Source organism: Piliocolobus tephrosceles, chromosome 6 (assembly GCF_002776525.5).
Source record: "Piliocolobus tephrosceles isolate RC106 chromosome 6, ASM277652v3, whole genome shotgun sequence".
Lineage (NCBI taxonomy): Eukaryota > Metazoa > Chordata > Mammalia > Primates > Cercopithecidae > Piliocolobus > Piliocolobus tephrosceles.
Window position 1 is genome coordinate 86098039 of NC_045439.1, and position 144179 is coordinate 86242217.

The 144179-nt window shown below is 38.9% G+C and overlaps 1 protein-coding gene and 2 pseudogenes across 1 annotated transcript; all 3 read right to left on the bottom strand.

The window, feature by feature from the left end:
• Positions 1-5145: 5145 nt before the first annotated feature.
• On the bottom strand, positions 5146-76341 carry NRG4 (neuregulin 4). The gene is made up of 6 exons (XM_023197615.2): positions 76216-76341; positions 74969-75034; positions 72941-73034; positions 24645-24791; positions 18720-18799; positions 5146-5300 (listed from the first exon to the last, which is right to left on the bottom strand). The coding sequence occupies exons 2-6, from the start codon at positions 74976-74978 to the stop codon at positions 5284-5286; spliced, it is 348 nt and encodes a 115-aa protein (XP_023053383.1). The 5' UTR covers positions 74979-75034; positions 76216-76341; the 3' UTR covers positions 5146-5283.
• Positions 7538-18370, bottom strand: LOC111530431 (annotated as a pseudogene).
• LOC111530435 lies at positions 41773-41878 on the bottom strand (annotated as a pseudogene).
• Positions 76342-144179: the final 67838 nt, after the last annotated feature.

Sequence of the window (144179 nt, forward strand, 5' to 3'; positions counted from 1 at the left end):
GCAAAAGATCAAAATTAATTGACATTGTCCTAATGAAGGACATTAAACTAGACATATACTTTAAAACAACTCAAATATGCCCAAAGAACTAAAGGAAAGCATGAACAAAGAATTAAAGGAAATCAGGAAAAAGATAAATGAACAAAATCAATATCAACAGAGAAAGGCATTATAAAAAAATTCTGGAGGCGAAAAGTATAATGAAATTTTCACTAGAGGGGTTCAGCAGCAAAGAATAGCAAAAAATCTATTCTTCAGAAGAAAGAATCAGCCAACTTGAGATGGGATCATTGAAAGCAGAAACAACAAATCAAGCCTCCATAGTTTTAAAAGATATATATCACACGCAAAGAAGTGAAGAAGATACGAAGCATTTTTGAACCACAACAGGATGTAGTTAGAAATCAATAACAAAAGGAAAATTGGAAAATTCACAAACTTGTGGAAATTAAACAACACACTCAACCAATGGGTCAAAGAAGAAATCACAAGAGAAATTAAAAAGAAAAATGCAGCATACCAAAATTTATAGGATGCAGTGAAAGCACTGCTAAAAAGGAAATTTACATAAATGCTTACATTAAAAACAAAAAGCATCTCATGTCAACAGCCTGACTTTGTAACTTAAGGAGGGGGGAAAGACACACTAAATCCAAGGCTAGCAGATGGAAGGAAATAATAAAGATTAGAACAGATAAAATAAATTGAATAAAGATTAGAAACACTAGAGAAAAATCAGTGAAACTACAAGTTCTTTAAAAGACCATAAAGTTGAGAAGCCGATACCTAGATTAAAAAAAATGGAAGACTCAATTGCTAAAATAAATGAAAATGGGGACAGCACTCTAGATTCTAGAAAAATGAAAAGGGTTATAAAATAACACCTTGGATAACCTAGATGAAATGGTCAAAATCCTAGAAATGCAAAACCTACCACTGCTGAACTATGAAAAAAATTTTAAAATCCGAATAGAACTAGAACCAGTAAGGTAATTGAATTAGTAATCAAAATTCTCCTGGAAAAAAAAGCGCTGGACCTGATGGTTTTCATTTGTGAATTCTACCAAATAAGAAGAAATAACCCCAAGCCCTCTCAAACTTTTTCCACAAATTGAAGAGGAAGGATGCTTCCTAATTCATTCTGATGCTGAAGCCAGACAAATATACCACAAGAAAAGATTACAGACACAAATATACCACAAGATAAAGATTACAGAAGAAAAGATTCCTTACTTTCACTGATTCAACAATTCTCAATACTAGGAAACTGAATTTAGCAGCATATTAAAAGGATTGTACAGCATAACCAAATGGAATGAATTCCTGGAATGCAAGGATGGTTCAACATACAGAAATCAATATAATACACCATATTGATAGAATGAAGGGAGAACAACCAGATGATTATCTCCATTGATCCAGACAAAGCATTTGACAAAATCCAGGAGCCTCTTGTGATTAAAAACACTCAACAAATGAGGGATAAAAGGAAACTACCTCAACAAATAAAAGCCAGATATTAAAAGCCCACAGTAGACACCATACTTAGTGGGGAAAGACTGAAAGATTTTCCTCTAAGATCAAGACAACAATGCTCACTTTCACCATTCCTATTCAACACAGTACTAGAAGTTCTAGCCTGAGCTAGAAAGAGAAAAGACATCCAAGTTGGAAAGTAAGAAGTAAAATCCTGTATGTTCACAAATTATATGATCTTTAGACAACCCTAAAGATTCCACACCAAAAAAATAAAACTGTTAATTCAGTAAGGTAGCAGGATACAAAGTCAACCCACAAAAATCAGTTGCATTCCTATACACTAACTGAACAATCTGAGAAGGAAATTACAAGAACAGTCCCATTTACCATAGCCCCAAAAATAATAATATGCACAGAAATTAGCTTACCCAAGGTGGTGAATGGCTTGTACAATGAGAACTACAAAACATTGCTTAAAGATAAAAATAAATGGAAACACATCTCATGTTCATGGATTGGAAAATCTAATTGTTAATATGTCAGTACTACTCAAAGTGATTCACTACAATCTCTATCAGAATCCTAGGATTTTTTTTTTTTTTTCCAGAAATAGAAAAACCCATCCCGAATTTCATATGGAATCTGAAGGGATCCCAAATAGCCAAATCAGTCTTGAGAAAGAACAAATTGGAAGACTTAGACCTCCAGATTTTAAAACTTACTATAATGCTACAGTAATCAATGTGATTCTATAATGCTACAGTCACAATGTGATTCTGGCATAAAGGCAGACAGATCAATGGGATAGACTGGAAAGCCTAGAAATAAACCCTCTCATCTGTAGCTAAATGATATTTGACAAGGGTGCCAAGACTATTCAAAGGATAGTTTTTTCAACAAATAGTGATGGGAAAGCTGGATAACCACATGGCTAAAGAATGAAGTTGCAACCTCACCACGTGCAAAAATTAACTCAAAGTGGACCAAAGACCTAAATGTGAGAGCTAAAACCATAAAACTCTTAGGATGTGGCAATGGTTTATTGGATATGACACCAAATTCACAGATGACAAAAAATAGGCAAATTGGACTTCATTAAAATTCTAAAATTTTGTGCATAAAAGGACACTATCAACAGAGTGAAAAGATTACCTATGGAGTGGGAGAAAATATATGCAGTTCACATACCTAATAAGGATTAAACATCAAGAATACACACAAAACTCCCAAAATGCAACAACAACATAAAAACCTGATTTTAAAAATGGCAAAGGATTTGGATAGATCTCCAGAGAAGACATGCAGATAGCCAATGAGCACATGAAAAAATGCTTAACATCACTAAACAGTAAGGAAATGCAAATCAAAACCACAATGAGATACCACTTCGTACCCATTGGAATAGCTGTTATTAAAATTAAAAAACACAAGTGTTGGCAAGGATGTGGAGAAATTGGAACTCTTATTACTGATGGAAATACACAGTGGTGCAGCTGCTGTAGAAAACAGTATAGTGATTTTCCAGTTAAATACAGAATTGTCATTTGATTCAGCAATTGCATTTCTGGGTATATACACAAAACAATTGAAAGCAGGGGCTTGAGGATATATTTGTATACCAGTGTTCACTGCAGCATTATTCACAGTAGTCAAAAGGTGGACACAACCCAAATACCCAACAGATGAATGGATAGACAAAATGTGTTATATCCCTACATTGGAATATTATTCAGCCATAAAAAGGAAATTCTGCTACATACTGTATCATGGATGAACCTTTAAGACATTAAGTGAAGTAAATCACAAAAGGACACTACTATATGAATCCACTTATGTGAGGTGCCTAGACTAGTGAGATTCACAGAGACAAAGTAGAACAAAGATTATTTTTTGTCACAGGGGGCAGGAGGAAATGGGAATTTATAGTTTAAGGGGCACAGAGATTAGTGTGGGATCATGAAGAAGTTTCAGAGGTGCATAGTGGTGATTGGTACATACAACGAATGTATTTAATGCCTGTAAACTGTAAACTTCAAAGTGGTTAAAATTTAAATCTTATGTACCTTTTGCCACAGTAAATTTTTAAACCACCAAAATATATATATATGTATATATTTATATATATATATATACACATATTTTAAAAAGGTGGGGATGGGGTATTTAGTCACAAGACATAGAGGAACTTTAAGTGTATATTGCTAAGTGAAAGAAGTCAGTCTGAAAGGCTACCTAATATATGATTTCAAAATATATGACATTCTGGAGAAAGCAAAGTTAGATAGTAAAGACAGTGGTTGCCAGAGGGAGAGATGGAGGGGTAAATACATGGAGTAGAGATTTTTAGGGCAGTGGAACTACTGTATACAGTACGATAATAGTGGATACATGGCATTATATATTGGTCAAAATTCATAAAGACATAAAACAGAAAGAGGATCCTTCATGTGAATTATAGGCTTCAGCCAGCCTGGGTGACAGAGTGACTTTGTCTCAAAAAATAAAGTAAAAATGTGTCAATATTGGTTAAACAAATATACCACACTAGTGCAAGATGTTAATAGAGGCCTGGGGTGGGTGGAAGCATAGGGGAACTCTGTACTATCTGCTCAGTTTTTCTGAAAATCTAAAACTTCTAACAATAAAGTCTATTAAAATTATGTGAGAGCTTTTCATTTTGTATACTCTGCTTCAGTGGCTCACCCTTATGTGTTTGTGAAATGAATGAATGATGGGTGATGAATGAATCGGTGACACTAGTGACACGCTGAATTTACAGTGCCTACACTGGGCCAGACTGGAGAGAAGCCAGCGTGCATCCCATCCTTGACGAGGACATAGTTCAGAGACGAGCTGTTACGTTCGGCCGGTGCACGCGCTTCTGCCTAAGCCATTTACCAGCCCCAGACCTTTCCACTGCTCTAAGACTTTATTTTCACACTTCCTTAAAGTTACTATTCCTTCCCCCCCTCCCCCCACTTTTTTTCCCATGTAACTTAGGTGGAAAAAACTGGAGAAACTAAATTGTTCTGACCTAACCAGTTCTTAATGTTGCACCTAAAACGATGAAAACTGCATTCTGAAAAATCATGCACTAAAACTTACAAGGAAAATAGTTTTGGAACTTTGTAACCTGTATAGTACAATAACAATCCTAAATTTCCACTGGTATTCGCACCTAGAATTAGTCAATCTTTTGCAGTCAAACTTTTGGGTTTTTGTTTCTTCCTTTGAGAGACAGATCCTTGAAATCAGTCACTTCTAATAGAAAGCATTTTCATCAATATTGAAAGAATGATACAGAGGTATCCATCAGTCAGTGCTTTTTTCTAATTGCCAGGTGAAATGTCTTCTCAGTTTTTTCATCAGTACTTGCAGCTTCTCAGATAACATAGGAAGAATGAGGTGGTTTTGAAGCCACTAAGCTGGCTACTCCTTGCACTTAAAGGATTTTCATCCTTTTTCATAAGATATTCATGTATCCCTTAGGGTTTCTCTCTAGGTGTGTGAACATGTGCTTCTGGTTGCTTCAGCACATCAGCTTTCTGGGGAGAGTCATGTTGAGCCAATGTGACTTCTGAATACTGGTATCATCCCCTACTTAGCAGTTGCCGATGGACTGATGCACATTACAGAAGCACACACACCCTGCAGCAGAATGGATTATGGTTCATGATACGACAGGTTACACAAGCGTTTTATTTAGGAAATAAAGGATTAAATTTTTAATTATTTTACCTAGTGGTGTTTCATTTTCTGCCTTTGTAAAATAAAAGCAATGATTTGGTTCACTTTGACGTTTCTTCAGTGTTCTCCATGACCTATGAAAAATAACGAAGAATTAAGATGCTTTCTCCGTCGCAATTTTTCTTGCTATGCACACCTACCTACATGTCTCTTATCTTCTTCACATATATAAGCCAACCCCTTCTGTTTGTGATGGATGTGTTGAGGTAAACTAACCTAGAATTATCAAAAATTTTCAGCACCCTGACAAGACTCCTCAGAACACTGAGTTATGTCGGATTCCCCCTTCAAGTCTCATGTATAAGTTCCCTGCACACCTGCCCACACCCTCCGCCCCTCCCCGTCTTTGCTCACTGCCTCTCACCCAAAGTTCTAACAAGCCTGGTGACCTCTCTGAGATATACTAGTTAGAAAAGGGTGGTTGAGGGGAAAAGATTGCTAGAGTGAGTCACTGTAACAATGACAATAGCAATGACAATAATAGATGGCAAGAAAATACCGAGGAAACAAGGACTAATAAAACCTGTGGCTAATTAGGACTATTTAGGGACAAAAATTCCCTCTAGCCAACGAGCCCTGAGACTAACACCCATATCTGTGGAAGTGCAGTAAGAAAACGATGGGTTTAACCTCCCTAAACCTCAGTTTTCTCATTGTAGTGAGAATAATACCGCCTACCCCATACAGTTAAGATTTATAGGAGTTAAAATACCTGAAATATTAACCATAGTACCTGGCACACATAGGCATGTTATGTGCATGATCATATCATTACACTGCTTTCTTTCCATTTCGAGAGTTGTGTTGTCAGCATTAGGGCATTATTGCAGTAGTGATGATGTATAACAACAATATAAATGCATGCTAAGACTTTAGGCTGTGGATTTATGCTAGGAATAAATTGGAAAAATTGCTTGGGGAGGCTTACATTCCAGAAGCATACAAGGCGACATGAATAAACTTATCAATGAAATAAGGCTTGATAGTGTGGTGGCAGGAAGATGTCCTTGGTGAAGGAAGGTCATTAATAAGTTTTAAAAATATAATGTACCTTTATGCTATGATTTTCATAATATGAGCTAACATTATTAAGCAAGTCCCAGTCTTCATAATCAGCTCTTCTCATCAGAGAATCTAATTTTATTTTCATGCTATGTATCTCGTCACAGTAAAAGGCTTTTGTGTATGTGTGTGTGTGGGGGGTGGTGGTGATTTGTTTGCTTATAGTTATGGCCTTGCAGTTATTGAGATTGTTCAACCTTGAAAAAAATGATCAAATGAACTGTGAGCTAAGCCTAATACCTTATCCCTCTTTTAAACCTTTGTTATGATGTTTTTTCTATTAAAAAAACAAAAACAGCAATTTAATACTTGAGTTCCTTTTTTTTTTTAACAAGTATGTCTTTATAAACAGAAGTCAAGCTGTTTTATATGTGTGTGGATTCTAAAAAATAATTAAGTCCTTACCATGTCACTGAACATTCTGGGAAAAAAAAAAAAATCAAGAGGCAAACCTTTTGGGGAAAATGCTGTTGATGAATTACAAGCATGGTACTTGTGCATTCGAGATCTAATAGCAGGATACTATTCCCAAACTTGTTTATATCAGATTTGACCCCTAGCATTAACCTTTCCAGTTAACCCCATGATAAATTTAAAATCTTTCCATTCTCTGACAATTTTTTTTTTTTTTTTTAATGGAATCTCACTTTCTTGCCCAGGCAGAGGCACAATCTCGGCTCACTGCAACCTCCCCTTCTCGGGTTCAAGCGATTGTCCTGCCTTAGCCTCCTGAATAGCTGGGATTACAGGCGCCTGCCACCATGCCTGACTCATTTTTGTATTTTTAGTAGAGACAGGGTTTCACCATGTTGGCCAGGCTAGTCTTGAACTCCTGTATTCTCTGAGAATTTCTTCATGGTTATTTAACCATCAAGCACTTTAAAAATTAATGTGGCTCTAGACATTACAAATATAGCAAAGATCTACAAACCTAACAAACGATTTAAAAGACACGTTTTTACTCATGTACAGGAGTAAAGTATGGGAACAGATTATCCCTCCTGATAAGTGATAATTTTGAGCACAATAAAACACATCAACTGATAGCATTATTTAATAATGGCATCTCAGGCTGACTGACTTTAAATTGTGGTGAAATATACTTAACAAAATTTACCATTTTAACAATTTTTAAGTTCAGTAGCATTAAGTACAGTAGTCCCTTCTTCTCCACGGGGGATACATTCATACATTATTGTGTATGTATGAATAATGTATGAATGTATGTATGAACTTAAAAATTGTTAAGTTAAACAATTGTTTCAGGACCCCAGTGGATGCCTGAAATCACAGACAGCACCAAACCTAAATATACTATTTTTCCTACACCTATGATAAAGTTTATAACTTGGACACAGTAAGATTAGCAATAATAATAAAGTAGAACAATTATAACAATATGACAGCATCACTACTCTTGCACTTTGCGGCCATTATTAAGTAAAATAAGGGTTATTTGAACACAAGCACTGTGATACTGCAACAGGTGCTCTGATAATGAGATGGCTACTAAATAGCTAATGGGCAGGCGGCATATACAGTGTGGATGTGCTGGGCAAAAAGATGATTCACATCCTGAGTAGGTCAGCGGGAGATTTCATCATGCTGCTCAGAAGGGTGTGCAATTTAAAACATGAATTATTTCTGGAACTTTCCATTTAATATTTCAGACCACAGTTGACTGCAGGTAACAGAAATCCCTAAAAGCTAAACCACCAATGAGGGGTTATTATTGTACATTCACATTGTGTGCAACCATCACACCATCTCCAGAACTTTTTGTTTTTGTTGTTTTGTTTTGTTTTGTTTTTTGAGACAGAGTCTCGCTCTGTTGCCCAGGCTGGGGTGCAGTAGAGAGATCTCGGCTCACTGCAAGCTCTGCCTCCCAGGTTCACGCCATTCTCCTGCCTCAGCCTCCCGAGTAGCTGGGACTACAGGCGCCCACCACCACGCCCGGCTAATTTTTTTTTTTTTTTTTTTTTTTTTGTATTTTTAGTAGAGATGAGGTTTCCTCATGTTAGCCAGGATGGTCTCCATCTCCTGACCTTGTGACCTCGGCCTCCCAAAGTGCTGGGATTACAGACGTGAGCCACAGCGCCCGGCCCTCCAGAACTTTTTCATTATCCCAAACTGAAACTCTACCCATTAAACAGTAACTCCTTATTCCTCCCCTGACAACCCCGGTGACCACCATTCTACTTTCTGTCTCAATGAATTTGCCTATTCTAGGTGCCTTGTATATGTGGAATCACACAATACTTACCTTTGGTGTCTGACTTTTTTACTTAGCATTTCTTCAGGATTCATCTATGTTGTGGCATGTATCAGAATTTCATTCCTTTTTAAAGCTAAATAATATTCCATTATAGGTATATACCACATTTTCTCTATTCATCCACTGATGGATATTTAGGTTGTTTCTACCTTTTGGCTACTATAAGTAATGCTGCTATTGAGGCAGGAGAGGTAGTCAAGGAAGTAACCATGTTCTTGGTTACAGGGGTGACCATACAGTCAACACAATAAGCCCAGCATTCGCATTGGAGTCCAGCTCATTCAAGCAAAGCTATCTCCAGTAAGGAATTTCCCTGTAGGGAGCACATGCATTTTGATTTTACTTGTCCTCAGACTGACCCATTGCTCGTTATAATTGTAAAAAACACATCCCTGAGGAGAGATTTAAGATGCTAATGAGATATGTGATGTGTGAACAAACATGTACAGGTACTGGCATGTGCACCCAGAGGACTACCCAAAACTAGTAACAGCTCTTCCCACCTCCTCATGAGTAATAATGTTAAGACTCTCAGAAAGGGAGTCTCCCTAGTGCCAGTCTTTGCTGTTTCATTCTCATGAGCAGCCTGCCCTGAATCCTCTCAGGGATTCTGCACCTAACTTTCAAAATATTCTTTTTCCTTGGCAATAAATTTGCTATATGCTGCATCTCTGTTGTGTGTCTCTTGTTTAAACCCTTTTAAACTGAAAAGAACCAAGTTCTCACAACAGCCATCAACACTATGAGTGTAGGTATACAAATATCTGTTTGAGTCCATTCTTTCATTTCTTTTAGATGTACACCCAGGAGTGGAATTGCTAGATCATATGGGAACTCTACGTTTAATTTTTTTTGGAGGACTTGCTATACTATTTTCTTAAGGTAGTCGTACCATTTTACATTCCCACCAACAATGCACAAGGGTTCCAATTTCTACGTGTTCTCACCAACACATGGTTTCTGGTTGTTTATTGTTTGTATTAGTAGTAGTCACCATCCTAAAGGATGGAAGTGGTACCTCATTGTGGTTTTGATCTACATTTCCCCAGCAATTAGTGACATTGAGTATCTTTTTTCATGTGCTTATTGGCCATCTGTATATCTTCTTTGGAGAAATGTCTCTTCAAATCCTTTGCCCATTTTTGAATTAGGTTGTTCTTTTACTTGTTGTAGTTGGGTTTTAGAAGTTCTTTATATATTCTGCATATCAGATCCTTACCAGATACATGATTTGTGAACCTTTCTCCCATTCTATGGATTGCCTTTTCACTCTGCTGATAGTTCTTCTGATGTACCAAAATTTTAAATTTTGATGTCCAATTTGTCTAACTTTTCTTTGGTTGCCTGTGCTTTTGGTGTTACATAAAAGCAATCATGGACAAATCCAATTTCATGAAGCATTTCCCCTGTTTTCTTCTCTTAGTAATTTTAGCTCTTATGTTTAGGTCTTTGATCCACTTTGATTTTTTTTTTTTTTTTTTTTTTTTTTTTTGAGACGGAATCTCATATTCTTGGCTCACTGCATCCTCCGCCTGCCGGGTTCAAGCAATTCTCCTGCCTTGGCCTCCTGAGTAGCTGGGACTACAGGCACGTGCCACCATGCCTGGATAATTTTTTGTATTTTTAGTAGAGACGGGATTTCACCATGCTGGCCAGGCTGGTCTCGAACTCCTGGCCTCGTGATTTGCCCACCTGGGCCTCCCAAAGTGCTGGGATTGCAGGCATGAGTCACTGCACCCAGCCCTACTTAATTTTTGTATATGGTGATAGGTAAGGGTCCAACTTCATTCTTTAGCATGTGGATATCTAGTTTTCTCAGCACCACCTATTGAAAAACTGGCTTTTAAAAGCAACTTACTGAGGTATAATCTACAATTTACAAAATTTACCTTTTTAAAGTATGTAATTCAGCTGGGCACAGTGGCTCATGCCTGTAATCCCAGCACTTTGGGAGCCCAGGCAGGAAGACTGCTTGAAACCAGGAGTTCGAGACTAGTCTGGGCTGCATAGCAAGATACAGCAAGTCTCTACAAAAAAAAAATTTTAAATTAGCCAGGCAAAGTGGTGCACACCTGTAGTCTCAACTACTTGGGAGGCTGAGGCAAGATTGATTGAGTGCAGGAGTTCAAGGTTGCAGTGAGCTATGATCATGTCACTGCACTGCTAGAGCCTTGAGCAACAGAGTTAGACCCTGTCTCAAACAAACAAAAAAATAAGTATACAATTCAATGAATTTTAAAATTTACGGAATTGTGCAATCACCACCACAATCCCATTTTAGAATAAATCCATTACCCTAAAAAAGATCTCATGTCCATTTGCAGTAATTCCCCATTCCAATCTCATACCCTAGGCAACTGATAATCGTATCTTAATATAAATGTAAACATACAAAGTGTGGTGTTTTGCAGTTTGTATCACATAGCATAACTGAGGTTTAATCTATGTTATATGTATGAGTATTCTGTTTCTTTTTATAGCTCAATAGCATTCCATTTATAGATACACCACATTTTATTTATCCCTTGAGTAGTGGATGGATGTTTGGATTATCTCCACTTTTTAGTTATGAATATTGCTACTATGAACATTCATATTCAAGTCTTAATATGAACATGTTTTCACTTATTTCAGGTAGATATCTAGGGATGAAATTGCTGGGTGATATGATAAATCCATGCTTAACTCTTTAAGAAACCCACAAATTGTTTTCCAAAGTGTCCATATTACTTTACAGTCCCACCAGCAATGTATTCCAGTTTCCCCATAGCCTCACCAACACTTGTTACTCTCTTTTTGATAATAGCCGTGTTAGTGTGTGTTAAGTAGCAGCTCACTGTGGTTTTAATTTACATTTCCCTAATAACTGAAGTATCTTTTAAGGTGCTTGTTACCCATTTGTGTATTTTCTTTGGTAAAATGTCTATCCAAATATCTTGCCCAGGCTGGGTGCAGTGTCTCACGCCTGTATTCCCAGCACTTTGGGAGGCCAAGGCAGGTGGATCACTTGAGGCCAGGAGTTCAAGACCAGCCTGGCCAACACCAAACCCTAGCTCTACCAAAAAATACAAAACACTAGCCAGGTGTGGTGGCACATGTGTGTAGTGCCAGCCACTTGGGAGGCTGAGACACGAGAATCTCTTGAACCCAGGAAGCAGAGGTTGTAGTATGCTGAAGTCATGCCATTGCACTCCAGCCTGGGTGGCAAAAAATATGTATATATATTGCCCAAACTTTAATTGGGCTGTCTTTTTATTATTGAGTTGAAAAAGTTCCTTATATATTCTAGACATGTCCTTTATCCATCTTTTATATCCATTTGCAAATATTTTGTCCCAGTTTGTGTCTTGCCTTTTCATTTTGAAGCACAAAAGTTTTAAATTTACATGAAGCCCAATTTATGAAATTTTTTCTTTTATCAGTTGTGCTTTTTATATTATATCTAAAAATCTTTGCCTAATTCAGTGTCACAAAGACTTTCTCTTATGTTTTCGTCTAAGGGTTTTATAGTTTTAGCTCTTATACTCAGATCCATTTTGAGGGTTTTTTTGTGCATGGCAAAGGGTCTGAAATCATGTTTTTGCATGTGAATATCCAAACTGCCCCAGTATCATCTGTTGGAATGACTATCCTTTCCATACTGAATTGCCTTGGCAGCTTTGTCAAAAATCAATTGTGGGCTATCTGGATGCCAATACCACACTGTCTTGATTATTGTAGCTTTATAGTCAGTCAGGAAATCAGACAGTATGAAGCTTCTTTTTCTTTCTTCTTTTTTGAAGAAGCTTCTAACTTTGTTCTTCTTTTCCAAAATTATTTTCTCTATCCTAGGTCCTTCGCATTTCCATGGTAATTTTAGAACCAACTTGTCAATTTTTACAAAAACACCTGTTGGGATTTTGTCTGGGATAGCACTGCATCTATATAGGTCAATTTGAGAACTGATATCTTACAATATCGAATCTTCCAAATCTATGAACAAAATATAACTCTCCATTTATTTAGGTCTTCATTTCATTTCTCGCAGCAATTTTTTTTTTTTTTTTAGTTTTCACTGGATAGGTCTTTCATATTTTTGTCTGATGTATTCCTATGTACTTAATACATTGAGATTCTATCATTAATAATTCTTTTTTAAATTTCCATATCTAATTGTCATTAATATATAGGAATACAATGGACTTTTTTGAAATTTTAAGATAAGTTTATTAAGTCCAATGATGAAATCTATCAGAAGAATATTCTCCTGAAAATCATTTATTCTTGGAGAAAAGGAAAGGAAAATCAAAACCCTCTGAGCATAGCCAGGATGCTGTGACAGTCGAGCCTCTCTACAGATGGGGACAGTACTCTTGTCAGTGGAGTCACTCTCTGGGTCAGCAGGATTAGAGTCTGGATCATCCTCCTCATCCCCCAGCTCCAGGTCATCCATTTCCTGGAACAAAGACTCAATTATCTCCACGTTGTTTCTAGCATCCTCTAAGAACTGGATATCAGATGGGTCAAGATTTGGATCTGTTTCAAGTAGCTGTTTCCCACTTATTTTTTCCTGCTTATTCTTTCATTTGGTTCTTTTTGATTTCCAGGAGTTCCATATCAAACACAGCTTCTCAACTTAAGAAATGCTTAACTGTAAAAGGAATGCCATGAAATAATTGCTCTATGGCTTCTTCTGCTTCTTTTTGTTTCTCGCCCAAATTTTAATTGGATTGACTTTTTATTATTGATTTGAAAGAGTTCTTTTTATATTCTAGATACATGTCTTCCTCCCTTTTGGTTTTTATCTATTTCATTTAATTTTTCTTGCATAGCTGCCACTAAAGATCATCACCACACCAAGATTTCTTCAGCTTGTAATGCTAAGAATGTTTAAATGTCTGAGACATTGTCTTCTAGATTTTCCAAGAATGTTTCATAAAAAGGAGTTTCATTTGGGTATTTCTCACTGTCTGTAAACTTGAGGGTAGTCTGAACAGTTTCATTATTTTCTCCAGCCTCAGATATCACAGTAATGGTAGAGCTGGGTGGGTTTTCTTTTTTTTCTTCTTCTTTTTTTTTTCCTGAGACGGAGTCTCACTCTGTTGCCCTGGCTGGAGTGTGGTGATGCGATCTCAGCTTACTGCAACCTCTGCCTCTTGGGTTCAAGCAATTCTCCTACCTCAGCCTCCCAAATAGCTGAGATTACAGTCTCCTGCCACCATGCCCAGCTAATTTTTGTATTTTTAGTAGAGACGGGGTTTCACAATGTTGGCCAAGCTGATTGTGAACTGCTGACCTCAAGTGATCTGCCCCCCTTAGCCTCCCAAAGTGCTGGGATTACGGGCATGAGCCACTGCACCTGGCCAGCATGACATATCTTTATTCTTTTAACCTCTTTGTGTCTTTATACTTAATGTATATTTTTTGCAGATAACATATCACATTAATTTTTATCCAGTTTTACAATTTCTGTCTTAATTGGGTGGCTTAGACTTTTTACAGGTTGCTCTAGAGTTTCTAGCATACACTTTTGACTTATTACAGTTTCCCTTCAAGTGATGATGTACTGCTTGACATTTAGCGTAAGAACCTTACAGTGGGGTATTTTCCTTGCTACCCTCCTAATCTTTGTATTTCCTTATTATACATTTTGCTTTTATGTATGTTGTAAGTCCTATACTATGTTGCTATGATATTTCATTAAATGGTCGGTTATTTCTTAAGGAGATTTAAATAATAAGAAAAAGATCTTACATATTTACCCATGTAGTTGTCATTTCCAGTGCTCTTCCTCCCTTTATGTAAATCCATATTTCCATCTGATATTGTCCTTTTGCCTGAAGGACTTCCTTTAATATTTACTTAGTGTGGTTCTGGTGATGATAAATTCTTTCAACTTTCATATGCCTGGAAAATCTCTATTTTGCCTTCATTTTTTCTAAATAGTTACTGGTTTTTTATGGCTTTGAGATACAATTCACATACCATAAAACTCACTCATTTAAATTGTACAATTCAATGGCTTTTAGTGTATTCAGAGTTGCACAACCATCAGCACAATCAAATTTATGACACTTTCATTCCCAAAAAGAAAGCCCATATCCCTTAGCCATCACTCCCCAACATCCCCCCATTTCCTCCAGTCCTAGACAAACATTAATCTACTGTCTGTCTCTATAGATTTGCTTGTTCTGGGCATTTCATATAAATGTTATCATAAAATATGTGTTCCTTTATGACTCCTTTACTTCAGCATATTGTTTTCAAAGTCCATCCATGTTGCAGCATATATTACTACTTCATTTCTATTTCCTGCTGAATAATATTCCATAGTAGGAATATAACACATTTTATTTATCCATTTATCAGCTGATGGACATTTGATTAATTTCTACTTTTTGGCTATTATAAATAATGCTGCTATGTGCTATGAACATTGATGTACATTTTTTTTCCTTTTTTCACCCTCCCCAAAGTTTTTTTTTTTTTTAAGAGATGGGGTCTTGCTATGTTGCCCAGGCTGGCCTCAAACTCCTGGGCTCAAGTGATCCTCCACCTCGGCCTCCCAATAGCTGGGACTACAGAAGTATGCCACCACACTTGGTTTCATTATAGTTTTGATCATCATTTCCTGATGGCTAACGATGATTGTCTTTTCATGGGATTACTAGTCATTTGTACATATTATTTGGACAACTCTTTTCCAATCCTTTGCTCATTTTTAAAATGAGTTGTTTCTTCATTAAGTTGTAAATGTTGTTTATATATTCAAATACATATATGTATTTCAGATCATATGTATAAGTCTCATACTTATGATTAAAAAAATTTTCTCTCAGAAGTAGATTGTCTTTTCACTTTCTTGAGGGTATCCTTGGAAGCATGAAAGTTTTTTGTTTTTAATGTTGATGAATCCAGTTTATGTATTTTTTATTTTGTTGCTTGTACTTTTAGAATCATAACTCAGAATCCATTGCCTAATCCAAGGTCATGAAGATTGACACCTATTCTATTAAGAGTTATATGGTTTTAGTTCTTACATTTAGATATTTGATCCATTTTGAGTTAATTTTTATATATGGTATGAAGTAGGGGTTTAAATCCATTCTTTTGTGAGTGGATATCCAGTTTTTCCAGCACCATTTGTTGAAAAGACTATTATTACCCCCCACTGAATTGTCTTGCACCCTATAAAAAATGCATTTACTATAAATGTAAGAAGGTATGTCTGAACTCTCAATTGTATTCCATTCATCTATATGTATATCCTTATGCCAGCACTACTTTGCCTTGATTACTGCAGCTTCATAGTAAGTTTAGAAATTAGGAAGTGCGGGTCTCCTAACTTTGTTCATCTTTTCCAAGATTGATTTGCCTATTTTGCCTTGTGTTTGAAAGATATTTTTGCTGGATGTAGAATTATAGGTTTACTTTTTACAATACATTGTAGATGTTGTTCCACTCTCTTAAGGTGTGTTATTTCTGAAAAATACTTGCTGAAATCCTTAGCTTTATTCTCTGTCTGTAGTGTGTCTTTTTCTAGCTGCCTTTAAGACTTTATCACTGGTTCTGAGCAATTAGATTATGATGTATCTTGGTTTATTACTCTGTCACTCAGGCTGGAATGCAGGGGCACAATCTTGGCTCCCTGCAGCCTTGACCTCCTGGGCTCAAGCAATTCTCCCACCTCCCAAGTAGCTGGGACTACAGATATGCACCATCATGTCCAGCTGATTTTGTTTCTTTTTTGTAGAGATGAGGTCTCACTATGTTTCCTAGGCTTGTCTCAAACTCTTTGATTCAAGTGATCCTCCTGCCTCAGCCTCCCAAAATGCTGGGATTACAGGTGTGAGCCAGAGTGCCAGGCCTTTGTTGAACTTTTTATATGGGTGAATTGATCATTTTTATTAAATCTGGAAGAATGTTTGACTCTTATTTCTTCAGATATTTTTTCTGTTCCGTCTTCTCTCTTATCTCCTTCAGGGAGTCAACATTATGCCACCCGCAGTTGTCGCACAGCTCACTGATGCTCTTTTCATTTAAAAATTTTTCTTTCTGCATTTCTTTTTTTCTTAGTTTCTATTGCTATATCTTCAAGTTCAACAATATTTTCTATTGTGTGTAATCTGCTGTTAATACCATCCAGTTTTTGTTTTGTTTTGTTTTTTATCTCAGACACTAGTTTTCATCTCTGGAAGTTCAGTTTGGGTCCTTTAAAAAATATATACTCCATGTTTCTACTTAACTTTTGAATCTATGTAACACATTTATTATAACTATGCTTACCTGGGATTTCTAACATCTGTTTCAATTTCAATTTCCTTCCTTCCTTCCTCCCTCCCTCCCTCTCTCCCTCTCTCTCTTTCTCTCTTTCTTTCTTTCTTTTTTGAGACAGAATCTTGCTCTGTCGCCCAGACTGGAGTGCAATGGTACAATCTCGGCTCACTTCAACCTCCACCTCCTTGGTTCAAGCGATTCTCCTGCCTCAGCCTCCCAAGTAGCTGGGATTATAGGTGCCCACCACTGCCTTTTTTTTTTTTTTTTTTTTTTTGTATTTTAGTAGAGATGGGGTTTCACCATGTTGGCCAGGCTGGTCTCGAACTCCTGATCTCAAGTGATCCACCTGCCTCGGCCTCCCAAAGTGCTGGGATTGCAGGTATGAGCCACCATGCCCAGCTTTCAGTTTCTTAATATTTCTCGTTTTGAGTACATTTGCTGCTGCTTTGGAGGTTGGTAATTTTATTGGATGTGAAACATTATTAATTTCACCTCTTGGGTACTAGATGTTTTCAGCATTAGCTCTGATCTGGGATGTAGTTATTTGGAAACAATTTGATTCTGTCAGCTCAGGCCTTTACAATTTATTAGGCAGGACTGGAGCACTGCTTAATCTAGAGCTAGTTATTCCCCACTATCAGGGAAACACCTTTCTGTGTACTCTACCCAGTGCCACGTGAATAATGAGATTTTCAGTCTCAGTGGGAACAGACACTTTTCCTGGCCCTGTGTGAATACTGGGTACCTCTAATCCTTCAGGTGATTTTTTCTACAACCTCAAGTATTTTCCTCCCACACATGCCCTGATTAGTACTCAGTTGAATACCTGAAGATCTCTGGAGTTCTCTCTTCATACAGCTCTCTTTTTTCTAGGACTCTCCTTAGCACAGTATAGTCACCTTGATCTTTTTGGACTCTTAGCTCCATCATCTCAACTCGGAGTCTGCCAAACTCAGCCTGGGGTCCCCCACCTTGCACAAAAGCCCGGAAATTCTCTCCAGGCAGTAATCTAAGGCAATCATTGGCTCACCTAGTCTATTTCCCATCTCTCAGGGTTCATGGTTCCTTTGATGACTGATAGCAATGTCTTCATATTTTTTTTTTTTTTTGAGACGGAGTCTCACTCTGTTGCCCAGGCTGGAGTGCAGTGGCGTGATCTCGGCTCACTACGAGCTCCGCCTCCCAGGTTCACACCATTCTCCTGCCTCAGCCTCCCGAGTAGCTGGGACTACAGGTGCCCGCCACCACGACGCCCGGCTAATTTTTTTGTATTTTTAGTAGAGATGGGGTTTCACCATGTTGGCCAGGATGGTCTCAATCTCCTGACCTCATGATCCACCCACCTCGGCCTCCCAAAGTGCTGGGATTACGGGCATGAGCCACCGTGCCCAGCTGTCTTCATAAATTTTAATGCTTCATATATTTTGTCCATTTTTTGTTGTTTTAAGTAGAAGGAAATAAATCCAGTGCCTGTTACTCCATCTTGGCCAGAAGTCTCAAGACAATTTTAAAACATCAATTTGTCTACAAGTTACCCAAAGATTTGCTCATCTTTACAGGCAAAACTCTTCTTCCTCCCCATATGCTAGCTCATTTCAAAATATTTCTGAGAAACCAGTCCCTTATATCTGTGTAGCACATTAGAGCTAACACCAGAATTTAATATATTGAGATAACATTGTTTTCTTTGGGAAAAAATGTGATTTGTGTCATATTGATAATAAATTCATTTTTATGTAAAAAAAGGGTACCTGGCCAAAAAAAAAAAAAAAAAAAACCCATAGAAAAATTTAGACTCAAGCTTTTTTTTCCTGGATAGATCTAAATACAAATCCCTGTATCTAACAACAACAGTCTCGTCTAGGGTTTTAAAATAAGCATTTGTTTTGAGTTTACTCACTGTGGTGGGCACTGGTAGTGCTCGTCTCTACCAGGTTGATATCATACTGGACTGAACTGGCTCTCTGAAAGTGGCCCTTCCTGACACTAGAGAGGAGAGAAACATAAAAATGGAAAATGAGTAATAGGAAAAGCATGTCAGAAAACCTAGAAAGAAAGTTGTTGTTTTTTTTTAATTTCCCTTCTTCCCCCTTTTTACAACACATCATGGCATTCAAAGGAAAGTATAAACTTGACTATTTGATGGTTCATTTTCTTTCCACAACTACCTGAAATTGTCAGTGGTGCTTTAAAACTGTTCCCACTATTTAACACATCCATTAGTGCATGTAGGTCATCATTCAGATGCTGATGATGCCGCCTGGTCTTTTTCCTTTAAGACAACAGCAAAGCTGCTGTATCTTAGTGCAATTTTTGTGCCCTTTTTAAAGAGGTTAGCTTTCATTATCAGTTGGGACCCTTATGTGACATGGGGTAGCTTTAGTCAATTATTCTAGTAATGGCATTTTAAAAAGTAATTCTGGACATTTTTGAGGTAACAATATGTCAGGTTTTTCAGTCATTTGATCAATTAATATAGGTTATAATTTATGTAATCATGATAGATTTTGGAATGTACAGTTGATTTCATTTTTTTCAATATGTCTATATGCAGTTTTAGCTTACATTAATGAAAATGAATTCAAAACCGCTTTTAACATTGCAAAATGATGTGTATTTTCTAAAAGCATACTTGCTCCTCTTCCTGAGACACTACTGATTCTAGCCCAGATTTTAGCAATAGTGGGGTATCATTTTGGACCTCATTCAATGATGGCACTAATTAGTTACTAAAGTTCAAAAGGCCCTCAGTTTAAAGCAATGTCAACCACTAATGGACCAAAAACTATTACAGAAAACAATTTCATTCTTGAAAGCGCATTTCCAAGTTCACATGGTCACTACAGAACAGCCTAGATCTTATGTCACGCTTTCTATTTATCCTGCTTTTTAGCTTTCTTTTTTTTTTATTTATTTTTAACTAACTGGTTATTTTTAATTCCATTTTTGTCCTTCTGCTAATTTGGAAATTATACACTTTGATTTTCTATTATGTGTTACCCTAGACATTTTAATATTCATCTTAAAATATCAAGGTCAAAATTAACTTATATATTTATCCTCCCCCCATACAAAGACCTTAGTACACTTTAATTACAATTCTTTCAACTTATTTGCTATCATGTGTTTTAATTCCTTTTAAAAAAATACATAGGATAATATTATTGTTATAATTTATACAATATTTGTTTTGATATTCACATATTAATAGCTTTCTCTGTTCTTTCTTGCATTTCACACATACTATACAGGATCAACTTCCTTTTCCCTGACATATGTCCTTCAGGCAGAAGGTTTACTGAGGGATAACTCTCTCAAAGTTTGATTTAAAGTTATCTTCATCTTACCGTCATTCCCTGAGAGATGTTTTCACTGCCACAGAAATTTGGGGTTAACTGCTTTCTCTCAGCATATCGAAAATATCACTGCTCTGTCTTCTAGTTTTGCTTCTTTCCAACTGAGAAGTCAGCTGTTGGTTTAATTGTTGCATCTTTGACAATAATCTGCCATTCTTTTCTGCTTTTGTGATGTCACCTTTAGAACTGGTGTTCTACAATTCCACTATGTTGCACCCATATGTAAATTTATTTTTATTTATCCTGTTTTAGATTTGTTAGGCTTCTAACATCTGTGGGTAACTTTCATCAGTTCTGAAAAGGTCTCTGCCATTACTTTTTCAAATACTGCCTCTGCCCCAGCCTCTCTTTCCTTCTGGAATTCCAATTAAACATAAGGTAGGCAGACACTCTGGTCACCACGCTTCTTGACTTCTCTTCAACATTTTCCATTTCTTTTTCTCTTAGGATTACCCTCTGGGTAATTTTTTCCTATCTATTTTCCAATTCATTAATAATTTTATTGTGTTTAATCTGCTGTTTAAAGACATACACTAAATTTAAAAAATTTATTGAACTAAGATATGTACTGAATTTTAAAAAATTATATTTGATTCATTGGAGATCTGTTTTGATCTTTGCCAAATTTGCTTATTTCTAAGCCCTCACTTATTTTCTTTTCTTTTCCTTTTTTATTTTTTTTGAGATGGAGTCTTGCTCTGTCGCCCAGACTGGAGTGCAGCTCACTGCAAGCTCTGCCTCCCAGGTTCATGCCATTCTCCTGCCTCAGCCTCCTGAGCAGCTGGGACTACAGGCGCCCGCCACCACACTCGGCTAATTTTTTGTTTGTAGAGACAGGGTTTCACCGTGTTAGCCAGGATGGTCTCAATTTCCTGACCTCGCGATCCACCCACCTCGGCTTCCTAAAGTGCTGGGATTACAGGCGTGAGCCACCGTGCTCGGCCACCTCTCTTATTTTTTGATACATATTAAACATACTTATTTTATAGCATGTGTCTGATTCTTCCAATAAATACAGATTTCTGAATATCTTATCCTACTACCTATTGTTTCTGCTAGTTTTAATAAATTGTGCCTCTTTTATTCTACTTTTGGTAATCTTTTCATACTGTGAGACGCTTTTTAAGGTAAAGGATAAAAGTAGGCTCTTCAAGAATTGATTTGTATTTGTTTCTGCCAACCACCTGATGACATTACCAGCCTAGACTATTTTATATTCTTAGCTTTTTACCCCCAGAATTCAGATAGTGTGAATTCAGGATGGAGACCCACATAATGTTTGTGATTGGAGGTTTCTTTTCTCTTGTATTCAACACCACCTCTTGTTCTTATATATATATATATACTCTTTTCCTTCTATTATACCTATACTTTCACTCAAAAGGTATTATTTAGCCTGCTACAGGGTACTTCAGACTAGAAATATTTCTAAGTTCTGGCTCAAGTCTGCAGAGCAGCTATGGCTTAGAAGGACTCCTTTCTGAAACTTTGCTGCTCTGGGGCATTGAACACCTGTAGGGTACAATATAGTATGCCCTTCACAAACTCAATGGGCTGGCAAAGGAATTTCATTTTGGGGCAACTACAACAATACTAAAGTTCTATTAATTTGTTTATTTATTTATTTTGTTAAGAGACAGGATCTTGCTCTCTCACCCAGGCAGGAGTGCAGTAGTGCAATCATGGCTTACTGTAGCCTCTCGTTCCTGGGCTCAAGTGATCTTCCCATCTCAGCCTCCCAAGCAGCTAGGATTACATGCATGTGTTACTACACCGGGATAATTTTTTAAAAAATTGTTTTGTACACACGGGGTCTCACTATGTTGTCCAGGCTGGTGTTAAACTCCTGGTCTCAAGTAGTCCTCCCACCTTGGCAGGATTACAGGCATGAGCCACGGCACCTGGCTCAAATGCTATGGATTTAATATCACACAAATCACTCTTCACAATTCCCAGTGGAATAGCAGACATTCTTATAAATCTTTTGGTCACTATGTTAGATATGTATTTCTGTCTCTTAACCTTATGGTCATATGGTTGAATTGCATTTCCTGACACTTGGATATATTATACGTCTCTTATTTTACATATATGTAAATAATATAAATATATAAACATACAAATAAATATTATCTATTTAATCTATCCATATAAAATAAGAGACGGGGGTCTTGTTCTCTTTTCCAGGTTGGAGTGCAATGGCATAGTCACAGCTCACTGCATCTCAAACTCCTGGGCTTGGGGGATCCTCCTGCTTCCATTTCCTGAGTAGCTGGGAATACAGATGTGTACCACCATGCCCTGCTAATATTTTTTATTTTTCATTTTGTAGAGACAGGGTCTTGCAATCTTGCCCAGGCTGGTCTCAAACTCCTGGGCTCATGCAATCCTCTCATTTGGGAATACAGGCATGAGCTACCATGTCCAGCCACCTCTTATAATTGAGGAGGACCATGGAAATCCTTCTGGCTAGTGAGTTACGTCAGTAGTGATGTGTGTCACTTCTGGGACAGATCATTTCAATTTAAGTGTGAGAACTTCCAGAGCTTTCTTTTCCCTCTGTTACGACAACCAGCAGCACTCAAGATGGTGTTTGCTCCAACAGTTTGAGTCCTTAAGTGACTATCATTAGCAAAGCCCTGCTTGCCAATCCATACTAATTACCTATAATAAGTGAGAAATAATCTTCTGTTTATTAAGCCACTAAACTATTAGGGTTGGTAGTTACTGCAGCCAAATCTAGACTATCCTGACATATTAATGATAATGAATGAATTAAACAGAATTCATTATCCAATCAATAACAGATGGAAATTATATCTCCAAACTGGCACTAGAGTGATTAATGAGGGAAGTAGGTATTGGTCTTCCCCTTACCATATGTGACTGACAAAATGTTTAGAGGGATAGAATAGATTATTATTCAGCTTTCCAAACATAGATACATTTAAAGTCAAGCATAAACCTAATTCCAAAGATGGGTGTTCTGGTTATCTACTTATGCATAATATACCACCCCAAACTTGGGGGATAAAAAAACTTTGTCTCATGATTCTGTGGGTTGACAGCTGGGCATCTTTTGCTTGGGCTCTCTGTGTAGTTGCAGTAAACTGGCAGCTAAGTCAGGAGTCAATTAAAGGTTCGAATGAGCTGAATGTCTGGGATGGCTCATTAAAATGGTGGGCAGTTGAGGCTGACTGTTGGCTGGAAGTTCAGCTGGGGCTGGTTCTTCCTGCTGTTTAGGCTTCTTACAACATGGTGGCTGATTCTATGAGGCAGCATCCCAAGTATTCTATGACCAAGGCAGTCATAGTGCTTGCCTAGATTCAAGGAATCTATAGCAATAGACTGTACCTCTTGAAGGATGAGTGGCAAGGTCACACTACAGAAGAGTTTGTGGGAATGAGAGATATCCTATGGCCAACCCTCAGAAATGCAATCTGATACAATGGGCTTATATTTAAACTTTTGTATCTGAAGTAGTCAGATGCTAAAATTATGAGAAATAAAATCTACCAGATTGCTTAAATGATATGTTTTGGAATAAACGATTTAATACCACATATTTTTAAAAAGCTGATTTCCTCCAATTTTTAATTATTCCTTGATGTAAAGTAGTTAAGAAATTAGGATCTAACAAGATACTATTTTACCTACATGTTACCTTTCTTAGCATACAAACTTCTCAAGCCCACTTGTCTCTCTTTTATGATTACCTTCAGCTCCATTTTCACAAGTATCTATGATAGAATTCAGTATGAGTTTAATAAATATTAATTAATGATGACAGTTATGCCAGATAACTCCTGGACTTACTAAATTCTATGTTTACTTACTTTTACAAAATTTCAAAAACAATTGAAAATCAAAACAAATGAATGAAAGTAATCCTCAGTGCATATAATTGCTTCATGCAAGTAGTTTTTTCTTTTGTCTCTCTTGTGAATTACCAGTTTCCCCAAATTAATTGCCTTTTTGTCTGTCTCTCCAAATTGATTTAAGTATCTCTGAAGTTAGGAAACATGTCTATTTTGTTCACTATTGTATTCTTTATGCCTAGCACATAGTGGGCACTAAGTAGCTGACCCTGCATATTAACCATATGTCTTAAGCTTACATGTACAGTATTGCATAAGTTGTTCCTTTTCTTTCACATACAAAATTTACTTTAAATACACCTAACCCAAATATTCAGGTACTTCTGGCATATTTGCTATAATGAGTATGGGTCTACCTTAGTAGTTTAGGTAAGTCAAGTTAAATATTGACAACAGTAACAAAGAATAAATTGAGACTGCTTATTAAGATCCTTTCAAAAATGACATTAATAACAAAAACTGTATTAAAGAGATAACTAAACATAATGCAGTATCTGGAAAAATATCGAGAACTAAGGGCATATTAATTATTTAGTGGAATAACTACTTTATGCATTAGTTTTCTCAAAAGCATGCTTCTATTTTGCTTACCTGCAAAGGAAGTAGAAGGCTCCAATGATAAGTGTTACTAGGACTGCCAATGCCATGAAAGCTTCAAACAGGTTATTTTTAGTTTGGATGCTGGAGCTTGGGAGAAAAACCTCTTCACAACGAGCTCCTGTATAGTTTTCAATACACCTACAGAGTACAATTTTAGATAAAGAATTGCATTCTGTGTTTCATTAGCTAGTTTGGAAGGAAAACGGTTTCCAGATGACGTGAAGAAAAAAGGAGACTAATTTTCAGATTGTGAACATGGAACAGACAGGTTTTCCTATAATGCTCACAGATCTACAGTTACAATAAAACAAATGCAAATTTGTTATAATAAAACAAATTTTTACTATCTTCTTTTTCCAGTTTTCCAATTGCTTAGGAACTCCAGAGAATTACAGAGCTTTTATCTTCTAGATTTTCAATCATATAAATGTCCATACTTTATTAAAAGTTTACTTTTTGTTGTATCTGGTATAATGATCTAAATGCATTTTTCCTTAAAACTGCTAACTGGTTATTCCAACCCCATTTATTAAATAATCAATCCGTGACCCACTGTTTAACAGTGCCTCCTTTAACATATGTCAGATTTATATAAATAACAGCATTTATTTCTATTCTTCAATGATCTACACCATCTAATCTGGGGCCTTTGCCACACTGTTTCAATACTATTACTTTATAATATATTTGAATATCTGGTAGTTCTACTCCTTATTACTTTTTTTTATAGAATTTAAAAAATATTCTCCACTGCCAACCAAATATTTTATAGCCAATTACCTGTAGCTCTCTAAAACTATATAACAAAAACCATAATATTTGGTATTACCAATCATTCCTTTTTCCTTGTTAACATGTTCAAAGGATTATAAAACAGAGATATAAATTAACAAGAATGACACTGTTTGGCACCAGATCAATTTCAACATAGTAGCATTTAAAATAAAAAACACTTTAATATTAACGAATATTTATAAAGCAACCCAAAAAGTTATGAAGTCAAGTTGGACAACACTATACTCAGCAATAATTCTGTGTAAAAAAGTGTATGTGTGTATAAAACCAGTTTGTTTTAACCAGATTTTGTCAAGAATAGAAAGGTTGATTCTACTAAATTAATTCTCTTCCTTATTCCTTTCCAGTTTAGGCAGGCATTTAGAAATTTTATCTCTATTTCTTCCACCTTAGACTAATAAGGATACAGGCCTAGAAAATCAACATGTGAATTAACTACCAGCTTTGACAACTAATGTGATAGTCTAATAAAGCAGGATATGACTAAATAAGAGAAAAGAATATCAAGATATAGCACAAAGGATCAATTTGAATTAGATGAGCATATTAAAGATGTTTCATGAACTTCAAGTCCTACCCAATGTGAGGCAGTGATGTGATTGGTGATAGCTTCCAGGGGAGGTATCAGTTAAGCAAAGCAGCAGTCTGGATTCTCTTAAACTACCATAAACATAAGATTAAAGGAACATAGGGAAAGTAAGGATAGCATATCAGTGGCAAACTTAAATGAAAGTAAAAATATTTTGGAGGGCCAGGCACAGTGACTCACACCTCTACTCCCAGCACTTTGGGAAGCTGAGGAAAGAGGATCGCTTGGGGCCAGGAGTTCAAGATCCGTCTGGGCAATACAGCGAGATCCTGTCTTTACAAAAAATTAAAAAGTTAGGCCGGGCATGGTGGCTCACACTTGTAATCCTAGCACTTTGGGAGGCCAAGGTTAGCCGATCACAAGGTCGAGATTGAAACCATCCTGGCACATGGTGAAACCCCATCTTTACTAAAAATACAAAGATTATCTGGGTATGGTGGTGCATGCCTATAGTCACAGCTACTCGGGAGGCTGAGGCAGGAGAATTGCTTGAACTGGGGAGGCAGAGGTTGCAGTGAACCGAGATCGTGCCACTGCACATCCAGCCTGGCAACAGAGCAAGACTCCGTCTCAAAAAAAAAAAAAAATTAGCCAAGCATGGTGGTACCCGTAGTCCCAGCTACTCTGCAGGCTGAGGTGGGAAGACTGCTTAAGCCTAGGAGTCTGAGGTTGCAGTGAGCTATGATCAAGCCACTGCAGTCCAGCCTAGGTGACAGAGCAAGACCTTGTCTCAAAAAATATATATATATATAATATATTTAAATATATATTAAATATATTATATAAATATATACTTATATATAAAATATATTATATAAATATATTTAATATTTAATTTAAATATATATTTAAATATATTTATATATATAAATATATATAAATAAAAAATATAGTGGAAATTACAATTTATAAATTTTAAATATAAATTACCAATTTTTCCATAGTTTAAGTCAGTTAAGCTGGGGAGAAAAAAGATGAAAATAATTTGTTTCTTTCTCTTCCAGCTCCAATTCCTGCTTCCCAAAAGGGAAATGGAATGAACACACACACACACGCGCGCGCAACAGTAGAAAGTCCACATAGAGACCACCATCACAATCTATCCATGTGCCATCACAAAATAAACACAGAAGGAAAGGGGCAGCATTCCACACAGTAAAAGAAACTGGGTGCTAAACGGTTTTCAGAAGTATCTTGAAAATAACAAAAATAAAATAAAATCCTTCTAAAATTCCTCTATTTTTCTAAATAGAATTAAGTAGGCAACAATTATTTGTGACTGCTGAAGGTTTTTTAAGGAAAAAATTTAGCCATGAGAGCAATTCCTGTCACGCTTTTAAAATAACTCTCAAGTTTTTAAATAATGTTAAAGATGGGGTTCAGTTTCCATTCTTGAAAAAATAACCAGAACCATAGATAAGTAATCCTGAAATGAGATAGTATAATTATTTTTGATAAGGAAGATCTCTTTTAAAAGCTATAAACTCATTACTCATTACTTCAGGCTGTTCAAGTAAGATTGAAATTCAGGCCGGATACAGTGGCTTATGCCTGTAATCCCAGCACTTTGGGAGGCTGAGGCAGGAGGATGGCTTGAGCCCAGGAGTTTGAGACCAGCCTGGGCAACATGGTAGAGACCCCATCGCTGCAAAAAATAACACAAATTAGCTGGCTGGTGGCGCACGCCTGTAGTCCCAGCTACTCAGGAGACTGAGGTGGGAGAATCACTTGAGGTAAAGGCTGTAGTGAGCCATGATGGCACCACAGCACTCCAGTTGGAACAACAGAATGAGATGCTATTTCAAATAAAAATAAAAGGAAGAAAGAAAAACAGAGGCTGGGCGCAGTGCCTCACGCCTGTAATCCCAGCACTTTGGGAGGCCAAGGCAGGCGGATCATGAGGTCAGGAGATCAAGACCATCCCAGCTAACACGGTGAAACCCCGTCTTTACTAAAAATACAAAAAAATTAGCCAGGCATGGTGGCAGGTACCTGTAGTCCCAGCTACTTGCAGGCTGAGGCCAGGAGAATGGTGTGAACCATGGGAGGCGGAGCTTGCAGTGAGCCGAGATTGTGCCACTGCACTCCAGCCTGGGCGACAGGGCGAGACTCTATCTCAAAAAAAAAAAGAAAAAAGAAATTCAAAGAAGAAAAGATAAGCCAGCTTATATGACTAACCATAAATGTTTTAACTGGACAATAAATACTTTGAGTTGGAAGGAGTCAAGGGAGTGGTGTAAATACAAGTTTGTGATCAAATCAGGGTTTATGCAAATAGAAAAAGGCATACAAAGTAAACCAAGCAACACTAGGTTGTTCTATTGTCTTACAGCTGGGATAAAGCAATCACGTGCTCTTGCGGGAAAGTAGAAACCTGATGGTAATTTTAAGCAAATCAAAGGATAAACAATCTTATCACTGTTAGGTCAAACCAGAACCTAGGGAAAGGCAAAGACAAATTCAAATATTACGTTACTATCCAGGAACTGGATTGACTAATCTAAAAATGAATTATAAAATTTCAGATATTTACCAAACAAAAAAGTAAACATTGCCTACCAATGACTGTGTACAAGGATTCTACTTTTAAAGCTCATTTATGAAAATTTATGAAAATGTTATGACTTCAGTGATGACACAATTATCAAATTTCAGGCAAACAGAATTAATCGACTCCTTCAAAAGTAAATGTGAGTTAAGTGGATATAGACAACTGGTAGTACTAGCACAGCATTTACACAAAACACAAAGAGGTCATGTTGCACCAGCATTTACCCAGAACTACGTAGCTCTCAGTCTTTATGTAAGTAACTCTCTTGCTAAATTACTTCTGGATCTTACTTCTGCACAGACTGCCAGGTAGCAAACAGTTGTGCCATCTAATGAGGTGAATACCAAGCAATAAGGGATCACCCATGTTTTCCTGGAATTGAAGATGGATGCTGGAATAGGTACAAATACTCCAGTTGGTGAGAAATTCCAGAATTCAGAATCCAAGTTACACAAATTGGTTTTCTGGCTGAAGACCACCAATTATCTGCTCCCAAACACAGAAGCTACGTTGAGTACATTGACATGAAATACATTCATTCGATTCTATGGCACTGAAGGAAGTTGTTACAACATAGGAGGCCTTTCACATGAGTAAAATAACTCAGTTCTTAGTCACGTAAACAAACAGCACCATTTAGCTCCAAGAAAGATTATTGGACTGTGAAATGGAAAAAAACTGGTGTCTTCACCCTATTTCCATGCTTGTTGGCTATATGATCTTGGGCAAGTCACTTAAGACTCTGTAAAATCAAAATAACATCACGTGCTTTAACTATTTCCTAAGGCTGGTATCAGAATCAAGTAAGAATGTCTGAAAGTGCTTTGAACACTGAAACACACTATACAAATGTGTTTACGAGAAATAAAACACCTAAGAAAAATTATAACTAGAAAAGCTTAAGAGCATGATGATCAATAAATGTGCTACCATTTCTCAGAAAAAAAACCCCATATTTACAATATTATAAAAGACTTCGCTAACCAAAGGGAGATGCAATGTCAGTGCCACTTCACTTGGGCTGGTCTATCCTATTGACACTCTGTGTCAATCAAAGTTCAATTTGCAACTTATGAAAAATGGAAAAAAATAAATCAAAAATAAAACTATTAGACGTGTTCAATAAAACAACATGGGCTTGGATCCCTTTAATAAGTCAGCTGGGCGCGGTGGCTCACGCCAGTAATTCCAGAAACATGGGAGGCCAAGGTGGGCAAATCACAAGGTCAGGAGTTCAAGACCAGCCTGGCCAAGATGGTGAAACTCCATCTCTACTAAAAATACAAAAATTTGCCAGGTGTGGTGGCAGGCGCCTGTAATCCCAGCTACTCAGGAGGCTGAGGCAGGGAATTGCTTGAATCCGCGAGGTGGAAGTTGCAGTGAGCTGAGATCACGCCACTGTACTCCAGCCTGGAGACAAAGCAAGATTCCGTCTCAAAAAAAAAAAAAAAAAAAAAAAAAGTTCACAGCCATATAACAACACACAAATGTAGCCAAAATTCTATGAAACCCCTACCAGATTTTTACAGGCCAAGAAACAGTGAGAGAAGACGACTAGCTTCTGACCTTTGCATCTTTTATTAGCTAGTGCTATAAATGTAACTTTATTAAAGCCTTTATTAGATTCTTAATATGTAGAGATATTTAGCTAACATTCAATCTCACAAAATTTTTGTTGTTTAACATCACATTTATATGACATTAGCACCATTAAAAACTGATAATTATTAGTACATCAAATGTATTAGTAAATTTAAGTCCAGTTATGAAACAAAATCTTAGAATTTTTTTTTTTTTTTGAGATGGAGTCTTGCTTTTGTAGCTCAGGCTGGAGTGAAATGGTGTGATCTCAGCTCACAGCAACCACTGCCTTCCGAGTTCAAGAGATTTCTCCTGCTTCAGCTTCCTGAGTAGCTGGGACCACAGGTGTGCACCACCACACCCAACTAATTTTTGTATTTTTAGTACAGACAGGATTCCACCATGTTTCCAGGCTGGACTTAAACTCCTGACCTCAAGTGATTCGCCTGCCTTGGCCTCCCAAAGTGCTGGGATTAGAGGTGTGAGCCACCATGCCCGGCCGCAAAATCTGATTCTTTTAAGATTGACTGTTACTCAGATAACTTATATGCTGAAATGAACTACATATTGTATCTAATGAACTACATATTGTATCTAAATGTACTACATGTTGGGTATAAATAAGTTTTCATAGAGAATAATCCATATTTGTCATTAGGAAGGATATTGTTTATAATTTCATTGTGAAGGACTATAATTTCTTAGCTTAAGTAAGTCACTGAAAATTGGAAACATTTTATTTACTAAAACTAGCTAAGGCACAGTGAATGAAGAAGCATGTTGAACAAATGCTGAGAGTAAGCAACAGTAGTGTAAACACCTGACCCTCATTACTGAGTGTGTGCATTCGCTAGTCTTCTCCAATGAAGACTTTTTGGGGGAAAACACCCATAGAATGCTGGTTGAGTCATGAAAGTACTGAGACAAAACTTCATAATTTGTTGATTTGCTTAATGTTGTCTTTTTTCTCCATATTAACAAAATATATGATTCAAGTCTTTACTCTCCTTACTTTGCTGGCCTCAAAAAATGATCAGGGAGGAAATCTAAAACTGATCTAAAAAATAAAGTCTAAGGCTGGATGCAGTGGCTCACACCTGTAATCCCAGCACTTTGGGAGGCTGAGGTGGGCGGATCACGTGAGGTCAGGAGTTCGAGACCATTCTGGCCAACATGGTGAAACCCCGTCTCTACTAAAAATACAAAAATTAGCTGGACATGGTGGTGGGTGCCTGTAATTCCAGCTACTCAGGAGGCTGAGGCAGGAGAATCATTTGAACCCGGGAGGCAGAGGTTGCAGTGAGCCAAGATTGTGCCACTGCACTCCAGCCTTGGCAACAGAGCGAGACTCCATCTCAGAAAAAAAAGTCTAGTGCTGGGTACAGTGGCGTGCAGCTGAGTGTGTAATCTCAGTTACGTGGGACACTGAGGTGGGTAGTTGGCTTGAGGCCAGGAGTTTGAGACCAGCCTGGGCAACATAGCAAGATCCCTGTCTCAAAACAAACAAAAATAAGTAAATAAAAAGTCTATTATATTAAAAAATCAGAAGAAAAAGTAAAACTACAAACAAAAAGTACATATATGTCTTTCTTAGTTTATCATTTTATAATATAGACTTGTATATACAAAGTATCTATACATAGAAATTGCTATGTGTCAATTTTTCCTTTCTTTTAAGTAACAATTTCAATAAATATAAAATTATGTTTAAATATTATAAATAATATGTTGATGGGCCTTTCCATTGTAGAAGTGTTTCACTGTTCATGTTTTGGTAAAACTTTAAGGGTTCAAGACCATAAACCAGGAACAGCTGGAAAGACTTACACTCTTAAATCACCAGACACTCAATTAAACCACAGTTCTCAACGGACAGTATTCATGCTGGCATCTTACCTTCCCAGGCTTCAGGTCTCAACAACCTTCTAATGCAGGGAAAATCTCATGCCCCAACTTGGAATAAGACAAAGAGAAGCCAGCATCAGTTCACTTCCTGACAAAAGAAGTTAAGTATTAGAGCTGGGCAAAAGTCACAGTTGTTACTCTGCATGGTATTCCTATGTAGAAAATGAACTCTTACTGATGACATAATGGAGTATTTGCCAGCTGCCTTCCAAAGAAAATAATGGATGATAAAGACAGTAATCAAAAGGATAACCAAAATTTGGAAGCAAATGCATAATTTGGTATAACTTCATTATATAAGAAGGAAATGAAAAAATTTTAGAGTATACGTTGCCTTTCATTAGCCTTCAGCTTCTTTGAATAGCAATGAGCTAACCTGAGTTAGTTCTGAAAGGTAGTTTCTACTCTTGGATATGTGACACAAATCAGTAAGACAAACTCAGGTAAAGAAAAGTAGACCTAAGAGAGAAGGTAAGTATGTTCCCATAGTTTCATCACCATATCCTGCCATGTGTGCTTATTTTAAGCACAGTAATCTGGCAAAATGTGAGGGTTAAATAAAATTTATACTCTTTTTAAGTTTCGTTCTAAGCATGGTGAGGTCAAGAAAGATGTATCAGTTGTTACTGCCGAGAACACTAATGAATCTTTAGCAGAAGTAAGGTTACTAAAATAAAAAGTGTTAACTAAATGCACAGCTAAACAGAGGAGTTGTTTCATGCATTTTAAACTGTTCTTTTATTATAAGCTTCAAGGCTGCTATTTACATTCTTAAGGTGTTTCTAAAGATCAATCTAATTCTTGATGTTTAAAAGCATATGGTATGGTGCCAAAAGTCAAAGTAAAGAGGACTTTGTTCTAATTAATATCGCAGAGACATTCTGAACTTTGTTCTTTGAACTACAACCTTCTACTAAATTTACAGATGAAAAAGCAGAAGTCCTATCTAATAAGGGTGCCAAGAGCCAGTCTATGTTAACCATTTGATCTTAAGAAAGCCTTAAAAATTTCTGGGGTTAATAAAACAATTCATAAAATTTTGGCAACTCCTTTTGAAAACTGAGTTTAGTAAAACACCTAGCAAGCTCCAGCAAAATTGCTGAGAGACCAAAATACAACTGAGACAACACGTCCAATGTAGAAGCACAATAAATATTGGTTTTCAAATTATAAGTGAAACTCAACCTTAATCATTTTACTTTCATGTAACTAGTGTTTCATATATTATATGTTTGTACTCTTAAACTGCTTCTCTTAAATAGATTTCAGTCTTTTATCACCTGACAAATTATAATTCCACCTATCGAAGGCTGCAGCTGCTACTATTGTAGACAGGGGACAGAGCTGGGTCTCAGCCTAGGCAGCAGGGACCGTCCCATGTCTGAGCCTGTGACTGTATGGGCAGGCACTGGTTGGGAATGACCCTCAGGGAGGGCCCTGGTGAAACCAGACCTTACCAAGTCACTCTGGATAATTATTCCAATGGTAATTCTTTGCCAAGTTAAACCTCTTCCCATCACAGAGTTCCACCTCCACACTGTGCAATGTTTGGCTCTGAAGTGATCCTCTGGATGGGTCACAAGATGCATGGAGGAAAGTGAGACAGCAAGAAAAGGCCTCATCTAGCTAGGGATGCAGGGATAGGTGAAGACAAACTGCCTGCCCCCATGCTTGCTCTGAGAATCTCGTAAGTTCCAGCTGAAATGTTAAAAGATTAGGGCCTGGCTGACCTTGTGTCTAAGTTGGCCAAGAAGTCAAGGATTGCTTCCTGGATTGTTCTCTAAAGAAAGACTGAAGCAGACAACAGAAAAAGATGACCAGGTGTCCTGTCAAATGCACCTTTCTGGATTATCTGATTCTGTAAGTACCTGCGATTTTCACTGTCCTCGAGCTATTTCACAACTCTGTAAATTGTAGAAAACTTATGCTAATGCAAATAAATTTTGTCCAGTATAATACAACAGATTGCCCTGTGGATACCGACTAGTTTCATATCTATTTGTAAATTCATTTCAACATGTCTGATTACCTGTACACGTGTGTGGTTTGAATTCTCCTTTAAGCCAGTTTTGACATCTATTGTTTCCCTCATTAATCAGTTCCTTATTAACTGTAAAAACAATAAGGGTTTTGGTTTTTATAGTTTGACCATCTCATGATCTCTGTAGAAGGTGATATAGATCTATCCCTATTGGGTGAGAGATGACAGAGAATCTGGTTGTACTTTAAAAAAAATTGTCTATTTTCTTTTGGCTCAAATCAATTAAATATGTTATGCCCACTGGGAAGGAGAACACCTCTTTGATTTTGGGCCAGAGAGATTTTGTGTTTCTGTGTTTACTCCTGACTTGTGCCAAACTTGTAGACATGAAGCTGTAAGCTCTGTCTCTATGGGTCCAAAATTCAGAAAGGCCTTTCCCTCTCATTATGTGAGATATAATATCCTATCTACAAAGGATATTATTAATTACAGTATAATGTCTCTTAAATTCAAGGAGCTCTGTTCTTATTGACTTATAGAGATAAATAAGTTCTTATGTAATTTGAATATTCTTAAAATTCCCAGAAAAAGGAAAATTGGACTTCTACTGCTTTAAATGTGCTAAACTCAAATTCTTCTCACCAAAACTAAGAAACATTTTTTAAAAATCTAAGTTCATAATAACAGTAAAATTGTGAACAGTGCCACAATAAACATACGTGTGCATGTGTCTTTACAGTAGCTTGATTTATAATCCTTTGGGTATATACCCAGTAATGGGATTGCTGGGTCAAATGGTATTTCTAGTTCTAGATTCTTGAGGAATCCCCACACTGTCTCCCACAATGGTTGAACTAATTTACACTCCCACCAATAGTGTAAAAGCATTCCTATTTCTCCACATCTTCTCCAGCATCTGTTGTTTCCTGACTTTTTAATGATTGTCATTCTAACTGGTGTGAGATGGTATCTCATTGTGGTTTTGATTTGCATTTCTCTAATGACCAGTGATGATAAGCCTTTTTTCATGTTTGTTGGCCACATAAATGTCTTCTTTTGAGAAGTGTCTGTTCATATCCTTTGCCCACTTTTTGATGGGGTTATTGGTTTTTTTCTTATAAATTTGTTTAAGTTCTTTGTGGATTCTGTATGTTAGCCCTTTGTCAGATGGATAGATTGCAAAAATTTTCTCCCATTCGGTAGGTTGCCTGTTCACTCTGATGATAGTTTCTCTTGCTGTGCAGAAGCTCTTTAGTTTAAGTAGATCTCATTTGTCAGTTTTGGCTTTAACATGTTGCCATTGCTTTCGATGTTTTAGTCATGAAGTCTTTGCCCAAGCCTACATCCTGACTGGTATTGCCTAGGTTTTCTTCTAGGGTTTTTATGGTTTTAGGTCTTACAATTTAAGTCTTTAATCCATCTTGAGTTAATTTTTGTATAAGGTGTAAGGAAGGGGTCCCATTTCAGTTTTCTGCATATGGCTATCCATTTTTCCCAACATGATTTATGAAGTAGAGAATCCTTTCCCCATTGGTTGTTTTTTGTCATGTTTGCCAAAGATGAGATGGTGGTAGATGTGTGGTGTAATTTCTGAGGCCTCTGTTCTGTTCCATTTGTTTTGGTACCAGTACCATGCTGTTTTGGTTACTGTAGCCTTGTAGTATAGTTTGAAGTCAGGTAGTGTGATGCCTTCAGCTTTGTTCTTCTTGCCCAGGACTGTCTTGGCTGTACAGGCTCTTTTTTGTTTCCATATGAAATTTAAAGTAGTTTTTTCTAATTATGTGAAGAAAGTCAATGGTAGCTTGGTAGGGATAGCATTGAATCTCTAAATTACTTTGGGCAGTATAGCCATTTTCAAGATATTGATTCTTCCTATCCATGAGCATGGAATGTTCTTCCATTTGTTTGTGTCCTTATTTCCTTGAGCAGTGGTTTGTAGTTCTCCTTGAAGAGGTCCTTCACATCCCTTGTAAGTCTTATTCCTAGGTATTTTATTTTCTTAGTAGCAATTGTGAATGGGAGTTCACTCATAATTTGGCTCTCCTAATTGGTGTATAGGAATGCTTGTGATTTTGCACACTGATTTTGTATCCTGAGACTTTGCTGAAGTTGCTTTTCAGCTTAAGTAGATTTTGGGTTGAGATGACAGGGTTTTCTAAATATACAATCATTTTATATGCAAACAGAAACAATTTGACTTCCTCTCTTCCTATTTGAATACGCTTTATTTCTTTCTCTTGCCTGATTTCCCTGGCCAGAACTTCCAATACTATGTTGAGTAGGAGTGGTGAGAGAGGGTATCCTTGTCTTGTGCCGGTTTTCAAAGGGAATGCTTCCAGCTTTTTCCCATCCAGTATGATATTGCCTGTGGGTTTGTCATAAATAGCTCTTACTATTCTGAGATATGTTCCATCAATACCTAGTTTATTAAGAGTTTTTAGCATGAAGGGGTGGTGAATGTTATTGAAGGCCTTTTCTGCATCTATTGAGATAATCATGTGGTTTTTGTCATTGGTTCTGTTTATGTGGTGGATTATGTGTATTGATTTGCATATGTTAAACCAGCCTTGCATCCCAGGGATGAAGCTGACTTGATCGTGGTGGATAAGCTTTTTGATGTGCTGCTGGATTCAGTTTGCTAGTATTTTATTGAGGATTTTCATATCGATGTCCATCAGGGATATTGGCCTGAAATTTTCTCTTTTTGTTGTGTTTCTGCCAGGTTTTGGTATCAGGATGATGCTGGCCTCATAAAACGAGTTAAGGAGGAGTACCTCTTTTTCTATTGTTTGGAATAGTTTCAGAAGGAATGGTACCAGCTCCTCTTGGTACCTCTGGTAGAATTCGGCTGTGAATTCATCTGGTCCTGGGCTTTTCTTGGTTGGTAGGCTATTAATTACTGCCTCAATTTCAGAACTTGTTATTGGTCTATTCAGGGATTTGACTTCTTCCTGATTTAGTCTTGGGAGGGGGTATGTGTCCAGGAATTTATCCATTTCTTCTAGATTTTCTAGTTCATTTTTGTAGAGGTGTTTATAGTATTCTCCGATGGTACTTTGTATTTCTGTGGGATCAGTGGTGATATCCCCTTTATCATTTTTATTGTGTCTATTTGATTCTTCTCTCTTTTCTTCTTTATTAGTCTGGCTAGTGGTCTATTTTGTTAATCTTTTCAAAAAGCCAGCTCCTGGATTCACTGAGTTTTTGAAGGATTTTTCATGTCTCTATCTCTTTCCATTTTGCTCTGATCTTAGTTATTTCTTGTCTTCTGCTAGCTTTTGAATGTGTTTGCTCTTGCTTCCCTAGTTCTTTTAATTGTGATGTTAGGGTGTCAATTTTAGATCTTTCATGCTTTCTCCTGTGTGCATTTAGTGCTATAAATTTCCTTCTAAACAGTGTTTTAGCTGTGTCCCAGAGATTCTGGTACGTTGTGTCTTTGTTCTCATTGGTTTCAAAGAACTTCATTATTTCTGCCTTAATTTGTTATCTACCCAGTAGTCATTCAGGATCAGATTGTTCAGTTTCCATGTAGTTGTGTGGCTTTGAGTGAGTTTCTTATTCCTGAGTTCTAATTTGGTTGCACTGTGGTCTGAGAGACTGTTAACATTTCCGTTCTTTTGCATTTGCTGAGGAGTGTTTTATTTCCAATTATGTGGTCAATTCTAGAATAAGTGCGATGTGGTGCTGAGAAGAATGTATATTCTTTTGCTTTGGGATGAAGAGTTATGTAGATGTCTATTAGGTCTGCTTGGTTCAGAGCTTAGTTCAATTCCTGAATATCCTTGTTACTTTTCTGTCTCATTGATCTAATATTGATAGTAGGGTGTTAAAGTCTCCCACTATTATTATGTGGGAGTCTAAGTCTTTTTGTATGTCTCTAAGAACTTGCTTTATGAATCTCAGTGCTCCTCTATTGGGTGCATACATATTTAGGATAGTTGGCTCTTCTTGTTGCATTGATTTGCTTACCATTATATAATACCCTTCCTTGTCTCTTTTGATCTTTGTTGGTTTAAAGTCTGTTTTATTAGAGACTAAGATTGTAACCCCTTCCCTTTTTTTCTTTCCATTTGCTTGGCAAATATTCCTCTATCCCTTTATTTTGAGCCTACGTGTGTCTTTGCATGTGAGATGGGTCTCCTGAATAGAGCACACCAATGAGTCTTAACTCTATCCAATTTGCTAGTCTGTGTCTTTTAATTGGGGCATTTAGCCCATTTACATTTAAGGTTAATATTGCTATGTGTGAATTTGATCCTGTCATTATGATGCTAGCTGATTATTTTGCCTGTTAATTGATGCAGTTTCTTCATAGTGTCAATGGTCTTTACAATTTGGCACGTTTTTGCAGTGGCTGGTACCCGTTTTTCCTTTCCATGTTTAGTGCTTCCTTCAGGAGCTCTTGTAAGGCAGGCCTGGTGGTGACAAAATCGCTCAGCATTTGCTTGTCTGTAAAGGATTTTATTTCTCCTTTGCTTATGAAGCTTAGTTTGGCTGGATATGAAATTCTGGGTTGAAAATTTCTTTTCTTTTCTTTCTTTAAAATTTATTTTCTTTTCTTGGCCCCCACTCTCTTCTGGCTTGTAGGGTTTCTGCAGAGATATCTGCTGTTAGTCTGATGGGCTTCCCTTTGTGGGTAGGTAACCCGACCTTTCTCTCTGGCTGCCCTTGACATTCTTTCCTTCATTTCAGCCTTGGTGAATCTGATGATTATGTGTCTTGGGGTTGCTCTTCTTGAGGAGTATCTTTGTGGTGTTCTCTGTATTTCCTGAATTTGAATGTTGGCCTGTCTTGCTAGGTTGGGGAAGTTCTCCTGGATAATATCCTGAAGAGTGCTTTCCAGTTTAGTTCCATTCTCCCTGTCACTTTCAGATACACCAATCAAACATATGTTTGGTCTTTTCACATAGTCCCATACATCGTTCCTTTTCATTTTTTTTGTCTAATCTTGTCTTCATGCTTTATTTAATCAATTGATCTTCAATCTCTGATATCCTTTCTTCCACTTGAATGATTCAGCTGTTGACACTTGTGTATACTTCACGAAGTTCTTGTGCTGTGTTTTTCAGTTCCATCAGGTCGTTTATGTTCTTCTCTACACTGGTTCCTCTAGTTAGCAATTCCTCTAATCTTTTTTCAAGGTTCTTAGCTTCCTTGTATTGTGTTAGAATATGCTCATTTAGCTTGAAGGAGTTTGCTATTACCCACCTTCTGAAGCCTAATTCTGTCAATTTGTCAAACTCATTCCCTATCCAGTTTTGTTCCCTTGCTGGCAAGGAGTTGTGATCCTTTGGAGGAGAAGAGGAGTTCTGGTTTTTGGAATTTTCAGCCTTTTTGCACCAGTTTTTCCTCATCTTCATGGATTTATCTACCTTTGATCTTTGATGCTGGTGACCTTTGGGTGGGGTTTTTTTTGTGGACAGCCTTTTTGCTGATGCTATTCCTTTCTGTTAGTTTTCCTTCTAACAGTCAGGACCCTCTACTGCAGATCTGCTGGAGTTTGCTGAAGGTCCACTCCAGACCCTGTTTGCCTGGGTATCGCCAGCAGAGGTTGCAGAACAGCAAAGATTGCTGCCTGTTGCTTCCTCTGGAAGCGTCATTCCAGAAGGGCACCTGCCAGATGCCAGCCAGAGCTCTCCTGTATGAGGTGTCTATTGACCCCTGCTGGGAGGTGTCTCCCAGTCAGGAGGCAGGGAGGTCAGGGACCCACTTGAGGAGGCAGTCTGTCCCTTAGCAGAGCTCGAGCACTGTGCCAGGAGATCTCCTGCTCTCTTCAGAGCCACCAGGCAGGAACGTTCTAGTCTGTTGAAGCTGTGCCCACAGCCGCTACTTCCCCCAGGTACTCTGTCCCAGGGAGATGGGAGTTTTATCTGTAAGTCCCTGACTGGGGCTGCTGCCTTTCTTTCAGAAATGCCCTGCCCAGAGAGGAGGAATCTAGAGAGGCAGTCTGGCTACAGCAGCTTTGTGGCACTGTGGTGGGCTCTGCTCTGTCCAAACTTCCCAGCAGTTTTGTTTACACTATGAGGGGAAAACTGCCTACTCAAGCCTCCAGGTGCCCCTCCCCCCCACCAAGCTCAAGCATTCCAGGTCAACTTCAGACTGCTGTGCTGGCAGCGAGAATTTCAAGCCAGTGGATCTTAGCTTGCTGGGCTCTGTGGGGGTGGGATCCACTGAGCTAGACCACTTGGCTCCCTGGCTTCAGCCCCCTTTCCAGGGGAGTGAACGGTTCTCTCAGTGGTGTTTCAGGCACCACTGGGGTATGAAAAACTCCTGCAGCTAGCTCGGTGTCTGCCCAAATGGCCACCCAGTTTTGCGCTTGAAATCCAGGGCCCTAGTGGTGTAGGCATCCGAGGGAATCTCCTGGTCTGCAGGTTGCGAAGACCATGGGAAAAGCATAGTGTCTGCGCCGGAATGCACCATTCCTCACAGTCCCTCAGGACTTCCCTTGGTTAGGGGAGGGAATTCCCCGACCCCTTGTGCTTCCCGGGTGAGGTGATGCCCCACCCTACTTCAGCTCACCCTCTGTGGGCTGCACCATCTAACCAGTCCCAATGAGATGAGCTGGGTACCTCAGTTGGAAATGCAGAAATCACCTGCATTGATCTCCCTGGGGGCTGCAGGCCAGAGCTGTTCCTATTTGGCCATCTTATCACTTCTTTCTTTTGGGAACATTCCCAATCTTCTCTTCTAGCTTTTCTCTTTTTTTTTTCTTTCTTTTTTTTTCTTTTTTTTTGAGATAGAGTCTCACTCTGTTGCTCAGGCTGGAGTGCAGTGGCGTGATCTCGGCTTACTACAACCTCTGCCTCCCACGTTCAAGCAATTCTCCTGCCTCAGCCTCCCAAGTAGCTGGGAATACAGGTGCCTGCCACCACACCTGGCTAATTTTTGTATTTTCAGTAGAGACAGGATTTCATCATGTTGGTCAGGCTGGTCTCCAACTCCTGACCTCAAGTGATCTGCCCACCTCAGCCTCCCACAGTGCTGGGATTACAGGCATGAGCTACCGTGCCCAGCCTCTTCTAGCTATTTTGAAATATACAATAAATCTAACAGCATTTTTGTACCCATTCACTAACCTCTCTTCATTTTCCCCACATCCACCCACTACCCTTCCCAACCTCTGGTAACCATATTCAATTCTCTGCCTCCCTGAGATCAATATTTTTTGGCTTTTGCATATTAGTGAGAGCATGCAGTATTTGTCTTCTCATGCCTAGATTATTTACCTTAACATAATGACCTACGGCTCCATTCATGTTGCTGTAAATGACGGGACTTCATTTTTTTTATGGTTGAATAATATTCTATTGTGTATATACCTACATTTTCTTTATCCATTCACCTGTTGATGGACACTTAGGTTAATTATGTATCTTGGCTATCGTGAATAGTACTGCAATAAACATGGGAGTGCAGACAACCCTTTGATATACTTTTTTATTTTTTGGGATATATACCCAGCAGCAGGATTGCTGGATCATATGGTAGATAGAGGAACCTCCATACTGTTTTCCATAGTGGCTGTACTAGTTTACATTCCCAATAGTATACTACCATTCCCCTTTCTCTATATTCTCACTAGTATCTATTAGTTTTTCTTTTTGGTAGTAGCTGTGTTAACTGGGGTGAGATGATATCTCATTGTAGTTCTGATTTACATTTCCCTTATGGTTAGTGATCTTGAACATTTTTTTCATCTGTTGGCCATTTATATGCGTCCTTTTAAGAAATGTCTATTCAGATTATATGGCCTTTTTTTCAATTAGCAATAATTGCGCCTCAGATAAACCTCATTGGCTACAATACTGCCACTGCATAAAGCTATATGTCCATTTTTTTCATCAGATTATTTGGGCTTTTTTTTTTCTGCAGAATTGTTGGAGTTCCTTATGCATTCTCATTACTAATTCCTTATGAGATGGATCACTTGCAAACATTTTGTCCCATTCTGTAGGTTGTATCTTCACTCTGTTGACTATTCCTTTGCTGAGCAGAAGCTTTCTAGCCTGACGTAATCCCATTTATCTATGTTTGCTTTTGTTGCCTGTGCTTTTGAGGTCTTACTAAAAAAAAAACCTTTGCCCAGATCAGTGTCCTGAAGCATTTCCCCCTATGCATTCTAATAGTTTCATAGTTTCAGGTTTTACATTTAAGTCTTTAAAATCCATTTTTGTGTATGGTATATAGACAGTTAATAGCATTTGCCTGTGGTTATATCAGCAAAACTCATTGTACTATTCTTTTATCTCCAAATTGAGTGGATTTTGACCTCTCTTTTTCTGTAGTTGGGCTGTTTTAATGACATTTATTTGAACATATGGGTTTTGAAGAGAAGCACACAAACAAGATAATTTTATCTTGGTGCCCCTTTAATTATTACTTGTCAAGGTCAAAATAGCTAAACTTAGAATCTGGTTTAAAAGTTTACATTTTATTGAAAAGGTTACATTTCCTGCTTTAATCATAATTGAACTGCATAAGACCAGTAAAATGCTGACCCCAAAAAAGTTGTAAATAATGATCATTCGTTGGTTACCCAATTATGATACATTTTATTTTCTGGATATTAAGAGCTTAACTTGAATAAGAAATCAAACTGAATATACTGTATTTTAATGTTTAGTTTTTGTATGTCAAAGTAAATTTACTAAATTATGCTTTCATAACATAAATTTCTTGACTCCTATATATGCCCATTCTCAATTAATTTAATTAATTCTTATTAAAACAAGACAAATTACAAAGAGTTCATCTGAAACTGTACTGCAAATAGTAACTTAAGCTTCTTTGTTAGCTTTTATATCCTACAGCCACCACATGGGAGACTTTCAGAATTATTTTATTGGTAAGTCAACTAACTTACCATTTTTTCTTGAAAGATGTTTGTGGCTGTATATAAAGTATCTAAATATTACCTAACTTTTATTGACTGTTTTTACTATTTTTCACCTGATAAGCTTTTAACATGTTCAAAATACATTTATGAGAAAGAATTTGGCTTAAAAAGGTCTACAACCTAGAATTGAACAAGAACCATGTTCAGTAGTAAAAAAGTTCATTTCAGAATAAAAATAAATGGAAAAGAAAGCATGTCAAGGAATTTTACAAAGCACACAAGAAACTTTCAGCTTTTCCAAAATGTCTGGACTCCAGAGATTGGGAAAACAAAAATGGAGATTAGTGAAAGCAGAAATAATGTGGGTGGGTTTAAAAATACTGGGAAAATTCAAAATGAATACATTTTTTTCTTTCAGGATTTTTTTTTAACTGATGTTAGTTTGTACAGGTTGAGTATCCCTAATCCAAAAGTCTAAAATCTGAAATACTTCTGATCTCAAGCATTTAGGATAAAGGATACTCAACCTGTATAATCAAATACAGCAAACCAGCAGAAAGTATAAGGAAGAATACACTCAGTATGAATGTCAGGCATAATCTAGGGTATCTCCAAGCCAAAGGGTAAAGTATTTCAAAGTTTTCTTTGGCATCCTTTCACTTCACTTTTCAATTTTCTGTTGCCTCATAGCATCCAGAGCCCAGAGTCCCAAAGGTACTTAGGACACCCTAGTGCAGAGATATCAAGGCAAGCTCTCATGTTCCAGATTACTCTTTGCCTCCTACATCCCTCAGAGACTTCACTCAGTTCTAATAAATTCATTTCTACTATTAAGTATTACTCACTAACATTCATTAGCCCTGTAAGAAAAAAAAAAAAAAATGGCAAAGGTGGGGGGAAAGAGATTTTTTAAAGTGATAAAATAATTCCAAGGTAAATAGAAAGAAGGAATTAATAAAGTAAAGGAAGAAATAAATGAGTTAGAAACAGAAAAAGAGAATGAAACCAAAATACATAAATCCAAGAGCTGGTTCTCAGTAAAATGAAATGAAATGAACTTGAGAGAAAGCACAGTTGGTGAACTGCAGATGGCCACAAATTCTTTGTCACTCCTCTCACTGAGTGCTGGGGTCTATTTCCCCTCCCTTTGAATCTGAGTGGCACTATGACTTGCTTTGACAAGGAGATGTGGTAGGTGATGCTTCATAATTCTTCAAGTTAGGCATTAACAGATCAACAGCTTCCACTGTCGTCTATTAGAATACTCCCTTTTGGTCTCCACGTATGAAGTCTGACTATCCTCTGGGGAGAGAGACCTGAATCTACTTTAAATGTTTCAGATCCTGCCAAACACCCAGCTGAACACAGCTCCTGAGTAACCCTTGCCAATACCACGTGGAGAACAACCACCCAGCATCACCTGCTTGAATTCCCAAGAATTCTGAGTAAATTATAATATGGTTGCTATTTTAAGCCACTGAGTTTCGGGTAGTATGTTACACAGAAACAGATAATCCTGGAAGTAAGGTTCCTAGAAGTAAAGTGTTTGTGTAACTAAAAACTGAAAAATTTGTGGCACTGGATTTTCGACCAAGCAGTAGGTGGAGGCCTAAGGGGCAGTAAGGAAACTGCTAGTAGTGGCTGCAACTACAATGAGGAAATTGCTATTGAAGGCTGAATGCAGCCCTGTGAGTGACCCAAGATGATACCACATGGAATGGAACTGCCTAGGGGAGACCAGCCCAAATACCTGTTCCATAGGATTATGAGCAAATCAAATGGTTATTTTTGAAGCTACTGATTTTTAGGGTTGATTTTTATGCAAAATAGATAACCAAACTACAAACATAAGTGAAGATATGCCAGAGGAAATTTAACCACAGAAATGGATGATATGTTTTTAAATCAGAAAAGAGGCTATTTTGATAAATTCTTTACCAATAAACTTGAAAACCTGGATGAACTGGATAATTCTGCTTTTTTAAAAATATAATTTACAAAAATAAACTCACCCCCAAAGAAACAGAAAATCTAATACAGACTGATTTACAGAGAAGAAAATTCAAATAGATCATTCTCCATAAAACAAATTTAGGAATTATTGCTAAGAAATCCTAGATCCAGACAGCTTCATAGAGAATTCTACCAGACTTTAAACGTTAGATAGTTCTAATGCTAAACCGTTCTAAAACTTAGACAAAGGAGAAAAATATTCAAACTCCTTCAATGAAATAAGGATATTATTGATCCCAAAACCTAACAAAGATTGTACCAATAAGAAAACCATAGGTCATTCTCATGAATATCAACACAAAAACCCTCAATAAAATACAATAAGAATCAGCAGACCATAAAAGAATAGTAAGTGGGTCGTACTCCAGAAATACAAGAATGATTCAAAATCAGGACTAATAATACAATTCATCATGTAGATACAGTTAAAGAGAAAAAAAAAAAAAAAACATGATCATGTCCTTAGACTCTAAAAAAGCATTTGATAAAATTCAATGACAATTCTTGATTTAAAACAATAAGTGGAATGTGAGAGGTTCCACTTCTGGGTATGACTTGCTAAGATGCTGTAGAATGACCACCACTTCTAGCTCCCTGCAGAAAACTATGAAGACTTGGACAAGATATGAAAAACAACGATCTGAAGCTCCAGGAGAGTGAAGAGATAAAGACAGATTCTGGAGGGGAAGTCATGCTATATTTGGAGGAAGTACAAGTAAATTCCTGTTTCTGCAGCTTTTAGCCTGGGGCTAAGCCACCTAGTGAGTACAGCAGCTATGGGGGCCTTGCATGGAAGAACTCTTTCTGATCTGAGGAACTAGGAAAAAGAAGCTATGAAGCCATGAATGCTGAAAGAAGAGGAGAATCCTGGGCAAGTATGAGTCAAAGAGGGGATCCCCAAGCTCAAGCTGTCTCCCCACATATCTAACGGAAACCTGAACCAGGTAGGATCAGACAAATTTACAACAGACCACCTAAAAACAAAACATCTGAACAGACTGGACCTTCTACATAAGAAAACGTGTTTGCAGTAGAAGCCCAGACAAAAAAATTGCTTAGTAAACAAAAGAAACCATGCATATCAGAAAAATAATAGCATTTAGAATATCCATAATCTAATATTCATAATGTCCAGAAACAATCCAAAATCACCAAGTATACAAAGAACCAAAAAATTAAATGTTCTCAAGAGAAAAGAAAATAAATTGAGTCCAAACCCAAGACGAACCAGATATTGGAACTAATGAACAAGAATCAAGCCACTAATACAACTATCCTCAATGAAGCGAAACATATTTACAATGCATAAAATGTTTTAGCAGAGAAATGGTAAGTCTCAGCAGAGATACAGAAACAAACAAAAACACTGAGATCTGAAAACTAAAGAAAACCCTCTATAGAATGGAAATATAGTTACCTCCATAGCATGATAAAATATATCTATCCCAGCCAAAAATTAGCACCAGATTTCCTAGAAAAAGTAAAGACATTCCCACCAAAGTTAAAAAACAATAAAAAGTAAAAAACACTCACTGCTACCCCTATTATTTAATATTGTACTGAAGGTCCTAACCACAATTAGACAAGATACAGAAATAAAAGGCACAGCCATTAGAAAGAGGTAAGTAAAACTATTACTATGTATAGATGATATGATTATAAATCCTGAAAACCCAAAGGAATCAAATGAAAAACTCCTACAAATAGTAACATAACTCAATAAGATAGCAGGGGGAAAATAACATAAAGAAATCACTAGCTTTCTTATATACAGACAATAATTAGAAGATAGGCAGAAAAAGCCCCAGTCACAACACAAACAAAATTATGAAATAACTAAGAATAAGTTTAAGAAATACGTAAAACCTATATGAGGGAAATTCTAAAACATATTCTAGGCTAAATAGATTCAACTTAATAAACATAAATTCTAAATTAATTTATGAATACAAATGTTACACTAATATCTATATGAGGAGAGCTTTAAAACACCTTCTAGATGAAATAGATTCAATCTTATAAACATAGAAATCCTAAGTTAATTTATGAATATAAATGTTACCCCAATACCTAAAAACAAAAATGATAAAAGTTCCTGAAAAAAATACAGGGCAGGGGAGGGATGAATAGGCAGAGCACAGAGGATTTTTAGGACTGCGAAAATACCTGGTATGATAGTATAATGGTGGATACACGTCATTACATTTGCACAAACCCATAGAATGTACAACACCATGGGTGAACCCTGAACTATGGACTTTGGTGATTATGATATGTTGTTGCAGGTTCCTCAGTGGTAACAAATATAGCATTCTTATTGGCGGTGTTGATCATTGGGGAGGCCTTGCATGTGTCAGGGTAGTGGGTATATGGGAAATCTCTGTACCTTCCACTCAATTTTGCTGTGAACCTAAAATTGCCTTTAAAAAGGGGTCTTTTTACTTAGAACCAACCCAAATGTCCATCAATGAGAGACTGAATTAACAAAATGTGGCACATGTACACCATGGAATACTACACAACCACAAAAAAGAATTAGTTCATGTCCTTTGCAGGGACATGGATGAAGCTGGAAACCATCATTCTCAGCAAACTAACACAGGAACAGAAAACCAAACACTGCATATTCTCACTTATAAGTGGGAGTTGAACAATAAGAACACATGGACACAGGGATGGGAACATCACACACTGGGGCCTGTTGGGAGGCAGAGGGCTAGGGGAGGGATAGCATTAGGAGAAATACCTAACATAGATGACAGGTTGATGGGTGCAGCAAACCACCATGGAACGTGTATACCTATGTAACAAACCTGCACCTTCTGCACATGTATCCCAGAACTTAAAGTATAATAAAAAATTGTTTAAAAACATTGGCAAATAAGTTTTTTTAAAGCATTTTGTTTTTTGTTTTTGTTTTTGTTTTCTTTTGAGACAGAGTTTTGCTCTATCATCCAGGCTGGAATGCAGTGTTACAATCTTGATTCACTGCAACTTCCACCTGCCAGGTTCAAGTGATTCTTGTGCCTCAGCCTCCCATGTAGCTGTGACTATAGGTACACACCACCATGCCAGGCTAATTTTTGTATTTTTAGTAGAGACTGGGTTTCGCCATGTTGGCCAGGCTGGTCTCGAACTCCTGATCTCAAGTGGTCTGCCCGCCTCAGCCTCCCAAAGTGCTGGGATTACAGGCATGAGCCACTGCACCAGGCCAAAAAAGTCTTTAATTAAACAAAAAGGAAAAAAATAAGGGTAAATTCCATTATAACTCCCAGGAAGACTCAATGGACTCAACACATAGTTGTATCCACAGTAATGATTTATTACAGCCAGAAGATACAAAGCAAAAACTACAAAGGGAAAAGATATGTGGGATGAAGTTTGAAGGAAATGAGGCACAAGCTTCCAAGACTTCCCTCCTAGTGGAGTCACACAAAACAAGCCTAATTCCTCTAGTAATGAATTGTGACAATACAAGTGAAGTGTTTTCTACTAGGGAAGCTCATCAGAGACTCAGTGTCCAAGATTTTTCATGGAAACTGTTCATATATGTATCTTCTGTCTTGCATATACCAAAATTCCAGACTCCCAAAAGAAAATCAGGTATTCAGCATAAACCACAACACTTATACAGTGTAGGCATAAGGAGACATCCTTATCATTTAGGAAAAGTTTCATTTAAGTATAGAGAATTGTATGCCAGCTAAGTTTCTAAACACCAGCAAGGGCCAGCTTCGCAAGGAGGCCTTTCTAAGGATAGCAGTCTAAGACCTGCTGGTGTCAACTCTATTCTCCACATCTTGAATATAAAAAATCAAATTATAAGTCAACATCAAAAACCCACAACAGACTGATAAAATTAAGTATGGAAAAATAAAACATAAAACTTAATTATGGCCAAAATTAATCAAGAACAAAATCATAAGACAAGTGACAAACTAGAAGAGAATGTTTGCAACTCATATCTCAATCAAAAAGATAATATAACTTTTAATAGTACCTTTATTATATAAAAAATTTCTACAATGGCTACTATAAGAATACAACTTAATAGAACAACTAGGGAAAAACTGTTGACAGAAAAGGAAACACGTATGGCGCAACCTCACCTATCAAAAGATTGAATTAAAGTAACACTGAGATACCATTTCTCATCTATCAGATTGGTAAGAACCCAAAGTTAGACCACATACGCTGCTATCAGCTTGGTAAAAACCCCAAATCAGATAATGCTCTCATCTATCAGATTGGTAAAAACCCAAAGTTAGACAACATACTCTGCTAGGAAATGACGCACTTTCATATATAGTTGGTAGGAATTCACATTCCTACCCAGGACAATTTGGCAATGTCTACCAAAATTAATATGCATATACCCTTTGACCCAGCCAAATTCTTGGGATTCACTTGCACCCTAAAAATGACATACATATAAGGTTATTAATTGTTGTATTTGCATTAGCAAAAGATAAGTAACAACCCAAATGTCTATCAGTAGGGTTAAATACAGCCTATTATCTGCATAAAATACTATGTAGCTATAGTGAAGTACTCTGTGGATTGACATGAAATGATCTCCAAAATATATTCTGAAGAGAAAAAGCTAGGTAGAAAACAGTGTAAAAACTGACAGAATATAAAATTTCAAGTTGGTATTGGCTTATATATACATACATATATGTTAGAAGGGGGTGGAAATAATTTTTACTATAAACCTTTTATTATGACTTGATTTTTGGACCATATAAATTTATTATCAATTTTTAAAAAAATTATAATTAGATGAGATATGCATATTATCATTTTTTGTGTGTCCCAAGTCTTTTATTTCTTTGCCAGACAATGGTAACTATCTCGGAGGCAAAAATCAGATTAAGGATATGGCCTTCCCAAACTAAGCCTAGTTTCAGATGGGCTTAAATTGCCCCGCCATTAAGTTGAAATGGAAGGGATGAACAAATAAGAGAATATTAATGTAAAAGATTAAATCTAAGTTTAAAAACTATTTATTTTCGATATTTAGCTGTGTTGCTTATATATGGAACTGAGTAGAAATAGGGAGCTCTCTAGATGCTAGAATGTTTTTGAGTGAATTGCATTACCAAAGAAACCAAAAGCCTGGCCTGCAAATCCTGTTCAAATCCTAAAGCAATCCCTAGGCCCCCAGATCACAACAGCAGGAAGTGAGCTATGAAAGCTTTGTGGTCCCCAAGAAAGACATACGTTTCAATCACTAACTCAGATGTGGCTTTGGAGAAAAATGATTAAGGATGACAGAGCCAGGAATCATGGAGGTAATGGAGTAAAAAGCTGCTCCCAAAGGAGCTGCCAGAATGGCTAACTAAGGGATTTAATTCACTTCAGAGCAAGGAGTTTTCACAATTTTTGTCAAGGAAAATATGATAATTGCTATGAAGCAGTAACTTATTTCATGTTTTTCTAACTTGATTAGAATTATTCCATTTTAATTTTACCATTATATACTGGCTTTACAGACTTGAATGTTGAAATCGTAACTCCAATGTGATGATATTATGAAGAGGGGCCTTTCGGGGGAAATTAGGGTCATGAGGGTCAAGATGAGATCAGTGCCCTTATAAGAGACAGGAGAGACTTGCTTCCTCTCTCCCTCTCTCTGCCATGCAAGTATATAGCAAGAAGGTGTCCATCTGCAAACCAGAAAGAGGGCCCTCCCCACAAACCGAATCAGCCAGCACCTTGACCTTGGATTGCCCATCCTCCACAAGTCGGAGAAGTTTCTGATGTTTAAGCCATCCTGTCTACGGTATTTTGTTGTAGTAGTCCAAACTGATTAAGGAACATGGGGTGGTGGGGGTCGCTAATAACTTTCAGTGAAATCTAAGCCTGCTGGAGAAAATGATAAATTACCCAGAGATTCTGGACTTTAAACTGGATGCGAATTTAGGTGAGAAGAATCTGAATACATATTTGGATGGTCTGGGGGGAAAAGATGTTATTCTGTTTCCCAAAATAAATTTTCCCTTTCTACTAAGCAATGGGATCTACTGGAAATTGTTGCCCCAGAATACAGATAACCACTGCCATGTGAATATGACACTGCAGAGTCTGACACACATACCACCTCTTGCCAATTATAAGTGCTGTTCAAAGAACACTCTCAGACCTGTTGCCAGCAAGGAGCTTTTAGGCTCACCTTACTCAGGTTCACAACAATCCCATTAATGTTATCAAGGTGCTGACAGCTGTGACATTCAAACACTATCTAGATGCTTCAATAATCAAAAGCAGGAAGGTACACATGAATTTTCAATATACACTGTGGATGCCATCTAGGAAGCATGTTTCAAGAGCCATGACAATATAGACAAGTGTTCTAACGTTCTCAAAGTGTTTCCACTACCAAGAAGTTTCAGACACTTGACATTTACCTAGACATTATGCTGGATATCAAAGTAGCTCAGAATGTGAACCAAGCTTTGTAATAATTTGTGAAGATTGAGAAGCTAGTTGGGAGAAGTTCTGTAGTTATAGAACTTGTGTCAGAGGATGCTGACCTCAAAGAGGCTGACTGTTATACAACTTTTTTCTTTTTTTTTTTTGAGACGGAGTCTCACTCTGTCACCCAGGCTAGAGTGCAGTGGTGCGATCTCAGCTCACTGCAACCTCCACCTCCCGGGTTCAAGCGATTCTCCTGCCTCAGCCTCCCAAGTAGCTGGGACTACAGGCATGCGCCACCATGCCCTAATTTTTTAGTAGATATAGGGTTTCACCATTTTGGTCAGGCTGGTCTCGAACTCCTGACCTCAAATGATCTGTCCACTTCAGCCTCCCAAACTGCTAGGATTATAGGTGTGAGCCACCACACCTGGCCTACAACTCCTTCTAAGGTTCTTAGTTTTGTGTTTAAACATTTCACAAATTTCACAGGTGACAAAGTTGCTTAGGATGTGAAATATCCTGAGTCTCTTGATAGATACACATAGGTCTTTGCTGAATGAAGAGCCCTTTATATTCTACATGTCACACTGGATATTAACTCTGTGTAAATGGCATAAAATGGGTGATGCCAAGGAACTAGAGATATTAGGGTTGATCTGAATCAACAAGGAAAAGTCAACAGGAAAGAGACAGGAAGTGGGTTTAGAGATGGCACCACAAAGACCCTGAGGAATGAAACGAAGGTATGAATTTATCCCACAGGGTGGCAAAAATAGAATCCTGCACCTCCCTTTTTTTTGAGACAAGGTCTCACTCTGTGCCCAGGCCAGAGTGGCAGTGGTGTCATAACTCACTGCAACCTCAAACTCCTGGGCTCAAGCGATCCTCCCATCTCAGCCTTCCATGTAGCTGGGACTACAGGCACATGCCATTATGCCCAGCTAATTTTTAAATTTTTTGTAGAGATGGGGTCTCACTATATTGTCCAGGCTGGTCTTGAACACCTGAGCTCAAGCAATCCTCCCATCTTGGCTTCTCAAAATGATTTGATTACAGGCATGAGCCAGCACACCCAGCCCTGAATGAATTTTTAAAGTTTATAGTACTGTTCCTGCTTCAACTCAAAGCAATGTGGATGTTTTGGACTTATGCAAAGAACGTTGCATTTCTAAGCTTTCTTCATTCCTTTGTGTAGATCTGTTTCCATCTGGTTTCAGTTTACTTTTGCTGATGAATTTCCTTTAATGTGGCCTACCGATGATGAATGCTCTCAGTCACTGCTTGTCTGTAAAAGTCATACAATGTGAACGATCCTAAGTCTATTGACTTTTTGGCCATTACTTCTTCAAATGCTTTTTCTGCCCTCTCATCTTTCTGAGATACCTTAACACACGTATGTTAGACCTCTGTGACTGTTCTTTAGTATGAAAAAAAAAAATCTGTTTTATTTTGGAAAGTTTTTATCGCTATGTTGTTAATTAATATTTTATTCTGCAGTATCTAATTTGTTAAGCCCACCCACTGAACTTTTCATTTCAGATATTTCATTATTCAGCTTCTAGAAATCTCTCCATTTCATTCAGATTTTTCTTTAAATTCTTTACATATTTATTGTAACTGCTTTAAATCTCTTGTTTGCTAATTCCATCATTGCTGACATTCCTAGGTCTGTATCTACTGATTGACTTTTTCCTCCTAATCACATTTTCCTGCTTCTTTGTATCTAGTAATTTTGCATTGCTTGTTGAACATGAATCTTACGTTTTTGAGTGCTAGATTTTGTTGTCTTTGTTTAAAGAGCATTGAACTTTGCTTTGGGAGACAAAGTTACTTGTAAATCAGATTGATTCTTTTAAGGCTTGGTTTTAAGCTTTGACAGGGTACAAATGGAGTAGCATTTAGGCTGACTTTTGCTCTAATCCTGAAGAGTGACTTTTTGGATCTCAAGTGAATACCCTGGGTGTTTACCAAGGATACTTCACTCTAGCTGGTCAGAATGTAAACACATCCCAGCCCTGCCTGAGCTCCGGGGTTGTTCACCTTCGAGCTTCCCAGAAGTTCTCTGCGCAGCACTGTGGCATTTGACACTACACCTGTCTAATGTAGCATTTGACAAGATAATCAAAAGGGATCTCTACAGATTTCTGGAACTCTTTCTCTTATACAGCTTCCTCTTCTCTGGTAGTCCATCCACAAATTTCAGCCATGTCAGCCTCCCTGAGTTCTGATCTCTTTCTCCTCAGCTCAGCAAGACCAGAGTACTCTGCTTGGTGGACCCATTTCTCTGCACCACAGTCCGGAGTGTAACTCCAGGAAAGAAGCCTGGAAGATTAGAGGGATCTCTAAGCTTGTTCTCCTTCTCTCAGGGATCACTGTCCTGCACTGCCTGTTGTCAACTGTCTGAAAAAAGGGTGTTTCGTGTATTTTCCCAATTTTTTTTTTTTTTTTTTTGAGGCGGAGTCTCGCTCTGTCGCCCGGACTGGAGTGCAGTGGCTGGATCTCAGTTCACTGCAAGCTCCGCCTCCTGGGTTTACGTCATTCTCCTGCCTCAGCCTCCCCAGTAGCTGGGACTATAGGCGCCCGCCACCTGGCCCGGCTAGTTTTTGTATTTTTAGTAGAGACGGGGTTTCACCGTGTTAGCCAGGATTGTCTCGATCTCCTGACCTCATGATCCGCCCGTCTCAGCCTCCCAAAGTGCTGGGATTACAGGCTTGAGCCACCGCGCCCGGCCTATTTTCCCAATTTTTATAGATGTTTTTAGACAGTAGAGCAAGTCTGGTCCAATTACTTCATCAAGGCAGAAAGCAGAAGCCTCTATTATAATTATTTTGATATCTGTAGGCTCATCTGTATTCTTTCATTACTGATGTTGGTAATTTTCTTACTGTAGTTGGTAATTGTTTTTTTCTTTTTTTTTGAGACAGGGTCTTGCTCTGTCATCCAGCCTGCAGTTGCAGTGGCACAATCACAGCCCACTGTACCCTCTAACTTCTGGGATCAAGTGATCCTCCCACTTCAGCGTCCTGAGTAGCTAGGACTAAAGGTATGCACCACGATACCTGGCTAATTTTTCAAATTTTTTTGTAGAGACAGGGTTGCCCAGGCTGGTCTGGAACTCCTGGCCTTAAGTTGTTCCTCTCACCTCAGCTTCCCAAAGCGCTGGGATTACAGGAGCGAGCCACCACACTCGGGTGATAATTTTCATATATTCTATTAATCTAGCTATGTTTATTTATTTTTATATAGCCTTTTCAGAGTATCCATTTCCAAATATTAGGAGTTTTTCTAGACATCTTGTTAGTTATTTCTGCTAAAATTTTATCATGGTAAGAGAATGTACTCCGTGGCAGGGGTCAGAAAAATGTTTTCTGTAAAAGGAAAGGGCGAAATAGCAAATATTTTAGCTTTGCGGGCCATACAGTCTCTGTTGCAACTACTCAACTTTGTTGTGTGAAAGCAGCATTGACGATATGTAAATGAATTAGTGTGGCTTTGTTCCTATAGAATTTTAATTGTAAACACTGAAGTTTGAATTTTATATACATTTTCTGTGTCCAAATATTTTTTAAAAATATTTACAAATGTAAAACTATTACTAACATCATACAAAAACAGGTGATGGGCAAGATTTGGCCCATAGGTCATAGTTTGCTGATTTTTGTCCAGTAAATTTTCAATGATAAAATTTATCAAGACTTTTTTATAGCCCAATCTCTGTCTTGGTGAATATAACGCATACATTTAATGGAATGTATACAGTTTTGGAGGATAGGTTTTTCTATCATTATCAATTAGGTTGAGGTAGTTGACAGTGGTTCTTCATTCACTATGTCCTTAGTGAATTTTTTTTCTTTTTTTTTTTTTTTTTGTCTAATTGGTCTATTAACTACTGAGAGAGGGATGTGAACATCTCCCATTAGTGGATTTATCTGTTTCTCCCCTTACCAAATGTTTCATGATTCTAAAGCTCTGTTATTAGGTACATATATGTACCATTTATGATTGCATGTCTTCCTGATGACTCCCTCCCCTCCCTGTTTCACTGTCTCTTTCAATATACAATCTGTCTTTAGTTGGCAAGTTCAGTTAATTTACATTTAATAAAATTAATATGTTTGTATATCGATCTACCATCCCACTGTTTCTCTTTGTTCCATTTATTTTCTGAATCTGGGTTTCTCTTTTCTTCCTTTTCTTGGTTAACTATTGTTTTTAGAATTTCATTCTCATTATCTATAAACCTTTTAGCCAACTCTGCATTACATTTTTAGTGGTTATTCTAGGGCTCACAGTACACATTCTGAACTGCACAGTCTACTTAGGGTTACTATTATATCACTTCACATACAATGCAGAAATTTTACAACTATGTTGTTTCCTTTACTTCCCTTCCCTTCAGGCCACAGTTGTCATGTGTATTGCATCTACAGTCTATATTATCCACAAAACAATGTCACTATTTTTGGTTTAGGTACTCATATGTACTTTATCTAAGCTGAGATTTAAGAGACAGTTTTATATTTACACAAATTTTTACTATTTCCAAAGTTCTTCATTCCTTTCTGTAGACTCAAGTTTCCATTTGGTATTATTTCCCCTCAGCTTGGAGACCTTTCTTTTGCATTTCTTCTAGTATAGGCTTGCTGGTAATAAATTATCTTAGTTTTTTCTTATCTGAAAATGTCTTTATATTGTTTTCATTTTTAAACAGCCTTATTGAGATGTATTATTTATATGATATAATTCACATACTGTACAATCTATCCATTTAAGGTATACAATTTAATGTTTTCAGTATATTCACAGGGTTGTGTAACCATCACCAAAATCTAATTTTAGAATGTTTTCATCTCTCCTAAAAGAAATGCCACGTCCATGAGCAATCAATCGCCATTCCCCACCCCACCACTAATCAACTTTCTGTCTATAAATTTGCCTATTCTGGACATTTAATATATAAATTAATATGTGTAATACATTTAAAATGTGTAACAGAATTACACATTTGGGGTTATTTTGCATATGTCTTCTTTGACTTAGCATAATGTTTTTATGGGTGATCTATGTTGTAGTAGTATATAACAGTACTTTATTTTTATTGATAAATATTCTATTATGTATATATGCTACATTTTATTCATACATTCATGAGTTGGACTTTTTTTTTTTTTTTACCATTTTTTAGCTATTATGGGTAATGCTTTTGTTATTATCTTCATCCTTGAAGGATATTTTTGCAAGATACAAAGTTTTGGGTTCATAGTTTTTCCCTCTAATCACTTTAAATATTTTCTTCCACTATCTTTTGGTCTCCATGATTTCTGATAAGAAATCAGTTGCCATTCATACTGCTGTTTCCCCATATATAATGTGTCACTTTCTCTGACTGCTTTCAAGATTTTCTTTTTACATATTTTTTCCTCCTGCCATTTGACTATGATGTGTCTAAGTTTGCTTGGTGCTTTTTGAGCTTAAATCTGAAATTTTGGCTTTCCCTAAATTTGGAAAATTGGGGGGCATTTCTTTAAATATTGTTTTTTTTCTGTGTTTTCTTTTCTCCTTCTGGGTTCCCAATTACAAGTATGTCAATCATTTAACATTGTTTGACAAGTCACTGAGGATTCATTTAAAAAAAAAAAAAAAAACTGGGGTGAGCACAGTGGCTCACGCCTATAATCCCAGTGGTGGACAGATCACGAGGTCAGGGGTAAAAGACCAGCCTGGCCAGCATGATGAAACCTCATCTCTACTAAAAATTCAAAAATTAGCCAGGTATGGTGGTACATGCCTGTAGTCCCAGCTACAGCTACTCAGGAGGCTGAGGCAGGAGAATCACTTGAACCCAGCAGGCGGAGGTTACAGTGAGCCGAGATCACGCCACTGCACTCCAGCCTGGGTGACAGTGAGACTCCTTCTCAAAAAAAAAAAAAAAATCTGTTTTTCATAAAGATATTTTCAACAGAGCTTCAAGTACACCTATTCTTTCTTCTGTTTCCAATCCACTGTTAAGCCCACTCAGAAATTTTTTATTTCAGATGTTATTTTTTTGTTCTGGAATTTCTATTTAATTATTTTTCCATATTTCCTGTTTCTCTGCTGGGGTTTCTCATTTACTCACTGATAATAAGCAAATTTTCTTGAGAATAAATCCTTAAGATTTAAAATTATTATCTGCTAATTGCAATATTTGGCTCATCTCAAGGTCTGACTCCACTGATTTTCTTTACTTGAGTATGGATCACATTTTTCTTTCTTCATGTGTTTAGTCATTTTGAATTCTAACCCAGACCTTATGAGTGACATGTTATAGATTCTAGATTGTTACATTCCTATAACTTGGCTTAATTGAAACTCTCTCTCTCCTACTGTTGCAACAATTGAAATATCTGTTCACTTTTCTTAGCCTTACCTGGGCTATCTAGAGTCCTCTATGCACACACATTCAAGGCCACCCAGATACTTGGGCATATAAAGACATAAAGAACTCAGGCTCACACTCTGTGGCTCTCTTCAGGACATTCAATTTCCAGCTTTGGTGACTGCCTGCATATTTCTATCCCATTTTACCACTATGTGTTGAATTGATGAGGGCCTGTCCTCAGGCAAAAAGCCATAAAAATGGGAAACTCACCCAGTGACATTCCCTTCTTCTGTGTCAACTACTTTTGTTTCTTCCTGCTTTTAGTCATTCTCCAATGCCTTCAAATAGTGTTTATACTTGTACAGAGTTTATTAGTATTTGTAAAAAGGAGATATATGAGTATTTGATTATGAGCTACTCCTGCTGTACCCAAAGCAAGTTGTTTTAATCAGAACTTATATTGATAATGCTCAAGCATGAAAGTATCTTACAGAATTTAAAAATCTATGTGCTTTCACAAAGACTGAAGTAGAAGAATGGTATATTAGCCACAAGAATCATATTTCTGAAAGTCAGGGCTTAGAAGACACTTAAACTAAGCAACACAACAATATATTTGTAATACACTTTGTCTTAGTCTATTTGCATTGCTGTAAAGGAATATTTGAGGCTGGGTAATTTATGAAGAAAAGAGAGGCTGGGCATGGTGGCTCATGCCTGTAATCCCAGAACTTTGGGAGGCCAAGGGAGGAGGATTGCTTGAGCCCAGTCTGGACAACATAGGAAGTTCAAGTTCAATCTGGACAACATAGGAAGACTCTGTCTCTACTATAAATTTAAAAATTAGAGGGCATGGTGGCACGTGCCTCTAGTAGTTCCAGCTACTCCAGAGGCTGAGGTGGGAGGATTGCTTGAACCAGAGGTGCAGAGGCTGCAGTGAGCCATGACTGCACTACTGCACTGCAGTCTGGGAGTTGTCTCACTCCAGAGTGAGACCCTGTCTCAAAAAGAAAGAAAGAAAGAGAGAGAGAAAGAAAAGAAAGAAAAACAAAAGAAAGAAAAGCAATTTATCTTGGCTCATGCTTCTGCAGGCTATACAGGAAGCATGGTGCCAGCATCTGCTTCTGGTGAACCCTCAGGAAGCATACAATCATGGCAGAAGATGAAGGGGAGCCAGTGTATCACCTGGTGAGAGAGGGAACAAGAGAGAAAAGGGGAAGACTACAGACTCTTTTAAACAGTCAGATCTCACATGAGCTAACAGAGCAAGAACTCACTCATTACCATGAGGAGGGCACCAAGCCATTCATGAGGGGTCTACCCTCACGATACAAACACTTCCCACCAGGCCCCACCTGAAACACTGGGGATCACACTTCAACATAAGATTTGGAGAGGATACATATCCAAACTATATCACACCTCAACTATATTTAGACTATATTAAGTACAAGTGGGAAAGTGATGTGATGTCTAATACTTAGAGCTGAAGGAAATAAGATTATATAATGCAAATTAAATTATAAAGTCAACGAATCAGAGCAGAAGGAAGCAAAGTTCCTTTAAATAATAGAGACTAGCTGAATATGCATTAACATATCTAAAGAAGGAGCTGTCAGTCTGAGGAGTTGGTCGGCAAGGGACACTCACAGAAAGGAAAGGCACAGAGGCAAACATCAGCAGTGCCTATCTAAGCACTGTTAAGTAGACAGTGAATTGTAGCCAGAAGACCTCATGCATCACAGTTCTAAGTCACATTATCTCTCTTGTGGAAATAAATGCGTCCGACTAATTACAGATACGCTGTCAAATTATATAATTCTTGTTGTTTTCTTGTTTTCTCTATACCCATTAAAATATTCTGATTATAAACTGGGCTTCCTACACATGTCAGTCTACAGAGAAAAAGAATGCCTGACTCACATCAACTCAATTCTGTGTCAGTTATATATCATCATACATCAACAAATTGAAGTATCCAGCCTGGGCAACATAACGAGGCCACATCTCAATAAATAAATAAAAATGCTTACTTTAGACACTAGCTCTGTAAGCCTAATCAACATGTATCTACTGTGAGAGATGAGATCCCTCACAATGTACTTCATTAAACTCTTAACAGTCCACACGGAGGGGAGACCTCAGACTGTGATAATACCATGGTCACACAGTAGTCCATGGGGCTATTTATTCCCTAGATATACTAACTTCATTGAGTAGTACAAATCTTTTAACTACAAGAGTTTGAAGCTCAATTATTCACATTATTAAACAAATGAGCCTTGTTTTTTAATAGAGCGTATGTGTTTAGTTATAGAAGACAGTGAAATAGATACAAAAGAACACACTTTTGAAAGGTCAGGAAACTAGATAATAGTTCCTGACATAAAATCTCTTAGAGTAGCAAAGAAGAGATTTGGTTACAAAACTGGAAAAAGTGCCAAATTCCTATTTATAACCATTTATTTGTATAGCAACTAGTGACTTGCTTAGATCATTCGTCTACTAATGATAGGACTAGATCTCAATATTATATTTATTATTACTACATAGTCTTGGTAGGAATCAGATGAAATGGCTGTTTCAGAATATGAAAATAAAATTGATTGTAGATCAAACCTTGAATGTTTTCAGTGAAATGTATTATAGGAATTATATCATAAAGATCTATAAATATCAGTATTACACATCGCTACTTGATGGCCAGAATTAGCTCTATATTTGGAATTTTCTTCTAACACATATTGGTTGAGAAACATTGTAAGAAGGATGAGGTAGGTGTCAATGGGAGAAAAATTATTTTAATAGTATTTTTAAGGCTCTTCATGATCTTCTCCTCATCTGAGACTTTTCACACTCTAATACTTAGTAGACTAAGAGAAGTTGGAGATTTCCAGAGATCTGATATGTTATAAATTTAATGAGAGAAAAAAATATGTAAACTAAATAAAGGCAAAAATCATTTCAGTAACATTTCTGTACAAAACTACAAATAACTTTTTATGAGATAATTCATCTCCTAATTTTCTCTGAGAAAAAAATTTTTGGTACTAATTCAACTCTATTAATATTTAAAAATCTGTATTGCAAAGATACATATTGCAAAGATATTCTTCATAGAATTTCACCTCATCTTCTCACCCTTCTTTGCTTGGTATTAAATACCCCCTTTGTTTTAGTGATTTGGATTTCCAAATCCTTTTCCATCTTGGTTTTTCTCAAAAATTCATTCGAGAAACATTTTTGAGTAATTTATTAAATTCTATGATATATACTAGATGTAGAAGATTCAAAGGCAAGAGAATTATTCAGTCTCAAGGGGCTTAGATTCTATTAGAGAACAGCAGACACATAAACACTAAGTACAGTAGAGATATATATAAGATAGAAATATGTCTGGGTACAGTGCGGGCATATAATAGTCAACAAAGTTAATACTAGCTGCCTTTAAATGCAAACGTACAAATACTGGTGACTTCATACAATGACAGTTTAATCCTTGCTCACATTACAGTCTAATGCCCAATGCCAGTCAGGCAGCCCTTCTCCATCTCTTGGCCCTGATACCTGGAGAACATGGCCTCCAAGGTCACTAAGGCAGGAAAAGTGAGAGGTGGAGTTTTCAGGAGTTGATTTTTCAGGGCCAGACTTGTGACTGGCTTGCATCCCTTTTGTCCATACTCTACCATCCAGAACCCAAGCACATAGAACCAGTCTAACTGTAAGTGAGGCTGGCAAATGCAGAGGACCACATAGTTATTGGACACTAACAGCCTCTGCTATAGGCTGAATGGTTAATTCTACCCAGAAAAGCTTCATAAAGGATACAAAGCTTGACTTGGGTTTCAGATCACTCTGCTTTATCAAATGTTATCCTACATAATGAGAAACCCGAGAGAATTAACAGAAAAATTATTATAATGATAACAGAAGTCAATAAAGTAGTGGGGCATTCATTCACTCAACAGATAATTACTGAAAACTGACTCTATGCCTGTTCTAGATGCACAGAAAATCTCAGTGAACAAAAAATAAAAATTTATTTCCCTGTGGGACTTATATTCTAGATTGGGGAGATAGAATGTAAAGTGAATTATATAGTATGTTGGTAGATGGTAAGAAAGGAAGAGAGGGAATAGGAGAAGAATGGGTTTTACTTTTTAAAAAGTGGTCTAGGAGGCATCATTGAAAGATTGATAGTGAAGACTAAAAGGATGAAGGGGAGTTAGCCATGAGGATATTGGGGGAGAAAGCATTCAACACAGGACAGAAAGGCCTGGCCAGCACCTTAAGTTTGGGACTTTCCTGGCATCAGGGAACAGCAAAGAGGCTAATTTGGCTGCAGTAGATTGAGCATTTGGATAGTTGCAGGATATGAGGTGAGAACAATAATAGGGGCCATATCATTAAGGTTTTATAGCCATTGCCTTTTATCTGAGTGAGACAGAGAGTCACTGAAGGGTTTTCAGCATAGAAATCACTTATTTATTAAATTTATATATGGAAACAGATTTACCCCAGTAACAAAAAAGGATATATATGGGAAAAAATTCAGAAATGTGCAAAAAATATATAATGTTAAAAACACTCTTGAAGTACAGAAAAGGATTTGAACTAATGGGAAGACATATCAATCCTGGGTAAGAAGATTCAGCATCATAAATAAATAAACTTTCCTAAAGGGAATTTATCAACTTAATTTTAAAATTCATATTCTTCTGGACTGATTCTAAAGTTCATATGGAAAAATTAAAAAGCAAGAACAGCCAAGGTGCAAGGGGAGGGATGCAAAAACTAGACTTACCATATATTAAACTCACTGTAAACATTCAACAATTAGAAGAGATTGCTACTGGCATAAGAATAAATGGACACACCAAAGGAAAAAGGAGTCCAGTAAGAATTAATACACATAGAGTTTCATATATAACAAAGTTGGCATCTCAAATCAGTAGGGGAAGTCATTCATTCATTTAATAAATATTTACTGAGTACTTACTATGTTTCAGGTACTGTTCTAGCAGTAAACATATAGATAAAAATTTCTGCCCTCACAGGGCTGACATTGTAATAGGAATTATGATATATAAACTGATAACGTAGGGAAGACTGGGTAGGTGCTATGCGTCCCCTCTAAAAAATTCATGGTGAAACATAATCTCCATTGTGCTGGCATAAGGAGTTGGGGGCTTTCTTCACCATCATGAATGGACTAGTTCCTTATAAAAAGGCTAAAGGAAACTAGCTTAGGCCTTTTTATGCTCTTCTACTCTTCTGCCATGTGAGGACAGTGTTTGGCCCTTTTCGCTCTTCTGCCCTCTGCCATGTGAGGACACAGCATTTGCCCCTTCTGCTATGTGAGCTTGCAACAAAAAGGCCCTCACCAGACACCAAAAGCTGGTGCCTTGATCTTTGACTTACCAGCCTTCAAAACTGTGAGAAATAAATTTCTACTGTCTATAAATTATCCAGTCTCAAGTATTGTTACAGCAGCATAAACAGACTAAGACAGTAGCCATATTAAAAAAAATAAATCTGGATCTATATCTTAAACCATATACATAATCCAAATAGAGACTGGGCATAGTGGCTTATGCCTATAATCCCAGGACTTTGGGAGGCCGAGATGGGAGGATCATTTGAGACCAGAAGCTCAAGACCAGTATGGGTAACATAGTAAGACCTTGTCTCTACTAAAAGTAAAAAAAAATTAGCTGGGCACAGTGGCACACATCTGTAGTCCCAGCTACTCAGGAGGCCAGCCTGGAGTGCAATGGCATGATCTTGGCTCACTGCAACCTCTGCCTCCCGAATTCAAAAGATTCTCCCACCTAAGTCTCCCAAGTAGCTGGGATTATAGGCGCCTGCCACCACGCCTGTCTAATTTTTGTGTTTTCAGTAGAAATGGGGTTTCACCATGTTGGCCAGGTTGGTCTGGAACTACTGACCTCAGGTGATCCACCCACCTCGGCCTCCTAAAATGTTGGGATTACAGGCATGAGCCACCGCACCTGGCCAGAAAGTCTTTTAAAAGTATAAGTCAAACTTGAAGAGCTTTTAAAAAAAACTGATAGATTTGACTGCAGTAAAACCAAAAAACAACTGCATGGAAAACTAAACACCATAAGCCAGGTAAAGGAAAAATAAGCTATAAATAATTATCTATAATTAATATTATAGACAAAAGGTTAATCTTCCTAATATAAAAACAATATGTAAACAAATACATTATCAAAAAGATTTTAATTAATATTTAAACAACTGAGCTATGCCCAGTTTTCCTCATCACTAGGAAAATAAAAATTAACACTGAGATACTATGTTTTCATCTATCAGATTTGAAAAACTCCAGAAGTTTGACAAATCTGTTGCAAGGTTATAGAAAAACAGGTACCCAAATATATTGGTGAGAATTCAAAATAGCACAATCCCTATGGACAGCAATTTGGCAACATATATTCAAGTTACAAATGCACTTATCTTTAACCCACAAATCTCACTTCCAGGACTTTATTTTACTGATATATAATTATATAATTTCGTACATGTGCAGATTTATGTGCAACATAAAAAATGAGCTGGGCACAGTGGTACACATCATGTGTACTGCTGCATTTTCTGTGCAATATTCATCAATAGAGGCTTGGTTAAATACATGATGGTATATTCACACAAACAGAATACCTTCTAGTTGTAAAAAAGAATTGGGAAGCCATATATTAAGATGAGTAGATATCCAGGATATATTGTTAAGAAAAAAGAACTACAGGATAGTACATATAGCAACACTCCCCGACAGAAATAAAGTGTCTAGTTTTAAATTTTTCTTAATTATTTTTATTTTTAGAGACAGGGTTTTGCTCTATTGCCCAGGCTGGTGTACAGTGGCATGATCATGTTCACTGCAGCACTGAACTCCTGGACTCAAGTGATCCTCCCACCTTAGCCTCCTGAGTGTGTGCCGATAGGGACAACTGGTATTTTTGTTTTGTTTTGTTTGGTAAAGATGAGGTCCCACTATGTTGTCCAGGCTGGTCTCAAACTCTAGCATTCTGGTAACTCTGGCCTCAAGCATTCCTCCTGCCTTGGCCTCCCAAGGTGCTGGAACTACAGGTGTGAGCCACCATGCCTGGCCCCAATTTTTGCAGCCACATTAAAAAAAACCAAAAAGGGTGAAATTATTTTTAGTAATATATTTTTACTTCAATATATCCAAAATATTATCATTTCAACATGTAATCAATATAAAAGTTACTGAGATAGTTCACACTTTTTTTCATATTAAGTTTTCAAAATTTAAGGATTATTTGATGCTCATTGCACATCTCCATTCAGTGCTCAGTCACACTAGCCACGTTTCAAGTGCTCAGTAGCCACACATGGCTCCTGGCTACCATATGGGACCACACAAGTATACAATGTTTGTTCTTTGCTTCATTTGACAAATACTTATTGAATGACTTATATATTAAGAACTATTCTACTAAGAATGGGAGGTTAAAATATGCATTTGTATTTCCTCGAATTTGCAAAAAGAAGCACTGGAAGTTTAGATAAGGGCTTATTGCTTTCTTACAGTACACAGGGAGGAAAAATGTTAAGAGACAGAAATGAGAGAAATATACATCAATATATCTTTTGGTTTTGGTTTTGATCTTTGAAAAATGTGAACATGTTATCCATTTAAAACTTGCCATAGGAGGGGCCTATAACAAACATATAACAAGTATCCTCCTCCCAGCTAGATTTTTGTCAGATTTTGAACTTGTATGGAACAAGGGGCTACAAAGCTTAGCTCAAAAGCTCCAAAGTGCGTAACTTGAAAGTGGAGAAAACAAAGACTTAGCCACTCAATCAAAAGCTGGGTTGGGCCAGAAAGGATAAATGAAATCTCCCAGATGAAAAAACGAGCAAAGAACAGACAAAATAAACAGAAAACGAGAAGAGAATAAAGTTAAACCCAGCTATTTCTAAAACTGTGTGAAATGCAAATGGGCTGATCATATGTGGGCTGATCATATGTGACATATGTGACAGCACAACAATAGTACAAAGGGAAAAAAGTGATTAAGGATTTAAACTGTTAGAAGATACTTTCATTTGTTCAGGAAGAATGAAAGTACTAATTGAGGGTAGACTGTAATAAATTAAGAATGTATATTGTAATATCTAGGATAATTACTCAAAGAGTAATGTGTATAACAAGAGATAATGAAGAAAATAAAGTGGGAACTTAAAAAATGATTAGCCAATAAAAGGGTAGAAAAGAAGGAATGCTAGAGGAAAATGCTGGTCAACAAGCAAATGGGACAATGAGAAAACAGCAGCAAGATGGTAGACTTAAACCCAGCCATATCAGTAAGTTCATTAAATGCAGATGGACTAAATGGACTAAATCATACAATTAAGAGATAGAGACAATCAGATTGAATTTTTTAAAGACCTGTCTATATGTTTATTAAACACATACTTTAAATATAAAGATACAGATAGGTTAAAAAAGGATAGAAAAAGATATACTGTGTAAAACAGCAGCAAATAGAAAGCTATACTAATAGCAGAGAGGTAGACATTACAGCAAAAAGTAATACTAAAGATAAAGCAGAACATTGTGTAATGATAAAAGGGTCAATTAAACAAGAGCACATCAGAAGTCTAAACTTATATACATGTAATAATTAACATAGCTTCAAAAAATATAAAGCAAAACTGGGGAAAGGAGAAGCAGGCAATCTACCATCATACTTGAAGATGTTAACATACATATCTCAGTAAGTGATAGAATAATCAGGCAAAATATCAGTCTGGAAAGAGAATGTTTGGATAACATTATTTACCAATGTGACTTAATTGAAATTTATAGAATGCTACACCAATGAATTGCTCCTTTTCAAATATGCCTAGAACATCAACCAAAATAGATTCCATGAGGGGTCATAAAGTAAGTCTCAATAAATTTCAAAGGAACAAAATTGTAAAGAGTATATTCTCTGACTAAAATGGAATTAAACTTGAAACCAATAATAAAATATAACCAGAAAATCCACAAATGCTGAAAATTGAGCAATACACTTTCATAGAATTAACAGATCAAAAAAACTTTCAAAGGATATTAGTAAACATTTGAATTAAACAAAATGAAAATACGACATCAAAAATTGTGAGCTGCTATTAAATTAATTCTCAGAGGAAAATTTATAATTTTAAAACATTATGTTAAAATAGATGAACATAAGATAATGACAACTGTTGAGTCGTCTAACAGAAAGAAAAAAGATCAAAGAAAAGTGAACAGAGCCTAAGGGTCCCATGGGACAACATCAAATGGACCAAGATACCTATTGTCAGAATTCCAAAAAGAGAAAAAAGAAAGGGATAGAAAGAATATTTAAAGAAATCATTGTTCAAAACTTCCCAAATTTGATGAAAGACAATATAAATATCCAAAAAGGTTAATGAAATCCAAGTAAGATGAACTCAGAGAGACCCATAATGAGACACGCTACAATCAAACTTTTAAAAGCCAAAGAGAGAATCCTGAAAGCAGCAAGAAAAGTGACTCCTCACATAGAAGGCATCCTCATCTAGATTATCAACAGATTTCCCTGATCAAAACTACGCAAGCCAGAAGATAGTAGGCTGACAAATTCAAATGGCTAAATAAACAAACAGAAACAACTGGAACCAAGAATCCTATATCCAACAAGCAATCCTTCAAAACTAAGAGTTTTTAAGGCATTCTGAGTTAAAGCTGACAAAATTCATTATCACTTGACCTGTTCTGCAAAAAAAACTCAGGGAGTCCTAGATGGTGAAATTAAGATATCCATAAAGATAAATACATGAACAATTTTAAAAGCTAGTATTATCATAAAAATAGTTTGTAACCCCATTTTTATCTTCTACATAATTTAAGAGATTAATGTATTGAGTTGAATTCTTAGTTTATGTTTTGTAGCCACAATATACAAAAATACAATTTTGTGACAATAAATGAAAGAAGTGGGGACAGAGCTATAAAGAAGCAGTTCTTATATGTGATTTAAGTTAAGCTGGTATAAATTCAAATTAGTGTTATAACTTAAAAAAGTTAAATTTAATCCCTGTGGTAAACACAAAGAAAATAGTTATAGAATATACACAAAAGGAAATGAAAAAGGAATTTAAACATTTTACTAGAGGCTGGGTGCAGTGGCTCACACCTGTAATCCCAGCACTTTGGGGTGCTGAGGCAGGCAAATCACCTGAGGTCAGGAGTTCGAGAACAGCCTGACCAACATGGAGAAATCCTGTCTCTACTAAAAATACAAAATTAGCCAGGCATGGTGGCCATGCCTGTAATCCCAGCTACTCGGGAGGCTGAGGCAGGAGAATCATCGCTTGAATCCGGGAGGCGGAGGTTGCGGTGAGCTGAGATAGCGTCATTGCATTCCAGCCTGGGCAACAAGAGCAAAACTCCGTCTCAAAAAAAAAAAAGAAAAGAAAAGAAAAAAAAGTTTTACTGCGAATAAATCAATTAAACACAAAAGACAGTAATATAGAAAATGAGAAAAAAAAAAGTGATAAGGCATATAGAAAATAAATAACAAAATTACAAAAGCTCCTTCTTATCAGTAATTACTTTAAATGTAAATAGATTAAATTATCTAATAAAAGACAGAGATTAGAAAAATGGACGAAAACACATGATGCAACTATATGCTGACTAGAAGCATTTTAGATCTTAAGGCACAAATACAGTTGACCCTTGAATGACATAGGGGTTGGGGCACCAATCCCCATGCAGTCAAAAATCCACATATAACTTTTGACTCCCTCAAAACTTAACTACTAATAGCCTTCTGTTGACTGGAAGCCTTACTAATAACATAAACAGTCGATTAACACATATTTTATATGTTATATGTATTACATACTATAGTCTTACAATAAAGCAAGCTAGAGAAAAGAAAATGTTATTAAGAAACTCGTAAGGGGGCTGGATGAAATGGCTCATGCCTGTAATCCCAGCACCTTGGGAAGCAGAGGTGGGAGGATCACTTAAGGCCAGGAGTTTGATGCTAGGAGTTTTCTGAATAGCCTAGTCAACATAGCAAAACCCCATCCTCTACAAAATATAAATTACCAAGTGCAGTGGCGTGTGCCTGTAGTCCCTGCTTCTTGGGAGGCTGAGGCAGGAGGGTCACTTGAGCTCAGGAGTTTGAGGTTGCTGTGAACTATGATCAAGCCATTGCACTTCGGCCTGGGCAACAGAGCAAGACCCTGTCTCTTAAAAAAAAAAAAAAAAAAAAAAGGGCCAGGCACAGTGGTTCACACCTGTAATCTCAGCACTTTGGGAAGCCAAGGTGGGTGGATCACCTGAGGTCAGGAGTTAGAGACTAGCCTGGCTAAAAGGCAAAACCCCGCCTCTACTAAAAACACAAAATCTAGCTGGGTGTGGTAGCACACACCTGTAATCTCAGTTACTCAGGAGGCTGAGAGGCAGGAGAATCGCTTGAACCTGGGAGGCGGAGGTTACATTGCACTACTGCACTCCAGCCAGTGAGACTCCATCTCAAAACAGAAACGAAAACAAAAACAAAACATGAAAGAAAGAAAAGAAAATTGTAAGGAAGAGAAAATATACCTCTTACTATTCATTAAGTGGAAGTAGATCATCATAAAGGTCTTCATCCTTTTCATTTTCATTTTCATGTGGAGTAGACTGAGGAGGAGGAGAAAGAGGAGGGGTTGGCAGGCAACATAACACAAAGTATATCTAATGTAAATAGTGAATGGTTCTAGTTAGAACGCAGACCAAGGAAGAAATGGCCACAAAGGTAGTTTGAGGGCCAAATGGTAGAAGGCTGAAAGAGCTAGGCTAAAAAGTGAGGTATTACTTCACGAGTGGTAGATGGGTAGGTGTGAGGGCTGTCACTGAAGGGTTTTTTTGTTTTAGCTGGACAAACGATGATAATTAGGCTCTGGGAAAATTGGTTAGGAACTATTTTTATTTATTTATTTTTTTTGTATTTTTTTTTTAGTAGAGATGGGGTTTCACAGTGTTAGCCAGGATGGTCTCGATCTCCTGACCTCGTGATCCGCCCGTCTCGGCCTCCCAAAGTGCTGGGATTACAGGCTTGAGCCACTGCGCCCAGCTGGAACTATTTTTATAGACAAAGCAAGGAGTTAAGAAACTCTGAGCTAGTATAATAATAGTAAGAACAGAAAGGACTAGAGAGATGAGAGATATAGCAAAGGTAGAAATATGATTTCATAACTGGACAAGAGGGCAATGACAGAGTCAAATATATGTCTGGGGTTTCTCAGTGACAAGATGGTTGAGATGTCGTAATAGAAACAGGAAATGCAGAAAAACAGTATGAAGTGGGATGGAAAATGAGTTTATCACTCTTAGCTACTGCTATTACAGCCTATTACAGGGCTACATTAGAAATGTGCTCCTAAGATAATTGGAAAGCAGTTATTTTTATAAAATACGAATTAAAATATATCTGCCATTCAATGTCACTGAACCTTCAGTCACTATATTTTTTTCCTTTTCTCTCAGCTGCCCTTTTGTTCCCTACCCTGCTCCCCTACTTCACTTCCTTCCAGGGTGTTTAGCAACTCCAGAATACACCATTCACGTTACAAAGAGGGTGCCAAGACACAGAATCTCCTGCTGTTGTGCAATGTGGTGACCTTGCTTCATTCTCTATCCATCATGAACCCATGTGGCATGGTTTCAACTACTCCCTAATTACTACTCTTACATTCTGATATTAGGAAGAAACTATATACATTTTTACACCTGCTGTGGGTTGCCAGCAAACTTGGCCATTCTCTATCATGGTAACTTTTTGAAAATACACTAAAAATGTATCTATCCAAGGTACAAAAGCAGGATGACAACCTAGGTTTCTTTCCATTTTAATGAATCTCCAAATTCCAGCATTCTTAGTTCTTTCTGTCAACTTATTCAGTGAAGTATAACAGATAGCTAGTATACAGATAGACATTAAGTGCATAGCTTGATGGACCAAGCACTCTGCCCACAATGCCATTAAATCAGATATAAATATAAAAGCATAGGAAAATACCCTATAGGTTACAGAAGAAATCATAATGAAAAAATGTTTAAACCTAAAACTGAACAACAAACTATAAAATTTTTAGGGTAAAACAGAAATGTATTTGAAAATTTTTAACATCAAATACTGCCTATTAGAAAATAAGGCTAAAGGTCATTGAGCCAAAGAACAAAGTTAAGGAATCATGCTACCTGATTTTGCTCATTATAAAGCTACGTTTATCAAGACTTGTATTGGTGAAAAGACAGGACACATAGATCAACAGAAAAGAATAGTCCAGAAATAGACCTGCACATAAATGATCAAGTGATTTTTGACAAAGGGGCAAAGGCAATCCAATGGAGAAAGAATAATCTTTATACCCATGTAGCCATCATCAAGATCAAGACACAAAATACTAGTATTTAAAAATTATTAAATGCACTTCTTCTTTTTTTTTTTTGAGAGACAGTCTCGCTCTGTCGCCCAGCCTGGAGTGTAGTGGCGCGATCTTGGCTCACTGCAAGCTCTGCCTCCTGGGTTCACGCCATTCTCCTGCCTCAGCCTCCTGAGTAGCTGGGACTACAGGCGTGTGCCACTATGCCTGGCGAATTTTTTGTACTTTTAATAGAGATGGGGTTTCACCGTGTTAGACAGGATGGTCTCGATCTCTTGACCCTGTGATCCACCCGCCTCGGCCTCCCAAAGTGCTGGGATTACAGGTGTGAGCCACCATGCCTGATCTAAATGCACTTCTTCTGATAAGCATTCTTGTTTTATTTTATACATGCTACATGCCATATCACCTTAGAAAGAATCCAGAATGAACATATTATAAAGTTAAGTGAAACTTGGGAGTTGTATTCAAAGGTGACATATGACCTTTGGCATGTCACTTAATTTCTCATTTTCTCCTTTTTTTTTTTTTGTATTATTTTCTAAGGTCTCCCCTGCCTCCTTTCTCTAAGATGTTTGTGAGAATTAAGTGTTGAGCAGAGTCAGCAACAAAATTTGGGGGGGACTATCTTTGGAAATGTTCTATATCTAGATGTGATAGTGGTGGTGATTTCACAGGTACAAACATTTGTCAAAATTAATCCATTGTGCACTGTAAATGAATGCAGTTCATTATACATAAATTATATCTCAGAAAACAGATTAAAAAACCAAAAGAGTATACTCCTGAGGGACATCATGAGTGTTAAGTAATTGTTAATTTGTTCCTCCATTCTCTTCCCTTTACATATTCACTAGAGAAGAAAAACACTGGGGCACTATTCCCCATGTGAAAAGCCCTAAAATCTTCTTGAGATAGTTGTGAGGTTATTTCTTTTTGTCTCCTCTCCTCCATACTACATCCCAGTATCTTCAACTTTTCCTATGAATTTTACTTTTCTGTCCTTTTATGTAGAGTAAGATCTTAAATCTAGATTCTATACCTCTCAGTTTGGTTAAAGAACAAAAAAGAGTAATTCACATGTGTTACAAAATATCTTTAGATCTTAAGTGTTAGCTCCACAGTATACGGCAGTACTATGATATTAACTCAGATACTAAAAAGAGGTTTATTATATACACTTAAATCCTATTCAACCAATTCATAGGAATCAGGCTACAGAAGTACTATTTTGAAGTTTTTTATAGGTCACTGGCTGTATCTGCACTCCCACAGTGAATTATATTATTTTAAAACAATAGTGGCTAAGATACCATTCTTTTTTATTTGCTACCACTATTAGAAAAACAATGCTTCTTTTGTTTTTTAACATATAAAGTGTAAGTTTTGGTGCCAACTCTGTTATCGTGTGCTTATGTATTAAAAACTCAAAATAAAATATCTCATACTAGGTTTTTTTGATTAGCAAATTCCCTAGCTATTTTGCCAGGAATATTAAGCATAGACTGCCTTTCTTAAATTGCTAAAATCAAAGAGTTCTCTAAAAGGGATTATTTTTTAAAAATATGTCTAGGCTAGGAACTCCCATTACCAATTTTCAAAATAAACACCTTGATTAGTGAGATTTTTATTGTGCTATTTGTTTTTGTTTTGTTTTAAAAGGATACTTTTCTGTACATAAATATGAAGAATATGCCTCATACCTTTTCATCTTACACTTTTTGTTTACTTTTTATCACTTCTCAAAGAAGTTAGTAGACAATAAAAAAATAAAGTTAACATCTTCCCCTAGTCCATTTAACTCACCTACAAAATGGGCTGGGAATAGTAGGTATCACATAACAAAGCCCCCCATTCAGGCAAAATGACTTGTGACTGGGACCACAGGGCTCTTCGTGATCTAAAACACATACATATATAAAATAGAGAAAAGCAAATTAAAGTTTTCCTAATGCAACAAGGAATAGGAATAACTATCTTAAACTGAAGTCGCAATTCTGAAAATCAGAATGAATAATTTTTTTTTCTCAAAATGAAATACTTAATTCTATTCCTTACTTGACAGACTGGGACTTCTATGTCTTTGAGAGAAAAATTATGTCCTAAAGATATGGCCATTAACTATAATGGGTTTAGATACTAAATAACAGAAATAAGGAATACCCAATTAGTTAGATTAAAAGGAGGTGATTAGGATCTTAGAACAAACAGGGTCTTTCTCACTTACTACAGAGATTTGGCAGTATTACCTAGAGTTTCCCTGTCCCAAGAATTTATTTAGATTCTTGTTTTTCCTATTAGGTCTCAAATACATTAATATCTGAAATTGCGTCTGGTAAAGGATTTAGATAATTAACTTTTTATTTCCAAAGTTAACTTTAAATGTTCCTATATGACAATCTAAATGTCAGAAACCAAAAATAATCTTATAAGGTGTTGATTTGCAAGGTGATTTTAGGTAATAGCTACTAACTATAAAGACATATCTAAAGTTACAAAGAAAAATTAAAAAGCGAAGTCACAGCTTGATATACAGCCAAATCTTTTAGAATATTAAGAAAATAAACCTCTACTTCTCTCTTGCTTCTTGTCTCTCTTTCCTCTTTCTTTAGCCTCATCTTCTTTCTTTATCTTTGACCTTTCCTTTATCTGTCTTTATCCCTCTGCCTTCCCTTTCTCCCTTGGTACCTCTCCTTCCTTCCAGCCTCACCCCCAAGACCTTTTATAAAAAATCCCTGGCCACCAAAGCCATTGTATAGAAAAAATTAGAATAACAGAAGGATTCATTGAGTCATTATACTAGTAATTTATGAAGAGAAAATTGGTGAATATTTTATCTTTCAGCCTTAAAGGGGAAATTATATTGCTTTAAAATTGTACATTGTTAGTTCTTACTTGTTTCTGTCTAGGAAATGACCCAGAATCATCTAACAGGAATAAGAAAATGGCATTACTCCCATTGGGACTCCAATTTGACAGTAAAATCAGTATATTAATGTAAAAAAATTATCTAGCATTTATGTGCCACTAAGATATCAATGCTTGCTAAGATATAATTGCTATGAGTCAGATAATCTCCACAATCAGATTTTCAAATTTTAAAACTTTTGTTTTACTTTAGAATTGAGAAAATCCTGTTTCAGCATCACATTATAGCCCAAAGAGTATAAAAATGAAAAGAGGAAATCAGAACTACGGAGAACTGGTGAAAAAGAAAGTAAAATCAACCAAAATGAATTCTTTGAGTTTTTTTTTTTTTTTACACAATGCCATGCTTCTTCCTAATCAAACAACTTTCAACAAGATTATAAAATTTTTCAGGAATAATTTGGCTAAAAAATAAAATTAACACTACATCAGAATCAAAGGAGTCATCATATATGGTTTTCCACTGAGGGTGGAAAGTGACTTTATCACAGCTAAAATTAGTGTCCTTGTTTTAATCGGATTATAGTCAAACATATCTCAACACTTGGCATTTATTTTATCAATAAAGAAAACTCATCTAACCTGAATCACTATTTCTGAATCTACTTTTATTCTGACTTCTATTTCCTTTACTATTTGAGCTGATTTCAGATATAGAACAAGCTAGAATGTATCAGGTTATAAAACCAATAAAACATGTATGTCTGAAATAAAATAGTTTTATGTCATAAAGGAAGGTCTCTCAAAACCAAATATTGCATATTTGAAATATTAATTTCATATTCACATCTCTTCCAATGATGTCGGAAGGGAATAATACAGCCTTGTGTTAATATACATTTTTGATCGTTGTTCTATTGCTATGGAAACATATTGACAAAAACATATAAATGTATTAGAAATTACCTGTTGGCATCTTAATTTGTAAATAGTTTCATTCTTGATCAAGAGATTAGGGTTGAAAAACAGTACCTAAAACAGTTTAAAAAATAATAATTTAAGGAAAATGGTCTTCTTTTAAGGGCATTATAAAATGTCAAATATTCTAACAGCAATATTCTTAAATGTTGAAAATAATAAAGACATTTATATACTAGGGACAAATTTTAGTTACGGCATTTTTAGATACCTATTACGTTTCAATAAAAAATATGAACAAAACTAAAAGATCAATAACATACTTAATATAAATCATTGCCTAAATAATGTAATTTAATCTTAAATATCTCTCTCCAGAAAAGTCTAATAAGGCTTATTTTTAGTAAACATTATTAACATAGTAGAGTACTACATGGAATTTTACATGAATGATATGAGACAGTAAGTAAAACTGAATGAACTGAATTGACTTTCTGCTTTTTCATAAAGCTTATTTACAATCTGACTCTTAAGTAGAATCAATAACTTCCACTTTTTCAATTTATTGAAAATAGCCAAAATGTACTATAGAAAAATCTTCAATTGCATTTGAAGTTTTTGCACTTCTATAGAACCTTTAAAACTTTTATAAAAGCACTTTTAAGTTTACCATAGATTGCACATTACATTTATCAACCCATGCGAACCTTTCTTCTAAAAAATGTCCAGGGCTGATAGGTGCAGCAAACCACCATGGCACACATGTAATAAACACACTATGTAACAAATCTGAACGTCCTGCACATGTATCCCAGAACTTAAAATTAAATTAAAAAAAAAAAAAGAAAATGTTAACCACAGAAACACAAAAAATGTCTGGCATCTGGCAAAGCAATGTAGCTAATAAGACACTCTTACATATGAAGTTTCCTGCTATAACAGAAACAAAAGAATTCAAACATGTATCTGAAGAGGTGAAGCATTTATACTTACATTATGATTACAAGCTCCCAATTCTGTTCTATAAAGAACACTTCTGACCTAAACAGAAAGACTCTTAACAGAAATCTCAATCTACTAACACAGTTGTAATATCAAGGTCTTCTCTCAAAGCCAACAGCTCTTTCTTAGACAAGCAGAGAGGCAGAGAGAGCGAGCAAGCAATCGAGAGAGAACACACACGAGCGAGAACAGGCAGGAAGGAGAACATTAAATCTATTTGATTTTTAAAAATCACTGACTCATACTGTTTCTTTTTTCCAAACAAATAGGACTCACCCTCAATAAAAACTTACATTCACACACAAAATAAATTTTGTTGGACATGCAGTGCTTCAAAAGTTTTTGAATACTGCAGACAACAGCAGCTGTGACTTGCATTTTATAACATGTCAAAAATCTGATTTATATGGCTGCAGTGTGCAGTGTGGGCGAGGTCACGCCAGACCAAGGTGTGCACAGAGGTCAGGCACTGGCCAAGGGAGCCACCCCTTCAATTTACATGTTCAGAGTTGCAAATGGAGCAGAATTTTATTTAGAAAAGGAGTTGTACTAAGGGGCACTTCCAAATCACTGTCCAAGTTTTAAAGGTAAAAACCAAAGCACATTCTTCAGACTCATTACTTATCTTTGCTTATCTGAATAATTCAAGACGTAGTGTAAGTTTGGGAGAAAATAAATTTTAATATGGAGCTAATGGGTAAGTGTTTCACAAATTTTTTAAAAATATTTTTAAAAATGTATGTTTTAGGAGGTTTTATCTTACAAGCCAGATAAAATTTATATAAATAATGACCTGAAGAACTTACAAAGCTAAAAGAAGGTAATAGCTATAATAAAACTTATAACACCAAGTTCAATTTGAAATGAATAAAATCATTGAACCTGACTAATACCAATGACAGTATAATGCCTGAATACTATAGCAAAGTTGTTAAATATAGTGATGAAACTTTTAAAAATAATAAACAATTTTAAAATATTGACTAAACTGTAATTTTGTTTAAATGAAGTACAGAGATCTTCATCATATAATTATCTAAAGTATGCCAAACATTTAGATGGTTATCTTTTCTAAAATGACAATTACTACTTGACTGATGTAAAGCCCAAACTAATATGTTTGTTTTGTTGTTTTAAGAAAATATTAAACTCAAAATCAAATACTCTAAAAACAATCTGTTCATTAGGAGAATGGTGTGAACCCGGGAGGTGGAGGTTGCAGTGAGCCAAAATTGCACCACTGGACTCCAGCCTGGGCGACAGAGCGAGCCTCTGTCTCAAAAACAAAACAAAACAAAAAAAGCCAATCTGTTCATTATTACATTTTTAAAATTATACTTTAAGTTCTGGGATACATGTGCAGAATGTGCAGGTTTGTTACATAGGTACACGCATGCCATGCTGGTTTCCTGCACCCATCAACCTGTCATCTACATTAGGTATTTCTCCTAATGTTATCCCTCCCTTAGCCCCCCACCCCCTGACAGGCCCTGGTGTGTGATGTTCTCCTCCCTGTGTCCATATGTTCTCATTGTTCAATTTCCACCTATGAGTGAAAATATGTGGCATTTGGTTTTCTGTTCTTGTGTTAGTTTGCTGAGAATGATAGTTTCCAGCTTTATCCATGGCCCTGCAAAGGACATGAGCTCACCCTTTTTTATGGCTGCATAGTATTCCATGGTGTATATGTGCCACATTTTCTTTATCTAGTCTATCATTGAGGGGAATTTGGGTTGGTTCCAAGTCTTTGCTATTGTGAACAGTGCCACAATAAACACATGTGTGCATGTGTCTTTATAGTAGCTTGATTTATAATCCTTTGGGTATATACCCAGTAACGGGATTGCTGGGTCCAAAGGTATTTCTAGTTCTAGATCCCTGGGGAATCGCCAGACTGTCTTCCACAATGGTTGAACTAATTTACACTCCCACCAATAGTGTAAAAGCATTCCTATTTTTTCATATCCTCTCCAGCATCTGTTGTTTCCTGACTTTTTAATGATCGCCATTCTAACTGGTGGAAGATGGTATCTCATTGTGGTTTTGATATGCATTTCTCTAATGACCAGTGATGATGAGCTTTTTTTCATATGGTTGTTGGCCACATAAATGTCTTATTTTGAAAAGTGTCTGTTCAAATCCTTCACCCATTTTTTGATGGGGTTATTGGTTTCTTTCTTGTAAATCTGTTTAAGTTCCTTATAGATTCTGGGTATTAGCCCTTTGTCAGATGGATAGATTGCAAAAATTTTCTCCCATTTTGTAGGTTGCCTGTTCACTCTGATGATAGTTTCTTTTGCTGTGCAGAAGCCCTTTAATTTAATTATATCTCATTTGTCAATTTTGGCTTTTGTTGCCATTGCTTTTGGTATTCTGGTCATGAAGTCTTTGCCCATGCCTATGTCCTGAATGTTATTGCCTAGGTTTCTTTCTAGGGTTTTTACAGTTTTAGGTTTTAGGTGTATGTCTTTAATCCATCTTGAGTTAATTTTTATATGAGGTGTAAGGAAGGGGTCCAGTTTCAGTTTTCTGCATATGGCTATCCATTTTTCCCAACATCATTTATTAAATAGAGAATTCTTTCCCCATTGCTTGTTTTTGTTAGGTTTGTCAAAGATCAGATGGTTGTAGATGTGTGGTGTTATTTCTGAGGCCTTTGTTCTATTCCATTGGTCCATATATCTGTTTTGGTACCAGTACCATGCTGTTTTGGTTACTATAGTCTTGTAGTATAGTTTGAAGTCAGGTAGCGTGATGCCTTCAGCTTTGTTCTTTTTGGTTAGGATTATCTTGGCTACACAGGCTCTTTTCTGGTTCCACATAAAGTTTAAAGTAGGTTTTTCTAATTTTGTGAAGAAAGTCAATGGTAGCCTGATAGGGATAGCATTGAATCTCTAAATTTCTTTGGGCAGTATGGACATTTTCAAGATATTGATTCTTCTTATCCATGAGCATGGAATGTTCTTCCATTTGTTTGTGTCCTGAGCAGTGGTTTGTAGTTCTCCTTGAAGAGGTCCTTCACATCCCTTGTAAGTGTATTCCTAGGTATTTTATTCTTTTAGTAGCAAATGTGAATGGGAGTTCACTCCTGATTTGGTTCTCTGTTTGTCTGTTATTGTTGTACAGGAATGCTTGTGATTTTTGCACATTGATTTTGTATCCTGAGACTGTGCTGAAGTTGCTTATCAGCTTAAGGAGATTTTGGGCTGAGACGATGGGGTTTTCTAAATATGCAATCATGTCATCATGTCATATGCAGAGATAATTTGACTTCCTCTCTTCCTATTTGAATACACTTTATTTCTTTCTCTCGCCTGATTGCCCTGGCCAGAACTTCCAATACTATGTTGAATAGGAGTGGTAAGAGAGGGCATCCTTGTCTTGTGCTGGTTTTCAAAGGGAATATTTCCAGCTTTTGCCCATCCAGTATGATATTGGCTGTGGGTTTGTCATAAATAGCTCTTATTATTTTGAGATGCATTCCATCGTTACCTAGTTTATTGAGAGTTTTTAGCAAAAAGGGGTGGTGAATTTTATCAAAGGCCTTTTCTGCTTCTGTTGAGATAATCATGTGGTTTTTGTCATCGGTTCTGTTTGTGTGATGGATTACGTGTATTGATTTCCGCATGTTGAATCATCCTTGCATTCCAGGGATGAAGCTGACTTGATCATGGTGGATAAGCTGCTGGATTCGCCAGTATTTTATTGAGTATTTTCACATCGATATTCATCAGGGATACTGGCCTGAAATTTTCTTTTTTTGTTGTGTCTCTGCCAGGCTTTGGTACCAGGATGCTGCTGGCTTCATAAAATGAGTTAGGGAGGAGTCTCTCTTTTTCTATTGTTAGGAATAGTTTCAGAAGGAATGGTACCAGGTCCTCTTGGTACCTCTGGTAGAATTCGGCTGTGAATCCGTTTTGTCCTGGACTGTTTTTGGTTGGTAGGCTATTAATTACTGCCTCAATTTCAGAACTTGTTATTGGTCTGTTCAGGGATTTGACTTCTTCCTGGTTTAGTGTTGGGCAGGGTGTGTGTCCAGGAATGTATTCATTTCTTCCAGATTTTCTAGTTTATTTGTGTAGAGGTGTTTATAGTATTCTCTGATGGTAGTTTATATTTCTGTGGGATCAGTGGTAATATCTCCTTTATCATTTTTTATTGTGTCTATTTGATTCTTCTTTCTTTTCTTCTTAATTAGTCTGTCTAGCAATCTATTTTGTTGATCTTTAAAACAAAAAAACCAACTCGTGAATTCATTGATTTTTTGAAGTTTTTTGTGTCTCTATCTCCTTCAGATCTGCTCTGATCTTAGTTATTTCTTGTCTTCTGCTAGATTTTGAATTTGTTTGCTCTTGCTTCTCTAGTTCTTTTAATTGTGATGTTAGGGTGTCAATTTTAGATTTTTCCTGCTTTATGTTGAGGGCATTTAGTACTATAAATTTCCCTCTGAACACTGCTTTAGCTGTGTCCCAGAGATTCTGGTACATTGTGTCTTTGTTCTTATTGGTTTCAAAGAGCTTCTTTATTTCTGTCTTAATTTCGTTATTTACCCATTAGTCACTCAGAAGCAGGTTGTTCAGTTTCCATGTAGTTGTGCAGTTTTGAGTGAGTTTCTTAATCCTGAGTTCTAATTTGATTGCACTGTGGTTGGAGAGACTGTTATGATTTCCGTGATTTTGCATTTGCTGAGGAGTGTTCTACTTCCAATTATGTGGTCAATTTTAGAATAAGTGCAATGTGGTGCTGAGAAGAATGTATATTCTGTTGATTGGGGGTAGAGAGTTCTGCAGATGTCTATTAGGTCCATTTGGTCCAAAGCTGAGTTCAAGTCCTGAATATCCTTGTTAATTTTCTGTCTTGTTGATCTGTCCAATGTTTACAGTAGGGTGTTCAAGTCTCCCACTATTATTGTGTGGGAGTCTAAGTCTCTTTGTAGGTCTCTAAGAACTTGCTTTATGGATCTGGGTGCTCCTGTATTGGGTGCATATATATTTAGGATAGTTAGCTCTTCTTTTTGCATTAATCCCTTTACCATTATGTAATGCCCTTCCTTTGTTTCTTTTGATCTTTGTTGGTTTAAAGTCTGTTTTTATCAGAGACTAGGATTGCAAACCCTGCTTTTTTTTTTCTTCTTCCCATTTGCTTGGTAAATATTCCTGCAATCCTTTATTTTGATCCTATGTGTTTCTTTGCATATAAGATGGGTCTCCTAAACACAGCACACCAATGTGTCTTGACTCTTTATGCAGTTTGTCAGTCTGTGTCTTTTAATTGGGGCATTTAGCCTGTTTACATTTAAGGTTAATATTGTTATGTATGAATTTGATCCTGTCATTATGATGCTAGCTGGTTGTTTTCCCCTTAGTTGACGCAGTTTCTTCATAGTGTAGATGGTCTTTATAATTTGGTATGTTTTTGCAGTGGCTGGTACCAGTTTTTCCTTTCCATGTTCAGTGCTTCCTTCAGGAGCTCCCATAATGCAGGCCTGATGGTGACAAAAATCTCTCAGCATTTGCTTGTCTGTAAAGGGTTTTATTTCTCCTTCACTTATGAATCTTAGTTTTGCTGGATATGAAATTCTGGGTTGAAAATTCTTTTCTTTAATAACGTTGAATATTGGTCCCTACTCTCTTCTGGCTTGTAGGTTTTCTGCAGAGAGATCTGCTGTTAGTCTGATGAGCTTTCCTTTGTGGGTAACCCGAACTTTCTGGCTGCCCTTAATATTTTTTCTTTCATTTCAACGTTGGTGAATCTGACAATTATGTGTCTTGGGGTTGTTCTTCTCGAGTAGTATGTTTGTGGTGTTCTCTGTATTTCCTGAATTTGAATGTTGGCCTCTCTTGCTAGGTTGGGGAAGTTCTCCTGGATAATATCCTGAAGAGTGTTTTCCAGCTTGGTTTCATTCTCCCCTTCACTTTTAGGTACACCAATCAAATGTAGGTTTGGTCTTTTCACATAGTTCCATATTTCTTGGAGGCTCGCTCGTTTCTTTTCAATCTTTGTTCTCTAATCTTGTCTTCACACTTTATTTCATTAAGTTGATTTTCAATCTCTGATATCCTTTCTTCCACTTGATCAATGTGGCTATTGATACTTGTGTATGCTTCACAAAGTTCTCGTGCTATGTTTTTCAGCTCCATCAGGTCAACTTATGTTCTTCTCTAAACTGGTTATTCTAGTTAGGAATTCCTCTAGTCTTTTTTCATGGTTCTTAGCTTCCTTGCATTGGGTTATGATATCCTCCTTTGGCTTGGAGGAGTTTGTTATTACCCATCTTCTGAAGCCTACTTCTGTCAATTTGTCAAACTCATTCTCCATTCAGTTTTGTTCCCTTGCTGGCAAGGAGCTGTGATCCTTTGGAGGAGAAGAGGTGTTCTGGTTTTTGGAATTTTCAGCCTTTTTGCATGGTTTTTCCTCATCTTCGTGGATTTATCTACCTTTGGTCTTTGATGTTGTGACCTTTGGATGGGGTTTCTAAGTGAACACCCTTTTTGTTGATGTTGATGCTATTTCTTTCTGTTAGTTAGTTTTCCTTCTAACAGTCAAGTCTCTCTGCTGCAGGTCTGCTGGAGTTTGCTGGAGGTTCACTCCAGACCCTGTTTGCCTAGGTATCACTAGTGTAGGCTGCAGAACAGTAAAGCCTGCTGCCTGTTCCCTCCTCTGGAAGCTCTGTCCCAGAGGGGCACCCACCAGATGCCAGATGGAGCTCTCCTGTATGAAGTGTCTGTTGACCCCTGCTGGGAGGTGTCTCCCAGTCAGGAGGCACAGGGGTTAGAAACTCACTTGAGGAGGCAGTTCTCCCTTAGCCAAGCTCAGATGCTGTGCTGGGAGATCCACTGTTCTCTTCAGAGCCAGCAGGCAGGGATGTTTAAGTGTGCTGAAGCTGCGCCCACAGTCACCACTTCCCCCAGGTCCTCTATTCCAGGGAGATGGGGGTTTTATCCATAACCCCCTGACTGGGGCTGCTGCCTTTTTTTTTTTTTTTTTTTTTTTTTTAGAGATTCCCCTGCCCAGAGAGAAGAAATCTAGAGAGGCAATCTGGCTACAGTGGTTTTGCTAAGCTGCAGTGGTCTCCACCCAGTTTGAACTTCCAGGCGGTTTTGTTTACACTGTGAGGGGAAAAACACCTACTCAAGTCTCAGTAATGGCAGATGTCCCTCCCTCCACCACGCTCAAGCATCCCAGGTCAACCTCAGACTGCTGTGCTGGTAGCGAGAATTTCAAGCCAGTGGATCTTAGCTTGCTGGGCTCTGTGGGGGTGGGATCTGCTGAGCTAGACCACTTGCCTCTCTGGTTTCAGCCCCTTTTCCAGGGGGGTGAACGGTTCTGTCTCGCCAGTGTTCCAGGTGCCACTGGGGTATGAAAAAAAGCTCCTGCAGTTAGCTCGGTGTCTGTCCAAACAGCCACCCAGTTTGGTGTCTGCCCAAACGGCTGCTCAGTTTTGTGCTTGAAACCCACAGCCCTGATGTCGTAGTCACGTGATGGAATTTCCTGGTCTATAGGTTGCGAAGACCATGGGAACAGCATAGTATGTGGGCTGGAGGGCACCGTTCCTCATGGCTTCCCTTGGCTAGGTGGGGAGTTCCCCAACCCCTTGCACTTCCCTGGTAAGGCAACACCCCACCCTGCTTTGGCTTGCCCTCTGTGGGCTGCACCCACTGTCTAACCAGTCCCAGTGAGATGAGCCGGGTTCCTCAGTCAGAAATGCAGAAATCACCTGCCTTCTGTGTTGATCTCGCTGGGAGCTGCAGACCAGAGCTGTTACTATTCGGCCATCTTGCCTGCCACCCATTATTACATATTATCTCCCACATTCAAAGGCAATTTTTACATAATTATAACCATTATACAGACATATCTCATTATATGCATTTTATTGCACTTTGCAGATACTGTTTTTACGAAAGGCTTGTGGCAACCCTGTGTCTGTTGGTGCCATTTTTCCAACAGCATGTGCTCACTTCATGTTTCTATGTCACATTTTGGTAATCCTTACAATATTGCAAACTTTTTCATTATTATTACATCTGTTATGGTGATCTGTGATCAGTGATCTTTGATGTTACCATTGTAATTGTTTTGGGGCACCATGAACCATGACTGTATAAAATAGAGAACTTAATCGATAAATCTGCATATTCTGAATGCTCCATTGACCGAACATTCCCCTATCTCCCCTGGCCTCTCTATTCCCTGAGACACAACAATATTGAAATTAGCCCAGTTGATAACCCTACAATGGCCCCTAAGTGTTCAAGTAAAAGGGAGAGCTGCATGTTTTTCACTTTAAATCAAAAGCTAGAAATGATTAAGCTTAGTGAGGAAGGTATGTAGAAAGGTAAGATAGGCCTCTTGCACTGTTAAAGGAAATTAAAGGTACTATTCCAGTGAACACACAAATTATAAAATGAAACAGCCTTATTGCTGTTATGGAGAAAGTTTTAGTGATCTGGATAGAAGGTCAAACCAGCCACCACTTCCTCTAAGCCAGGGTTGTCCAATCTTTTGACTTCCGTGGGCCACAGTGGAAAAAGAATTGTCTTAGGCCACACATAAAATACACTAACACTAACAATAGCTGATGAGGAAAAAAAATCGCAAAAAAATCTTATAATGTTTTAAGAAGTTTACGAATTTGTGTTGTGCAGTATTCAAAGCCATTCTGGGCTGCATGCAGCCCATGTGCCAGGGTTGGACAAGCTTGCTGTAAGCCAAAGCCTAATCCAGAGCAAGGCCCTAACTCTTATAAATTCTATGAAGGCCAAGAGAGGTAAAGAAGTTGCAGAAGAAAAGTTTGAAGCTAACAGAGGTTAGTTCATGGGGTTTAAGGAAAAAAGCCATCTCCATAACATAAAAGTGCAAGGTAAAGCAACAAGTGCTAATGTAGAAGCAGCAGCCAATTATCCAGAAAATCTATCTAAGATCATTGAAGATGGTTACACTAAACAACAGATTTTCACTGTAGACAAAACCAGCTTCTACCAGAAGAAGATACCATCTTGGACTTTTATAGCTAAAGAGAAGTTAATGTCTGGCTTCCAAGCTTTGAAGGACAGGTTGACTTCTTGTTATGGGCTAATACAGCTTGTGACTTTAAGCTGAAGCCAGCACTCATCCATCATTCTGAAAATCCTAGGGCCCTTAAGAATTATGCTAAATCTAATCTGCCTGTGCTGTATAAACAGAACAACAAAACCTGGATGACAGCACATCTCTTTACAGCATGTTTTACTAACTATCTTAAGTCTACTGTTGAGGCAAGACTCTCCCCCAGCAAAAACATTACAACTCACTGAGGGCTCAGATATTTGTCAGCATTTTTTAACAATCAAATATTTTTAAATTAAGGTATATACATTATTTTTTAGATATAATGCTACTGCATACCTAATAGGCTATAGTATAAACATACCTTTTTATTTCCTTTGGAAATCAAAAAAATTTGTGTGATTCACTTTATTGTGATATTTGCTTTATTGCAGCAGTGTGAAACCAAGACCCACAATATCTCAGAGGTGTGCTTGTACACATACACACACACATAAACCATTTTAGCATACGGTGTTTGAATTTCAAAATGACGTTTTCATGAAACAAAATCAGTGTCTTTTATTATTTTATTTGAACCGTGAAGCTATGATGCTGTCTACTGATATGAAAATGACTACTAAACTGTATATGGGAGATAATCTGTGACTTCATGACATTCGAGATGTATTTATTAAGAGACATATTGTGATGATTTTGTATTATTTTTTGCACCATGCAAATAAGCAATCTTTAGGATCATGTGATTCTAAAGTAGAAAATCTATAGATTTTCAAACTAACTTTTCACTCTAAGTCAGTGATCCCCAGTCTTTTCAGCACCAGGGACTGGTTTCATGGAAGACAATTTTTCCATGGACTGAGGTGGGGGATGGTTTCAGGTTGAAATTATTCTACCTCAGGTCATCAGGCATTAGATTCCCATAAAGAGCACGCAATCTAGATCCCTCACATTTGCAGTTCACAGTAGGGTTCACGCTCTATGAGAATCTAATGCCACCGCTGATGTGATAGGAAGTGGAGCACAGGCCATGATGCTCACTTGCCTGCTTCTCACCTCCTACTCTGCAGCCTGGTTCCTAATAGGCCATGGTCCAGTACTGGTCTGCAGCCCGGGTGTTGGGGACCCCTGGTCTAAATGAAAGACTTGATCTTTAAAAACTATTTTTCCATCCACCTATCAATAAACGTGTACTAAGTGGCCTACTACCCTTTTAAAAAAAAGGACAGTCTCTTGCTGGGTGAGGAATGCCAGACACATAAACAAGCACAAAAATGTTTTAGGCTGATTCATATAAGCATAAATGAGTTTCATGTGATTAAACCTAATATTCTTACAGAGACATATGTATGTTACTATATATACACACACACAGACACACACACACACACACAAATTCTTAACTGTTAATGGAGAATCAGAAAAAGATTCCAAGAGGTAGAATGAATAAGAGTTTGTAAACAGAGATGAATGAACATTTCAGACAGAGGTAACAGCATGTCCAAAGGCATAAAAGAAGGAAGATCTAATGTATTCAAATAATTGCAGGTAGATCACAAGCCAGGAAATGTATAGTGGTGTGTGTGGAGTGTGTATGTTCGTAGGAGGGTGGGATGGTGGTGAAAAGAATGGCAAGAATAGATAGTGTAAAACATGCTGGATCCAGATTGTAGGCTTTATCTTAAAGGCAACGGGGAGCTTTGAAAGCTTTTTAGCAAGGGAGTGACATGATTACATAAACATTTTAGAAAATTCATTCTGATGGCAGTGTGGAAAACAAATTGGAATCTGCTGAGGACATGGTATCAGAGAAAGCAGTTTGGAGGCTATTTTAATAATAGTGAAGAAATAAGGCACAGGAATTAGGACAAAGAGAGAGATAATTAAAGACATACTTAGGAGTTACACCCACAGTATAGCTGAGCAGGGTAAGAAAAAAATCAAGAACAACTTTCAAATGTTGCTAAAATTAAATACCTAAAGGAATAGCTATTAGGGAAATTCATATTAAAACCACAATGAGGTGATGTCAGCAAGATAGCTCACTAGAGACACCTGGCACCCATACTCCCCACCCACACAAGAAAGGACCAACGCAATGAATAAAGAGCTAAGATGTCACTAGAGTGTTGACCAGAGAGTGCTGGAGTACAGTAGGGAAGTGGGGAGGTACCTATAGTGATTGGAAGTCCAGGAGGTACCTACAGTGATTGGAAGCAACGGAGAGAGACATCTAGCCTCTGTGGCACTGTCTACCATGCCTGGATCAGATTGATTTGGAGACAGGAGAGAATTTCCCTTTCAGGGAAATGGTAAGCAGAAGAATCTCATCAGCTGCTATTGCCACTGCAAATGCCCACAGTCCTTACTATAGGTGAATCCCACATCATCCCAAGCCCCAAGTCCAGTTTGGAGAGCTGCTGGGAATTCATGCAACTACACTGGATTATGTAGTTGCACGAATTATGAGCACAAGGTGTGCACTCCCCAACCCCCACCTATCCTGTGAGCCACACTGCTGCAGCACAGTGCCATCTTGAAATGAGAGCCACCTCTGGAATGCGTCCTCCTCTGGGACCAGTAGCCATTGTGCCTCTCCAGCACTGGTGGCTCATCTTCATTCCACCCAGCCCACAGATGGCTGATGCCATAACCCCAGCTATGCAAAGCCTGGGTCCAGGATGGGTTGCAAATCTGGTCCTACACAGCAGGGAAACCAGTTTCCACTGCCTGCACTTCCAGCTGGAGGAATAGTCTAGCAGTCCTACCCAGGGTGAACCCACTGCTGAGCCAGCTAAACAGCTGTACACCCTCCCCTAAGCTAAGCAAGAAAGGACTTGGGGCTAACAAGTAGTTGACAAGCAACCCCTTGGGCTGTCCCCCCATCTGTTTGTAGCAGATGGAGCAGCTACAAACCTAGGACCTGAGAAACAGCCCTGCGGCACCCACCCCTCCTGCTGACACACCTCTGGCCTGCCCAAAGGCCCCATGCCTGTAATCAGAGCCTGAGAAACAGCTTCATGGGCTAGTCCTAGTTCACCTTCTCCTAGGCGTCCAAGCTGCCAACATGTAAGTCTTGGGCCTAAGAAACAGCTCTGCAGGCTGCCCCTGGCTAGCATGCCCCCAGGCTGACTGAGTAGCTATATGTCCACTTCCTAGGCCTGAGAAATAGCCCCAGGGGCTGCCCCTGGCAAACACACTCCCAGACTGAATGGCTGTGTGTCCATGTCCTGGCCACATCTACCAGACATGCACCCAGGCCACCCAAGAAACCACCCATGTCCTAGACCAGAGAAACAACTCCAGGAGCAAACTTGAACAGACATACACCCAGGACAACTTAGAAGCCATGCATCTGCACCCCAGGCCTAAAAAACAGCCCCGTGGGATACCCCTGACAGACATGCCCTCAGGCCAGCTGAATAGCTGTGCACCCATGTCTCAGGTCTAAGAAATAGCCTTGTAAGCCATCGCTGGCAGGCATAACCCCAGGCTGGCTGAGCAACCAGGTGCTTGTGTCACCAGCCAGGGTAACAACTCCAAGGCCCCAACCCCAGCAAGACTTCAAGTTGTCTGACTCACTGTGTGCATACTCGCACCCTTGACCTGAGAAAAAGCTTCACTCTCAGCAAAGCCACACCACCACTGCCAAACTCTCTCATCTTAGATTCCTGAGACACTCATAAGTTAGTAGTGTAGATTACAGCTGAAGAAACTACCTGGAGACTACCTGGAGACTATACTACATGTTAATCTAGACCCAAAACCAAGGCACCCCACCAAACTGACACCCCAAGACCCATCTATATGTATAAGTTTTTCCATAAGAAAATTGGAGGGGGCAATTGTTCCACCAAATGCATAGAAATTAATGTAGGCAAGAAAAAACCAACCAAACAAACAAAAAACATAGGCAGAAAAAGCAGGCAAACATTACACCTTCAGAAGAACACAGTAATTATCCAGTAAGAATCCAATCCTAAGGAACTATATGAAATACCAGAAAAAGAATTCAAAATAGTACTCTTGAGGAAACTCAGTGAGATAAAAGAGAATATAGATAGACAGGGGCCAGGCACAGTGGCTCACGCCTGTAATCCCAGCACTTTGGGAGGCTGAGGTGGGCAGATCGTGAGGTCAGGAGATTGAGATCATCCTGGCTAACACAGTGAAACCCCGTCTCTACTAAAAATACAAAAAATTAGCCAGGCTTGGTGGCAGGTGCCTGTAGTCCCAGCTACTCAGGAAGCTGAGGCAGGAGAATGGCGTGAACCCAGGAGGCGGAGCTTGTGGTGAGCCGAGATCGCATCACTGCACTCCAGCCTGGGCGACAGAGCAAGACTCCATCTCAAAAAAAAAAGAGAGAGAATATAGGTAGACAACAATGAAATTTTAAAAATTCACTATTTAGATGAGAAATTCAATAAAGAAATAGATATCACAAAAAAGAATCAAACAGAAATCCTGAAGCTGAAGGATTCAATTAGCGAAATAAAAAATACAATTGAGGCTGGGCACAATGACTGACTCCTATAATCCCAGCACTTTTGGGAGGCCAAGGCAGTCAAAAGTTCAAGACCAGCCTGGCCAATGTGGTGAAACCCTGTCTCTACTAAAAAATACAAAAATTAGATTGGCATACTGCTGGGTGCCTGTAATCCCAGCTACTTGAAAGGCTAAGGGAGGAAAACTGCTTGAACCCAGAAGATGGAGGCTGCAGTAAGCCGAAATCGCACCACTGCACTCCAGCCTGAGTGACAGAGTGAGACTCTGTCTCAAAAATTAAAAAAAAAAAAAAAAAAAAATTGAGAGCATCAGTAAACAGACTAGATCAGCCAGAAGAAGGAATTTCTGAATGTGAAGATAGGTCTTTTGAAGTCACACAGGCAGCCCCCCCGCTACACACCCAAAAAAAGGCCTTCAAGATGTATGAGACATCATTAAGTGAAAAAATATTTGCATTATGGGCATTCCAGAAGAAGAAAAGAAGGGGAAAAAAGCTAGTATTTCATTAAATATGTTTTCTGCATATTTCTGCAGAAAACATATTTAATGAAATAATAGCTGAAGTCATCACAGGTTTTGGGAGAGAGACAGATATCCAGATCCAGAAAGTTCAAATAATCCCACATAGATTCAACCTAAACAAGTCCTCTTCAATGTACATTATAGTCAAATTATCAAAAGTCAAAGACAAAGATAGAATTCTAAAACTGCAAGAGAAAAGAATTAAGTCACATGTAAGGGAATTCCCATTAGTTTGACTGGATTCCACAGCAGAAACCTTACAGGCCAGGAGAAAATAGGATATAATCAAAGTACTGAAAGAAAAAAACTATCAGCAAAAGTATTATACCCAGCAAAGATATCCTTCAGGAATAAAGGAGAAATAAAATCTTTGCTTCCAGCCAAGCAAAAACTAAGGGAATTCATCACCACTAGACTGGCTATATAAGAAATGCTCAACGGAATCTTACATATGGAAGGGAAAAGACAATTACCACACTCATAAAAACATGAAACTATTAAACTCACTGGTAGAACTGATATACAAAGGAGAAAGAGAAAGGATTCAAACCATTTCATTACAGAAAACCAACCAACTGCAAAAATAAATAAAAGAGAAACAAAGGATACACAAAACTACCAGGAAACAAACAAAAACAGAAGGAGGTCTTCATCAATAACAACCTTGCATGCCAATGGATTAAATACTCCATTTAAAAGATACAGATTGGCTGAAAGGATAAAAAATAAAAACAAGAGGCTGGGCGTGGTGACTCACGCCTGTAATCACAGCACTTTGGGAGGCTGAGATGGGTGGATCACGAGGTTAGGAGATTGAGACCATCTTGGCTAACAAGGTGAAACCCCGTCTCTACTAAAAATACAAAAAATTAGCTGGGCGTGGTGGCAGGTGCCTATAGTCCTAGCTACTTGGGAGGCTGAGGCAGGAGAATGGTGTGAACCCGGGAGGCGGAGCTTGCAGTGAGCTGAGATTGTGCTACTGTACTACAGCCTGAGGGACAGAGCGAGACTCCGTCTCAAAAAATAAATAAATAAAATAAAATAAAACCAAGACCCAACTATATACTGCCTATAAGAAACTCCCTTTATCCATAAAGACTCACACAGACTGAAAGTGAAGGGATGGAAAAAGACATTCCACAAACAAAAACCAAAAACAAGCAGGAATATCTGTATTAGACAAAACAAGACTTCAATTCAAAAGTTGTACAAAGGGATCAAAAGTTGTACAAAGGGAAAAAGAAAGACATTATATAATCATCAATGGATCCATTCAGCAAGAGAATATAACAGTTGTGAATATATATATGCACCCAGCACCAGAGCACCCAGATAGATAAAGCAAGCTGTACAAAGAGAAAAAGAAACATTATATAATCAATGGATCCATTCAGCAAGAGAATATAACAGTCATAAATATATATATATGCACACAGCACCAGAGCATCCAGATATATAAAGCAAATATTATTAGATTTAAAGGGAGAGACAGACTTCAATACAATAATAGTTGGGGACATCAACACCCAGTCTCAGCATTAAACAGGTCATCTAGCCAGAAAATCAACAAAGACACTCTGGATTTAAACTGCACCATAGGCTAAATGGACATAATTTTCAAAACGTTTCACCCAACAACTGATTTTTTTCATCAGCACATGGAACATTCTCCAAAACTGACCACATATTAGGACACAAAACAAGTCTCAAACTTTTTAAAAAATTGAAATATCAAGTATCTTATTTTACCACAATGGATAAAACTTCAAATCAATAATAAGAGAAACATCCAAAACTATACAAATACATGGAAATTAAATACCACCCTGCTGAATGGCCAATGGATTAAGAAAGAAAATAAGAAAATTAGAAAGTCCCATGAGACAAATGAAAATAGAAACACAACCAAACACATACCAAAATCTGTGGGACACAGCAAAAGCAGTATTAAGGGGCAAGTTTATAGTAATAAATGTCTACACAAAAAACTAGAAAGATTTCAAATAAACAATTTAATGATGCATCTCAAGGAACTAAAAAAAAAAGAAAAAATCAAACTCAAAATTAGTAGAAGAAATAAAGATCAGAGCAGAAATAAATAAAATTGAGAGAAAAAAATACAAAAGACCAATGAAATGAAAGTTGGTTATTTGAAAAGATAAACAAAATTGACAAATCATTAGCTAAACAAAGAAAAAAGAGAAAACCCAAATAAAAAAATCAGAAATGAAAAATGAGACATCACAACAGATATCACAGAAATACAAAGGCTCATGAGCAAATACATGCCAATAAATTTGAAAACCTAGAGGAAATAGATGAGGTCCTGGCTATATACAACCTACCAAGATGGAACCAAGAAGAAATGGAAAACCTGAACAGACCAATAACAAGTAATAAAATTAAAACAGTAATAAAACAGTCTCCTAACAGAGAAAAATCTAGGACCAGATGACTTCACCATTGAACTGTAATGAACCTTTAAAGAAGAATTAAAAGTAATTATTCTCAAACTGTTTAAAAAAAAAAAAAAAAAAAAAGAGATTCCAGCTGGGTGTGGTAGCTCATGCCTGTAATCCCAGCACTTTGGGAGGTTGAGGCGGGTGGATCACTTTAGGCCAGGAGTTTGAGACCAGCCTGGCCAATGTAGTGAATCCCCCTCTCTACTAAAAGTACACAAATTAGCCAGGTGCTATGGCCTGCACCTGTAATCCCAGGTACTTGGGAGGCTGAGCTAGGAGAATCGCTTGAACCTGGGAGGGAAAGGTAGGTTGCAGTGAACTGAGATGTGCCACTGCACTTCAGCCTGGGCAGCAGAGCGAGACTCTTCCTCCTTCTCCTCAAAAAAAATAAAACAAAATAAAAAAGTGATTCTATGAGGCCTGCATAACTGTGATAGCAAAACCAGATAAGAACACAACAGAAAGAGAAACTACAGGATAAATCCCCCAATGAACATAGACATAAAAGTGCTCAACAAAATACAGGCAAATCAAATACAAAATACATAAAAAAGATAATACACCTGATCAAGTGGGATTTATGTCAGGAATGCAAGTATGGTTCAACATATGCAAATCAATCAACATCAACACTATATCAACAGAATGAAGGAGAAAAACCATATGATCATGTCAATAGGTGCAGAAAAAAGCATTTGATAAAATGCAACATCCCTTCATAATTAAAAACTCTCATGAAATTAGGTATAGAAGGAAAGTACCTTAACAAAATTAAGGCCATATATGATAGACCCACAGCTAACATCATACTGGATGGACTGGAAGAAGACAAAGATGTCCACTCTCACCACTCTTATTCAACATAGTACCAGAAGTGCTACATAGAGCAATTAGACAAGAGAAAGAAATAAAGGGTATCCAAATTAGAAAGGAGGAAATCAACCTGTCCCTGTTTGTAGATGACATGATCTTCTATATAGGAAAACCTGAAGACTCTACCAAAAAACTCTTAAAACTAATAAATGAACTCAGTCAAGTTGCAGAATACAAACATCGACATAAAAATCAGCAGTATTTTTATACATGGATGATTAACTAAACTGAAAAAGGAATCAAGACAATCCCATTTACAATAACTACAAAAACATAAAATACCTAGGAATAAATTTAACCAAAGAAGTGAAGGATCTCTACAATGAAAACTATAAAATGCTGATGAAATAAACTGAAGAGGATACAAACAAACTGGAAGATATGCTCATGGATCAGAAGATTTAATATTGTTTAAAATAATCATACTACCCAAGGAAACCTACAGATTCAATGCAATCCCTATCAAAATACCAATTACATTCTTCACCAAAATAGCAAAAGAAATCCTAAAAGACACAAAACAGATAAAGCAACCCTGAACAAAAAGAACAGAGCTGCAGGCTGGGTGTGGTGGCTCATGTCTGTAATTCCAGCACTTTGGAAGGCTGAGGCAGGTGGATCATGACATCAGGAGATGGAGACCATCCTGGCTAACATGGTGAAACTCCATTTCTACTAAAAATACAAAAAATTAGCCAGACGTGGTGGCACACACCTGTAGTCCCAGCTACTCGGGAGGCTGAGGCAGGAGAACTGCTTGAACCCAGAAGGCGGAGGTTGCAATGAGCCCAGATTGCACCACTGCACTCCAGCCTAGGTGACAGAGCGAGACTCTGTCTCAAAAAAAAAAAAAAAAGAAAACAAAAAAGAACAAAGCTGCAGACATCATGCTACAACTTCAAAATATACTACAAAACTGTAGTAGCCAAAACAGCATGGTTCTGGCATAAAAACAGACACATAGACCAATGGAACAGAGTAGAGAACCCAGAATTAAAGAACCCATGCTTCTACAGCCACCTGATTTTTCACAAAAGCATCAAGGACACTCATTAGGGAAAGGACAATCTCTTCAATAAATAGTGCTGGGAAAACTAGATAGCAATATGCAGAAGGATGAAACTACTCCCCCACCCTCTAACCTTATACAAAAAGCAACTCAAAATGGATTAACAATCTAAATGAAAGACCAGAATCTATGAATCTACTGCAAGGCAACATAGGTGAAAGACTTCAGGACACTGGTCTGGGAAAAGATTTTATGAATAACACCTCAAAGCACAGGTAACAAAACAAAAATAAACAAATTTGAATCTCTAATTTAAAATCTTTCCACAAAGGAAACACTATGCCTGGATGGATTCACTGGTGAATTCCACCAAACGTTTCAGGAAAAAGAGAGAATATTATACAAATTATTTTAGATACTAAAGAATGAACATTTCCCAACTCATTTTTCTGAAACCAACATAACCTTGATGCCAAAACTTGACAAGAAATTAAAGAAAAGAAAATTACTATTAATCCTCATGAACACAGACCAAAAAAAATCCTTAAAAATTAGCAAATTAAATCTACTGATATAGTAAAAGGATAATATATCATGACCAGTAGGGTTTATCAGCATGGTTGGTCTAATATGTGTGAATTAATACAATTCACATTAACAAAATAAAAGATAAAGATTATATTGTCACCTCAATAGATTCAAAAAAGGCATCTGATAAAACTTCAATACCCACTCATGAGGGAAAAAAATCTCCACAAACTAGGGGAACTTGCTTAAGCTTATAAAGAGTATCTACTAAAAACCTACGATTAGCATCATATTTCATGTTGAAATATTGAAAGCCTTTCCCCTAAGATTAGAAACAAGGCAAAGATGTCCAATTTCACTATTTCTATCACCATTATACTGGAGGTCTTAATTAGCACATGAGGACAATACAAAGAAATATAAAACATAAAAACTGGGGCTGGGCACGGTGGCTCATGGCTACAATCCCAGCACTTTGGGAGGCTGAGGCGGGTGGATCATCTGAGGTTGGGAGTTCAAGACCAGCCTGGGCAATGTGGTGAAACCCCATCTCTACTAAAATACAAAATAAATTAGCCAGGCATGGCAGCATGCTCCTGTAGTCCCAGCTACTTGGGAGGCTGAGGCAGGAGAATTGCTTGAACTCAGGAGGTGGAGGTTGCAGCGAGCCAAGATTGCACCACTGCACTCGAGCACTCCAGCCTAGGAGACAGAGCAAGATTCCGTCTCTCCAAAAAAAAAAAAAACAAACAAACAAAACAAATTAGCTGGATGTGGTGGTGCATGCCTGTAATCCCAGCTACTCGGGAGGCTGAAGCAGGAGAATCACTTGAACCCAGGAGGTTGCAGTGAGCTGAGATCGTGCCATTGCATTCCAGCCTGGGCAAAAGAGTGAGACTCTGTCTCAAAAATAAATAAATAAATAAAACCCATAAAAATTGGAAAGGAAGAATGAAGCTGTCATTATTCACAGATAAATGCTTTCCATAGTGAAAGAAAATGAGCATATGTATGGCATACATTACTCAAGAAAAGCCAGCACAGAGGGTAAACAAGAAACAGAGAGGAGAACTACCCAGTAAAAAGACTTTATATGCTAGGCACAGAGCCACCATGCTAATAACAATACATTCTTAAAAATAAGAGTAATTTAAATCAAGAAAAAGCTCAAGCTTTAAAGTTTGTTTCAAACCACTTCAATAGAGTGTTCAAATGCCAGTAGAAATAGACCAAAAAGATTTTCCAGTCAATTGGTTGAAAATACCCTTACCATACATTTAAGAATTGCCTTAGATGCTGACTTTGCAAGTCTTACAATATTGTTAGTTTTTGTGAGGCCTGACTCAGGGTACATCAGAAAAGAAAAGCAAAATATTGTGTATAAAGCCACCAAGAAAACCACACAGAGACCAACAGATCTCAATACACCCCAAATCACATCTTAGGCATTTAGATAAATAACAGAATATTCAGTGTCAGAAGCTTTCCGATTATTTTTAAAAGCTTTTGGTTTTAAAATTTAGCATAAACAAAATGAAAAAACTTCAGACTACTTTTCTAGGAAAATTATTTTGATCACAACTTGTCAGTCTGTGAATAAGTAACAAACTCTATGTTTTAAAAACTTTCTTTGAAGGCCAAATATAATTTTTCTATAAACTACATCCACAGAAAAATGTCTATTCTTCTTTGCCCCATATTTTCCTTTGGTTGTTGTTCAAACATCTCCTTGTGATATAAAAAGCTGGCACAAATGGCTATTACCATGAATTAATTTTTAGAAAGGCAAAAATAGAAAAGTAAAATCTTAAACCTCATATGATTGAGTCAACAATTGGAACAAAAAATTTTCTGAAATGATGAAAACATTTAAAAGGACAACTGAAAGTAAAAGTAGATGTTCTGATATAAGGCAGAGTAAAATAGCAGTTTGGAAGTAATAAACATTTCCTAGCAGTCAGTGATGCAGAACTAAAATACTATCTTATTCAAAAGCCATGACTACATTGAACCTATCATACTGGACTCAGCAATTTCTTTCTGAAGACTTTTATTAGGTTGTAAAACTTTGTAGCATTTCTTACTGCATGGGAAACCAATTTTCAGAAGATATTCCCTAATTACATTAAAGTGCAAGTCTTAGCTATGCAGATATTCTACTCCTAAAAGTAAAACGTAAACTGGGCTATGTATCAAGAAGATGTCTGTCAATAGTAACACCTCAATAATGCAATTTTACATGTGAATTGAATCAGCCTATTGTAAAAGTTTGTTTTGTTTTGTTTTTTGTTTGTTTGTTTTCCCCAAAAGCTTTTCCCGACCAGGTGTGGTGGCTCACGCCTGTCATCCTGGCACATCAGTGGCCCAAGGCAGGAAGATACCCGGAGGCCAGGAGTGCAAGATCAGCCTGGGAAACATAATGAAATCCCATCTCTATTTCAAAAAATAAATCAATAAGGCTTGCCCTTACTTCATATAACCATTATTTACTAATAGGACATCATGGTTTAAAAACAAAAATGTACCAACATTGTAGCATATAAAAGAGAGTTTTATAATGTATCAGTTTAGAAAGTTTTAGGTTGTAAGTAACAGTCAACCCAGTTCACAATAGCATAAACAAATATGGATAAATTTCTCACAAGACACAACATCTTGAACAGAGTAACTGCTAAAGTTGGTTCACTAATCAATGATGTAATCAATATTTTCAGTATTTTTTCTCCACCATCCTAAGTGTGTTAACTTTTTGTATTCATTTTTATTGCCTAATGGTTCCAAGATGGTCACTTCAGCTTTAAGCATCACATCTAAGGTCAAACCCAGAAAAGGGGTTACACCCCAGCCCTGTCCTACCCTTTTATCAGAAAAGAGGAAAGTCTTCCGTGAAGTTCCCCAGCAGACTCATGAACTAGAATTGTATTACATGGCCACTGTAGCAGTAAGAAAGTTTAGAAAATCTAGTATTTAACTTTTCTAATTTTTATGGTAAAAGTAAGGAATAGATATTGGATTGGATAACCAATAGCATCTGTCACAGTCCTCAACCCAACATGCACATGCACACTTCTTGTCACACCTATGCATTAAACAGAACATACTCATTCTCTCCTCAAGAAAGATAACCCTCCTCTCTCATCCAATTACTGTAAATAGCTTTAAACAGAATCCCTGGGTGATTTTCTATCTGCTATATCAAGTCCAAATATGGCAATTCCTATCTGACCATCTGAATAGCTAAAAGGTATCGGTCTCTAAGCCATCCTCCTTTGTTAATATAACTGTGAAAAAGAAAGGACAGAGTAACCCCCTTAAAATTCCCATTCAGAAAAGGGAATAATGGGAAGCACACAGTTGTCAACAGCCCACAATCCACACTGTATCTTAAGGACAGAAACGGCAGATTCCTTGGCAGGCAGTAAGGTAAATTCCTTGGTTAGTCAATCTGCTAGGTCCTGGTGTAAGTCTCAGGAGCATCTGCTTTGTCATTGTCCTCTTTGGCCACATCTAAGGTAGTTTCTAAACAGACACCCTTCCCAGGGGCTCCACAGCTTTTGTAGCCCACTTCACACTGGTTTGACTTAGAGTGGTGGATATGAGAATGCCTGGAGGGAAAAACTTCTGTTTTATTTGCTTCACATCAACTCCTTGTGTGAATAACCTAAAAAAAAAAAAAAAATTTTACAGTAGAATGTTTCACCCTATAATGGGTGAGTGACATTGGGAGAAAAATATTGTGTCTACTTTCTTCATCTATACATGAGGGCAGAGTTAGAAGGGGACACAATGATAATGCCTCATTCAAAGGGATATCTGAGTATCAAATGAATTTATACATGTAAAATGCCTGGAACGTAGGAAGGATTCAACAAGTGCTAGCTATTATCATTACTTTTAATTGGGAAACTTAAATAGCGTATGACCAAACTCCTGCCGAATGGGGAAAAATCCAAGGCCTTTCCTCTAAGGAGTAGAACACGATAAGGATGTCCACTCTCACTACTGTTATTTGACATAATACTGGAAGTCCTGGATGGAGCAATTAGACAGGAAAAAGAAATAAAGAGAATCCAAACTGGAAAGGAAGAAGTCAAATAAGCCTTATTTGCAGATGACATGACCTTATACATAGAAAAACCTAAAGATTCCACCAAAAAAAAAAAAAAAAAAATTTGAGCTGAGAAACTCAGTAAAGTTGCAGGATGCAAAAATCAACATCCAAAATCAATAGTATTTCTATACGCCAAAGGCAAACAATCTGAAAAAGAAATCAAAAAAGCAATCTTGACGGGTAGAGCAAGATGGCAGAATAGAAGGTCCTACCAATCATCCCCCCTGCAGGAACACTAAATTCAACAACTATCTACGTACAAAAAAAGCACCTTATAAGAACCAAATATCAGGTGAGCCTTTACAGCACCTAATGTTAACTTCACAGTTCTGAAAGAGAAACTTAAGAGAGTAGGAAAGAGTTTTGAATCATTGATGCTACTCCTCCCCTATCCCATCACAGTAGTCAAGTGGTGTGAAGAAATCTGTGTGCTTGGGGAGATTGAGAACACAGAGACTGTGAGACTTTACATTGAACTCAGTGCTGTAACTGTATAAAGCAAAACTGGGCTGAACTTAGCTGACACCCAGCTACAGAGGGAACATTCAGATAAGCCCTAGCCAGAGGAGAATCACCCATCCCAGCAGCTGGAACTTGAGTTCCAGCAAGCTTTATCATTGTGGCGCGAAGTGCTTTGGGGCTCTACATAAACTGTAAAGGCAGTCTAGGCCCCAAGAACTGCAAGTTTTAGTGTTGGGCTGGGCTTGAAGCCAGTGGACTTGCCAGTCATGAGACTTACTGAGACACAAGGCGGGGCATCTAAGGGAGTGCTTGCACTACCCCTCCCCCAACCCCAGGAACACAGCTGTGACTCCAAAAAAGTCACAAAAGAGCCACAAGCTGTGTTGCCTGGTGTTGAAAAGGGGGTAGTGCAAGCACTCCCTTTCCACCTGAGAGGAGAGGAGAGGGAGAGTAAAGAGGAATTTTGTCTTGCACCTTGGACACCAGCTCAACCACAGTAGGATACAATACTAGTCAGAACTGTAAGGCCCCCATTCCAGGCCCTAGCTCCCAGATGACATTTCTAGACACACCCTGGACCCAGAGGGAACCTGATTCCTTGAAAGGAAGGACCTATTCCTGGCAGGATGCATTATCTGCTGGCTAATGAGCCCTTGAAACCCTGAATAATCAATAGTGATACTCAGGTAGTACGGTATGGGCCTTGGGTGAGACTCTGAGACACACTGGCTTCAGGTGAGACCCAGCACATTCCCACCTGTGGTGGCTATGGTAAGAGATTCCTTCTGCTTGAAAAAAGCAGAGGAAAAAGTGGAGACTTTGTCTTACATCTTAAGTACAAGCTCTACCACAATGTGGTATAGCACCAATCAAGCTCTTGGGGTCCCTGATTCCAGGCCTTGGCTCTTGCATGGCATTTCTGGACATGGCCAGGGCCAGGGGGGACCCCACTTCCCTGAAGAGTGAGTCCCAGGCCTGGTAGCATTCACCACAAGCTAACTGAAGAGCCCTCAGGCCTTAAGTGAGCATTAGTGGTAGCCTGGCAGTACTCCTTATGGGCCTTGGGTGGTAGTGACCATAAGGTGAGGGTTTTCTGCCTGTGAAAAGGAGAGGGAAAAGTGAGAACTGCTTTTGATGGTTTGAAAGCCCACTCAGCCACAGTGGAATACAACACCAGGTAGACTTCTAAGGTTTTTGACTCCAGTCCTTAGCTCCCAGATGGCATCTCTGGACCTGCCCAAGGCCTGCAGGAACTTGCCGCCCTGAAGGGAAGGACACAAGCCTGGTTGGCTTCACTAGATGTTGACTGTAGAGCCCTAGGGCTTTGAATGAACATAGGTGGCAGCCAGGTACTGGTTACAGCGGGCCTTGGGCAAGACCCAGTGCTGTGCTGGATTCAGGTCTAACCCAGCACAGTCCCACTGGTGGTGGCCATAGGGGTGTTTGTGTCACCCTACTCCCAGCCAGAGGTGGCTCAGCACAGACAGAGAAACTCCATTTGCTTGGGAGAAAGTAAGGGAAGAGAATAAGAATCTCTGCCTGGTAAACCAGAGAATTCTTCCAGATTTATCCAATATCACCAAGATGGTACTTCTACAAGTCTGCAAGAACCACAGCTTTACTGGGCTTGAGGTGCCCCATAATGCAGATATGGCTTAGATCTTAGATCACGACGCTCAAAGTTCTTTTGAATACCTGGAAAGCCTTCCCAAGACAGGTGGATACAAACAAGCCTAGACTGAGAATACTGCAATGAATACCTAACTCTTCAATGCCCAGACACCAGCGAATATCCACAAGCATCAAGACCATCCAGGAAAATATACTCTCACCAAATGAACTAAATAAGCTGCCAGAGACCAATCCTGAAGAAACAAAAATACATGACCTTTCAGACAGAATTTAAAATTGCTGCTTTGAAGAAACTCAAAGAAATTCAAGATAACACAGAGAAGCAATGCAGAATTATATCAGATAAATTTAACAAAGAGATTGAAATAATTGAAAAGAATAAGTAGAAATTCTGAAGGTGAAAAATGCAATTGACGTATTGAATAATGCATGAGAGACTCTAATAGTAGAACTGATCAAGCAGAAGACAGAATTTGTGAGCTTGAAGACAGGCTATTTGAAAACATGGTTAGACACAAATTAAAACAAAATAAAGAATGAAGCACACCTACATTATCTAGAACATAGCCTCAAAAGGGCAAATCTAAGAGTTATTGACCTTAAAGAGAAGGTAGAGAAAGGGGTAGAAACTTTATTCAAAGGGATAATTAGAGAGAAATTCATAAACCTAGAAAAATATATTAATAACTAAGTACAAAAAGGCTGGCTGGGTGCGGTGGCTCACACCTGTAATCCCAGCACTTCGGGAGGCTGAGGCAGGTGGACCATTTGAGGCCAGGAGTTTGAGACCAGCCTGGCCAACATGGCGAAATCCTGTCTCAAATACTAAACCAGCTAGGTGTGGTGGCACACACCTGTGCTCTCAGCTACTTGAGAGGCTGAGGCATGAGAATCATTTGAACCCAGGAGGCAGAGGTTGAGGTGAGTCGAGATTGCACCACTGCACCCCCGCGTGGGCAACAAAGCAAGATTCTGTACCCACCCCCCTGTCAAAAAAAAAAAAAAGTAATAACCTTTAATGTAAGTGGACTAGACTCTTCAATCAAAAGACAAAGCGGCTGAATGGATAAGAAAAAAAACAAAAAAACAAAAACAAACCAAAAAATAAAACCCACAAGACCCAATGATCTGTTGCCTACAAGAAACACACTTTACCTCTAATGACACACATAGACTGAAAATAAAGAGACAGAAAAAGATATTTCATACCAACAGAAACCAAAACAGAGCAGGAGCGCTATACATATATCAGACAAAATAGATCCCACGACAAAAACTTTAATAAGAGACAAAGAAGGTCATTATATAATAATGAAGGGGTCAATTCAGCAAGAGAATATAACAATTTTAAATACATATGCACCCAACACTAAAGCACCCAGATATATAGAGCAAATATTTGAGCTACAGAAAGAGATAAACTCCAATATAATAATAGCTGGAGATTCAACACCCCACTTTAAACATTGGACAGATCTTCCAGGCAGAAAATAAACAAAGAAACATCAGACTTAATCTGTACTTAGACCACATGGACCAAATAGATACATATAGAACATTTAATCCAACAGCTACAGAATACACAATCTTTTCCTCAGCACATGTGTCATTCTCAAGGATAGACCATATGTTAGGTCAAAAAACAAGTCTTACAATATTTTAAAAAACTGAAATAATATCAAACATCTTTTCTGGCCACAATGGAATAAAACTAGAAATCAATAATGAGAGGGATTTTGGAAACTATACAAACACATAGAAATTACATAATAGGCTCCAGAATGACCGGTGGGTCAATGAAGAAATTAAAAAGGAAACTGAAACATTTCTTGAAACAAATGATAATGGAAACACAACATGCCAAAACCTATGGAATATAGCAAAAGCAGTACCGAGAGAGAAGTTTATAGCTATAAGCACCTACATTTAAAAAGTAGGAAAACATCAAATAAACAAGCTAACGATGCATCTAAAAGAAATAGAAAAGCAAAAGCAAACCAAACCCAAAAATCAGTAGAAGAATAAAGAGCAGAGATAAAATTGAAATGAAGAAAATACAAAAGATCAATGAAATAACAAGCTGGTTTTTTGAAAAGATAAACAAAACTGATAAACCTTTAGCCAGACTAAGAAAAAAAGAGGAGACACAAATAAATAAAATCAGAGATGAAAAAGGAGACATTACAACAAATACTGCAGAAATTCAAAGGATCATTAGAGGCTACTATGAGCAAATATATGCCAATAAATTGAAAAGCCAAGAAGAAATAGATAAATTCCTAGATATATACAACCTACCAAGATTGAACCATGAAGAAATCCAAAACCTAAACAGACTAATAACAACTAATAAGATCAAAGCCATATTGAAAAGTCTCCCAACAAAGGAAAGCCTGAGACCAATGACTTCAGTGCTGAATTTTATCAAACATTTAAAAAAGAACTCTTTTTTGAGTATACCAATACTACTCAAACTATTCTGAAAAAGAAAGGAGGAAGGAATAGTTCCAAGCTCATTCTACAAGGTCAACATTACCCTCATATCAAAACCAGATAAAAACACATTAAAAAAAAAAAAAAGCTACAGTCCAATAGCCCTGACTAACACTGATGCAAAAATCTTCAACACAACACTAGCAAACCAAATTCAATAACATACTAAAAATATCATTTGTCATGACCAAGTGAGATTTATCCCATGGATGCAAGGATGGTTCAACATACACAAATCAATGTGATACATCATATCAATAGAATGAAGAACAAAAATAATATGATTATTTCAATTGATGCTGAAAAAGCATTTGATAAAATTCAACATTTCATTGTGATAAAAACTCTCAAAAACCTGGGAATAGAAGGAACATACTTCAACATAATAAAAGCTATATATGACAGACCCATAGCTAGTATCATACTGAATGTAGAAAAACTGAGTCTTTCTTCTAAGATCGGGAAGATGACAAGGATGCCCACTTTCACCACTGTTATTCAACATGGTATTGGAAGTCCTACCTACAGCAATCAGACAAGAGAAAGAAATAAAGGGCATTCAAATCGGAAAGGAAGAAATCAAATTATCATTGTTTGCAGATGATATGATCTTATACTTGGAAAAATCTAAAGACTTCATCAGAAAAATTAGAACTGCTAAACCAATTCAGCAAAGTTAGAGGACACAAAATCAACAAACAAAAATTAGTAGCATTTCTATATGCCAAAAGTGAACAATCTGAAAATGAAATCAAGAAAGTAATCCCATTTATAATAACTACAAATAAAAGAAAGTATCTAGGAATTCATTTAATCAAAGAAGTGAAAGCTCTCTACAATGAAAACTATACCAATGCAAGAAATTGAAAAAGACACAAAAAATGGAACGATATTTCATGTTCATAGATTGGAAGATTCAATATCATTAAAATGTCCACACTACCCAAAGCAATCTACAGATGCAATGCAATCTCTATCAAAATACCAATGATGTTCTTCACAGAAATAGAAGAAACAATCCTAAAATCTATGTGGAACCAGAAAAGACCCAGAATAGCCAAAGCCATCCTAAGCAAAAAGAACAAAATTGAATAAATCACATTACCTGACTTCAAATTACATTGCAGACTTATTGTAACCAAAACAGCATGATACTGGCATAAAAACAGATACATAGACTAATGGAACAGAATAGAGGACCCAGAAATAAATCCATACATTAACTCATTTTTGACAAAGGTGACAAGAACATACTTGGGGAAAGGATAGTCTCTTCAATAAATGGTGCTGGGAAAACTGGATATCCATATGCAGAAGAATGAAACTTGACCCCTATCTCTCACCATATACAAAAATCCAAATCAAAATAGGATTATAGGTTTAATTCTAAGATGTCAAACTATGAAACTACTAAAAAAAAAATTGGGGAAACTCTCTAGGACATTGGAGTAGGCAAAGATTTCTTGAGTAGGCTGTGCGCAGTGGCTCACGCCTATAATCCCAGCACTTTGGGAGGCCAAGCTGGGTGAATTACGAGGTCAGGAGATTGAGACCATCCTGGCTAACACAGTGAAACTCTGCCTCTACTAAAAATATAAAAATTTAGCCAGGCGTGGTGGTGGGTGCCTGTAGTCCCAGCTACTTGGGAGGCTGAGGCAGGAGAATGGCGTGAACCCAGGAGACGGAGCTTGCAGTGAGCCAAGATCATGCCACTGCATTCCAACCTGGGTGACAGAGTGAGACTCCATCTCAAAAAAAAAAAAAAGATTTCTTGAGTAATACCCCACACAGGCACAGGCAACCAAAGCCAAAATGGACAAATGGGATCATATCAAGTTAAAAGGTTTCTACACAGCAAAGGAAACAATCAACAAAAGGCTTCTCCACAGCAAAGGAAATACTCAAAAAAGAAACAATCCACAGAATGGAGAAAATATTTTCAAACTGCCCATCTGACAAGGGATTATAACCAGAATATACAAGGAGTTCAAACAACTCTATATGAGAAAAAGTCTAATAATCTGGTATGAAAATGGACAGAAGATCTGAATGGACATTTCTCAAAAGAAGACATACAAATGGCATACAGACATATGAAAAGGTGCTCAACATAATTGACCATCAGAGAAATGCAAATCAAAACTACAATGAGATATCATCTTACACCAGTCAAAATGGCTTTTATCCAAAAGACAGACATTAACAAATGCTGGAGGAGATATTGAGAAAGGGAAACACTCACATACTGTTGGTGGGAATCACTATGGAGAACAGTTTGGAGGTTCCTCAAAAAACTAAAAATAGAGCTACCATATGACCCAGCAATTGCACTCTGAGATATGCACCCAAAAGAAAGGAAGTCAGTACATCGAAGAGATATCTACACTCCCATGTTTACTGCAGCACTATTCACAAGAGCTAAGATTTGGAAGCAACCTAAGCATCCATCAACAGATGAACAGATAAAGAAAATTTGGTACATACATACAATGGAGTACTATTCAGCTATAAAAAATGAATGAGATCCTATAATTTGCAACAACATGGATGGAACTGGAGGTCCCTATGTTAAGTGAAATAAGCCAGGCACAGAAAAACAAACTTCGCATGTTCTCACTTATTTGTGGGAGCTAAAAATTAAAACAATTTAATCAATGGAGGTAGACAGTGGAAAGATGGTTAACAGAGGCTGGGAAGGGTGGAGCAGGAGGCTGATTGGGAGAAGTGCGGATGGTTAATGAGTCCAAATTACTTAGAAAGAATCAATAAGACCTAGTATTTGCTAGCACAATAGGGTGACTATAGTAAAAAATAATGTAATTGTACATTTTAAAATAACTAAGAGTATAATTGGATTGTTTGTAACACACAGGATAAATGCTTGAGGGGATGGATACCCCATTTACCCTGATGTGATTATGCATTGCATGCATGTATCAAAATATCTCATGTAACCCATAAATATACCATGTCCCCACAAAAATTAAAAATAAAGCAATTTCATTTATAATAACTACAAAAATATATAAAATACCTAGGAATCAATCTAACTAAAGAAGTGAAAGATCTATACAAGCAAAACTATGAAACTCTGATGAAAGAAATTGAAGAGGACACACACACAAAAGGAAAGATATTCCATGCTCATGAATTGGAAGAATTAATATTGTTAAAATGATAAAACTACCCAAAGCAATTTATAGATTCAATGCAATCTCTATCAAAATGTGAATGGCATTCTTTATAAAAATAGGTAAATTTTTCTTAAATTTATATGGAACTACAAAAGACCTGGAATAGACAAAGCAATCCTGAGCAAAAAGAGCAAAGCTGAAGGTATCACATTACCTGACTTCAAAATTTACTACAAAGCTATGGTAACCAAAACAGCATGGTACTGGCATAAAAACAGACACATAGATCAATGGAACAGAATGGAGAATCCAGATATAAATCCACACATTTATTGCCAACTCATCTTTTTTTTTTTTTTTTTTTTTGAGACGGAGTCTCGCTCTGTCACCCAGGCTGGAGTGCAGTGGCCGGATCTCAGCTCACTGCAAGCTCCACCTCCCGGATTTACGCCATTCTCCTGCCTCAGCCTCCCGAGTAGCTGAGACTACAGGCGCCCGCCACCTCGCCCGGCTAGTTTTTTGTATTTTTTTAGTAGAGACGGGGTTTCACCATGTTAGCCAGGATGGTCTCGATCTCCTGACCTCGTGATCCGCCTGCCTCGGCCTCCCAAAGTGCTGGGATTACAGGCTTGAGCCACCGCGCCCAGCCACCAACTCATCTTTGACCAACGTGCCAAGAACATATAATGGGGAAAGGTTACCAGACGCGGAAAAATGAAACTAGACCCCTAGCTGTCACCACACACCAAAACCAAATCAAAATGGATTAAAGACAAAAATTTAATCCTGAAACTATGAAACTACAGAAGAAAACATTGGAGAGATGTTCCATGACATTGTTCTGGGTAAAGATTTTTGGGGTAAGACCTCAAAAGCACAGGCAACCAAAGCAAAAATAGACAAATGGAATTACATCAAGCTACAAAGCTTCTGCACAAGGAAACAATCAACAAATTGAAGAGACAGCCCACAGAATGGGAGAATATATACGCCAACTATCCATCTGACAAAGAATTAATAACCAGAATATATATGGAGCTCAAACAACTCAATAGCAAAAAAAAAAAAAAAAACCATATAATCTAATGTTTAAATGGGCAAAAGACTTGAACAAACATTTCTCAAAAGAAGACATACAAATGGTCAACATGTGAATGAAGAAAACACTCAACATGACTAACCAGAGAAATGCAAATCAAAACCACAATGAAATATCATCTCACCCCAGTTAAAATGCCTTTTATGAAAATGACAAGAAATAAAAGATACTGGTGAGGACGTAGAGAAGGGAAAGCTCTCATACACTGTTGGTGGGAATGTAAATTAGTACAGCCTCTATGCAGAACAGTATGGTGGCTTCTCAAAAGCCTAAAAATAGATCTACCATATGATCCAGCAATTCCACTACTGAGTCTACATCCAAAAGAAAGGAAATCAATATATCAAAGGGCTATCTGTACTCCCATGTATATTGCAGCACTATTAGCAATAGCCAAAATATGAAATCATCCTAAGTGCCTATCAATGGATGAATAAAGAAAATAGGATATACGTACACACTGGAGTATTATTCATCCACAAAAAAATAATGAAATCCCATCATTTGCCGCAACATAGATGGATCTGGAAGCCAATTATGTAAGCAAAATAAACCAAGCACAGAAAGACAAATATCATGTTCTCACTCATATGTAGAAGCTAAAACAAAGTGAATCTCATGAAGACAGAGAGTAGAACAGTGGTTACCAAAGGCCATTAATGATAGAGCAGAGGGAAGGATAAAGGGTGAAAAAAGGAATATAAATGTATTTATTACCACTAAACTGTACACTTAAAAATGGTAAAGATGGTAAATTTTATATGTATATTTTATCTCAAAAAAAGTGAAAAAAATAGTGTATGGTTGTGGTCTCTGCAAATGTAAAATGATTTAATAATAAAGATTCACTTTTTATGCTAAATATGAAATAACACAAATTCCCCAAATTAATAATTCGTCAAGAATTACAGTTTCAGCCTGATGCAATGGCTTGCAACTACAATCCCAGCCACTTGGGAGGCTGAGGTACAGGATCACCTAAGCCCAGCAGTTCAAGACCAGCCTGGGCAACGTACTGAGACCACATGTCTAAAAAAATTTTTTTTTTACTTAGCTGACTGTGATGGCACAGGCCTGTAGTCCCAGCTACTCCAGAGGCTGAGGTGGGAGGATCCCTGGAGCCCAGGAGTTCGAGGCTGTGGGGAGCTATGATCTTGTCACTGTACTCCTGGGTGACAACAGAAACCCTGTCTCAAAAAAAAAAAAAAAAGGTAGTTTCAAAAGCTGGTTGGAGGCTGGGCACAGCAGCTCATGCCTACAATCCCGGCACTTTGGGAGGCCAAGGCAGGCAGATCATTTGAGGCCAGAAGTTTGAGACTAGCCTGGCCAATGTGGTAAAACCTCATCTCCACTAAAAATACCAAGATTAGCCAGATGTGGTGGTGCATGCCTGTAATCTAGCTACTTGGGAGGCTGAGGCAGGAGAATCACTTGAACCCGGGAGGCAGAGGTTGCAGCAAGCTGAGATCAGGGCACTATACTCCAGCTTGGGCAACAGAACGAGACTCTGACTCAAAAAAAAAGCTGGTTGGTGAATATGATTTATAAACTCTGAGGCTACTGCCACATGGCAATATCAAACTTTCCATTCTTTGCTGCCAGAAATAGTCTTGAATTATGCATGTCTCTACAAAATGCTATAGCTCTGTATAGAAATGTAAAGGAGGAAAAAATTACAGTGCTCCCCACCCTCACTACCATAAGCACTGCCTCTCATACATACCTTGGTCTTTCTAAAGATTTCCCATGTCCTTGAAGCCTAGAAACTCAGTCTACAATCAATATCCAAATAGGGGCCGGGTGCAGTGGCTCATGCCTGTAATCTCAGCACTTTGGGAGGCTAAGGTTGGTGGATCACCTGAGGTCAGGAGTTCGAGACCAGCCTGGCTAACATGGTATAAACCCCGTCTCGACTAAAAATACAAAAATTAGCCGGGCATGGTGGTGCATGCCTGTGGTCCCAGCTACTCAGGAGGCTGAGGCAGGAGAATGGCTTGAACTCAGGAGGTGGAGGTGCAGTGAGCTGAGATCATGCCACCGTACTCCAGCCTGGGCAACAGAGCAAGACTCGGTCTCAGAAAAGAAAAAAAAAATCCAAATAGGATATGTCTGTCAACATTGTTCCAGGAAAACTTCTCTGAAATAAGAGGGTCAATCAGCCTAGTTACTTTTCATATGTGTGTGCCCTTCTCAGGCCTGGGGTAATTATCATGCCCTCCCACCCACAACACACATACATACACACACACAGACACACACTCTCTCTCTGACCATTTTCCTGAGTATATTTCCTCAGTATATATAACTGGTCATCCTTAACATCTCCTTGCTTACAAAGAAATATTATCTTAAAGTTCCTAATTTTCCCTCAACTTGTATCTATTTTTTCCCCTACTCAAATATTTCTTTCATTTCCATTTTATTTGCTCGCTCCATATGCGCAAGCCTCTTTTTCCTTTTACCTCCAACCCTCCCATCCTTACTCTCAAACTCTCCTAACCACATTCACTCTACACCCAATTCTTCAACATTTCAGTCATTCCTCCCCTTCTGCCCTATTCATCAACCATATCTACTGGAAAGTCTATTTCTTTGAGGACAAACCCTTTTTATTCTAAATTTATTTTTCATTTCTGTGCAGTTCACTCTAATAAAAATCTGGTTCTCTTTTAGATTACAAGGTGCCTTTTTCAATAAAACCACTTACTTCACTTAATTTCTACTCTTTCTCTAACTCAGTAGAAAGAATAACAGCCCTTTCCTTGCTCTCACTTGCCATTTTCAGATTACCATACTGTAGTCTATTTCTCATGGTTTGAAATCTCCACCCTATCCCACATTTTGGGGAACCATTCTTAACAATCCCACTTGAACACACTGTTCTTTAAATCTGTCCTCCCATCCTTCTCTCTAGTCTTGGTAGAGATGATACATTAAGAGTCCACAATTCCATTTCTGTCAGTGGTAACATATGTGTACTTGGAGAGTATTACAAGAGCCAAGAAAAATTAAATATGTTAATGATGGTCACACGGCCAAGAATGGAATAAATTGGATAAGACCTATGACTATTTCTATGCTCCTAAAATAACTATCATTCTCCATAGTCTTAAAGTTCTATAAGTTTACCTATTCTATCATTAGAAATGTATCGTGTTAGCCTTAGACAGAAATAACCGTCTGCATTTCAAAGTAAACCATAGCATCATAAGGTTAGAAGATCTCATGATGGGTGTATAAGTGGTAGATAAGCTTTTCTCAGCAGATGTTCACTACTTGGAAAGTCTTCTAGAAAGAGGATTCTACAATTTCCAAAAGTAAATAACTACAATCTCAAATATTCTTAATTTCAAAATCTTTGATTTTTCTAATCTACTTTTTTCCTGCTGTTTTTCCCTTGTAGAGGTTAGAAAAGAACACGCACCTTCCTCTGTATGACATCATCTCATTTACTGGAAAAGCATTATTGTCGCCCCGAGCCTTCATTTTGTTTTTGTTTTTTCTTTTTTGAAACGGAGTCTCACTCTATTCCCCTGTCTGGAGTGTAGTGGCATGATCTTGGCTCAATGCAACCCCCGCCTCCCGGGTTCAAGCAATTCTCCTCCCTCAACCTCCCAAGTAGCTGGGATTACAAGCGCTCACCACCACGCTTGGCCATTTTTAAAAATTATTTTTATTTTTTTGTATTTTTGTAGAGATGGAGTTTCACCATGTTGGGCAGGCTGTTCTTGAACTCCTGACCTCTTGATCCGCCCACCTTGGCCTCCCAAAGTGCTGGGATTATAGGCGTGAGTCACCGTGCTCAGCCTAAAACTTTAATTCTATTCACATTATTTTTAAATTACAAAGACCAGACTTAAACTTAACCAGCAACAGCACTTTGTTGTTTCTTTTTTTCTAAATAAATGCATATAATTGAACATACTTCTTTTTTTTTTTTTTTTTTTTTTTTGAGATGGAGTCTCGCTGTATCACCCAGGCTGGAGTGCAGTGGCGTGATCTCAGTTCACTGCAAGCTCCACCTCCCGGGTTCACGCCATTCTCCTGCATCAGCCTCCAGAGTAGCTGGGACTACAGGCGCCCACCACCACACCTGGCTAATTAATTTCTGTAATTTTAGTAGAGACGGCGTTTCACCGTGTTAGTCAGGATGGTCTTGATCTCCTGACCTCATGATCTGCCCACCTCAGCCTCCCAAAGTGTTGGGATTACAGGCATGAGCCACCGTGCCTGGCCTAATTGAAAATACTTCTATACATACAGTCTTCTCAAACAGAATTGAAACCCATAAAACTAACATTACAGAATTTTCCATATTGCAGAGACTACCTTATTGTCTCTTAGTTAAGTCAAAGCAATGATCTAGGATTATAATTAACAAATTATGGCTACATATATAGCCCCAAAACATTTAAAAGAATGACTACTTACCTGATTTGTCCTTGGATGAAAATTTTTCCTCTAAATTGCAGAGTAGAGAGGAAACTGGTTCTCTTTTATGGTTCACACTATTTCTTCTGCTTTAATAGAATTTGTGACCACTATAAAGAAATAAGCAAGAACAGAATATTTATATAGCAATTTTAGTAATACCCGAAGAGAAGGAAAGTATATATGCAATTTTCATATGAATGTTTTTCTTTCACTTAGTGGTACCTCAAAGGACTTTTTAGTAAGAAGCAGAAGTTTCACTTTGTCGACATGTTTAATTTTTCCCCCTTTCACAACTTTCTAAGTCCCAGAAAAACTACTGTTACTATTTCCAAATAAAAGGCTAGGAGTTGGGTTAAGAGGGAAATATCATTTTATTAAAAGATTAGACGGTGGTGAGGAGCCACTTCATACTATGCAAACAGGGATTTTGGAAGAACGAGGAATTATATTTCTTTTATTATGAAAGCTACTTTTTATGTTTTGTGTTCCCCAAGAAAAAAAATGTTACAGGTATTATCACAGATAGAAGCCTAATATGGCTTGTCATTTTAATAAGGTGGTAGTCTTTGTGGGAAAGAAGAGGAAAAAAAGTAGTATATGATCTATCTTCCATTTAGAAAGTTAATTTTCTCAAAGAGCTTTTACTTTATTTGGCACTAAGATCAAGGCAATAGCTCAGATTACCTTAATCATATCAAAGTGGCATATATTAATACAAATTTTTACTTAAGTCAATAGAATGCAACAATCAATTCTTCAGAAGTTTATGGGCTTTCTGTAGTCATACAAATAATGAACATAAAAGGTTTAAGAATAATTTTTTTTGTAACTACAAAACATAAAAAATTTATCTACCTTCAAATTTGATGCTGGTTCTTTATTTTTCTGATTCACTTTTAGTCTGTTAGAAAGTAAAAAGAGAAATTTTCTCCTTTATGTAAAGATAATCATAGAATCATAAAAATTTAGAGTTAGAAAAAAACTTAGAGAACTTCTAGATGGAGTAAGGACAAGTCTCTCTAAATTAGAGACTTTCATTTATTTGCCATACTCAAAGTTACAGAATGAACTGGAGCTGGAACTCTGGAATCCAGAATGCTTTTCCTACTACTTAATGATTCCTCAAATTTATTTAGGCACAACTTTGTGTACATACGTGAGGCAGTGAGGCACCAGTGTTGAAGTTAAAGTCTCTGAATCAGACTCCCCAAGTTTGAATCTCGGTTCCTTACTAGCTGTGTGATCTTGAGAAGGCTACTCAATCCCTCTGTGCCTTGGTTTCCTCATCTGTAAAATGAGATTAATAACTAGAACTCCCCAATGGGACTGCTATGAAAAAATAAATTAGTATATATAAAGCACATAGAATGGTGTCTGACATATGGTAAGCATTCAATAAATGTCAGCAATTACTAGGATTCTTTTAATAAACACATGGATATGTACTTGCTAGGTTTTATTTATTTATTTATTTATTTATTTATTTATTTATTTATTTATTGTGACAGAGTCTTGTTCTGTTGATTGATTGATTGATTGATTGATTGTGACAGAGTCTTGTTCTGTTGCCCAGGCAGGAGTGCAGTGGCACAATCTTGGCTCACTGCAACCTCCACCTCCCAGTTCAAGCAATTCTCCTGTCTCAGTCTCCTGAGTAGCTGGGACTTCCAGTGTATGCTACCATGCCCAGTAAATTTTTGTATTTTTAGTAGAGACAGGGTTTCATCATGTTGGCCAGGCTGGTCTCAAACTCCTGACCTCAAGTGATCTGGGATTACAGGCATAAGCCACTGCACCCGGCCTGTACTTGCTAGGTTTTAAAATAGCCTACACTATTTTAATTTAAAATTTAATATAATTTTAATTATTATAAAATAATTATACCACAATTGGAATAGTAGATCATTTTTGTGTTTTCAATACATGTATATGCACTCGCTGATATTCCATTTTGGCACATGAATTGTGTAGCCAAAGGAATGGTTCTTCATAGAGTACATGCAAAATTCCAAATATTAAACACATAACTGAACTCACTTAAAAACTGAATATCATTCACTTGGTGATCATTTGGGTCCATTAACATACTTAGAACATCTGACATCCAGAGGGATTTTTTTTTTGTTTTTTTTTTTTTTTTTTGAGACGGGGTGTCACACTGTCACCCAGGCTGGAGTGCAATCTTGGCTTACTGCAACCTCTGCCTCCCAGGCTCAAGGCCTCCTCCCACCTCAGACTCCCGAGCAGCTGGGACCACAAGTGCACACCACCACATCTGGCTAATTTTTGAAATATTTTTGGTGGAGAAGGGGTTTCACCACGTTGCCCAGTCTGATCTTGAACTCCTGAGCTCAAGCGATCTCCCAAATCTGCCTCAGCCTCCCAAAGTGCTAGGATTACAGGTATGAGTCACTGCACCCAGCCAGAGGGATCATTTTGTTTGTTCGTTTGTTTTTTGAGATAGAGGTCCACTCTTGTTGCCCAGGCTAGAGTGCAGTGGCACGATCTCAGCTCACCGCAACCTCTGCCTCCCAGGTTCAAGCGATTCTCCAGCCTCAGCCTCCTGAGTAGCTGGGATTACAGGTGCCCACCACCACGCTCAGCTAATTTTTGTATTTTTAGTAGAGACAGAGTTTCACCATGTTGGCCAGGCTGGTCTCAAACTCCTGACCTCAGGTCAGAGGGATCATTTTTTTTATTACCCCTTCCTCTATGAGATAAAATTATTTTTCAGTAATAATCATGAAATGAAACAATAGGAAAGAAACTGTGGAAATTGTATTTTATTCAACTCCACTTATATACCAATAGAAAATAAAGTAAGTATTATAGTACAACAAAGGAAATTGTAATGAAATTATCATTTTCAAAAAATAAAAAACACATATGCCTACATACTGATTTGTTTGCAGTACGAAATAACATTATACCTCTTACTTTCTTGATTTCTTTTTTAGTTTTGAAGCAACTATTAACAATGAAAAAAGAAAAAAATCAAAGTTAAATGTATTATTTGAATTCAATTATTCAAGACGGGGCCGGGCACAGTAGCTCATGCCTATAATACCCAGCACTTTAGGAGGCTGAGGTGGGTAGATCACTTGAAGTCAGGAGCTGGAGACTAGTCTGGCCAACATGGTGAAACCCTGTCTCTACTAAAAAAATACAAAAATTAGCCAGGCTTGGTTCCAGGCACCTGTAGTTCCAGCTACTCAGGAGGCTGAGGCAGGAGAATTGCTTGAACCAGGGAGGCGGAGACTACAGTGAGCCCAGATTGTGCCACTGCACTCCAACCTGGGCAACAGAGCAAAGCCCTGTCTCAAAAAAAATTATTCAAGAGGATAATTCCATTAAACAAAAATATTATACCTCAAAGTTTGCACTATGTTTCACTCTTAAATTTTATAAACAAACACTCTAAGTGGTCACATACAACAATGTTGAAGAAATCAAGTTCTGTTTCTTCATCCTTACAATCACTGTGCTACCATTGTTTACAAAGAATCTACTGTTTAAATGCAGGAATATGGACCACCAGGGTTGCAAACATGAACTGTGCCTAAAGTCTTGAATTACCCTGAACTTTCATGAGTTTACTTGGAAATATATACAATAACTGAATCCATGTTTACTGAAGGACAATTGTATGAGTGGGAGTTCTCTAAATTAATTTCCATGTAGAGTATACTGTTTATTTAAAAAAATAATTAAAATATGCTGATTTGAAGTTTAAATTCGTATAGTGGCCGGATGCGGTGGCTCACGCCTGTAATCCCAGCATTTTGGGAGGCCGAGGCAGGCAGATCTCAAGGTCAGGAGATCGAGACCATCCTGGCGAACATGGTGAAACCTCGTCTCTACTAAAAATACAAAAAATTAGCCAGCTGTGGTGGTGGGCACCTGTAGTCCCAGCTGCTTGAGAGGCTGAGGCAGTAGGATGGCATGAACCCGGGAGGTAGAGCTTGCAGTGAGCAGAGATCGCATCACGGCACTCCAACCTGGGTGACAGACCCAGACTCTGTCTCAAAAAAAAAAAAAAAAAAAAAAAATTCGTATACAGAAATTGTTTAAAATCCAGATCCATAAGAGATTTTTCATGGAGGACTATTTTATTATTGACACAGTTTAGAATTACTGGTACATAAAAATTACTGGAAATAAAAAACAGACTTTTAGTGGGTTTATTGTAGTTTAAATTCTTCACAGATAATGAGAATTACTATTGTCCATACCCAAGATCTACTGTTCTTATTGCCCCACTCTTAGTATTCCATTCAAGGTAAAATCTGCTCTAAGTACTATCTTTGAAGAATGGGCTTGCTGCATTAAGTATTCTTAACCTACTTATGAGAAAACTTTACAATTAATTTTTATTGAGAGCCTACTAAGTCCATGGTATTATGTTTCGTATTGTATCCACACAGACTGCATGCACATGGATGTCACTAGTTACTAGTCAATCATTTTTGCTAAAGCCATCTCAGCAGGATTTTTTAAAAAAAACAACTTAGCGGCCAGGCACAATGGCTCACACCTGTAATCCCAACCCTTTGGGAGGCCAAGGCAGGCAGACTTGAGGTCTGGAGGTCAGGAGTTCGAGACCAGCCTGACGAACATGGAGAACTCCCGTCTCTACTTAAAAAAAAAAAAAAAAAAAGAAAAGAAAAAAAAAAAAAAAAAAAAGGCCGGGCGCAGTGGCTTAAGCCTGTAATCCCAGCACTTTGGGAGGCCGAGACGGGCGGATCACGAGGTCAGGAGATCGAGACTATCCTGGCTAACACAGTGAAACCCCGTCTCTACTAAAAAATACAAAAAACTAGCTGGGCGAGGTGGCAGGCGCCTGTAGTCCCAGCTACTCGGGAGGCTGAGGCAGGAGAATGGCATAAACCCGGGAGGCGGAGCTTGCAGTGAGCTGAGATCCGGCCACTGCACTCCAGCCTGGGCGACAGAGCGAGACTCCGTCTCAAAAAAAAAAAAAATTAGTTTGGTGTGTTGGTGCATGCCTGTAAACCCAGCTACTCAGGGAGGCTGAGGCAGGAGCATCACTTGAACCTGGGAGACAGAGGTGAGCCGAGATCGTGCCATTGCACTCCAGCCTGGGCAACAAGAGCGAAACTCCATCTCAAAAAAATAAATAAAAATAAAAAATGACTTAGATATTATTGTATGTACTCAAATGTAAAATAAATACCACACAAAGTCACATATATTCCATTTTTCAGGCTTTTACCAACTCAGATTGGCTTTCTACCTGTACATTCCAAATAAGTGAGGTTATATTTATTATAACATTTAGAAGAGTTTTCAAAATATTAACATTTACATCATATTAATAATTTAAGGACTTTGGGCATTATTCAAATTTTCACTAATCACATGGCATCAGATTCACTTGTTCTATTTTCACAAGCAACTATCTCAAGAGAACAAAAGATTTAACTCTGTTATCAATCTTTTTCAGACATTCACAGAATCAACATCATCTCTATCCTCCCATAATCTTGCAGCTACATACATGTACAAATGTTCCATTTATGTGATCCTGGTACTCTTGAAAAGGTAGTCTTTTTAACTAAAAGAAAATCTGACTTACCTCAAAAGGTATCTTGGTATGGGATAGAATGCCAACTACAGCCACGTTAGAAACAAACAGGTATGTCTGGCAAGAAAGTGATATACGAAGCTTAAACCCACAGTTCCACTACTGCTTTACAGCTTTTATACTTTCCTGTTGCTACTAAGCTCCTTTACTCACAAAATTCCCTCCCATTAGTCACCTGCAGTGTACTGAAGCAGCACCTGTACTATTTATAGCTCCAGGATTCCCCCACCCTCTCCTGTCAATAAGAATCACCTGGGGCAGTTAAAAATAAAAATCACAAGCCAACCCCCTCATATTAGATTTCAAGGGGTTTGAAAGGAGGCTTCAGAATCCATTTTTTTTTTCTAATCAGCTGAATTTATGACTCACAGAATCTGATTTTAAGCAAGTGTTCCCAAGTGAATCTTATAAGCCAAGTAAGTTCAATAATAATGCTCCAAGTGAAAGTGAGATCTGTGGCAGATCTTCAGAGTTCCTCTAGATTGATCAGCCTCAAGGACTAATGCTCCTCCGGTGTTAGGCTTTAGGGTATCTGAAAACAAGAGAAGGCCCAGTTTGAAGAATGCAGAATGGCATCTTGTCCACACTTTAGTTTTCAACACCCTAAAAAATTTATCAAAGTTAGATTTTAGTTTGGGGAGGTGCTGTGAAGTAGGACATCACCAGGGGGCAGCATAGAGTTGACAAATTATACATGTTTTGGGATTTTTGACTTCACAGTACAACATGAAATGGTTGCACCTACAATTTCCATAAACTCGGATTACTCAGAAAAGGAAAAAACCCAGAACACTTAAAATACATAGGTAAACGTTATTAGCATGTAATTTTCCACACAATGGCTATTATATTATAAATAGCCATTGTAGAAAAAAATGTTTCCTTGAAGTAGCATGAACCCGAATACAAAGATTCGGCCGTGCGCGGTGGCTCAAGCCTGTAATCCCAGCACTTTGGGAGGCCGAGACGGGCGGATCACGAGGTCAGGAGATCGAGACCATCCTGGCTAACCCGGTGAAACCCCGTCTCTACTACAAAATACAAAAAACTAGCCGGGCGAGGTGGCGGGCGCCTGTAGTCCCAGCTACTCGGGAGGCTGAGGCAGGAGAATGGCATAAACCTGGGAGGCGGAGGTTGCAGTGAGCTGAGATCCGGCCACTGCACTCCAGCCTGGGCGACAGAGCGAGACTCCGTCTCAAAAAAAAAAAAAAAAAAAAGAATACAAAGATTCCTGGCAGAAATTTGAAGTGGTCTTCAAATTTCTCTCAGCAAGTTTCAAAATACTTGTCATAGTCTGAGAGTTAATTAGCGTTTTAACTGGATGCTTCTCAATAGCTTCAATCAAATCTTAAGTAGAGTTCTACTAAGGGGGAAAATGGAGTGGATAACAATTGGGGCAAGGTATGCCAAAGCTTTTTCTAAATAAAGTGTAGGTAGTTAAAATGCTGTCACCGACTATCAGAAAACTATAGCTTCCCTCCCATGCAGCCTCCATTAATTTTTCTTAACCCATCTCCACTTTCTCTTTTCTAGTCCGCATTTCTTCCTTCTAGAAATGTAGAAAAATCCTTTGGCAACCCAGGTAGCTTCTACAAGTATCATCTCCAAGTGTTTCTTCCTCTGAAATTCCACCATTAGAGGTTAGAGTTGAGTAGGAAATGCCGAAAGGCGAGGGAGGATCTGAAGAAATTTTACATTTTTTTCTGTTTGCCAAAAGAAGATACTTCCTGTATAGATATTCCCGTATAATCCAAGACCCTGGGGCAATTCCAAGAGGTGGTTTTGATGTCCTTTAACTCTACCATTTCCATTATGTCCATTCTAAAAAAGCTACGGCAGAAAGAAAAGACAAAGGACATTCCTGAAAGGCCAACTGGACCTAACCAAATAAAAACACTTTAGAAGAGGTACAAGAATCAGAAATCAAGGCTATCTGCAGAGCCAAAAGCCATTCTGAAACTTCGTGTCCCAGAAACAAGGATTTCCCATCTTTTCAAATATTTTAACATAAAAATGGCAACACCCTATAGGAAAACGGCTATATTTTTGGCAAGAATTGGTGAAGACCAACGATAACAAGCTACTATGAATCCAGAAGCTGCTTAAATGGCCGTATTCACAGCAGACCCTGCAGACACTAATTAGAAAGAGTTGTACACATTATGTGTGAGGGCTTTTTTTTTTTTTAAACGACAGAGAATATCTGTGGGTGTATCCACATTGTTCAGTGACTCCGCTTAACCCACCCGGTAACTGGGAACCATGGCCCGAGGACAGGCTTCTCCACCGGGGCGAAGTTGCCTCCAAGGGGCGCAATGTTACTATTTTTATGCATCAAGCACAGATACACATACAGCACATACGCAGGTCGACAGTGTATCTGTGGTACTGGAATTTCATGGGGAAAGGAGATGGGGGCGTGTAAAAAGCCCTTTTAAGAGTCAGATAACGAAAGAGAGAAAAAGAGGAGAAACACTGTCCTACAATGGTCCTGAGCTGAGGCCATCAAATGAATGTACTGACAGGTATTTTCCTCCCAGGCAGCCAACTGAGAGTCAAGGGGCTCTGACTGTGCTATGACTCCAGCCACACAGAGAAAGGCGTTTTCCCCTCGGTGGCCTCCAAGCGTAGGGGGCACTGCGTGCCGTCCTCTCCCTCACCGGGCGCCCCGCGCGGATGAAACGGAGCAACTGGGAAAGTGCTCTGAAAACTGCAAAGCGCTGCGCCAAAGCGACGGGAGGTTCCCATTCTCAGCAGTACGAAATCCCCCGGGGGTCCTCCCCTTCCCGGTGAGACGACCTCGGCCTCCGCACTTGTTGCTTCTGCGCCCCGCCTGCCTCCCCGTCAGACCCACCCTTCGCGGCCCCCTCGCCTCTCCACACGCTCGCACTCAGGTCCCGAGCCTGCCCCGCGACCCCCTCACCCACGCCACGAAGCCCGCGCTCTGCGTGGCAGCCCTGGAGACGGCCGAGCCCCCGCCTCCGCCCCCTGCCCAGCTCTGACCGCCAGCCCCTGCCCGCCGACGCCGCGGTTTCCTAGACAGCCGCGCCACCGTTCTGCAGCCTCGGGAGCGCGCGCGCGCGGCCGGCGGGAGGCGAGGGCGCAGGCGCGGGCCCGGACAAGTCGCCGGCGCGAGGCCGCGCGCGCGCCCCCGAGCGCGGTGGGCGGAGGGGCGGAGGGAGCGGCAGGGCCGCGAGGGGGCGGGGGGGCGGAGAGGGGAGCCCCGGGAGCGCGAGCCAAGACCGGCGCCGCTGCAGAGCCGAGCGAATCCCGAGCCCGGGCAGCAGGTATGTGTCCTCGCAGCCGGCCGCGGCCGGAGCTTCCCCTGCCTCACTGCCCGAGTCCTGTGGTCGGGGCGGGGGGTGGGGGGACCGGTCAAGGTTTGCAGGATGCGTGCTCGGAAGGGCTGGGATCTTGCCGCTGACCTTCATCCCCCTGGCCGGGGGGAGCCAGGCGAGGGTGCGTGGGGCAGCCCAGGGCTTCAGCTCCAGCCTGGGTACCTGCTTCTTGTCACATGCTTCTTATTTATTTTTGCAAACTGCCCTGGTTCGGGTCCAGCTGCAGATGCCTTACCTCCCATTCTTTGCCTCCGTGTGCCATCTTGCATTTATTAATAAAACATGCAAGCTGGGGGGGGGGGTTTACTGCTGGGGGGAATCCCATTGCAGTATGGCAGGCGGGCGCCTATTTTCGGTTTTCAGACGTGGTATAGAGGTGGAAATCCCACACCCTGAGGATTTGTGGCTTGCTTGGTCGTGACCACTTCCTAGTGGGCTTCCCCGGTTTGTCGGGAGGTGCCTCAGCGGCAGGATGGGCTGTCTGGAAGGCATGGTGGGTTTTCACCGTCAGGCCAGAATCCCCTTCAGGGGATAGGTGCAAGCTAGGGCAGGCAGTTCCCTGCTTGCTAACTTGCCAGGGAGTCTTAAACCTAGAAAATTGTCTCCCTTGATGGCCGAGAAAAGGCCTTCAGCAGAATCCCTGGGACTTGCATACTCAAACTCATTACGGTTTTGCATCTGAACATGACTAAAGCTAGCCACCTGTTGGAAGTCAGACCCCATGAAAGCCCCCATAATCTAGCTCACCCATCCCTGTTTCACAGTCACCAATACTGAGCTAGCAATAGGCCCATATGGGTTCCCTCTATCCTCTTTAATGCTGCTTGGCTTTTGTTTCTTTTAAAATAAAACCTACCTATGATTTGATGCCCTATATGTTAGAGGTTGAAATAGTATGATTTGTTTATATTCCGTACACCTATCACATCATATCCTAAAGACTGAATTTCTCTTCAGTGCATGTGTTTATTTCCCTGGCTTTTCACCTTGCTTTGAGCAACAGTGGGAAAAGTGGGATGTATATAACTGCTTACCTCCTCCCCCAAATACCTCAACCCTAAAATATTGTGACGAAAAGAATAGTAAGAGCTAGAAGCAAAAAATGAAAATGGTTATCACAAGATGTTGGGATATGATAGCTGAACCGTAATTGCTTCTAAAATGTGATCAGAGTGCCACATCTAATCACGAGAAGGACAAGTTTCTTAAATAATCACGAGAAGGACATGTTTCTTAAATGTTCATATGTATCAGGTACTGAGCTAAAACTATTTGTGTATGATCTCATTTAGTCCTCATAACAAACCTCTTATGTCCATGTTGAAGATGAACAAGCTAGGACTTAGAAAGGTTAACTGACTTGCCCAAGGTCACACAGTCAGGGACAGGGTAAGGATGCAAACTCAAGCGCATGGGGATCCTGGAGGTGGGGAGCCCTGAGGGGGCTTTTCCTCCAGGTGTGGCTGCTCCATGTACCTTTTCATTAAAATCAAGCTTATGCATGAGCACATTAGCTTGGGTCCGATTTTCCATTTCATAGATTCCACACCAACTTTGTGGCTTTCCAGTAAGAAAAGCTGTTGTTTCAGAATGGGTCGGTATGGAATTTTTTGAGGTGGCACTAAACCTATAAAAAGCGGGGTCCAAGATGTGCTTCCATTTAATTCTCCCACACAATGAGTTGAGTTTAAAAAGTTGTTTCCCTCCAGATTTAAACTCATAAAATGTATATGCATTAAACAGAATGAATCACTCCCATTTTCCATTATTGCATCCCACCCTACCCTTCTTGCTGCCCTGAACACTGTCTTCTGGTCTCACTGCCAGTCATCAGAGCAACATTGTCTATCACTCTTGCCTGTGAATGCCTTAATGGGAGGAAGAAATCCATACCAACCGTGGATCATAATCCAGTCTCTCTATGATTGTAGCAATTATGCATTCAAAGTTCTTGGAATCTGTGCATTCAGCTATGGATGTGTATTTAATCATTTTTTAAAGTGCGTTATTATAATGCAGGTATTGGATTATTGGATTTTGTTAAACATTCCTAGCAGTTCTCATGGACTTAGAAATTGCTGTAGTTGCATCAGTGAAAATTCACCCAGTGGGGCTAATAGCTTTTCTACTCGGGTCACATAGTTGAGATAGTGGTGAGAAAAGTGTAGGTGAATAGAAGGAATTATTTGGAAAGTATATCCCATGCAAATAATAACTTTTAATTATAAATTGATGAATAATATTGAGTAGGAAATATGACTATCTCTTTTAATTCTGTAAGCTCTTTTTTCCTTGGTCAGTGTGATTGGTTTTAGAGTACCATGATGTTACAATTTTCATTACACTGTGTTATTTTGAAACAGTATAGCAGTTTGTACATAGCATTCTTGCCTCATGGGAAACACTCAGTTTAGGAAGAGCACATTCCCTGGTGTTTACAGAAATGCTGAGACAGGATCTTTCTGTCTTGGGGATTTCCAGTCTATGATCAGATAAACTCAAGAGGAGTTCTGATGTTACTGGGCAAGAAGCAGAAAATGAGAGGTGTTACTTGATTTCTGGGGAGGAAATGAGTTTTGCTATGGGGAGCATCACTATCTTCCTCAGTTGGGAATCTCATGATTGAAGAGTTTGAGAAACTGACTAATCTGCTGTCTTCCATTCAAGCAGGATTTCATTTAATGCAGAGCTGAGAAGGCTTTATGGTGCAAAGGCCAATTCAGGAAATGTAAAAATGTTTCTGGACTACTTTTTTTTTTTCTCTTGAAACATATATTTAAACTGGGAAAGTCATATAGGAAACTTTTAACGCTTAAGCATTATTTTTTTTAATTCCCTTCATGAGAGTTGTTTGGGAGAGTGGGAGAAAAGTTTTCCAAGCTATGAAACTCACGTGTCTTGTGGTGACTGATTATAATGAGTATTTTAGTACATTGTTGAATAAGACACTAAGAACTGGGATATTTGTTTTTCCTTGATCGACCTTGTAAGCTACTTCATTGTGAAATGTGTTTTTTCTGAAAGTATTTCTTAATTTAGTATTCTTTAAAATGAGATTTTTTTTCAGTTGTCGACAATCTTGAATCACAAAAGAAGTTTCCAGATTACTTTGAAATACTTGATTTTCATCAATCTCTCTTTCTCTGCTTGGCAGCCATAGTAAGGGTTTTCATTTTCTTTAGAAAGTGGTTCACTTTCCATCCCCTTTCAAACAGACCCAGTGGGAGTTCACATGTTAACCAAGCATACCTATCCCAGGACCTTCTCCTGTGGTCCAGGTCTCATCTAAGAACCTAAGGCTCCCTTTGGCCCTTTTTGCACTCAGTTTTCCCATAGAGAAGATGTAAGAGTTGGATCACACCAGGTGGGCTTGGGTGCAGGGTGGGATGGAGGTTACTCAGGACCAGGAGGTCAATTCTCCTGCACCAGCACAAGCCTATATTGTGATTTCTGCTTGCCAGTGTAATATGTGCTCATTGTAAAATGTTCAAACATTACAGAAATATAGAAGGTAGAAGCTCAGTAGTCCAACTTTTTGGTAATCTTACCCTTCACCACTAACAGTTTTGTGTGGATTCCTCCAGATTTTTGAATGCAGAAACTAAAATATTCCTGTTTTCCAACAATACATAGATGTATACCGTTTTGCAGTTTGTTTTCTTGCACTTGGCCCTCTTGGAAGCCCTTGAATGGCATACTTTTAGACATCTTTTACTCAATTGCATTGGGAGCTAGATGAGAGGAGCCCTGTAAACCAGGGGAAGAGGAGAGGAGCTGATGTTTGGTGGGTAGGAACATGTCATGTGCTGTGTCCTGTGATAGGAAGTTTCACATCCCATATTGCAGTGACCACCCTTTATGGTCACCTGTTTATATACAAGAATGGGGGAGCCCAAGGTAAATGACCTAAGGGGCAGAGCTGACATCTGAGCTCAGGTCAGCATAGCTCAAACTCTGGACTCATTCCCTTTTGCACTCTGACTGCAGGATGAAGCACTCTCTGCCCCATAGTTCTCTGGCCTCCCGTCCTATTCTGGTCCATCCACACTGGCTTCCTTGCTGTTCCTCCTGCCCCCAGGCCCTTAGCACTAATGGTTTTCTTCCCTGGAATACTCTTCCCGCAGGTGTCTTCATGGTCCCTCACCTCATTTCAGCTTTGCTCAAAGTCTAACCACTCCTTTAAAACTATCCCCACTCCCACAGCATCCTATTCCTCCTCCCTGTCTTGCTTTTATTCATAGCACCTCCTAGCATACTATATTAATTAGTTGTTAAGTTTACTGCCCATCTCCCCCATGGAATGAATGCTCCAAAAGGCAGGGGTTCTGTCTATTTTGTTCACTCCCCCAACTCTGGTACTGTAAAAAAAAGAACCAACAAATCACTATGGCATCCTTGAATCTTTCCAGCTTCCCACACTTTTTGTTTTTGTTAGTCCTTACTGTTCTCTGTAGTGAGCAGTGAAACCTCTAAAATGCAAAAACTTTATGTATTGTTTGGGAGAAACACAAGAAAGTGGAGAAGAATCAGGAAAGATCTGGCTTACTCTTGAGCCGGTGTTGGGGAGAGAGGAACCTGTAAAGATGGGAAAAAAGTCACCTGAGGGTTGGGATGTGTGACGAGGCAGCAAATGGTATGTGGGGAGATGGCCTGGGATGGAGAAGAGATCTGTATGGGTTCCCCTGTAATGGGGATGCATAATGTTTTTGAAGAACTTCCAAAGGAGACTCTGGATTCCTTCAGCCCACCATCAACTGTCCCAGTGGCCTGAGTCACTAGAATGGAAAAGGAATCTATGGTCATTCCTACTGGCTTTTCACACAGACAGGTAAATCCTTGCAGTGCCTGCATTATTAGCCTGTTGTATTTTTTAAACATTAAATACCTGTTGGTGTCATCCCTGTTTAAGCCAGGGTCTGAGAGTTCATTGCCAAAGCACTTACCCAATGTGTCTGAGAAGCATCACAGCCTGAGATCTCTTTGGCATAAGCAGTCCCAGGAAGGACTCTACATATGTCTTTCATGCATCTGTTGTTTGCAGTAGTTCTTGAGCCGCAGCAAAATCATAGGCACTTTGGGGACTGACTCATCTGTAGAACACTTTAGAATGGACTACACTGGGATGCTAAAGGGAGTTCATGGTTTTCGGAAGAAGCCTGGGAGAAACTGCTCCTCAGCCACGGAGAGGCCTCCTCTCTTCCTCCCGGATGGCTTTAATTGCTGCCCTAGGCAGTCTGAATTACCCGCCAGGAGAGAATTTCCCCTTCAAAAAACACAGCCTCCCTAAAACTGCTTTTGATTTGTAATAGAAACTACTTAGTAGCTAGGACAGAGGCTGATAACTCCTATTCCCAGAACTCATTAAAACAAGGAATTTTAATAAGTATTTTTGCCCTTTGCAGCCCAGGTTTTTGGAAGTCCAGGCAGCTGTTCTCCACATTTCATTGTCAAGCCGTAACACATGCAGTGCTTCAGCTTCTTTCCCTTGCCTCAAAACAGGTCTGAAGCAAGTTATTTTATTTATGATTATCTCACACTATTCCCACCCTGGTTACACAATTCCCATTTTGTCCAGCCAATACAATGCATAAGGCCAATTAACCTTCTGCCCATGACAGTTTCCTTTGAAATAGTCAAATCTTTGTATTTTACCTGAATTTGATGCAGGGCTTTTAAAAAACAAGTTCTATGACACTTGCTAATTCTCCTTTAACCATGACTCCTAAAATTTGTTAGCTTTGCCCATCAAAACAAAAGAACAAGGTGAAATATATTGCAATTCCTCAATAAAGAAAAGGTTTCATTGTTTTGGGAGATAGTCTCAAAAGAAAAGCTTGGAAATTTCTCTCCCATCTCTCCCTGTCTTTTCACTGTCAGTTGCTACACAAGGTTCTATCTGCTATCATTCCCCTTCTTGATGCTCTGCAAGGAGCTCCTGCCCCCACCCCTCTACTGAAACAGAACTCTTAAAGGTCACCGGTGATTGCCTAATATAAATCCAATGGCTGTTTCTCAGATTTCGTTCATGATGGCTCAGCAACATCTGACCCCGTTGACTTCCTCTACTCCTTGAAATGCTGTCTGTCGGCAGCTCCTTCCTAGCAGTATCCGTGTCTATCTAGTCTCTCCTCTGCTGTCATCCTTCCTGTTCTATCAAGAGGCAGTCTGAAGTGGTTAAGAGTGTGGGCTCTGCCTATGATGTGAATCCTGGCTCTGGTACTTGCAAGAGTAGCTTTGAGTAGGTGATTTAACCTTCGTACCTCAGTGTCCTCATCGGTAAAATGGGGAGAAGAATAGCTACGGCAGAGGATTAAATAGTATGCTTAGTAAAGGGTAAGCACCCAACAAATGCTATTTTTTTAATCATATAACTTCCTGTGTAGATGATTGTAACTTCAGGATAAAACCCTAATGCCTCCCTCTGGCCAACAGGACCTCTAAGATCCAGCTCTCATTTCGTTTGCTTATACCTCAGACCCTCCCCAGTGTGCGTCCACTTCTGAGGCTTTGCCCCTTTGCACTCCCCACTCAACCACCCTCACCTCTTCCTATTCTGCCCCTCCTTCCCTGGCCAGAGGAGGGAAGAATGCCGAGGGCGGCCCCTGCCCAGAAACCACCAAGCACAGCCTGCTTTGTAACAGAAGACGGCCTCCCTTGGGCATGGAGCCTATCTCTCTCAGAGTATGAATTACTTAAGGACACCAGCTGTGATTTATACTTTTAAAAAATGTCTTCCTCAGCATTTAGCACTATAACTTTACACATAGTGGGAATTTAACTCATATCTTTTAACTGCCAAAACATTATAGTTTTACTTGGCCCTTCCAAAATCCTTTTTCCTCCTAAATTGAAACCTGTATTGATCAGTCCTGAAGCTCATGTAAGCTTGATTTGGGATAATTAAGTCAACACCACAGGGAGAGTTACCCATGTCAGAACCTTTTTGGAACTAGGAGGGATAGATAGAAATAATTAAATTAATGGGAGCACAGGGAATAATTTAATGCTTTTAAAAAGTAGCTTGAAATCCTACCAACCTATAAAGCTGTTAGAATTTTTAAGAAGTGTTTAGAAGTTTTTTCTATACACTCTACTGTCAGAATAAAATGAGCTGTAAAGCTGTGAGTAGCAAATCTATCAATCCTTCAGACCTTGCGGTAGGCCTGCTCCTGAGCCACTGTGTTCTAGTCCTGCTTGCTTTCTCCTTCCTGCCCTGGTGAAGAGGACATTGAAGCTGGATGAAAATCAAAGGAAGGGCTGCCTACTTAAAAAAAAAAAAAATTAACCCCTTTATTGGCGTTCTGAGTTGGCCTAGCAAAGACAGCCTAAGTTTTCATCGGCATCTGCTGTGTGTGTCCCTGGGGTCATGAAGAGTGCCAGAGCTGTGCTGCCAGTATAACAGCTTCCCACCCCACAACCCTGGAAGCCACGAAGGACCATATGCTTTGCATCTTGAGATTCTGTAGCAGAGTTTCTCAACTTCAACACTGTTGACACATGGGGCCAGGTAATTCTTTGTTGCAGGGGCTGTCCTGTGCATTGTAGGATATTTAGCAGCATCCCTGACTCTTACCCACTAGATGCCACTGGTACTACCACGACTACCCCCCAACCTCAGTGGTGACAACCAAAAATGTCTCCAGAAATTGCTAAATGTCCCCTGGGGCGCAAAGTCACCCCCATTTGAGAACCATTCTCCATAGGATCAATACAGAAAACTCAGCATCTTTCTAGTTCGTAGAATACAGAACTTAGATAGTTTGGGTCAAATGAAGATGAAGATTGGGTTATAATATACATGAAAGGTAAATCTGGGTTTGATATTACACAGAGAAGGAAAATTTAGAGTCTATAAGCAGTTGTAGATTATGTCATAAGGAGATGTAAACAAATTACAGAAATGCAGACCATCTTCTTACTCCTAAAGGTCTCAGGTCTAGATGCAGCAGCACATTCTGGGACTGTTAAAATCATCCTTGGGGCTTGGTGCAGTGGCTCATGCCTATAATCTCAGCACTTTGGGAGGCTGAGTGGGGGTGGATCACCTGAGGTCAGGAGTTTGAGACCAGCTTGGCCAACATGGAGAAACCCCATCTCTACTAAAAATACAGAAAATTAGCTGGGTGTGGTGGCTGGCACATGCCTGTACTTGGGAGGCTGAGGCAGGAGGATCACTTGAATCCTGAAGGCAGAGGTTGCAATGAGCCGAGATTGCGCCATTGCACTCCAGCCTGGGTGACAGAGCAAGACTCCATCTCAAAAAAAAAAAAGAAAAAAATCATTCTTGGGTTTTTTTTTGTTTTTTTGTTTTTTTTTGGCATTGTATTTAAGTGCTTAAAGTATGCAATAACACATTCTGTGACTGTTAAAATCATCCTTGGGGTGTTTTTTTAGGGGGGCATTGTAATTTAAGTGCTCAAAGTACTTGTAGGCCTTTGACAATAAGTATATCAAACCAAAAATAATCTTTCTGGAGAAATCTGAAATATTTGATTATGACTGGAGGGAATTATATTTGACCTGCAAAGGGCCAGCTCTCCCGACTAGAGCCTGCTTGTGACCATAAAGCCACTCTAAGACAGCATTTCTAGGTGCTTCATAAAGTAGGACTGACAAGGTACTTTGTGCTTTGGTGAAAGGCCACAATTGCTCAGTAATCTTCATGGCTCTTAGAAAATTTAGCTGGAGACTTGTGATTAAAAACCCACCTCCAATTGACAATCATCATTATGTTCTTTCTAAATGCAGTGGCAGAAATTGCATGCTATGCCCAAAGGCTAAAAGTGACAGTTAAATACATGCTTTCTGAAAAACTTTAAGGCCCCAACTTTGGGAGAGACCTGATTTGGCCAGAGATTACCTCTGGCTTATTAATTGCCTTAGGGAAGGGAAAGTGTTTACACAGATGAGTTCCAAAATGTTCCTACAAATAGTCTAGAAATAAGCCTTGTGCAGTTTCTTGAATCAAGGAGGCAAGGTAGAATTACTAATTCTGTAGACAACTGTATCTTCAGTGTTCCAGACTTGTGCTAACAGGTGGAAGGAACTCCAAAGATCATATCCAGTACTGTGGACTGAGTTGTATCCCCTCCAAAAAAATATATATGTTGAAGTCCTGACCCCCAATGTGACTTAGTCCTAACCCCCAATGTGACTTATCAGGAGATAGGGTCTTTATGAGATAATAAAGGATAAATGCTGTCGTAAGGGTGGGTTCCTAATCTGATAGTACTGTACCCTTATAAAAAGAGGAAGAAAGATACATATCTCTCTCTCCTGCTTCCATGTGAGGACACAGTGAGAAAAGTGGCTGTCTGCAAGCCAGGAAGAGAGCCCTTACCGGAACTTGACCATGCTGGCATCCTGATCTAGGACTTCCAGCCTCCAGAACTGTAACAAAATAACTTTCTGTTGTTTAAGCCACCCAATCGATGATATTCTGTTATGGCAGCCTGCACTAACTAATACATCCAACATCCTTGTACAGATGAAGAAACCAGATCCAGACAGGTAGACTTGCAAGAGGTTAAGCTACTAATGAGTGGCAGGGCTGGAACATAGCGCCTATGCTTCCTGACTCCTAGCCCAGTGTACATTCTCCTTCCCACACTTTCTCCAGTCATATGATCCTCTTATTTTTCGTCTCTAGATCCTACAGCACATCACTTCTGTGAGCATCAGGGTCCTTATGCTTGCCCTGTTTATCTCAGGATTGTTGCAAGGATCAGTGACATAGTAGAAAAAAGATAGTTTAAGTTTCCAAACTACAAAATATTTTACAAACCATGTCATACTCAACTCAGATTCGGCCTAGTTGGCAGGAATCTATCTGCCTCTGGAAATTGTAAGTCTAGTCAAGTATGTAGCTCTGTGAGGTCACACTAGGCTAGGTCGACTCATGGGTGGGTTGGCTGTTGGCTGTAGGGAATAGATCAAAGGACAGAGAAGGCAGGAGGAGATAGGGCCTGGTTTGGTGATGAACCACCTCAAGCGAGATGATTGCTCTTCTCTTTGGTTGAGTTGTAAAAGCTGAGGTTGATATGAGTTTGCATAGTAAGAAGAATGTTCCTCTTAAAAAGGATAGACTATCAGAGCTGGAGGACATCTTAAGAGCTCAAGGTACCTGCCAGAGTCTCTGGTGTTAAGCAACAGAAACATACCCGGTGGGCCGGGCGTGGTGGCTCACACCTGTAATCCCAGCATTTTGGCCAGCCAAGGCAGATGGATTATCTGAGGTCAGGAATTCGAGATCAGCCTGGTCAACATGGTGAAACCCCATCTCTACTAAATACAAAAAATTAGTGGGGCATGGTGGCACATGCCTATAGTTACAGCTACTCGGGAGGCTGAGGCAGGAGAATTGCTTGAACCTGAGAGGTGGAGTTTGCAGTGAGCCAAGATCATGCCACTGCACTCCAACCTGGGCAGCAGAGTGAGGCTCCATCTCAAAAAATAAAAAAAATAAGGAAAGGAAAAAAAACAAAAAACAAAAACCAAGAAGCCTACCCTGAGGAACTTCAGCAGTAATGACAATTTATAAGCTATAAAATATTATACAATTGTAAATACCATTCTCGGATCAACTTTTTTTTTTGCATTTATTATTATGCAACCTTCATTGCATTTATTGAATAGTCATAATATTGAAGTAGATCAGGAAGGAATGTGTTTATCTGGGAGTAAGAAAATCTGAAAAACAGTGGCTTAAATAGGTGGATATCTTATTTTCCTTGTGTAATAAGTCTAGAGGCAGGAATCCAAGGCTTGCCCAGCTGCTCAGGGCTGTCATCAGAGGCTGAAGTTCTATTTAGCATTTTGTTCATGGTCATGGATGGCTGCTTCACCTCCAGGCATTTCATCTGTGTTCCAGTTAGGAAGAAGGAGGAAGGATGAAGATGAAGCATGAAAGCCTTTTTCCTTCCAGGTTTTGCCTTCATATTGGAGAAGGGACTTATTTCTTTATTTTGTTCATCAGAACTGTATCACATGACTACTTCTGAATGCTAAGGAGTCAGGAAATTCAACAATTTTGCTTTCTGGCCTCTAGAATAGAGGGCGACAAGGAAGAAAGGAATTGAAATGGGAGCTGTGAGCCAAGCATGTTTGTGACAGAACATGGGCACTTCTGCAGAGTCATAAAGTCTTAGAGAGCCAGCTCAGAAAATAAGTGTGGCTAGGCACAGCTCAAGAGCCCTGGGCACTACTTTAGTACTCTGGGCTACCCACTCCCAGTCAACACTGCCATACCTCTGGAACTTATTCCACCACAGCTAGGCTTTTCCATCCTTATTAAGGATTCAAAGTTCTTAGCTGAGCCCAGGTCACATTTCCATGCTATAACTACATGGCAAGGGTAGGGAGAGAGACAGTATGTCCCCTCCCTCTTGGGCTTCTGTAATGGGGAAGAGGGGACCTTGCCAGCCACCTATCTTGATGTTCCTCCAAATACAGAGAGTCCTCTAATGCTAGGCCACCAAAAATGACAAATATTTACCTTCCCACTATTTTACAGATGTGGAGCCTGAGGCCCAGAAAGAGGAAAGTGCTCAGTCAGTGCCACATAGTCGGTGAAGCACAGTCTCAGGAGTTTGTCTTATCCTGACACACCCAGTCTGGTTGGTCCCAGGGAAGCAGCAACTTTCAGTCTTTTCCTTAGGCTCCTTGACATTCCGTATGATAAAGGAGGTTGTCTTGGGAGGCAGCCCCTCTTTTTTCCAGAAGTTCCTGGGTAGATCCCTTGCTCCCCCAGGAACTTCCAGCAGCTGCTTCCTCTTTGTGTAGTGCCAAGGCTTTACAAAATTAAGAAGTGCCGGCCAGGTGCGGTGGCTCACGCCTGTAATCCCAGCACTTTGGGAGGCCAAGGCAGGCAGATCACGAGGTCAGGAGATTGAGACCATCCTGGCTAACGCAGTGAAACCCTGTCTCTACTAAAAATACAAATACTAGCTGGGCGTGGTGGCAGGCGCCTGTAGTCCCAGCTACTTGGGATGCTGAGGCAGGAGAATGGCGTGAATGTGGGAGGCAGAACTTGCAGTGAGCCGAGATGGCGCCACTGCACTCCAGCCTGGGTGACAAAGCGAGACTCCATCTCAAAAAAAAAAAAAAAGAAGTACCTCCTCCCTGCAGACAACATTCAGGATTCCTGTCACGGGATGTCAAATGGGATAGTTTGTGAAGATGCTAGGTGGTAAGTATTCCTGCCTTCTGAAGAGGAACAGCTAGGCACAACCCCACAAGGTCTACAGAAAGACTGGTGAACTGTTCTGGCCGTCATTACCCACCTACAGCCTGTGTGAAGGAAAGATGAGGCATTCAAGGAGAGTTGAGTCACTGGGCAGAATGTGAGGGAAAGTACCATTGTTTGTCCTTACTTCTTCCAGTGTGGGCGGGAGAGGGCTGTTTCTTCCCAGCCAGGAGTGAGGGCTCCAAGAGCACCTCTCCATTTGGTGCCCGTAACTCAGACCCTGTGGAGATTCTCATAAGGCCTCTTGAAAAACCATAGCTGCGTCCCATGAAACATTCAGCATTTGGACACTTGCAACCCAGAGAATGCTGTCAGCCAAGGGAGAGCTGCAACCAAGTGTGAAGACTTTTGCCCCTTTATTCACTCTACTCTTTGGTCCCCACCACTCCCCACCCCAGGCCCACCACTGACCCTGGAAAGCAAGAAGCAGTGGGGGACAGGGAGGAGGAGAGAAAGAGCAGGCTTCCTCCGCTTCCCCACTGCAAGACCTCGAGCTGTGCTCAGTCTTAGCCAGGGCAGGGGGAGGAGCTTTGAACTGTGTGTCAAGTTAAAGATTTGATTTAGACCAGATTCGGCATTTTTTTTTTTTTTAGAAAAACACCTGAAAATTAACCTTAATTGAGGTTCTTGAAATTGTGAGTAACCAGAAAGCTATGAAATCTGTCAAAGTTATCATCAAGGGGCAGGGAAGAGAGAGCCAGCAGGGCCAGTTTAAAGACAAAGGTTGGAGAGAAATAAACGTATTTCCAGTTGTAACCACATTCAGATACTTACTAGTTACTCTCCTTTTCCAAATATGACATTCCAAGTTTTGAAAAGAAGCACTGGACCGGCCGGGCATGGTGGCTCACACCTGTAATCCCAGCACTTTGGGAGGCCGAGGTGGGTGGATCACCTTAGGTCAGGAGTTCGAGACCAGCCTGACTAACACAGAGAAACCCCGTCTCTACTAAAAATACAAAATTGGCATGGTGGTGCATTCCTGTAATCCCAGCTACTTGGGAGGCTGAGGGAGGAGAATTGCTTGACCCTGGGAGGTGGAGGTTGTGGTGAGCCGAGATTGCACCATTGCATTCCAGCCTGGGCAATAAGAGCAAAATCTCTGTCAAAAAAAAAAAAAAAAAAAAAAGCAGCAGCAGCACTGGACTAAGGCCTCAGGACTTCCTGAGTCTAGTTCCAGCTTTTTCACAAACTAGGAGTGAGCCTCTGGACAAGTCACTAAGTCACTTCACTTTTCTGGGTCCTGGCATCCTCTTCTGTCCAATGATGGGATTGGGCTCTATGGTTTGGGTATCCCAGAATAATTTCTCTACTTTTTGTTCTTTCTTTTCTTTGAGACGGAGTCTTGTTCTGTCGCCAGGCTAGAGTGCAGTGGCACGATCTCGGCTTACTGCAACCTCTGCCTCCTGGGTTCAAGCTATCCTCCTGCCTCAGCCTCCTGAGTAGCTGGGATTACAGGCACGCACCACCATGCCTGGCTAATTTTTGTATTTTTAGTAGAGACAGGGTTTCACCATGTTGGCCAGGCTGGTCTCAAACTTCTGACCTTGTGATCCACCTGCCTCAGCCTCCCAAAGTGTTGGGATTACAGGTGTGAGCCACCACGTCTCCGGCCTTCTTTTTTTTTTTTTTTTTTGAGATGGAATTTCACTCTTGTTGCCCAGGCTGGAGTGCAATGGTATGATCTTGCTCACTGCAATCTCTGCCTCCCGGGTTCAAGTGATTCTCCTGCCTCAGCCTCCCAAGTAGCTGGGATTACAGGCATGCACCACCACGCCTAGCTAATTTTGAATTTTTAGTAGAGATGGGGTTTCACCATGTTGTTCAGGCTGGTCTTGAACTCTTGACCTCAGGTGATCCACCTGCCTCAGCCTCCCAAAGTGCTAGGATTACAGGCTTGGGCTACCTTGCCCAGCCTTTGTTTTTTTTTTTTTTTTGAGATTAAGTCTCGCTCTGTCGCCCAGGATGGAGTGCAGTGGTGTGATCTCGGCTCACTGCAACCTCTTCCTCCCAGGTTCAAGTGATTCTTCTGCCTCAGCCTCCTGAGTAGCTGGGATTACAGGTACCTGCCACCATGCCTGGCTAATTTTTGTATTTTTAGTAGAGATGGGGTTTCATCATGTTGGCCAGGCTGGTCTCAAACTCCTGGCTTCACGTGATCCACCCACCTTGGCTTCCCAAACAGCTGGTATTACAGGCATGAGCCACCACGCCCGGCCAAATTTCTCTACTTCTGTACACGGTGCAGTTCCTTAAAACAGCAGGACAAAATAATTCACACAGTGAGCTGGCTTTACAAATTGTACTTCGGTTATATTTGTTGGAAGAGTCAAGCATAGATGAATGGCATTTGGCAGAAGAAAACCTTAGTATATCTGAAACCCTTAATTATACACTGTAGGCAGCTTTGTAGCTTGGTCTGTGTCAAAAGACACCACACTATCAAATGACACATTATAGAAATATTCAGAATTTTGCAAGAGCTTGTTCATGAGTGGCATGATTGGCCTGTGTCAGACAGTTAACATCCGCATTTCCACCTGAGTCTGCATTTGAAAACCTGAACTCTCCTGGCCTCTTGTCCAGTTCCTGTGGAGATGAGTCCATTGAAATTGACCACACTCAATGGGACGTTTGAGGCCTGTAGTTTGTGACTCGTTTTATTTTCAGATTTTGTTTGTAGTCGAATACTATTGCCACACGAGGTATAAGTTTTATACATGGCTTTTCATGTGTTTTTATTGTATAAGGAATACATAAAAGTCACACATAAATTACATAATTCACATAATGCATAAATTAGAAATGCTTTTTTGCATTAAGGAAAAAAAGTCATCTATAATCTTACTACCCATAGATAATTATTATTCACCTTTTGTGCCTGTCCTTTCAGACTGGTTATTCATATGCACATATCTGTATATGAATGATGTTTTATTTTTCATTTTTAATTGTGGTAAAGTATACATAACATGCAATTTACAGTTTTAACCATTTTAAAATGTATGGTTCAGTGTTGTTGAGTATATGGATTTGTGCAGTCGTCACTACCATCCACGTCTGGAATTCTTTTCACCTTGCAAAGTCAAAATTGTACCCATTAAACACAAAAACTCTACTCCTTTACAGCTTTGCCCTGCCCCCACTTTATGATATTGACATCTCAAATTAATACTTATATATTTTATTTTATAATATGTTTTAATGTATTATATGTCCCCTTTGCTGAGGACAGCAAAGAGGCCCGTGGAATGAGAATGTCGAGATTGAGGGGATAGGAAATAAACTGGAAAGGGAGAATTTAGGGCCTTGTAGACCATGGTGATGATTTGAATTTCATAAAATTTACTGAGACACCTTTGGAGTACTGACAGCAGAGGAGTGGCATGACTGAGATTGAGAAGAGTCACTTGACTGCGATGTGGAAGTAGACCACATGGGGAGATGAGGAGACAGGAAGGCACTTAGGGAGCTGTTTCAGTAACCCACGTAAGAGATGGGGTAGCTTGAACCAGGGTGATGTCAGTGTGGGGCATGGGGTTGGACTCTGGATATATTTTGAAAGTGGAGCTGGTAGGATTTGCTGATGGATTGGTTGTGGGGTGGGAGAGAAAGAAAGAAGTCAAGATTAACTTCAAGGTTTTTGGCCTGAACAATTGGAGGGATAAAATTGCCATTTATTCCAGTGGAGATGGAGGAGGAGCAGATTTTAAGTAGGGGAAAATAAAGAGTTCTGTTTCAATCACGCTACATTTTACAATCTGTGAGACATCTAATTGAAGATGTCAAGTAGACAGTTGGATATGCAAGTCTGATGTTCAGGGGAGAATATGGGGCTGGAGACAGAAATTTTAGAGCCAGGGTATGTGGATGACATTTTGAGCCATGACATTGAATGAGCTCACCTAGGCCCTGGGAGAGAAGGTAGATGGAGAAGAGAAAGGGGCTGAGTAATGAGCCCTGGGGCATAGCAACAGTTAGAGGTCAAGAGGAGGAGGAAGACCCAGAGGAGGAAATTGAGAAGGAACATTCAATGAAGGGAGAGGAAAACCAAATGGTGTGGTCTCCTGAAAGCCAGGCAAAATAGTGTTTCAAGGAGCTGTAAGTGATAGGTTGTGTCTAATGCACCTAGGAGGTTGCATGTTTTATTTGTCAATATGAAGGTCATGGCTTATGTTTGAGATGAAGCTTCAGACACCAGGGTCTGTGTCTACTTAATGATATTACATGTTGGGGTCTCCTCAATCAGACAATTCTCTCTCATTTTGTTGCTTCATTAATTCAGTGGACATTTATCAGACACTTTCTACGTGCTTCACACTTCTAGGCACAGAGAGTAACCAAAATGAATCACACCACAGCCCTTGCTTTTTAAATAGGTTAGGAGTCCGAGACTTAGATATATAGGAGTGTCAGATCTGAGTCTCAGGATTCTTAGGGTTCTTTTCTCATTTATCACATACACTTTTAAATTGGGGCTATATTTTATCTACACAAATTATTCACCACATTCTGGAGGAGAATGAAGAGAAGGCAGTTTTTTGTTTGTTTGTTTGTTTGTTTGTTTGTTTGTTTTTTCCCTTTTTGAGACATGGCTTTTCTCCGTGTCCCAGGCTGGCGTGCAGTGGCACAATCATGGCTCACTGCTGCAGCCTCCATCTTCCAGGACCAAGCAATCCTCCCTCAGCCTCCTGAGTAGCTAGGACCACAGGTACACACCATCATGCCTGGCTAATTTTTTCATTTTACTGTAGAAACAGGGTTTCACTTTGTTGCCCAAGCTGGTCTCAAACTCCTCGGCTCAAGTGATCCTCCTGACTAGGGCTCCCAAAGTGTTGGGATTACAGGCATTAGCCACTGTGCCTGGCCAAGAAGGCAGCTCTTCAAGCCTTCTAACATTCCATCCTGAAGATCTGTGCCTTATTTCTTGATAGCAAATCATCTCTCCTGCTTCTTGATTATCTTTCTAGTTATCTTTCTCTTCTAACTGAATGTTAAATATCTCATCTTCCAGGAAACAGACATCTAACTTTCTAAATACATTAACCCAATATAAATACACTCCTTCTCTTGGACCCTCAAGCAATGGGTGCTTCTTTCCTGCCTGAGAATAAACAACAGTATTGTTTTGATGTGGGCTCTGGCTATGCTTAAATATTCACACGGTCCCTTTACATTCATAAACCAAAAATTTAACAAAATTCCAACAATATGCTATACTACATACATCGAGTCTTATTTGAGAAAGAAAATCCCACTCAGGAAGAGTTTACCAATTCCTGGGCAGAAATGAGACCCACAGGCAGAGCAAGAAGACCTCATAGTTAGGCAAGATCATGAGCAGGTGTGGAGGGTAAGGAACTGTCATGAATGGTTCCTAGGAAGGTCGGGCATTAAGTGGGCTTCAAAAGGAAAGGATTTGAACAGGTAGGGCAAAAGATAATTATGCAAGAGTATTTGATAGCATATTTAAAGATGATGCTGATTGTGATTACAATTTATAATAGGCTGGCCTGAAAAGATAGATTCATTGCCAGAAGTAATTCGTTTTTAACCATGCACACATGAAATCCAGTCATGTATTGAGGGGCCTTATGATATAAAAACTCTGAATAACCTTTTTTTTTTTTTTTGGAGACAAGGCCTCACTCTGTCACCCAGGCTGGAGTGCAGTGACACAGTCTTGGCTCGCTGCAACCTCTGCTTCATGGGCTCAAGTGATTCTCCAGCCTCAGCCTCCCAAGTAGCTGTGGCTACAGGCGCATGCCACCACACCTGGCTAATTTTTGTATTTTTTATAGAGACAGGCTTTCGCCATGTTGTCAAGACTGGTCTTGAACTCCTGAGCTCAAAGTGATCCATCCACCTCAGCCTGCCAAAGTGCTGGGATTAGATGTGAGCCACCATGCCTGGCCCTCGACAACCTTTTAGAGGGATGTCGATTATGCATAGTGATGGTGAGGTGCCTTTGAATTTGGCAATAAGATTGCCTTAATTTGCCTATTTATTTTCATTCATGTGTGAGACATTGAAGACATATCAACACGGATACAATCCCAGTCCTCAAAATCCACAAATGGTGGTGTGGTAAGTCAAAAGTTTGTCCTGTACAAGATACCCACAGAAATCCCTGGAACCTGTGAATGTTACCTTATCTGGAAAGGGGGTCTTTGCAGATGAGATTAAGTTAAGGATCTTGAGATAAGATAATTCTGGATTATCAGATGGGCTGTAAATACAATCACAAGTGTCCTTATAGGAGAGAGGCAGAGGAAGGTTAGCCTCAGAAGAAATTATGGCAGCAGTGTGACCGTGGATACAGAAACTGGAATGATGAGGCCACAAGCCGAGGAGTTCCTAGAGTGACCAGAAGCTGGAAGAAGAAAGGAGTGGATTCTCCCCTACAAGACTTAGAGGGAGGTGGGCCCTCACGACACCTTGATTTTGGACCTCTGGCCTCCAAAACTGTGAGAGAATAAGTTTCTATTGTTTGAAGCCACTAAGTTTTTGGTGATTTGTTTTAGCAGCCAAAAGAAACTAATACAGATGGTATTCATTCTTATGGGAGTAAACACATGGTAAATGTGGATTTGAAAGAACCCAATACTTTAGCCAAGGTGACCTTCTTTGTAAGGGAGGCAAGTCCAGAACACAATTGTCATTTAGTATCCATTTGTTTAACATCCTGTTTAGAGAAAAACTGTGTGGGTGGAAGAGGGGCAATTGACCTGAGAACACAGAGAAGAGAAGCCAGAGAACTACAGATTGGCAGCGAATGTCACCAACTCTGTCAGGCCTGAATTTTGTGGTGCTGGAGACAAAAGCTTTGTTGTGGTCCTGGAGGGGTCACTGGGCTTCCCTGTGGTCTGGATGGATCCCCTCAAGGTGCCCTGCCTCTTTGCTTTGATTCCATGTGACTTACAGCCACGGAGCAGCTTCCAAGTGTTCTGACCCGGGGCCCCGGCAGTGAATATGAGCATTTTCAATACGGGAATAAAAGCCTCCTCTCTTTCTCACACACAGACAGATGAATACATTTTCAGCTTGACTTTTATTTCTTGTGAGTCTGATTAGCACAACCTACCTAATCATGCTAAGTTTGACTCAACCTTGAGTTTGACAAAACTTGAGGCCACATCCTGACACTTAGTAAATTTGCCAAGCTAAAGCCACACAATGAAAATTGATACACAGCCTTTGGGTCTTCCAGATACTATCTAATGTCACCATTGATCTCTCTGTGCTACCTCAAGGGACATCACACTTCTCCCTCAATTCAAAATCTGGGAAATGTGTTTATTCAGCAGTTTTTTTCTGGGCATTTACCTATGAGGGTGAACTGAGGAACTGCCAGGGCTGGAGAGTTCCTTCCCTAGAGGGAAGAAAAACCTCAACTCCTGTGTGAGTTTCCTGTGGCTGCTGTATTCAAACACTACCACAAACTGTGTGGCTTAAAACAATGGAAATTCATTCTCTCACAGTTCTGGAGGACAGAAGTCCAATATCAAGGTGCTGACAGGGGCGCGCTCCCTCCATAGGCTCTGGGGGAGAATTCTTCCTTTTCCAACAAAGCCAAATTCCTTGACTGTGGCAGCATAAATCCAATCTCTGTCTCTGTCTTCCCGAGGCCCTCTCTTCTCTGCCCCACCCATAATCACTCTGGTTACCACCCAGGTTATTGCCATCTTGGCATTCATATTCTGAGCTCAAAAGGTCACAGGGGATATGCATGGTGGCTCACGCCTATAATCCCAGCACTCTGGGAGGCCTAAGTGGGCGGATCACTTGAGGCCAGGAGTTTGAGACCAGCCTGGCCAACATGGTAAAAACCCATCTCTACTAAAAATACAAAAATTAGCCGGGCATGGTGGCACACCCCTGTAGTCCCAGCTACTTGGGAGGCTAAGGTTGGAGAATCACTTGAATCCCAGAGGCAGAGGTTGCTGTGAGCTGAGATCGTGGCATTGCACTCCAGCCTGGGCAACACAGCGAGACTACATCTCAAAAAAAAAAAAAAGTCACGGGAAGGCAAGTCTCTGTGTTACTCTTCTTCCTTATAAGGATACTTGTCATTGGATTTAGGGCCCACCCTAATCTAGTATGACCTCAACTAATTACCTCTGTAAAGATGCTATTTTTAAATAAGATCACATTCTGGCCAGGCATGGTGGCTCATGCCCGTAATCCCAGCACTTTGGGAGGCTGAGGCGGGCAGATCACAAGGTCAGGAGTTCAAGACCAGCCTGGCCAACATAGTGAAACTCCATCTCTACTAAAAATACAAAAATCAGCAAGGCCTGGTGGCGTGTGCCTGTAGTCCCAGCTACTCGGGAGGCTAAGTGAATCCGGGAGGTGGAGCTTGCTGTGAGCCGAGATCATGCCACTGCACTCCAGCCTGGGACAGAGCGAGACTCTGTCTCAGGAAAAAAAAAAAAAAAAAAAAAATCACATTCTGAGGTTTCAGGTAGACATGAGTTAGGGCAGTGGGGGGTGGGCAGTGCAGGGGGACATGAGTCAACCCACTATAGGTCATAAGTCTGGAAAAGATGCCAAGACTAGAGCGAATCTTGATTATGGTAAGTAAATATGAGGTCAACAGCACAGACTAAATAGACCTCAATTTGTCAGTGCAAGAGCTATAAGATAGCATAAAGCTTGGCAGTAATTGAGAGGCCACCTTATCTGTGTCAGCAATGACTTAACAGTGATGTTTCCTTTTAAGATCCTTAGACCGGGTGTGGTTGCTCACGCTTGTAGTCCCAGCACTTTGGGAGGCCAAGGCAGGCAAATCACTTGAGGTCAGGAGTTTGAGACCAGCCTGGCCAATGTGAAACCCCGTCTCAACTAAAAATACAAAAATTAGCCAGGCATGGTGGCAGGTGCCTGTAATCCCAGCTACCCAGGAGGCTGAGGTGGGAGGATGCAGTGAGCTGAGATCGTGCCACTGCACTCCAGCCTGGGTGAGAGAGTGAGACCCTGTCTCAAAAAAAATAAAAAATAAATCCTAAAGGCACCATTTCTTTTTTTGTTTTGTTTTGTTGTGAGACAGTCTCTCTCTGTCACCCAGGCTGGAGTGCAGTGGCACGATCTTGGCTCACTGCAACCTCTGCCTCCAGGGTCAAGCGATTCTCCTGCCGCAGCCTCCTGAGTAGCTGGGATTACAGGTGTGCACCACCACGCCTGGCTAATTTTTGCATTTTTAGTAGAGATGGAGTTTCACCATGTTGGTCAGGCTGGTCTTGAACTCCCGACCTCGTGATCCGCCTGCCTCAGCCTCCCAAAGGGTTGGGGTTACAGGCGTGAGCCACCGTGCCCTGCCGAAGGCACCATTTCAAACTGGGAACAACTACCTGTCCATCGAGCCCTCCTGCCCTCCTCTCATTAGGATTATTTCAGCAGACTGCTTTCTACAGATGGAGCTAGTTCCCATATCACCTGCTGTTCTTTGCTGGAGCAGCCACCTGTCTCCTGGCCCAGGGCCCTCACAGCTTTGTAACTCTCCATGGACATGCCATGGATTTTTTTCTTTTTCTTTTTCTTTCTTTTTTTTTTAGGACACAGGGTCTTGCTCTGCCACCCAAGCTAGAGTGAAATGGCATGATGATAGTTCACTGCAGCCTCAAACTCCTGGGCTCAAGCAATCCTCACACCTCAGCCTCAGAGTAGCTAGGACTATAGGCATGCGGCACTGTGCCCAGCTAATTTTTTTTTTTTTTTTTTAATTTGTAGAGATGAGGTCTCGTTTTGTTGCCCAGGCTGGTCTCCAACCCTTGGCTTCAAACGACCCTTCCACCTAGCCTCCCAAAGTGCTGGGATTATGGGCATGAACCACCATACCCAGCACCCTGGGGATGATTCCGAAGGCCCCTTTCTCTATTGAGATAGATTTTTCTTCTAACAGCTGCCTCACCTATAATCATTCGCTCTGGTTACCACTCAGGTTATTGTCATCTTGGCACTCAGGGGTGCTGATGCTATTTTTTTTTTTTTTTGAGATGGAGTCAAAAAAAAAAGGTCACAAGAAGGCAAGTCTCCGTGTTACTTTTCTCCCATGCTATTGACTATGGACAAATCATTGACCTCATCTTTAGTTAGCTTAACCTGTGATGCACTCCAGTATTCCTTTCTTATCCTTCCCTTTCCAATAAGAGGATAATATGTTCTCTGTCAGAGTATTTACCTTCTGCATCCCCAAACTGCCTTATTTCTTAGTTTATTCATAGGAAACCCTAGAGGTCACATTATGAAAATTAAACCCACCCTTAAGGCAGAAACTGCCTATATCACCTTGCACTGTGCCTAGGCTCACTAATGATAATATTCCAGCCATACTGAAGCAAAACATCTAAAGCCAATAAGAAGGGAACCAAATGAATAGGCTCCCAAGTTGCCCTGGCTCCTTGTGGTTGAATCCATTGGACCTACGTTCTAGTTCCAGGTCAGACACTCACTGACAGTGTAGACCTGGGCAAGGTTCTTCACCTCCCTGAACCTGAGTGTCCATGTCTGTAAATTGGGTCTGTATACTTTGAGGTTGTTGTGAAAATTTGGTGAGATGGTGAATATATGAGAAAGCTTCCAACACTACCAGTTACACGGTCACCACACTGCAAATCTGCCCATCATGATCATGGAGACAATCCATGGTACAGCTGGAAAACAGTGCCTATCTGATGGCATCATGCAGATTCAGGAAAATGCCCCCTGGACCACATGACTGTAACAATGCTTCTCCCAACAGTAGTGTTTTTTCCTCTAGA

Coding starts and splice junctions, on each gene's coding strand:
- NRG4 (XM_023197615.2), bottom strand. Junction 24,792..72,940: donor ATTCCCAGCCCATTTTGTAG/GTGAGTTAAATG, acceptor TGTACTCTGTAG/GTGTATTGAAAACTATACAG. Junction 18,800..24,644: donor GCCTTCTACTTCCTTTGCAG/GTAAGCAAAATA, acceptor CTCTAGTGTCAG/GAAGGGCCACTTTCAGAGAG.